Source organism: Coregonus clupeaformis, chromosome 13 (genome assembly GCF_020615455.1).
Source record: "Coregonus clupeaformis isolate EN_2021a chromosome 13, ASM2061545v1, whole genome shotgun sequence".
Taxonomy (NCBI): domain Eukaryota; kingdom Metazoa; phylum Chordata; class Actinopteri; order Salmoniformes; family Salmonidae; genus Coregonus; species Coregonus clupeaformis.
In genome coordinates this window covers 5,149,487-5,257,628 of record NC_059204.1, presented here as the reverse complement: position 1 = coordinate 5,257,628, position 108,142 = coordinate 5,149,487, and the positions used below count along the sequence as shown (strand labels likewise).

The 108,142-nt window shown below is 43.5% G+C and overlaps 5 protein-coding genes across 7 annotated transcripts in view; 3 read left to right on the top strand and 2 right to left on the bottom strand.

Annotated features, from left to right (window-relative positions):
* The first annotated feature begins 11,237 nt into the window (after positions 1–11,237).
* On the top strand, positions 11,238–14,989 carry LOC123492158 (homeobox protein otx5-like). Of its 2 annotated transcripts, none has more exons than XM_045224183.1 (3): positions 11,238–11,800; positions 12,757–12,908; positions 13,564–14,989. In XM_045224183.1, exons 1-3 carry the CDS (start codon positions 11,710–11,712, stop codon positions 14,218–14,220), a joined length of 900 nt encoding a protein of 299 aa, XP_045080118.1. In that variant the 5' UTR covers positions 11,238–11,709; the 3' UTR covers positions 14,221–14,989. The 2 variants fall into 2 exon arrangements, with proteins under 2 accessions (XP_045080118.1, XP_045080117.1); XM_045224182.1 differs by having other exon boundaries at positions 11,239–11,800; positions 12,733–12,908.
* Positions 14,990–21,660: 6,671 nt separating this feature from the next.
* On the bottom strand, positions 21,661–30,993 carry LOC123492165 (histone H3.3A). The gene is made up of 4 exons (XM_045224192.1): positions 30,887–30,993; positions 29,899–30,043; positions 29,304–29,457; positions 21,661–22,819 (listed from the first exon to the last, which is right to left on the bottom strand). The coding sequence occupies exons 2-4, from the start codon at positions 30,024–30,026 to the stop codon at positions 22,691–22,693; spliced, it is 411 nt and encodes a 136-aa protein (XP_045080127.1). The 5' UTR covers positions 30,027–30,043; positions 30,887–30,993; the 3' UTR covers positions 21,661–22,690.
* A 4,434-nt stretch (positions 30,994–35,427) lies between these two features.
* On the bottom strand, positions 35,428–38,785 carry LOC123492164 (pleckstrin homology domain-containing family B member 1-like). Its single transcript, XM_045224191.1, has 6 exons — positions 38,548–38,785; positions 36,956–37,108; positions 36,596–36,698; positions 36,347–36,386; positions 36,172–36,253; positions 35,428–35,808 (listed from the first exon to the last, which is right to left on the bottom strand). The coding sequence occupies exons 1-6, from the start codon at positions 38,606–38,608 to the stop codon at positions 35,675–35,677; spliced, it is 573 nt and encodes a 190-aa protein (XP_045080126.1). The 5' UTR covers positions 38,609–38,785; the 3' UTR covers positions 35,428–35,674.
* Positions 38,786–44,102: 5,317 nt separating this feature from the next.
* Positions 44,103–98,185, top strand: LOC123492162 (protein FAM168A-like). Of its 2 annotated transcripts, XM_045224188.1 has the most exons (8): positions 44,103–44,298; positions 75,676–75,767; positions 86,177–86,254; positions 90,360–90,485; positions 95,491–95,633; positions 95,878–96,055; positions 96,457–96,596; positions 96,920–98,185. In XM_045224188.1, the coding sequence occupies exons 2-7, from the start codon at positions 75,698–75,700 to the stop codon at positions 96,573–96,575; spliced, it is 714 nt and encodes a 237-aa protein (XP_045080123.1). In that variant the 5' UTR covers positions 44,103–44,298; positions 75,676–75,697; the 3' UTR covers positions 96,576–96,596; positions 96,920–98,185. The 2 variants fall into 2 exon arrangements, with proteins under 2 accessions (XP_045080123.1, XP_045080124.1); XM_045224189.1 differs by lacking the exon at positions 90,360–90,485.
* Positions 98,186–103,817: 5,632 nt separating this feature from the next.
* Positions 103,818–108,142, top strand: part of LOC123492154 (F-BAR and double SH3 domains protein 2-like) — a 58,221-nt gene continuing 53,896 nt past the window's right edge. The window contains exons 1-2 of the mRNA XM_045224176.1: positions 103,818–104,035; positions 105,550–105,647. Of these exons, the coding sequence (XP_045080111.1) occupies positions 104,015–104,035; positions 105,550–105,647 (119 nt within the window). The 5' untranslated portion in view covers positions 103,818–104,014. The remainder of the gene's footprint in view (positions 104,036–105,549; positions 105,648–108,142) is intronic.

The following is a 108,142-nucleotide window of genomic DNA, read 5'->3' as shown; positions in this document are numbered from 1 at the left end:
CTACGACAGAGACTGGATTCAAACCAGGATCTCTAGTGGCACAGCTAGCACTGCAATGCAGTGCCTTAGACCACTGTGCCACTCGGGAGACACAGTACCGCAGAATCAGTTTACACAACGTCTAAATCAGCAGGTCACATCTAATCTACACATTGTTTGGTTAGTCAGTACTATCTCATGCGTTCACCAGGGATGCAGTGGTAAAAAATCGAGGCACAAATTTGTAACAATATTTCATGATCAATAGTATTGAAAGCTCTTGTATCTACTACAAAATATATATTATATCTACTACAAAACCCTCTGTGTGTATATGTCTCTTTTGGAGAGAGAATGTCCATTGCATATGGACATTGGACAATTCCTGCCAAGACAATGTGTAGTGTTTGTGTCATTGGGTCTTGTATGTATATTGTATGTAGAGACAGTGAAATCACCTGTTGTACTATATTCTCCCAGTTCAGGAATAGCTTGTGCCAAACTCCCAGTTCCCGAGTGGCGCAGTGGTCTATGTCTCTTTTGTGTCATTGAGTCTTGTATGCATATTGTACGTACAGACAGTGATATCACCTGTTGTACTATGGGTCTCCCCTACCCTGGTTCGAATCCAGCCTCTGTCGTAGCCGGCCGCGACCGGGAGACCCATGGGGCGGCGCACAATTGGCCCAGGGTAGGGGAAGGGATGTAGCTCAGTTGGTAGAGCGTTTGCAACGCCAGGGTTGTGGGTTTGATTCCTATGGGGGGCCAGTATGAAAAATAATGTATGCACTCACTAACTGTAAATCGCTCTGGATAAGAGCGTTTGCTAAATGACTAAAATGTAATCTTCTGGCAGGATTACTGTCCATTATTATCAGTCAACCACATTGTCACCTCAGACAGCATCCTCTGACTCATTACACACACAATGTCACTTTTTATTTAAGGGTATTTTCATACAATTTTGTTTCACTGTTTAGAAATGAAAACACTTTATGTATCTATTCCTCCCATTTGAGGTATCATAAGTATTTGGACAAATTCACTTATAGTGTGTTCAATTTAGTCAAAACGTTTAGTATGTGGTCCCATTTTCCTAGCACGCAGTTGGTACACCAAGCCTGTGACTCTACAGACTTGTTGGATGCATTTGCAGTTTGTTTGGTTATGTTTCGGATTATGTTGTGCCCAATAGAAAACAACGGTCAGTAATTTATTGTGTCATTTTGGAGTAACTTTTATTGTAAATAAGAGTAGAATATGTTTCTGAACACGTCTACATTAATGTGGATGCTACCATGATTACATATCATGAATGAATCGTGAATAATTATGAGTGAGAAAGTTACAGAGGCATAAATATCATACCCCCCCAAAAATGCTAACCTCCCCTGTTATTGGCAATGGTAAGAGGTTAGCATGTTTTGGGGGCATGGTCTTTGTGCATCTGTAACTTTCTCACTCATCGTTATTCACGATTCATTCATGATTATCCCTAATCATGGTAGCATCCGCATGAACGTAGAAGTGTTCAGAAACATATTATATTCTCATTTACAATAAAAGTGACTCCAAAATGACACACGTGGGGTAACTGGTCATTAGTGAGTGCATACATAATTTTTTTATACTGGCCCCCCATGGGAATCGAACCCACAACCCTGGCGTGGCAAACGCCATGCTCTACCAACTGAGCTTCATCCCTGCAGGCCATTCCCTCCCCTACCCTGGACAAATTGTGCACCGCCCCATGGGTCTCCCGGTCGCGGCCGGCTACGAGACTGGATTCGAACCAGGATTTCTAGTGGCCTTAGACCACTGCGCCACTCGAGAGACACAAATTCCACAGTAACAGAGTGATGCTGAGACTCACGTTTTCACTTTAAAATGTTTATGCCAAGCAAATAACATTGATTTCAAACCACACACCTGCACTACATGACCAAAAGTATGAGGACACTTGCTCGACCATTCCAAAATCATCTCATTCCAAAATCATGGACATTAATATGGAGTTGGTCCACCCTTTGCTGCACAACAGCCTCCACTCTTCTAGATGTTGGAACATTGCTGCGGGGAATTGCTTCCATTCAACCACAAGAGCATTAGTGGGGTTGGGCACTGATGTTGGGCGATTAGGCCAGTCAAGTTCTTCCACACCGATCTTGACAAACCATTTCTGTATGGACCTCGCTTTGTGCACGGGGGCATTGTCATGCTGAAACACGAAAGGGCCTTCCCCAAACTGTTGCCACAAAGTTGGAAGCACCAAATTGTCTAGAATGTCATTGTATGCTGTAGTGTTAAGATTTCCCTTCACTGGAACTAAGGGGCCTAGCACAAACCATGATAAACAGCCCTAGACCATTATTCTTCCTTCACCAAACTTTACAGTTGGCACTATGCATTGGGGCAGGTAGCGTTCCATTGTTTCCACTGCTCCAGAGTCCAATGGAGGCGAGCTTTACACCACTCCAGCCGACGCTTGGCATTGCGCATGGTGATCTTAGGCTTGTGTGCGGCTGCTCGGCCATGGAAACCCATTTCATGAAGCTCCCGACAAACAGTTATTGTGCTGACGTTGCTTCCAGAGGCAGTTTGGAACTCGGTAGTGAGTGTTGCAACCGAGGACAGACGATTTTTATGCGCTACACGCTTCAGCACTCGGTCGTCCCGTTCTGTGAGCTTGTGTGGCCTACCACTTCGCTGCTCCTAGACATTTCCACTTCACAATAGTAGGGCAAGAATTTGAGAAACTGACTTGTTGTAAAGGTGGCATCCTATGACGGTGCCAGGTTGAAAGTCACTGAGCTCTTCAGTAAGGCCATTCTACTGACAATGTTTGTCTATGGAGATTGTATGGCTGTGTGCTCGATTTTATACACCTGTCAGCAATGGGTGTGGCTGAAATAGCCCAATCCACTAATTTGAAGGTGTGTACACGTACTTTTGTATATATTGTGTATATGCAGAAGTCTACTTTGAACAATTGCCACTGAAAAAAAACAAACACATTCACTTGAGGAACAGTGCAGATGCAAAGTTTGGTAACAGAAGGACAGTAAAATCTCCCTCAGTTTTGTATGTGACCACGTTTTCCAAAAACTGTTAAATATTAACTCAGAATTAAGATTCAAAGATGTCTGCAGAAATATGACACATTGAGTTGAAAAAAATGTATTTTGGTTATCGAACTACAGTAAGTGAAGTGGATCAACACCCGGAAAAGAATGACGGTAAAATAATGACATCATGGGTCCCTGATCTGTACTTTACAGAAATGCGTAATTATGCATGTCATTCTCTTCATGGTGATGCATCCTAAATAGGTACACAAAGGTAGAAACATTTAATATCGGCTATTATTCTACATACTGGCTATTATTCTAATGAGCCCCGCCCCCAAACAAGACCAAATTTGGTTGGTCCAGACTGGACCAAATCTGTACCAATCATAGATGTCTATGTTTCACAGGTTTTGGCATCACAGTACAGCACAGTAGAGCACAATAGAGTACAGTACAGCACAGCACAGCACAGCACAGTAGAGTAGAGTTTAGTACAGTAGAACACAATAGAGCACAGTAGAGCACAGTAAAGAAAAGTAGAGTAGAGTAGAGTATCGTTCAGTACAGTACAGTAGAGTACAGTAGAGTAGAGTATATTACATTATACTGTACTCTACTCATGTGTGCTCTACTGTACTCTACTCTAGTGAACTATATTCTACTCTACTTTTCTTTACTTTACTGTACTGTACTGTACTCTACTGTGCTCTACTTTACTGTACGGTGCTCTACTGTGCTGTACTGCAACTGTGGTTTGTGACTACCATGATTTCCCATTGTGGCCAATTCAATTGCAGTCATTTTATTAGAGATTTTTCAGTCGCTTTGTTAACATTTATAAAACTAAATTTAAATGTTGATATTAATTGACAGGGGCCTTTACTTCAATTTTTGGGGGGGTTTTGATGTATTTCTAATATCTTTTAAGACTTTTTCTAGTATATGTTTTTTAAGACCCCTTTTCCATCTGTGTAACCAGAAAAAAAAGCCTTTACCTATTCCTAATTAATGAAGGCATATCTATACCGTCATTTCCCAAAAATATAGACTCTTAGCTTTCATTTGATACCAAATTTGATATGCTCCTATAAACTTCACATGTTGGTGCTCATGGGTCTTTTTACATGGAAATGACCAGGGACAGAGGCTCTGACATGTTGCCATGTCCCAGTGTTTCTAGAATAGTCTGTAAGGCTCCTGGGTTGGTGCCAGCTGGTACAGTATATCTCCTAACTGGGTGCAAGGGTAATGGGGGGTTGTTGTGCTGAGCTGCTGGTGGCTGAGCACCAGGTCTTCACGTAGGAGATTTGTGTGAGTGTGTGTGTGTGTGTGTGTGTGTGTGTGTGTGTGTGTGTGTGTGTGTGTGTGTGTGTGTGTGTGTGTGTGTGTGTGTGTGTGTGTGTGTGTGTGAGTGATTGGGACTGACAACAGCCTCTGTATTACTGGTTTAGCCAACCCCTTTTAGACAGTCTAATCTGGATTAACCACTGCAGTGTGTCAGTGGGGACATGGCCCACGCCCTCCTCCACCCTCTATACCCCTTCACCTGCTTCCCCCTCACCATCCCTCCCTCTCTCCATCCCTCCCTCCTCACCCCATCTCTTTCCTACCCATCTTCCCTCTGTCACCTTGTTCTTCCTCCCTCCAACTCTCCCTCCTCTCTACCTTGTTCTTCCACTTCCCCTCCTCTCTCCTGTCCTCTTTCTCAATCGCCTTACCTGATTCTCTCTGATCACTTCTGTCTACCTGTCCCCCCTCCCTCTCTATCACCTAATTCACTCTGTCCTCGATCTGTTTTCATCTCCCTCTCTCTCTAACTGCACCATCTTTTGTATTGCATGCAATTCTTCAACAATTTCATCCCAAAGCTCTCCCGTAGTGTAGTTTGGCGTGCGGGCATGTTCGTGTGTGTGTGTGTGTGTGTGTGTCTCTGTGTGTGTGTCTCTGTGTGTGTGTGTGTGTGTGGGTGCATGGGGGGTGGGGCACGTGGCAGCATGTGGCCGAGGATTACGGGTGCTCAGTCCTCAATTCCCTAATTGCTCCTAAAGCTGCAGAACTATCTGTTCCACAATCTAACATGGCTGCCTGTCTATATCATCTGTATGTCTACGGTATAGACACTGAATATATGCTGAGTGTCAATAAAAAATAAACGTCAATAAAGTTTAAAACAGAAGTGGTTTATTATTGGATTTTGCCAAATCTTTATTTTGCAAAAACACATTTTTCCTCAACAAAATATCCTGCCTTAAAATTATTGTTTTGTCCAAATATTAATCAACCATGATCTCCAAAAAGACAGCTAACAAAACCTACAACCACGTAGTTAATATTCTCTTAGCTTGAACTGTTGACAAACCCATTGGCACTGACACACACACACGCAAACAAAATAGACATCAACATAAAACAGACATAACAAAATAGCAAACAAAATCTCTCCACCAACACTAATTTCTCCCGGTTCCATAAGTCAATGATGATAGTCCATAAAAACATGGTGGTTGTTCCGTCTTGCTCATTCCATGAGTTTGGTGATTGGTCTTGTCTGTCTCTGTAAAGTATTTTCTTGATGTAAATGTTCTTGTTTTGAGTTGCAGGTGTAGAAGGTATATCTTTCCTTCATTTCTGTCTGTCTGTCTGTCTGTCTGGCTGGCTGTCTGGCTGGCTGTACATCTTAACACCTGTCTGTCTGTTTGTCTTTAGACTTACGAACCATTCTGTCTCCTTGTCTCTCTGTCCAAGTTGTCTGTAGACTACTTCTCTTTTCTCTTTTAGGTGATAGATCATTCTCTCTATCCACTCTCTCTCCCTCTGCCACTGAATGGATTGCGCTCTCTTTCCTGCCTTTATCTGGAGATAAGATACTTTTCAGATAAAGCATATTATGATAGCTAAATCAAATGAGCTTTGTGGGTGTTTGTGAACCTGTGTGTGTGTGTGTGTGTGTGTGTGTGTGTGTGTGTGTGTAGGTGTTTGTTTTTACACTGGTTTATTACAGCTCACTGTAATCTTTTGATGATGGGTCAATTAATATGTGAATGGCTTGATTTTATGAATAGCGATTCATTGTTTGATGGACCTGTTCAATAACTGATTGAAAACCTTTAGATGCAATTTAGAATCAAAGTTGAAGCCACAATCCTGAGTTTCAGCCAGGCTATAAACCAAAAAATATACTTAGGATATTTGGGTTATGAGTTGTAATATGCACATAAAGCATAAGTTATATTCTTTGAGAATGGGTATATAATTGAAATGACCATTAAACAGAATAAAATATTGCAGATTGTGCCACAATCACCTTCCTTTTAAATCAGGGACTCATTCTTTTTTTTTATATCACTACACTTACATTGAACCTTGTGTCACATGAAGGTAAATGTTTTGTTGTGGCTTAATTTGTTTAATTTGGTCAAATTATTGTAAAAATGTTCATTGTCAACAATATTCAAAATAAAAATTCCGTTTAGGGAGGCCCACATAACTCTACAAAAAAAAAACCTGGCAAAAATACGTGTTTGTGACAGAACAAACGAAACGAATATGAAATATTTTAACAATTTTGGCCCAATAACAAAAAATCGAAAGTCAAAAGAACTGATCAATAAAATCTTCGTTCTGAGTATAGTTTATTACTTCAACGTTGTAATTGGAGGCCATAGTAATCGAAATATGTGTACCAACATGAACTCATTTCTCATTGATTTTCAAATTATAATTACAAATTGAAACGTAAAATTGTAGGGTGAATTTTTCCGTCTTCTGTAACCTCTTTCGACATCTATCCAACATATTAGCCCAGCACATACGTTTCTGAAATCCTCAAGATGCTTCCTAATCACACAAAAAAACGAATGTTAATATCATATTGACAGGAGTCATGACACACCCACACTGATTTAAAACCATATTTCCGTTCGCATTTGGTAGACTGGGACAGCAGTTTAGATAAACTGGGACACCATTATTATAGTCCTAATTGTACACCAATGAATGACAATTCAATTCCATTTTATGTGCTTAGGAAACATCTGAGGATTCCCGAAATGTATCATGTGTTGGGCTAACATGATGGATAGATGTCTGACGAGGTTACAGAAGACAGAAATGCTAAAAGTGTCCCACTTTTTCTGAATTCACTCTAATAACAGTACTAACAACAGTAGTCAGTGCTTGACTTGGGCTGAAATAGGATCCGGTACTCATTTTGGGTATGGGTACTTTTTATATTTAAGTGCAGAAGCTCCACAATACTTTTGACCTATTAAGAGGAACAGGAGCTCAAGCAGTAGAACATTTGAGGTGCCGGTACTCAGCGACGGTGAGTTCCTGCCCAAGTCAAGCACTGACAGTACTACAACTAAATATTTACAGGATATAGTACTATAAGAACCAGAGCCCTCCCTAACCTTAGTACAAAATTAAAACATAATATTGGCTACTTTTGTATGTATTTTGATGCACCAGTACATACAGTGAGGGAAAAAAGTATTTGATCCCTTGTTGATTTTGTACGTTTGCCCACTGACAAAGAAATGATCAATCTATAATTTTAATGGTAGGTTTATTTGAACAGTGAGAGACAGAATAACAACAAAAAAATCCAGAAAAACGCATTTGAAAAATGTTATAAATTGATTTGCATTTTAATGAGGGAAATAAGTATTTGACCCCCTCTCAATCAGAAAGATTAATGGCTCCCAGGTGTCTTTTATACAGGTAACGAGCTGAGATTAGGAGCACACTCTTAAAGGGAGTGCTCCTAATCTCAGTTTGTTACCTGTATAAAAGACACCTGTCCACAGAAGCAATCAATCAATCAGATTCCAAACTCTCCACCATGGCCAAGACCAAAGAGCTCTCCAAGGATGTCAGGGACAAGATTGTAGACCTACACAAGGCTGGAATGGGCTAGAAGACCATCCCTAAACAGTTGGTGCGATTATTCGCAAATGGAAGAAACACAAAAGAACTGTCAATCTCCCTCGGCCTGGGGCTCCATGCAAGATCTCACCTCGTGGAGTTGCAATGATCATGAGAACGGTGAGGAATCAGCCCAGAACTACACGGGAGGATCTTGTCAATGATCTCAAGGCAGCTGGGACCATAGTCACCAAGAAAACAATTGGTAACACACTACGCCGTGAAGGACTGAAATCCTGCAGTGCCCGCAAGGTCCCCCTGCTCAAGAAAGGACATATACAGGGCCGTCTGAAGTTTGCCAATGAACATCTGAATGATTCAGAGGAGAACTGGGTGAAAGTGTTGTGGTCAGATGAGACCAAAATCGAGCTCTTTGGTATCAACTCAACTCGCCGTGTTTGGAGGAGGAGGAATGCTGCCTATGACCCCAAGAACACCATCCCCAACGTCAAACATGGAGGTGGAAACATTATGCTTTGGGGGTGTTTTTCTGCTAAGGGGACAGGACAACTTCATCGCATCGAAGGGACGATGGACGGGGCCATGTACCGTCAAATCTTGGGTGAGAACCTCCTTCCCTCAGCCAGGGCATTGAAAATGGGTCGTGGATGGGTATTCCAGCATGACAATGACCCAAAACACACGGCCAAGGCAACAAAGGAGTGGCTCAAGAAGAAGCACATTAAGGTCCTGGAGTGGTCTAGCCAGTCTCCAGACCTTAATCCCATAGAAAATCTGTGGAGGGAGCTGAAGGTTTGAGTTGCCAAACGTCAGCCTCTAAACCTTAATGACTTGGAGAAGATCTGCAAAGAGGAGTGGGACAAAATCCCTCCTGAGATGTGTGCAAACCTGGTGGCCAACTATAAGAAATGTCTGACATCTGTGATTGCCAACAAGGGTTTTGCCACCAAGTACTAAGTCATGTTTTGCAGAGGGGTCAAATACTTATTTCCCTCATTGAAATGCGAATGAATTTATAACATTTTTGACATGCGTTTTTTCTGGATTTTTTTGTTGTCATTCTGTCTCTCACTGTTTAAATAAACCTACCATTAAAATTATAGACTGATCATTTCTTTGTCAGTGGGCAAACGTACAAAATCAGCAGGGGATCAAATACTTTTTCCCTCACTGTAGTATCCACATTTATGTCACAATTTGGCACAGTGCATTATTTATGACAGTTTTATAACCTTAACATCAAAACTGAAAAAAAGCTATGTCACTGATCTCACTGTATGCTTCAGGGGGCGAGCTTCCTGTTTTAAGCTTGCTCTGCCCCTCTCTATGATGTCACACCAATGAAGTGATGTGATTTTGATCATGTGGTTTCTCTGCAAGGGTTTAGTAATAATGGTTTGGATTTTCTCTTGTCAGTCCAAGAAATAAAACATGTCAGGATTAAGCTGTCCCAGTTTTTATGATGTCCACCTCTTTCTGAATCTTAGAATTTAATGGGAATATTATTTTTGATTCATGCAGTCTATTAACCATGGACTCAATTCAGTCATTTTCATTTCTGTATTATAGGCTTATGGGCCAAATACATTACATTACCAAAAGTATGTGGACACCTGCTCGTCAAACATCTCATTCCAAAATCATGGGCATTAATATGGAGTTGGTCCCCCCTTTGCTGCTATAACAGCCTCCACTCTTCTGGGAAAGCTTTCCACTAGATGTTGGAAAATTGCTGCGGGGACTTGCTTCCATTCAGCCACAAGAGCATTAGTGAGGTCGGGCACTGATGTTGGGCGATTAGGCCTGGCTCGCAGTCGGTGTTCCAATTCATCCCAAAAGTGTTCGATGGGGTTGAGGTCAGGGTTCTTCCACAGTCCAGTCAAGTTCTTCCACACCAATCTCGACAAACCATTTCTGTATGATCCTTGCTTTATGCACGGTGGCATTGTCATACTGAAACAGGAAAGGGCCTTCCCCAAACTGTTGCCACAAAGTTGGAAGCACAGAATTGTCTAGAACGTCATTGTATGCTGTAGTGTTAAGATTTCCCTTTACTGGAACTAAGGGGCCTAGCCCAAACCATGAAAAACAGCCCCAGACCATTATTCCTCCTCCACCACACTTTACAGTTGGCACTATGCATTGGGGCAGGTAGCGTTCTCCTGGCATCTGCCAAACCCAGATTTGTCAGTCGGACTGCCAGAGTGTAAGGTGTGATTTATCACTCCAGAGAACGAGCTCAATGGCGGCAAGCTTTACACCACTCCAGCCGACACTTGGCATTGCGCATGGTGATCTTAGGCATGGAAACCCATTTCATGAAGCTCCGGATGAACAGTTATTGTGCTGACGTTGCTTTCAGAGGCAGTTTGAACTCTGTAGTAAGTGTTGGAACCGAGGACCTACGATTTTTACATTCAGTTCTGTAAGCTTGTGTGGCATACCACTTTGCGGCTGAGCCGTTGTTGCTCCTAGACTTTTCCACTTCACAATAACAGCACTTACAGTTGACCGGGGCAGCTCTAGCAGGGCAGACATTTGATGAACTGACTTGTTGGAAAGGTGGCATCATATGACGGTGCCACGTTGAAAGTCACTGAGCTCTTCAGTAAGGCCATTCTACTGCCAATGTTTGTCTATGGAGACTGCATGGGTGTGTGCTGTGCTCAATTGTATACACCTGTCAGCAACGGGTGTGGCTGAAATAGCCGAATCCTCTCATTTTCAGTATGAAAATGTATGCACTCACTAACTGTAAGTCGCTCTGGATAAGAACGTCTGCTAAATGACTCAAATGTAAATTTTAAGGGGTGTCCACATACTTTTGTATATACAGTATAATGTGTCTGAGACTTTATCATTTATAATCTTATGCCTTGATTTCAAATGTTTAAAGAACGAATGTTTATCAATTTTTGATAAATCATCAGCATTTTAAAAAATATACTGCTAAATATTATTTATTGCTACAGCACTGAAAATGAATAGTTTGAAATAGATAGGCAATTAGGCATATGCAACAAAATATTTTACCCAACCCGTCAAAGATTACATAAACTGTAGCCTATACGGAAAATGCTTATTTTGTTTCATGAAAATGTGATAAATGCCTCTACATGGTCAATTGAAAAAGTAGACCTAACTGCAAAATTGTTTATAAATGTCTCTTGGAATAAAAGGAACATGTGGGACGAAGTGTAGTCGGATGGGCAGAGACGAGAGAGATAGAGGGAGGAGGGAAAGACGGAGCGAAAGAGAGAGAGAGAGAGAGAGAGAGAGAGACAGAGAGACAGAGAGAGAGAGAGAGACAGAGAGAGAGAGAAGGGAGGGGTTTCTATGCGTCCACGTCGTCCCTCTAATTAGCTAACCGTGTCTGTAAAATAAGTCAGTGTAGCGGCTTCACCCCGCTCAACGGCAGCACGCGCCTCTTTACCTGCTCCTGGCGCGCCAAAAAAGAAGGGTCCGCGCGCTCTAACATGATCTAAACTAAGGCGCGCAATTGTAACAAGGAGTGCACTTCAAATGTTTGGTTTTTTCGACAAGTCAGTAAAGTGAGAAAGAGTAAAGAAAGAAAGAAAGAAAGAAAGAAAAATAATTTACAAGATATCCTTGTCACTTTTACGCACTTGGCGAGGTTGACTTGGAGCGAGACCCAAACTAACCGACCAAGAGGGACTGGTGGGAAATAGCAAAGTCTCCCAAGAAAGTCCAGTCGTGTGTGTCAGTTCAGAGAGACAACCGAGTGAGCGAGAAGGCATAAAAGCCCGGCGCGAGGATGATGTCCTACATTAAGCAACCCCATTACGCCATGAACGGGTTAAACATGACTGGGATGGACCTGCTACACACCACGGCTGGATACCCATGTGAGTATAATAATACTACCACTTTTTTTATTGTAATTTACCACATTTTTTTATTTTTTTTATAGCCTACGGTGGCCAAAGATTAACGCGATTTATGTGTAAAACAGGGCAGTGCATGCGTAAAGTCCACGCACCATGGATTTTTCAACCCCGTTAATAATGTAGGCCCTATAACAACATAACATAGCCTACTAATAACAATAACTACAACAACAACAACAACAATAATAGTATCACAATATTAATCATAATAATAGATTATTCTGTGACTGGTTCGCATGACAATAAGCTATTCAACAAAGGGTAGGCTAGTATCAAATAACAGCGATTCCTAATCAAAAATAAAATATGAAATAATTGTGAGAATTGAAAACCATATTGATAGACAATGATGACAGTTTTGCCTAATCCTAGTCCAAATTGGCTAAATGTGAGCGTAGCCTGGTCCTTTACAGTCGGCTATGCATTTCTCTGTCAAAATTAATATTTTGGCATCTGCCATTACCATCATCACCAGTTGTAACACTTGTTCAATTTAGATACAGACAATCGCCATTTAGCCTAACAAACATCTTCCCATATATGGGCACAGTCTTTTGTCAGGAAACGAATAGTTTTCACATATACCTGCATTTGCCTATAGTTGCCTTAATTTTTTCTTTGGTCTTTTTTCTATTACTAGGCTAATACCTGCTATGACTCATTTAAATATCTGAAAATACCATAATGATCATAGAAACTATATGACTTGTCTTATAGAGAGGTGTCATGAGGGGTCATGAAATCAATACCACTGTTATCAACAGATATACAACCCTTTACCAATGAACTGTAGGCCTAATGAAATTCAATGTGAATGTCAATCACTTTGAGCACTGAGGAGTGCTACTGTCCATTAATGCCATTCCATCATTACCATTATTATCACACAGTCTCTGTGTCTCTGGATTTCTCAGCCACCCCGCGAAAGCAGCGTCGCGAGCGCACCACCTTCACACGCACTCAGCTGGATATCCTGGAGGCCTTGTTCTCCAAGACCCGCTACCCCGACATCTTCATGAGGGAGGAGGTGGCACTCAAGATCAACCTCCCCGAGTCACGCGTACAGGTACGGTGTAATGATGATATAGAGAAAATATAGAGAATAACTATAAAATACATAGTCAGACATGGCTCTATCTATAAGTGGTTCTCATCCTCTTGTCTCACCAACAGATGTCTATATGGCAATGTAATGGATTTAGAAGTACATTGAGAGTAGGCCTATACAGGTTATGCAGTTAGTGCAATTTACATCTATACATGTTATCAATCGGAGCTCCTTTCAAGTTATAACAACATAGACAGTGGAAGAAAAACCTACACAAGCGAAACATAGTGTTACAATATTGTTGTTGAGATTTAAAAAAATTACATCCACCTTCATAGGTAAGAGAGTGTGACACATGCTCTCAGATGGAAGAGTATAATTCACCAGTATTGTAGTAGGGACTGTAGAAGGACATGTACTGAATGCACTGTACAGACACATCCCACACCCGTGACAGTTTAGCTCACAGTTCTATCTGGTACGAAAACTGGTTTTGACACGTGCATTATATCACAGAGTATAGGTGCACATTGGCATAGTGACAGATATATCAACAATGATGTAGTAACATATTGTCATCTTCCCACCAAACAACTTACTATCACCATCACAGTATTTCCACATATTGTCTGTCTCTATGCTAAGGAGCTGTGTTGTGTCTCTGTCTCTGCAGGTGTGGTTCAAAAACCGCCGTGCCAAGTGCCGCCAACAGCAGCAGCAGAGCAGCGGCCAGTCCAAGCCCCGCCCGCCCAAGAAGAAGGCGTCGCCTGCCAAGGACCAGCCCAGCGCTGGCCCAGACCCCTCGGCCAACAACCCCTCTGGTTCCTACAGCCCCTCCCCCACCCCATCGGGCCCCTCCCTGCCGCCCAGCGGCAACAACCCTGGCAACGCAGCCGGCTCCATCTGGAGCCCGGCCATCTCACCACTCCCTGACCCTCTGGCCTCCTCGGCGCCCTGCATGCAGCGGCCCTCTGCCTACCCGATGAGCTACGGCCAGCCGCAGGCCTACGCCCAAGGCTACGCCCAGGGCTACGCCGGCACCTCCTCCTACTTCACGGGCCTGGACTGCGGCGCCTACCTGTCGCCCATGCACTCGCAGCTGTCGGCTAGCGGTGCCCTCAGCCCCATCACCGTGCCCTCAATGGGGGGCTCGCTGAGCCAGTCACCCGCATCGCTCTCCTCCCAGGGCTACGGCATGGCCGCCTCGCTGGGCTTCACCTCCGTCGACTGCCTGGACTACAAAGACCAGCAGGCCTGGAAGCTGGGCTTCAGCACCATGGACTGCCTGGACCACAAAGACCAGAATTCCTGGAAGTTCCAGGTGCTGTAGAGAGAGGAAGAAGAAAAAGAAGAAGACGAGGGAGTGGAGTGGGAGGAGTTGTGAATTAATAAGGCCCTCGCCAGATATACAGTATGATCAAATACGATCAAATGATTCTGACTGAGGACTTTTTTGTTGTTATTTTTTTCTCTCCGTTTCTCATTTGTAAGCTTGGTTTTTGCAACCCCTGTAGAATGTGTTTTCTATTCAGGGGAGAGAGGAGAAGAGAGACCCGGGGACATTATTGATCCCTCCTGACTGTGATTGCAGGATATCAGGTCCATTTACTTTCTCATACAGTAGAAGGGAAGGATGTCCCTGAGGATCATACTACTACATGGGAAAGACTCTCAGCTAGAAACTGATTTAAACACACGCCATGGTTCAGATGCATTGATTGGTCTGTGATGGAAAGACATCCTCAAGAGAATTCTACTGACACAACCACGCTAAACTCAATCGTTCCTCTGATGTTTTTTTCTGCTGTTGATGGCTTGAGTTTTTTTTTCAAGAAATACAACAATAGATCAAATTTACAGAGCTTTGATACTCTCTTAGTCTCTCTCTTTTTTTGTTCTGAAAGACCATCAGTGTTAATTTGAGTTTAGTCATTGTTATTCTATGTTACAATTTAGATTTTCATTTGGTTACTTTTAGGCTTTTGGAGCTAACGTGTTACTATGGTGTTAGGCTAGCATCATTGCTATTATATTTTAATGAGAAAAAAGAAACTTCTTTGTTTTGTTGTGTGAAATATTAAAGCTAACTTTGAAAATTATTGTGATTACAAGTTTGAGTGACATATCAGTTTCACAATTTATATGAAGGGTTCAGGTTTTTTGCATTCAAACGTACTGTACATCATGTATTGGTATTCGGAATCAAAATTAGTTCAGTTCAAGTACATGACTGACCCAGAACTAAACAAGTGACCAGTTGACTTCTGATGATAACAATCACCATGTTGTTAGTTAGTTAGCTATGGTTTCTACTGTGTTTCTTAACAGTTTCCACCTTGGCCCACATGGCTCTCCAGTGCGTCTTGCTGTCGGTTATTTTTGCTCATCTGATTCTGGAGTGGCTCAATCCTCTTACCCTCCCTTCAGCAATGTCCTAAGTGAATTAGTCAGGATTACCCCTCTGTCTCTCTTTCCTTCTCTCTATCTCCCCCTCCTTCTTTCTGTCACCATCTTTCTGTCTTTTCCCCATTTCTGTAACTCTTTATTCTCTCTCCCTCTTTATTCTCTCTCCCCATCTCTACCTCTCCCTTCTCTCTTTCCCTCAGTCAGTGAGTGACATATAACAAGAGGAAAACTGCTGATGCACAGCCAAGTTTCAAAATTGCACCTTGAGTATTCTAACTTTCAACAGTAAATTGAGACCCCGACTGAGTTCCTAAAATGTTTGTTTTTGTTTCTTTATTCAAAAAAAGTACAGAGGTCCTGACCTCGGTGTCCTCGTATGTAGCTATGGCCTTGGCCTTTCCCTGTTTGTCTGTCTCTCCGTCTACATGTCTCTCAATCTTCTGCACCAATGGTCTCAATCACTCCTTTTCTCTCTGAACAGGCAAAGTATACCATATACTCTATAAAATGAAGGAAGGTCGATGCCCTTGATGATAATGCTATATGGAAAAGACTTAACTAGAAACTGATTTGAAACACTCAGGCCATGGTTAAAACATATTACAGCTGACATCAAACTCTGCTATCATAGAGGACAATGAGTGACTCAGAAACTTCATTAGTTCCTCTTTATTTCTTTCCTTCCAGAAATGTCTCAATGTCCAAAAAACAATCAAGGCTATCATCTGTGACATAAAGTATTGTCTATTGTCCCTCGGGGTACAGTACTTTCTTCCTACGTGCAACCTCTCCCCTCCAACCCATCTCTTCTCCCCATCCCTGCCAGTCTCTTACCCCCCTTTGCCTCCCTCCACACCCCCACTACTCCACCTCACCCTCCTCTTCTGACAACTCAGTAATCCCTAGTTGACCTGGTTACATGCCATGTAATTTGACTACAAGTGGAAATTTGTGTGAGTGTGTATACTTGTTTGTGAGTGTTTGTGAGCACAACATGTGTACGTGATGTGTGTGCCATTTGTGTGTGTGTGTGTGTGTGTGTCATAACAGAGATGGACACTGAGTTCACTGAGTTACTCCTATCGTTGCACAAAAGACGTCTTCATTACGAATGTGTGTTGGAATCTAGACTCGGCAAAAGACAGATTCCATAACATATTTGACAGTGTCTGGAGATGACTAGATTTTTTATGTGGTGACAGGGTAACAATTTGGTACTTTAATTTTGGACAAATGGGGACTCTAAAAATGAATACATAACCATTCATTTATAGAATAGAATAACCTTATTTTTCAGAGAGCAGCAAACTTCAATGTATATAACAATATTGGGAATGAATAACATAGGAGTGCATTTGCCTTTTTCCTCAACTGATGAAGTATTAATTTGAACACAAACATAATACAGTATAGCATTTAGACGTAAAAGGGAAACTAGAGAGATTTCCATAGCGCACTTAATACGCACACGACATACGCACTCAACTCGCTGGGTTAATCCCACTCTGCACCACGTTAATCCCTCTGCCCTCCCTCTCTGTGGTCTGATTGGTTAATCCCTGCCATCTCTGTCTCTGTCTGCGTTCTGATTGGTTAATCTCTCTCAGAGGGTGCAGTGCGGTTGTAATCTGCCGGTCATCAGCACGGATAGTTTCAGACAGACATGTTGCCGGTAATCCCTGAAAGGAGCAGATGTGGTGGGGGAGGGATGGACAGCAGCACCCGGCAGACCTTGGGGAAGGTGAACATAGAGACACACAGCGTTCCTTATTATATCCCAATGTGGGTCGTTTTTATTAGCCACTAAAGTGAAGAAAACAGACACAAGGTGAAGACTAGCTTTCACATTTTGTGTCCTGATGAACATGAACCTGGCCACCCAAGACTGTCCCAATCTCTTCTCTCTGAAGTATACTTACAAACTCAAAACCCTGAACCACATAAGACCACAATCACCAATTCATGACCCCTTAAAGTAATGCATTTCTTTCTTTTTAGGGCATAGGGAACACAAACACTTAGCCACATCAGTTTCAACTTTTGAGTCCAATGACTACCCTAACTTCTCAATGATGGAGAAGTCAGCCAAATGGAATAACAGCAGATTTATTACATTTACATTTGAGTCATTTAGCAGACGCTATTATCCAGAGCGATTTACAGTTAGTGAGTGCATACATTTTCATACTACCTTTGTCATTTAGGTCAGACAAGATGTAGTGGTAAAACATGTGGGTACCCTAATGCAAAAAAACACTTATTCACAAAATAAACCCTATTCACAAAAATAAAAAGGTGGGTAAACTGATACATGTATACTACATTAACCCTTATAAAACGGTCAACAACAAAAAAAATAGTAACGCAATGGTCAGCGACCCTGGTGATTGTTGGAGAGCTACTGGACGTGGATGGTTTAGCTCCAGCCCAACACAAAACTACTTCATTCTGTTTATCGAGACCTTGAGTTGATTAGCTCTATCAGGTATTTTGGTGCTGTGTTGGCTGGAGCAAACCCCTGCATTCCACTGTAACTCTGCAGGGCCAGGGTGATATTCATTAGTATCAAAGTATCAAAAGGATTTGCAACGGGAAATGAAGCCCTAGTGAATACAACCCAAGTGGCAATGCCAACTTTAGTATAGGTCTACAATTGCTATACTTTGGTGTAGTCAGTGCTGCATCTATAAATTACCATATGAGTTTCCATTTTATAAAACGTTTTAAAACCATGTCTATCTTTATTTCCCAAACACAATTCATTACAATCACAATCATTTTAAGCATCTTTTGACACAGGCTTAACACCTATCATACACTCAGTACTTAAAAAAACAACCCTTTTAACCCTTTTAACATAAGCCTTATATCCCAGCGATAATGCCTTGCATTATGCCTGGGGGAAAAAACACTTATATTTGCTCAAACTGCCATTGGCTCAACATACCCCATGGCCATTGGCTCAACATACCCCATTGCCATTGGCTCAATTTACCCCAAGGCAAACATTTTGACTATATTAGCCCACACAGCTACAACTGTGCTGAATCTACTGCTGTTCAACTTCTCCTCCCTCTGGTCAGGCATTGTAACAGGAACTAGGAAAGAAAACAGGCCTGTCTACCTATGCACACAGATTTTACATTTGACATTTTAGTCATTTAGCAGACGCTCTTATCCAGAGCGACTAACAAATTATGTCTGATGATGTTACAAAAATTAAATACAGTGCCTTCAGAAGTATTCACACCCCTTGACTTTTTCCAAATGTTGTTGTGTTACCGCCTGAATTTAAAATGGATTAAATTGAGATGTTTGTGTCACTGGCCTACACACAATACCCCATAATGTCAAAGTGGAATTATGTTTTTAGAAAAATGAAAAGCTGAATTGTCTTGAGTCAATAAGTATTTAACCCCTTTGTTATGGCAAGCCTAAATAAGTTCATAAATTGCATGGACTCACTCTGTGTGCAATAATAGTTTAACATGATTTTTGAATGACTACCTCATCTCTGTACCCCACACATACAACTATATGTAAGGTCCCTCAGTCGAGCAGTGAATTTCAAACACAGATTCAACCACAAAGACCAGGGAGGTTTTCCAATTACTCACAAGGGCACCTATTGGTAGATGGGTACAAAAGCAAGCAGACATTGAATATACCTTTGAGCATGGTGAAGTTATTAATTACACTTTGGATGGTGTATCAATACACCCAGTCACTACAAAGATACAGTCGTCCTTCCTAACTCAGTTGCCGGAGAGGAAGGAAACCACCCAGGTTTAAAGAAGTGACTTTAAAACAGTTACAGAGTTGAATGGCTGCGATAGGAGAAAACTGAGGATGGATCAACAACACTGTAGTTACTCCACAATGCTAACCTAATTGACAGAGTGAAAAGAAGGAAGCTTGTACAGCATAAAAATATTCCAAACATGCATCATGTTTGTAACAAGGCACAAAAGTAATACTACAAAAAATGTGGCAAAGCAATTCATTTTTTGTCCTGAATACAAAGTGTTATGTTTGGGGCAAATCCAATACAACACATCATTGGGTACCACTTTCCATATTTCAAGCATAGTGGTGGCTGCATCATGTTATGGGTATGCCTGTAATCGTTAAGGACTGGGGAGATTTTCAGGATAAAAAATAAACGGAAAGGAGCTAAGCACAGGCACAATCTTAGAGGAAAACCTGGTTCAGTCTGCTTTCCACCAGACACTGGGAGATGAATTCACCTTTCAGCAGGACATTAACCTAAAACACAAGGCCAAATCTACACTGGAGTTGCTTACCAAAAAGACAGTGAATGTTCCTGAATGGCCAAGTTACAGTTTTGACTTAAATCTATTTGAAAATCTATGGCAAGGCCTGAAAATGGTTGTCTTGCAATGATCAACAACCAATTTCGCAGAGATTGAAGAATTTTGAAAAGAATAATGACCAAATGTTGCACAATACAGGTGTGGAGAGCTCTTAGATACTTACCCAGAAAGACTCACAGCTGTAATCACTGCCAAAGGGGCTTCTACAAAGTATTGACTCAGGGGTGTGAATACTTATGTAAATTAGATATTTCTATATTTCATTTTCAATAAATGTGCACAATTTTCTACAAACATGTTTATACTTTGTCATTATGGGGTATTGTGTGTAGATGGGTGAGATTTAAAAAAAAATCAATTTTGAATTCAGGCTGTAACGCAACAAAATGTGGAATAAGCCATGGGCACAGGCGGCCGGTGGAACCTTAATTGGGGAGGACGGGCTCATAGTAATGGCTGGAACCAATTGCTATTTCTAGTTAAATAAAGGTTAAATAAAATGGAATGGAATCAATGGATTGGTATCAAACACATGGTTTCCACGTTTGATACCATTCCATTCCAGACATTATTATGAGCCATCCTCCCCTCAGCAGCCTCCTGTGGTCATGGTGTATGAATAATTTCTGAAGGCACTGTACATTTACAAAGCTGACATAATGGTAAACATAATCTAACCTGGGAATCGCTGGTTTTCACTGTTATGTAGCACATTTTCCACAATTCCTCTTGAAGTGGGCCAAGGAGCAATGGATTCCAAGGCATCTTCACATGGAAATAGCTATTGGTTTCTATAGTATTGGTTTCTATTTTATTCAATTGGTTTCACATGCAAATATCAGTTGGTTTCTATAATGACATTCCATGAGAGCAACATTACTTTTTAAAAACATGAATTGAAGCTTTGCCATTTGTTTGCCTGCAAAAACATGAGTTTTAGGTCCTTAATTTTTTGGTTACGATAGGGTAATCTTTCAAATCAAGAGGTAGTCCACTGGAATGTTTCATCAATCAAAATCGTCCAACTCTTACAGACTATGCACAGAACAAGCAAAGAGTGAAACATATGTAAAAAAGGAATCTGACAAAGACACCTATTTTGTGTAACATCTATTTATTACCACCATAATATGAGGAATTTGGAAAATACAAAGATCAGCTTAAACATCTGAAAATCTTGAGGAATAAGAACAAATATATAAGAAAACAAAAATGAGGATATATTGCTTATCACAAATTGAGGAAACCGACAGATTCTATTGTCAGATCTATAATGAACAAAAATATAAACGCAACATGTAGTGTTGGTCCCATGTTTCATGAGCTGAAATAAAAGATCCCAGAAATGTTCCATACGCACAAAAAGCATATTTCTCTCAAATTGTGTGCACAAATTTGTTTACATCCCTGTTAGTGAGCATTTCTCTTTTGCCAAGATAATCCATCCACCTGACAGGCGTGGCTTATCAAGAAGCTGATTAAACGGCATGATCATTACACAGGTGCACCTTGTGCTGGGGGCAATAAAAGGCCACTCTAAAATGTGCAGTTTTGTCACACAACACAATACCACAGATGTCTCAAGTTGAGGGAGCTTGCAATTGGCATTCTGACTGCAGGAATGTCCACAAGAGCTGTTGTCAGAAAATTGAATGTTAATTTCTCTACTTTAAGCCGCCTCCAATGTCATTTTAGAGAATTTGGCAGTACGTCCAACCGGCCTCACAACCACAGACCTTGTGTAACCACACCAGCCCAGGACCTCCACATCCAGCTTCTTCACCTGCGAGATCGTCTGAGACCAGCACACGGACAGCTGATGAAACTGAGTATTTCTGTCTGTAATAAAGCCCTTTTGTGGGGAAAAACTCATTCTGATTGGCTGGGCCTGGCTCCCAAGTGGGTTGGCCTATTCCCTCCCAGGGCTGCTGCCCCCCCCCCCCCAGTCATTTGAAATCCATAGATTAGGGCCTAATGAATTGATTTCAATTGACTGATTTCCTTATATGAACTGTAACACCGTAAAATCGTTGAAATTGTTGCATGTTGTGTTTATATTTTGGTTCAATATACAAAGGAAGTGAGAGAAAGAAGTCAGAAAATAACCCAAACTTGAAGAGTAACTCTCGCTACTACAAAGTCAACTCATACTGGTATGACAACTCTAATGCCGAACACAACTAATCTTAAGAGAAGGAGATAGGGTAAAGAGATTGAGAGTAGTATCATGGATAATGATAGCTTGATAGTGAGAAGAAACTAAATAGGAGGGGGGCTGGTATATATCACCCCCATGTGGCTGCCATTAGAACAGTAGCTCTTATGACACCGAGAAGTTCTTTCTGATTGGTTTTAAAATAATTCTGTAAAAACAGAAGTTTGCCAAACGTCAATCACTTAGTTTCTTCTTATTATTTTGATGTCTCTGGCAGTAGTCTAAAGAAAAGATGTGTATATGTATGAATTATATATATTTTTAAAATAGACACCATATCCACAATGATAGTAATCATCAATTATTTTTAAGTAACCAAGAAGAGATACTTGTTTGCTGTTGAATACAATTTCTTTGGCTGATCAGAGCTCACACACATGCACACACACGCACACACACACACAGACCTGGGGTTAGTTTTAGTAGCACCCTGCTGTGGAAGTTGCCACTCCCTTTATGCAGACTAGCCCCCGGGCGACGCCCTTCTGGTCTGCCCACCTGTGTGTGAGTGACTTTTATTGTATGAGAGCTGAGGACGCATGGTTCACACATGCTTGTGTGTGTGTGTGTGTCTGATCAGCGACACCTACGACATGCATGAAAAAGGTACCCTAAAACATCTGCTGAAGACAAAAACTATGAGAGACAAGACTTTTCAACACGTTTCTCTCATCATAATCACGATTACTCTAAAGTCTACCAAGAAGAAAACAGGGAGAGGGGGCTGGGGGGATGAGATGGAAGGGCGGGGCGAATGAGGGAGTGAGGGTGAGGACAGTGAGAGGTAAAGAAAAAAAAGAGAATAGAATGTGAAATATTAAAGAGAAAAAATAAAGGAGGGTGGGCTAAGCGCGCTCCCCGCGGATACGACGTGCCAGCTGGATGTCTTTGGGCATGATGGTGACACGCTTGGCATGGATGGCACACAGGTTGGTGTCCTCAAACAGACCCACCAGGTATGCCTCGCTGGCCTCCTGCAGACAGACAGAGAGAAGAAATGTCACACACACAAACAAATGCATAGAGAAGAATAGGTCAACACAAAAAAATGAATTTGAGCGTTTGTGCATGTTGTTCTATATCGTAGAGCTCCGCCCCATAGGGGAGCTCTGCTCCTATTGGTTTACCCACTGCCCTAAGGCAGCATCAGCCTGAGACAAAATTATGCACACACCTGCAGCCAATAGGAGTACAGGTGTCCCTATAAGAGGGGATGCCTCCCCTCAATCAGCCTCCCTTTATCTTCAGCGACTGGACTAGACTGAAGAAGCCAAGACGAGACGAAGAGAAGAGAAGACTCAGGACGAGAATGCCGTCGATTTTCCAGTCATCGACGTCGTCCAGCAATGAGCACACCAGGAGATTTTCCACCCACAAAAGCTATTTTCAGAGCTCAATGCAGATGCTCCTCCATGGCGGCCGGCGACTCCCACGACTTATGTTTCGTGTGTTTAGGGTCCCCGCATTCTACAAAGGAGAGGAAGCAGCGCTGGGCGTTTTTTAGGGAGGATATCCCCCTAGGGGACGTGTTGTCGATACTAGCCTCTGCTTCAGAGGCGTCATCTGACGGCGCAAACTCAGGGGATGATGGGGACTATGAGGAGGAGGCTGACATTCCTATGGAACAGTCAGACCCCGTCCCTCATACATTCAAGCCCCCCTTTCCTTTGGTTAGCGAGAGGGCTTGTAGTTCCTATGGTGATGACGACACGGGCTCTGAGAAATCAGAAGCCCTGTCCTTCACCGCAGCGTCTCTGAGAACGGACTTTCCTGGTCTCATTGAGAGAGCTGCTAGACGGCTGGAAATACCGCTGCCCCCTATTCCCTCCGCACCGGAGGTTGACTTAATGGAGGGCGGCCCTTATTCCAGGCCAAGAAGAGCGGCAGAGCCACTAGCTCCTGCCATGCCTTCATTGGCAAAATACGTCGAGGACTCATGGGAGGCACCTTTAGCGGCGCGTTCGCCGGCTAAAACGTACATCCCATTCACTAGAGCGGAGGGAAGGTTCCAGGGCCAAGCTAAGGGAATCCCCAGGTTAGAGAGCGCCATGGCGGCGTATCTCGTACCGGGTTCGAGTCCCTGGCCCTCTTCCAGGAAGGCCACATTGCCATCTCAGAAGGACCGTCTCACAGCACAGCTGTTAGAGAAGTCCTTCAATTTGGGAGCCCAAGCTGTAGCAGCAGCTAACAACATTGCCCTCTTGGCAGCCGCTCTGTCCCGTTTAACCACGGGTAAGACAGCGCTGGAGCCAGAGGAGGTGGAGGAGGCGTCTAGGATTGCTGGCGCCATCCTACACCTAACACAGGCATCGGCCGTCTGCTCGGGGAGGTCCATGGCCACCTCGGTGGTCGCGGAGCGACACCTCTGGTTGTCCCTGACAACCATGAAGGAAGCAGACAGGACGTCCCTTTTGAACGCCCCCCTCTCTGACGACGGGCTCTTTGGAGTCGCCGTCAAAGAGGCGACTGAGAGGTTTTCCAAGTTGGACGAGGAAAATAAGCAGCTGGCCAGACACCTGCCACTGGCAGGGAGGTTAGGCCCTGCACCGTCACGTAGACCATCCACTTCCGCCCCCCAGAGTAGACAAGGATCTACAGCGAGGCGGCGTATCCGGCGCCAGTCGGCGGCCGCAGGAGGCAGGAGAGCGGGCCCAGCCCCCCCAGCAGCCACGGTGGCCCCATTGCAGCCGGCGAGGGAGGTGGTGAGAGCGCCGACCTGGGCCCCTAAGGGAGGCCACAAGAGGAGGCGCACATGACGGGACGCGGGGGAGCGAATGGAGGACACGTCATCCTTGAACGTGACCACTGTTCCCCCCCACCCTTCGGTTGAAGGGATGGGTGATGATGTAAATGCTTTTGTTGATGTGTTGAATAAAGAGTTGGCTCCACCTGACTTTGTCAAAAAAGAGCCCCTTTTCCATAATACGTCCGAGAGCGTTCAAATCTCACCCTCTCTCCCCTACCACTCTAAGCGCCGTTCAGCCCACCAAGGGTGCACTGCTGAACAGGCATTCAGAGTAGGTTCACATAACACTTCAGGTATAAGAAGTGTTTCACATAGCAGACGGCAGTTTCTGTCAGACTCTGACATGATGACGCAGTCGCTATTTGGGGATGGCGCACTATCACAGACTAAGGTCTCCGTTAGTGCGATTCAGACCCATGATGCGTTCACGGAGGGCCCGATTACCACGGTCACGAAGGTGCCCAGTGTATCGGCGCCCCCACTTCTTTCTGAACGCGCCAATGCTCACCACACTGAGTGTAGTTCAGCCCACCAGAGGTGCAGAGCTGAACGCACACAGGAGGTGAAAGGAGGAAAGATACCAAGACGCCGTCTTGGTTTATCTCAAAGAGACCTCACATTACAGACTCCAAGGAGTACTGTAGTGAGTGCCTCTCATAGCAGACTGCAGTCTCAGTCAGGAGACATGATGACGCAGCCACTATTTGGGGATGGCGCACTATCGCAGACTAAGGTCTCGGTTAGTGCGATTCAGACCCATGCTGCGTTCACGGAGGGCCGGATTACTAAGGTTACAGGAATAACCAACGTATCGGCGCCCCCACCTGTCACAGAACGCGCTAATACTCACCACACTGAGCGTGACTCAACCCACCAGAGGTGGACACACACAGAAGGTGAAGGTTAAGAAGGTATCAAGGCGCCGCCTTGTGTTACCTCATAGAGACCTCATATTACAGACTCCTAGGAGTATTGTAGTGAGGGACTCTAATAGCGAATTGCAGTCATCTACTTTGCTGGGGATGGTGCCCTGTCGCAGGCTGTGGCCTCGGTCAGTGCAATTCAGACCCGCGCTGCGTTCACGGAGGGCAGGAATACGACGGTTACGGGTTTAACTGACGTCTCTGCCCCTCCTTCTGGATCAGAACGCACTAATGCTTCCTCTCCCTTTCATGGGAGGCCCGCCTTGGGCTGTTCCACCACCTCAGTGTTGGGGAACAGCGGCGGCAAGGGCCATAGAGGAATACAGGTCCTTCCTACTGAATGTACCACAGCTTCGCGCTCGGCCGCTTTCTCTATATTGCTGGCAGTGGCAGCGAAGCTGCACCCTCTCACGCTGGCTAGAACAGACGTTGCAGAAGGGTTATGCTCTCCAATTCCATCGGACCCCACCCCCATTCAGGGGAGTGGTGGAGACGGTGATGAAAACGCCCGAAAAAGTGGCCGCTCTGGTTTCAGAGATTACAGAACTTTTGGCGAAGGAGGCGATCACAGTGGTTCCCCAGGAGCAAAGGAACAAGGGGCTATATTCTCCCTACTTCCTGGTGCCAAAAAAGACAGGGGGAATGAGGCCAATATTGGATTTACGCATTCTCAACGAGAGCGTAACCAAACGGCCCTTTCGAATGCTAACGACAAAACGTCTGCTGGAATGTGTCCAGAAAGGAGATTTTTGTACGAGCATAGACCTAAAGGACGCGTACTTTCATGTGCCGGTACAGCCGCGTCACAGGAAGTTTCTGCGATTCGCCTTTCAAGGGGTGGCGTACGAATACACGAGGATGCCATTCGGGTACACCCTGGCACCTCGCACGTTTTCCAAGTGTGTGGAGGCGGCATTGGAACCGTTGCGTCGTCAGGGAATACGGCTACTAGCCTACCTAGACGACCTACTGGTTCTCGCCCCGTCAGCAGAGCTGGCAATCACTCACCCAACACAGACAGTGATTCATCTCACACGTCTGGGGTTCGCTGTGAATTGGAAAAAGAGCACGCCCTGGCCCAGTCATCAGATTGTCTACCTGGGGATACAGCTAGACACTGTAATGATGAGGGCTCGAATTTCGGACCCCCGAAGGGTAGCCTTGTTGCTAGCCCTGAGGAAGTGTCATCCGAATCACACGGTGACAGCGCTGTCGATCATGTCACTCTTGGGTCTCATGTCGTCAGCCCACTCTGTGGTTCCGCTGGGACTCCTGCACATGCGCAGGATGCAGCGATGGTTCCCCCAACTAAGACTAGACCCATTACGTCAACGTCATCGGTTGGTGGTGGTTCCCCTCTCGCTCAGTGCAGATCTGAACTATTGGAGAAACCCGCGCGTTCTCACGCACGGAGTCCCGATAGGCAAAGTGTCCTCTTACGTCCCAGTGTTCACAGATGCGTCTCTGACGGGATGGGGAGGGACATGTCAGACCCAAGCGATAGGAGGTGTGTGGCCTCTTTCGAGTCGCCACATCAACCTCTTGGTTAGACGGTTAGACTGGTTTTGACCCACTTCGCGTCTACCCTTTGGGGTCGCGATGTGCTGGTCTGGTCAGACAACCGGACCACAGTAGCCCACATAAATCGCCAGGGAGGAGTCAGGTCTCCTGCTCTCCATCGGGCGGCAGAGGAATTGTGGCTGTCGGCTCACGAGCACCTTCGCTCATTGAGAGCAGCACACATTCCGGGCTACTTGAACGTAGGAGCAGACCTCATGTCAAGAGGGGGTCCTCGAGACGACGAGTGGTGTCTGCATCCGGACATTGTTCTCCAAATTTGGGACCAGTTCGGGAGAGCCGAGGTGGATCTATTCGCGTCACGTGTGAATGCGCAATGTCCCCTATGGTTCTCTCTAAGGGAACAGGAAGAACCGCCACTAGGAAGAGACGCCTTTGCGCACCAACCGTGGCCGAGAGTTCTTCTGTATGCATTCCCTCCGCTGTCCTGCATTCTCCCACTGTTAGCCAGGGTGAGGTCAGGAGGGCTGTCAGTGATACTGGTAGCCACCGATCGCCCAGGGGCTCCTTGGTTTGCGGAGATGAGTCAGATGTTGATTGCGCCACCTTGGCCAATTCCACATCGACGGGACGCGTTGTCTCAGGCGGGGGGCACGATAGGGCAGTTGCCCATAATCGGCCAACCACTGAAGGCCTGGCTGCTGAGAGGGACAGGCTAGAGCGCCGTGGGTTATCTGATGCGGTGATCAGGACCATACAGGGTTCACGTGCCAGTTCCACTTCTAAGATGTATGCCAGTAGATGGAACGTGTTTTCACAATGGTGTGTCACACAAGGTGTAGACCCCATGAGCTGTCAGGTTGAGAGTATTCTCTCTTTCCTACAGCTTATGTTTGACAAGCAGTGATCGCCCGCCACCATTAAGGTGTTTGCAGCGGCGATTTCAGCTTGTCACAAGGGGTTTGGCAGAGACAATGTCTTTAGCCACCCTCTAGTGAAACGTTTCCTATTAGGAACGCGGCAGCTTAGGCCAACACCTAGAGCCACGCTTCCTCAGTGGGATTTGGTACTCGAAGCGCTATGTAAGTCGCCGTTCGATCCATTGAATCAAATACCCCTTAAGATGCTGTCTTTGAAGACAGCACTGTTGCTCGCTTTGACTACGGCTAAGCGTGTTAGTGATTTGTGTGCTCTTTCGACGAGACCCGACTGCCTGGCCATTAATGGCGATCTGAGCAGAGCGGTGGTACGTCCTAACCCGGCATTTGTGCCGAAGGTTATTAGGAGTTCATATAGATCACAGACCGTGGAGCTGTGGGCTTTTTCTCCTCCTCCTCATAGAGAGAGGAGTGAGGAAAGGCTCCATCGCCTGTGCCCAGTATGCGCCTTGGCGTGTTACGTCGAGCGCACAGCAGCGATTAGGTCATCGCCTCAGCTGTTTGTGTGTCATGGTGCTGCTGCACTAGGTAGACCACTTTCGAAACAGCGTCTGTCTCATTGGCTCTGTGAGGGCATTGAGACAGCTTATGAGGCAGCGGGGCGACAATTGCCTCAGGGTATCAGAGCTCACTCCACTCGTGGAGTAGCAGCTTCTACTGCCCTTTTCAGAGGAACAGGGGTAGAGGATATATGTAGAGCGGCGTCATGGTCAACACCGTCTCCATTTATCCGTTTCTATCTCTTGGATATGTATTCTAACTCTTTGGCTCAGTCTGTACTCAGCGTGGCTGAAGGGAGACTTTGAGCTAGGAGGAGAGGAATGCAGGACTGTGGAGACATTTTGATGGGAAGTGTTGGGCTCGGCAGGGAGTACATTTTGGAGCGCTACGCTCCGCCTTAAACCAATAGGAGCAGAGCTCCCCTATGGGGCGGAGCTCCACGATATAGAACGATTAGTTACCGGAGTGTAACTCCAGTTCTATGAGTGGAGCGGAGCCCCATAGGACTTAAGGCCCTGCCGACCCTCTCTAGTCTCGCTGAAGATAAATATCTCGGGAGGCTGATTGAGGGGAGGCATCCCATCTTATAGGGACACCTGTACTCCTATTGGCTGCAGGTGTGTGCATCATTTTGTCTCAGGCTGATGCTGCCTTAGGGCAGTGGGTAAACCAATAGGAGCAGAGCTCCCCTATGGGGCTCCGCTCCACTCATAGAACTGGAGTTACACTCCGGTAACTAATCGTTTTGTTACCGTGTGTGTATGTAGTAGGCCAATTAGGACAGGATCTGGATTAGGGGGGGACAGAGCTTCACACACACACAGCCACTGACCTGCAGGGCTCCGATGGCAGCGCTCTGGAAGCGCAGGTCGGTCTTGAAGTCCTGAGCGATCTCCCTCACCAGGCGCTGGAAGGGCAGCTTGCGGATCAGCAGCTCAGTGGACTTCTGGTACCGACGGATCTCACGCAGGGCCACTGTGCCGGGTCTGGAACCAACACACAGTCAGTATGACTAGGGGAGGAAAAAGGCCTTCTATTCTACTATAGTACTTCACCGATCACTTCCCCATGCTGAATTCTACTAGTCGTGTCTGGCCGTGGTAAATACTGAGTGGTGACGTTTACCAGCAGTCACTGCTTAGTTATAAGGCTAGTTGAACTGCTCATTGAAAACAGTGTCTGCGTCTGAAATGGCACATTATTCCCTATGGGTTCAGGTCAAAAGTAGTGTACTATATGGGGAATAGCGTGCCATTTTGAACAATTGGAGTGTGAAGTCATTTCCACACCAATATGGTTTGGTACCCCCTCTGTGGTTTCACACAAGCTTTACATGTCATAATGGGGCTGTATCGCTAGCCGACCTTAACATCTACGATCTATGGTGAACACAAATGTTTATTTCTAGGGGTGAACCGATACTTTACCTGTAACGATGGGGCTTCTTGACCCCACCAGTAGACGGTGCACTCTTGCGGGCAGCCTTGGTGGCCAGCTGCTTACGTGGAGCCTTTCCTCCAGTGGATTTACGGGCGGTCTGCTTGGTACGAGCCATGACGAGTTAGTTATCACCTGAGAGACAGGTAAAAACAAAACGTTTTTTTCCCCCCTCAATGTATGTGTCGATAAAGCTCTGTTAGATACAATTCCAAAAATTCTGTGAGTTGCAAATATATTGCAATACCATTTTTCCAAGTGCTAAATGTATACTAGTGTGTTGCTATTATTGAGAAATGATGACTGAAATGCTGCCGTCTGGAGTACTACTCTGTTGTGATAACTTTCTATTTCGTTGAGCAGCTGCATTGCAATCCAGCAACAGTGGGCCACTATCCTAGAATACTGGGATACTGCCCAACCAATCAAACTAGTATGCAGATCACCTATCGAAAAACATCCAATCCAGTGGGCAATGTCGTCGCTGTCGACCAATCGAGATACACTGTTTAGAGCGTAGGGGTGGGTCCACAAACCCTAGTTCCGCCTCTAACCGCAAGATTATGGCCGCAGATGAAGAAGCAATCGAATGAGCCTACCAATATACAGGCAAAGAGCGGGACATAAACTTTCAAAAATCTTCGAAAAACTAAACAATGTTCAGAACTACGAACATTGAAACATAAAACTAGACAACTGTAGCTATCCAAAAAGTCGCTCTGAGTTGTAGGTGAACGTTTGTTTACACCATACAAGCGAAGTAAAAATGCACATGAAACTGGAGCGGAATTTACATCTGCCTCGGCCAGTGAAGTAGAAAGCCTTTTTCTCTAGCATCGCGGCAGTCGCTTTTCCATTTCTACACCGTCGGAAAAAAACGCTATTTTAAAATAAAATGAAGTTTAACCCATCTGAAACTTATATAAAACAGTGGTTAAGTGTTTTAGACAAAAATATATTTCAAAATGTGGCACTTACCTGACGTGAATATACACGTTTTTTCTCAAGGAAATAAATGTTATGGTTTTCTAGCAGTGTCAGTATTTACTATCTCTCACACAATGGGAACAGGGCGCCTAGTAGGAAAATGGCTGCCGTGTCAATCATTATTATCCCATAATGCAACTGCATTCATATTGTAAACACCGTTTCTGATGGTTGGAGCTTTCCCTGAAAGTAACATTTTGATTGCTTTCTAGTGATTTCTCTATCGATTTTAAGTAATCTAATAAGAAATAACCGAATGTGCTCAATCAATTAATCGTTAAAGAAATAATAAGGTAGTAACCACAGTTATATTTGTCTGCCTTTTCAAAAGCATTTGCTATGCCAAGGTGGCACAGTATCCTCTTTCACTGCAACAGCCTACATTTATTTGTACTAGGCTAAAATGTAGGCCTATTGCGGCGTTCAAAACAACTAGGAACTGGGAAATCTCCGACTTTTGACCTCAGTGCATTCAAAATAACTGGGAACTCGGAAAAAACGAGCTTCTACTAGGAAAAATGTATTTAAACGGTAATTCAACTCGGAATTCCAACTCAGGCCTCTTTTTAGAGCTCCGACCTGAAGATCACTTACGTCATGATTTGACCTTGTTGTTTTGAACGCGGCAATAGTCCACAACAGTGGAGGCGTCATAATACCCATTAAACCTAGCGGTCAAACACGGAAATGGTTCAAATCGTCTTTCCACCATTCATTTTTCATATAGTGAATTTTACAAACACTTCAAATGAAGGATGTGTTTGGTGTAGGCTTACCGTAGCATGTTTTGATAACTGTGTAGCCTAATTCTCTCTCGGACAAGGTGAACTTTATCAAAATATTTGCCTCAATTTACTCTAACAATTTTAAAATGCTAATTAGCAACAGAGAAGACCTCAGCAAGACTACAAATTCCTGCAGGAAGCTCCTGGACCTCATCTCTATCCGACACTGTCAGCTACTGTTCACCAGGGCAATCAGAGACCTGTGCCCAATCCATGATGAATCCATGTGCTGTATTGAAAATAATTGAATAAAGTGTTGAACTTCTTCCCAATCTTCTATCCTCTTTCTCTGTCTTAGCTAGGCACTGACTACGCTTTAGCTAGCTAGTTAGCAGAGCAGTAGATCAACAAATAATTGTGTATTGCTTAGCCTAGATAATTGTTTTTACAGTATGTTGACTTTGGCGTCTATTTCAGACCTTATGGCATTTTTCAAGGATGAGCATAAGAGCATTAAAATGGGAGAAGACCACTATAAGTCTGGCCATGTGGAGAAGTGCAACAATAGTGAGGGGCAATTTAGCGGTTTGGTCAGGGCCATCATGAGGGATAAAGTTGATCCTGTGTCGGTGAGTGTAGCTATTAAGTTAAGTTTGAGCATCTTAGCAATACAATATATTCTATACAGCTGTCAGCATTCTACAAGGAAAGAGTCACTTAATCAATTATATAATCATTAACCAGATTACCACGGATACCAGACTTAGATGAGCGATAACTCAGTTCTAGAATGTTGTCATTGATGAGAATGAATCAAAAAATCTATTGACATTCAGAATTTAGTTTGTTTAGACATCCAGCCTGTATTGTAGTTGCATGACCAGAGACAAATCTTCAAAGGCACAGTATTTATTTATTTGGAGTGGTACATGCATTCACTTAGTCTTGATTTATAGGATCCTTCCAACAATATGATTGATATGTCAAATGATAAAATCCCAAGTTATCAATTAAACGTTTATGGAAAAACTGCACTTGTCCACCTGAAAATTATAATTTATTAAATATTCTACAGCTGTAATGTTATCAATCAAATCAAACTTTATTTATATAGCACATTTCTTACAATGAATGCATTTCAAGGTGTTCAAAGTCATGCGTTGAAAGGCATGTGGCACTTAACATCCTTCCTCTTGGCAGGTCTCTATAGGTGACCAGGAGATTAACTCTACCACATGAGAATGCCTCCGTGGAGCTCGTAAGTGTAGCCATGCAGCCTATTTTGGCGGTTCACAATATTGGCCATACGGATGTGGAATGCGAGTGGAGGAAGCCAGCCGTGCGCAACCAGGTCATTGGAGGACCTGTACCCGGCCAAAGACTACAACCCTCTGTCCCGATAGTCCACAGAGGAGGATCTTCAGTGGCTAAAGAACCGTCTCCGGGGCAGGTTCACTGAAATGGCATGTCTCTTCGAACCTGAGCCAGAACAACCACTACCCTTCCTGTCATCCCTGTCTGTACCGGACATTGTTAAAAAACAAGGGCACATGGGGCATGCAGGCATCCTGGCTGGCATGGCGCTGTCGGTGGAGCAGCAGGAGGCTATATAAATTATATGGCAGGCAACAGTTGGACAGCGCATTTGTGTTACTCAACTCAGCGCGAATGCACATGTGCCAATTGAATCTCTGTTTAGGTTGCAGCCCAGCCAGCAGTACATCAAGGCAAATGAGGAAAAAGTCAGCGGTTGTATTCGATAAAGGTTTTTATTAAAAGTATGAATTTCACCACCCCGCGGAAGGACCGCAGTTGTACAGGACAAACATAGTTACAGGTAAAGCGTTTTCAGAATTGAAATTTAAGTATTGACTGATGTTGACTCAATGTTGTTGCTAGCAAATCACGCGACCAGTTAGCTATCAAAACTCAACTCCGCCTCGGTGTAAAATAACAAAGTTGGGCGTATCTCAGCTAGGCAGGCCTAGGCCGTGGTTTGTGTATAAAAATATGACCGTTTGGTGACAATTTCTTAAGAAAATACAAGATCTTCAAAACAACCACACTGCATCACACAATCCGGGAAAGTGGTACAAAAAATAGCAAAATGTGAAAATGTTTCTTATTGCATAACATTACAGCGAGGCTATAGGCTAATGGTTCCCTCTGAGTGTCATTGAGTCCAATTAAGTAATTTCAGGAACATTTTCTGTCGATTTGGGACCCTTTTGGCTCAAGAGCACGCCAGAGGCAAAAGTTCCATATAGCCTCTTTAATTCAGGGGTTGTTTTCATTCATTTAAACCTTAATAACATTGTAATCCATCTAGAAAAAAACACTTCAGTATATCATACCATGAAATCTTTGAAACCTTAATTAAATGCCAATTGATCATCAAAGGGAATATCAAGGATTATTTAAGTGCAAAATTAAGGGTTTTGTTTAGTCATGTATTGAGAGCTTCATAAAAAAAGAACAAAATATGTAATCTTATCATTTAGAGATGAAGTCATTTATTATAATTGATATAGCCCATCATTTGGCTAACTGTAGGCCTACTTTACAACAGCCTTCCCATTATGAGGGTGTGATTAATCATTTTGATGAATAACAGTGTTACTAAGGAGAATGTCATTTCAAACAACAAAAAACAACCCTTGATTTTGTAGTATGGTTTATTTTTTTATGGTGGGAACTGGGAAGGCATGGATGTGGAAGGGTCAGACTCAGATTCGTGGTTTATGAATCACTGCTAAAAACCACATGAACAAGCAGGTTTAAAAATATATATTTTTAATCCCTCTGTGTCAGCACTGTGAATTCATTTTAAATAAATGTTTAGATGTTAAAATGAGTTCAACTTTGGGAACTCAGTTCCCAGTCATTCCCCATCAATTTCACCCCTGAATGTAGTCTGTGAACTGTGAGTTGGTAGGAGATGGGTTAGTTTCATGAGCTCTGTCTCTGTCTAGTGGTGTGTTTTGCGATTGCTTCTCTGAAGTTCACCATCATGTGAATATTTATTTGGAGAAAAACGACATCAACTTAGATTGTGAGTGACTAGTGTGTAGGCTACTACTGATGTGTAATAAATTATACATATTTCTCTATCTCTTATATTATAGAAAGAAAGTGTGGCTGCCCCAAAGAGACATGTAGGAGAACAGTGGATAATGAGATTAAGGACTGTGGTCTGTCATGGAACATCATTTCCAGACAGGCAGAAGCCTTATGTTCCAAATAGGAATGAAGTCGATTTAAGCAAGTAAGTATTCTGACATTGAATATGAATTCTCATATCCATGGCTTTGAACACTTTTATTAAATTTGACAACAACAGCATTGTACTCATAGTGAATTAAATTCCATACATGAGCTTTAATACAGGATCTAAGGTTAATAAAAGTGATCCACTTTTGCACCTCAGGCAGCTGAATATGCGGAACGGGACGTTTTTGTTTCTCATACACCCTGTACGTTGCATACCGTATACGTTTCATGTGCATTCCTACTAAATATGCTGTGTGATCTTAACCTATGTTATAAAGGACATATTTACATATTTATGTTACCATCAACCTGTTCTGTAAACCAATTTGTCAACACACGCGTTCGCGAACACATGAACGCACGCTCACACAAACCCTGTATATAGTATGCTTACTTACTTTATCGTGTTCTTCTTATTTTTATATCTCGTGTGTTTTTGTTCTACCTTGTTATTTTTAGTATTACATTGTTATTGATTACTGCATTGTTGGGGTTAGAGCTTGCAAGAAAGGCATTTCACTGTACTTGTTCATGTGACATTAAAACTTGTAACACACACACACACACACACACACACACACACACTCGGGCACCCATTTTCTGCAACAGGAAAAACATTGTGTTTGAAATACAATAATAAGACTTGTAGGAGTGAGGCCTACAGCAGCAGTCCTACATATATGCAGCCTGGGCGTTTCCCAGCCGTGCCTCCCTGCTCATGGAGCTAGCGCACTGGGGAGGGCGCCCAAGCAAGCAGCCTGGTCCAGATCAGAGGCCTTCTCTATCAGCAGAAGAACAAGGGCATCCAGAGGAAGGAGCGCATGGCAGCGCCCGCCGCCATGCCCGCCAGTAGCCCCAGTGCCACCTGCTCTCCTATGCCATCATATGGGTCTCTCTGGATCAGTATGTGGTGGGTACCTGAGAGAGAGGGAGGGAGAGACAGGATGCTGAATATAGGGTGTACTAGAGTATTTATGGGAGCATAAGTGAATATACGAGTGTGTTTTATTCAACTTTTCTGATTTGATGTAACCAGGATGGTTATGTCAACAACTGATTTCAGGGAGTCTCGGAAAGGAGTGCTAGAGTCACACTGTTGACTTGCTGACATCAGAGTTGTACTCACTAGGCACCAAACAGAAGAAAACAGACTTAAACAGGGAGGGACTACCTGAACTTGTCCAATAAGAAACACTTGTTTTCATTTTACGTTGCAAAACATTTTGCTACGGTGTGCACTAATGAATATGACTCAGACCTCGGGTGTTGTGTTGTCTTTACCTGATCCAGGGGCGAGGTAGATGGTGTTGTGGCCGTCCATTGGGACGGACTGGTAGGTGTCGTCGTACGGGTCATACGGGAACTAAGTGGGAAAGACAAGACGATAAGACAAGAATGTCCTCTAAGCATCCGAGTTTGGGAAACCCTGGTTTAGAAATATTACCAGGTTACTTACTGGGTTTTGTCTTGCCTCTAGAATTGTCAACTTCCATGCTCTGCAAAAACAGAATGAGAAAGAGAGGAAGTAGATTGAGAGAGAGTGTCTGCACTGTAAAAGAGAGAGAGAGTGTGTGTGTGAGTGACGGAGAGGAAGAGAAAGAGTGTGTGTGTGAGGGAGAGAGAGAGTGTGTGTGAGTGAGAGAGAGTGTGAGAGAGGGAGAGAGTGTGAGAGAGGGAGAGGAAGAGAGAAAGGATATAGACTCACAGTGCCTCGTCCTCACTGTTGGCACAAAGGATCACTGTGGAGCCGTCTCTAAGCTGCACCACCACCATGTTCTCACTGGGGTGGTTCTCTGGGGGAGAGAGACCTGTACAACAACAGAGACAGCTAGGGTTACACACACATACGCACACGTCAGTCCACAGCAAAGGATAAAATCTTCTGGGGGTCAATACAGATATTTGGACTCCTCAGTCCACTTTATTTCTGTAATAAAACATACAGCATGTCTCATAGGTCTCTGGTCAAAAGTAGTGCACTATAGGCCTAGGGAATAGATTGCCATTTCGGATGCATCCATTGTCATGTTGAACACCCTCATCTTTCCATACAATCCCTCCTCACCTGCACACTCCAGGCCAGACTTGACGCTCACACAGCTGGTCTTGAGACCCACTCGGTGCTCAAATTCTCGCCTGCTGTCCGTCTTGTAGAAGACCAGGCTACCATCGATCCACAGGTCACACCAATTCAGCTTCCACCGTTTTAGGATGGAGGCTGACGGAGGGTGAAGTGGAGTAGAGTTTGGGTTAGGTTAAGATGTCCAGTTTCCTAACGGTCAGTTCGGACTTTGACCACTTTGTATACTTTTATTTTGTTTATCCACATTAACTGAAATACTCTACTTAATTTATCTACAAACTGAAATGCCCTAGCTATTTCATTTATCCACATTAAGTGAAATGCACTGTCAGCCAGATATGATTGTCTCAATTCAGCATATAATAATAGTAATAATAATAATAATAATAATAATGTTAATTTATATAGCAATTTTTATTACAAGAAGAATCTCAAAGATGCATTCTAGTCAATGGGTCTATAATGGGTAGACCTACAGCCATTTTGAGTGTTTTGTATTTATATGGTTGAAGCTGTAAATCTGTATATGTTGTTGTTTTCCTCTGGCGGGTGAATCCCCAGTAGTTGGCTTGAGGCCTGTCTGTGTGAGTCACTGATTTGCTAACACAGACAGGAAGCTAATTAGATTATGGCCAGGCTGGACAAGCAGAGTAAGGGTTGGACTTTTATAACAGTTGTAACATTCACCTTCTAGAACGATTCTGATCTTATTTATTCACAAGCAACCGCAACTCAATAAATAGGGCAAAGATGCCCTTTAGTGCATTGGTTTCATCAAGACAAGCTAAATGGTAGGTACTGTAGGTTAATCTGTTAGCGATCTTGATGACATCAACAGAGTCCTCCATTTTCTTTTCAGTGGTGTCAGTTTTAAGAACATGGGAGAACTGTTTTTGGAGAGAGTGGCACGGACTGCGGACTTGAGCAAAAATTGCTACAGACCTCACACACTCACTTAAGGCCAGGCATAATCATATCACAATCAACTTTTACCAGTTGAATTTAGACATAAATATAATACTTTTTTAAAATAAAAACAATTCTGAAATATTGTATTAAAATATGCAAAAGAGTTTGATACATTTTCTATTACATGGGCTTTTAAATTATGTGTAATTCAATATAGTGAGCTTTGAAATGATGGATGTATGTCCATTTTAAAGTGGTTAAAATTCATAAAATTTGGATGACTTTAGTATGATGACTTTAGTACTAAAGAAAATCTAAATGTTCATCAAGATTTTGGCACTTTTATGTTTAGTTTTTGAAGATATTAATATTAAATGGACCAAAATGCCAACAAATCTCAAAATTGATAGGTAGATGCAAAAATGTCATTTCAGCCTGTGGTGCCTGGCCTTAACTTGTCTTTCAAAGGGTTCTATACAGTGCTGATATCACTCTCGTACTAGTGCTCCACACAACTTCTTATGCTTTGTTTAGCCGTTGAGGTCTACACTTGGTAAAGATAGTACCTGCAATGGCTAAGGCTATATCTAAGACCAAAACATGTAGACACGAGGTTAGACTACAATATTACATTATTTGAGAAACATTGAAGCTACAGTACTCACTCTGTCTCCATAGCCAGCCTGACTTCAGCAGTGCTATGTGTATGGTCGGAGATCTGTCCATGTCACAATTCCTCACCCCAAATAATCCAGAGAGGAAACCCAGAGCGTGTTTGTGCCAGGAGTGTTTGTTTTATGTTTGTCAAGTGTTTGTTGTTGGTCGAGGAGTCGTCTGCAGAGAGACAGAGAGACAGAGAGACGTACAGTACCTTTATTTTGACTCTGGCCCACACGTCTAATCTGAGCGCGAGAGGTGGAGAATGGGGCTGAACTAGATCATTTGGGATTAGTGGGCCTGGATTGGCCACACCTTCTCTCCTGACTCATTTTTTCTGCTTCCCTCACTGGCTGGAATGTTCTCACTTCCTGTCTCCTCCACCTCCTCTTATTCCTCCACTATTTACTCAATTTTCTCTGCTTCATCTTTCTTTATATTTTGCACGTGTTGTCATCTGTCTTTAGGAACTGGGGTTCTTGGACTACTCATTGTGTTGTCATCTGTCTTTAGGAACTGGGGTTCTTGGACTACTGCATGTGTTGTCATCTGTCTTTAGGAACTGGGGTTCTTGGACTACTCATTGTGTTGTCATCTGTCTTTAGGAACTGGGGTTCTTGGACTACTCATTGTGTTGTCATCTGTCTTTAGGAACTGGGGTTCTTGGACTACTGCATGTGTTGTCATCTGTCTTTAGGAACTGGGGTTCTTGGACTACTCATTGTGTTGTCATCTGTCTTTAGGAACTGGGGTTCTTGGACTACTGCATGTGTTGTCATCTGTCTTTAGGAACTGGGGTTCTTGGACTACTGCATGTGTTGTCATCTGTCTTTAGGAACTGGGGTTCTTGGACTACTGCATGTGTTAATAGCGTGTAGTGAAAAAGGCATAACACACTCAAACACCTTAATCCCTGCATTAAAATAACACCATGAGAATTAGCTGACTGTTACAGTTTTCTTTGGGTAACTCGGGAGAACCTTCCTGTCAGGGACAAACTGATACCAGAAATCGGTTGAGGCATTTCTAACACACCAGCAAAAATGTTCCTTGAGACCCCCATTATTAGCCAAATAATGGTAATTCTGGGTCAAAATATTTTTTCTACAAATCCACTGGGCTAAAGATTGACCAGCCCATCTGCCATTTGCCCGAACTGCCCTGTTTTAGCTCAGATGCAACCGTGACCTGAGCATACTTGAGTCACTGTTGTAACATAATTATGAAAGCTGCCCAAACACTTTTATAAGCACAAATGTGGGTCTGCTGAGAAAGAAGTCATGATGCCAATTATATGAAGTGAACCCAGCAGAAATGTCAAGGTGTTTAGATTGATTCACTAAGGAATCACCCTGGCTCTATTTTAAACCTTACTAGAAGACTCGGTCTGTTCCCTCCAAGTGAGCCAATCCCATGGAGGTATAATGATGACCTCATTTCTGGTGCCTGTACCATGGTCACTGCCTCAGGTCAGTGTATTATATAGAGAGTTTGAGTTTGAGATGGTTAGAATGATCTGGATATAGCCAATGAGGATAGATTTGTTTACAAGGTCAGAGAAACAATATCAATAACTGTATTTATAGAAGTATATATAGATGCATTATTACTAATCACACTGTAATATTGTATAATGTGGTCCATCCCTGCCATGGCAGACCCGAGATTCGAACCCACGCCACAGCACAACACCACAATGTCCTCCAGAAGCACCAGTAATACCACTGACCCAGAAAAGCCAATGCAGTGCTGAGTCTGGGTCTAACAATAGCCCTACTTCAGGTTTCAGGAAGGCAGTAGTGATACTTACTTATCCACAGGGTTCTTATTATACATTGACTCTTGGGGAGCCTAAAGTGTCAAGTGGTGCCTGACGTCAATATCTTTGGCAATTGTGGGGTTGGGCCTCACATTGATATTTAAATTCTTATGTGGGAGGGAGGGGTGGGCTTCTGATCTGTTATGGGGGTGTCCAGGGGTGTCTGAATTGACTGGAATTTAAATGGAATTGACCCCAACCCTGCTTGGTGATGATCAGTTTCTATTTTCACCATGTGTGAGTCATGAAGGGTATCCTAGTGGGGAAAAACTGCTAGCCAGATGTTCTGATGACATATTGCTGCCTGGGACTGAATGTTGGCCATTGTATTGTGACTGTGTGGGAACGCTGGATTCCTCCTCTCAGGGTTTGACCTTCAACATAACATAAGGACTCTATTTATCCTCTCTGTACACTCCGTTGCCACTAGATGGCCCTATTCCTACCCCTATCAGTACCACACGCTGTGTATTTTATTGTAGATCATGGTCTGCAAAGTCAGCAGTGACCCACTGCCTTCCATGACATGACATGACATGGCATGACATCACATGACAGTCCCTCAACATTCACCATAGCCCAGCAAAGCTGAGGACCTCTGAAATCTGTACTTGTAGCCAGTGGTGTAAAGTACTTAAGTAGAAATACTGTAAAGTACTACTTAAGTAGTTTTTGGGGGTATCTGTACTTTACTTTACTATTTATATTTTTGACTACTTTTACTCCACTACATTCCTAAATAAAATAATGTTCTTTTTACTCCTTACATTTTCCCTGACACCCAAAAGTACTCGTTACATTATGAATGTTTAGCATGACATGAAAATTGTCTAATTCATGCACTCATCCCTACTGCCTCTGATCTGGCATACTCACTAAACACAAATGCTTTGTTTCTAAATTATGTCTAACTGTTGAAGTGTGCCCCTGGCTATCCGTAAATTTAAAAAACAAGAAAATCGTGCCGTCTGGGTTGCTTAATATAAGGAATTTGAAATGATTTATACTTTTACTTTTGATACTTAAGTATATTCAAAACCAAATACTTTTAGACTTTTACTCAAGTAGAATTCTACTGGGTGACTTTCACTTTTACTTGTGTCATTTTCTTTTATGGTATCTTTAATTTTACTCAAGTATGACAATTGGGTACTTTTTCCACCACTGCTTGTAGCCATTCTGAAATAAAGATATTTCTCTACTAGTGTGCTCTGTAGGATACTGGTACTAGTACTCAATCGGAGGTCAATGGTACTTGGTGGTGACTGACACAGTAGCGCTATGTTTAGAATGTAAGTGTTTTTAGACACACCCCACCTTTCCAGAAGAACAGGCCTTTAACCCTATCTACTGGCCTGCCCTGCATGAAATCACACTGACTTCTAGCTGTTTGAAAAGCTCGGTGGTAGCACTTATTTTGAGCCCTCTGTCATAAGGGGCTTCATAACGCATATCACACAATAACATTCATGACAGCTAGTGTCTCGACAGTTATCTCAACAATCATGATGACACAAACCAACGTGTGGTTCAGCTAATTTGCTTGGTAAAACACCAGCCAACTTGCAAAATAACTATATGTGACGTTATGCCACATCAGCTTTCACCTGTTAGGACATTATTATGACAGCAAGCAATTATTTTGGCTTCTAGGAAAGCGTGCTCAAGTAAAGTAATTCTGTGAACTGCACAGGCCTATCCCTTTACTTATGGTGATAAAAGTGGAATTAGACTGCGGGGTCTGCAAATGTCATTAGAGTTCAGAAGACTGTGCTCTCCACTTACCTGCTACTAGCTCACCTCACATCACTACCTTACACCAAACCAGCTGAGGTAACTTCGATTTATCCGGTTCAGTGCAAACATGCAAATCATCAGCCCCAATAACAGTACAACTCCATAATCTATAATATGTTGTAAAAGCCTAACAGAGAGTTATAACATGGTATAATATTGTATTAGTATTTCTGTATGAATATGTTTGTGCTTTGTTGGCACTCAGCATTTGGTTGGGCCTAAGAGATTCTTTGTCTGGAGTGTTTATCTTCAGTTCAATCGAGTACAGGCTTAACTGAATGAACAACAAAGACGGAATGCAATATGACATTTTATTAAATCGTTGGGGAATGGCCAGATGATGTGATGGCGGGGCTGCTGGCCTCTGGGGAAAGGAGTTCTAATGACGGGCCTTAAGGTTATTATAGCTGGTAGTGGTGGGGAGGTGGATGGTTGTTGAAAACTGTTGCTGAAAAACAGCAAGTGAGAGAACATGGGTGAGTTGACATACATCCCAAGATTTACACCCATTGGTTGAGAGAGAGGAAGGTGATAATTGCAAGAGTGAGCCCATAGGTTAAACAGCAAGCGTGAGGAATGTGCAATATTGTGCAGAGTTTATAGGCTATAAGGTAAATAGGTGAATGACATTCCGCACATGGCTTATAGGAAAGAGGCGAAGAGACAAGATGCTATGCTGATCATATTTTTGTATTCATCCCCACTAAGCCCGAAGAATAGGAAACAAAGTGAATGATAACGCTTACTGGATGAAGTTATATGAGTATTCAGATCAGCCTTCCTGATTGAACTTTTGTAAATTACATTTGCCACTGACTCTTGTCACTAAATTCTGTTGCATGTTTTTGGCCCTTTAAAACCTCTTGATAGCTTTCTGGGGCTGCGGTCAGGTTTTTGGAGCAATATGGTTAAGGCTATCATTGGAGTCTTTATTTAGTTGTGATAAGCAAGTACTGTAGCAGAATTTTGGAGGTGTCACAACTTCCTCCGAAGCTGCCTCCCCTCCTTATTCGAGCAGGCTTCGGCGTTCGTCGTCACCGGCCTTCTAGCCACTGCCGCTCCATAGCTCATCATTCCATTTGTCTTGTCTTGTCTTGGCAATTACACACACCTGGTTCATATTCCCCTCATTAGTGCGTGTTCCCTCTGCCCCCTTGTCCTTGTGGGTGATTGTTCATTGTGAGGATTAGTAGCTCGGTTGAGCTCAGTATTTTGTATTGCCGAGGTATTTTCCCTGTGTGCATGTTTGTTCCAGTGCGCTTGTTTTGCGCACTGGACTGGTTACGATGGATTACTGAATAAACTCTGTATACTGTGATTTACCCTCCTGCGCCTGACTCCTTCAAATCACGCATTACGGGAGGTGGTTGGTTGCATAAGAAAATGGGTTGACTTGCAATGTTTATCTGATTCTATACAACTTAGTCAAACTATCATACAACACATATCTTACTGCTATTATATACATAAATCATGATTGACATGGCAATAGTGAAAACACAAGCCAGGGATGCCTAGTATGCCACAAGCCAGGGATGCCTAGTATGTTTTGCAAAGCAAAAATATTCTATTCTATTCTGTCATCTGCCATAAATCTCCCATTTTATTTTAATTTTTTCTTATATGAAAACCTCCTTGCTATCATGCTCATTCTATAGGGGATTCAAGCAGTCCTCTTTGAAAATGTGTCTATCCCAGTGCACACACACATTAAACAGGAGCAAAATACAGAGATGTGAGAACACATAAATCAGAGAAAGTTTAATCAAGGATCATGTCATCATTTTTCTTAATAAATGTAGCTTATATTTCCAACTCCAGTGAACTTGATGTTAGATGGATAGATGTGAGAGGTAGTGAGACTTCTGAATTGGTCCCTGTTTGACAGTCACGTAGGAGAAAAAGGTCCTCCCCTAGTGTTTGCAAGGTTTTACTGCCCCCCTCTGTTACCTATCATTCTCGCTCAATATTCCCATCCCCCCACTTTGTGTGGATGTCGATGTTACCATCGCGTTTACGAGAAACCACCGAAGCAAACCTTGGGAGAAAACCGCCAGCATTGAACAAGGGAAACAGTGAACCCGGACTCGGCATAACATTAAAAACGAGGTGCTCCACGATAACAAATTCCCTTGGACATTTGGTGAGTTTGATATCATAACGTGTTCATAGTCTTGGAGACAGACGTGTCCTGCCTGATAATGTAAATATATATATATATATATATATATATATTGCGATGCATATATAAAAAATATAATGGACATGCATGGTGTAAAATATTACAGATGGGTAAGACTAGGCTACACGTTGCAAGCCATAGGTCGCTGTGGTCCATTGGCAAATAAAACCAGACATAAGTGTGTAACAATGCGTGTTGATGTGTCTGCAACAATGTAATCGGGGGTGCAACGGCCTTGGATCTCAAGGATGCATTATAAAACGTGACATAGACTGAGAGCGAGTGCAGAGGAAATGCAGCCGACCCCTTGTCCTGGCTATACATTTTTCCTACTCATGTAGTAGCAGATCGGCTTTTGGTAAAGAAATGTGCGGCTCAAAATGGTGTCGGGAGTTTGACTGTGTGACCATTTTAAAAAGCCAAGTGAATTTCTGAGCGCAGCAATTATTTCATGAGTCCACACGACAGAGAGGGCACATAAGGAAAACTACTAATTACATTTTTAAGTGTGAAATAGAACAAGACCTGACAGTTGATGTATTGTATGCGTGCAATAGCTGCTGGGAAATGTTTTTGTTATGACTCACTATTTGCTGTGGTTATGATGCGTTTAGAAAGTAGGCTATAGGAGGTGGGCTAATTGTGCAAGGTAACAAATATGGTCACATCTAAGCTGTTTAATAACATAAGCACGCATAATACAAATTATACTGTAAATACTACAATATAACAAGAATAATAAGAATAATGCTAAATTATGAAAATATTGTACCTGTTTTTCAATTTCATTTTGAAGGAACCGATCACTAGCCAATGGCCTATTGCATGTTTAAACAATATACATTTAGGAAAATGTAGTTGTCAATCGCTGCTGCTTTAGAGAGCATGAACATTCAAAAGGCAAAACGTTGTGGCAAACGTTGGGGACGTTGCAGATAGAAATGTCATGAATATATAAAGCTGACATGATTCCCTATTCTATCTGTCAGAGAGGCATGTTTGTTCTACAAAGCATATTTCTACCTTTACGTTCCACTACGCTGTGCCCTGGCCTGCTGAACATGTTCAAGGTAAACACTGTGGACTGTGGAGTCGGATGGTGTCGGGGCGCTGAATCTGCTGCTCCACAATCTGTGTGAGTGTGAGTGCTGCTGTGTGCTCTGCTGGGCTCCAGAGGGCAGTGAGACAAAACACACCCCAGAGATGTGGGGGCGCTCCATTATCTGTGGAGATGCACTTGTTCCAGTGTTAATGTTTTAATGTGTCTAAATGGCTCCTTTCTTTGTTATTGATACACTGTTTCTCATGGTTTAATGACACTGTTTATCATGGTTTAATGACTATGGCCTACTCTGTTCCACTAGCTAGGCCATGTTCAAACTCAGAATGTTGTTTCTGCAAGTCCTTTATCTGATACGTACCAGTGGCAGTCGGTGCTGTTTAAGATAAGGGAGGACGATTATTTACAGCATATTGGATGACTGTCATTCATATTCCATTCACCCAGTTTAACATCGATAGGTTTAGGCTACTACATGATACTAACATTTTCCGTATACCCATCATGAGGTTGCTACAACCTAGCCAATGAATTCAACATAGGTGCACTGCACACAGGTCGAGATAATGATTTGAGGTGACAGACAGTGACACATTCAATATCACCTTGCACACTCTTGCCTGCATCTAGCTGACCTAGGGTGTAATCATTAGTCCAACAGTTTATATTGGACAAATTCAGATATGTTTATCCCTGTTTCGTTCCATTTGCTTCCGTTTAAGAAAAGTTTTTCAACAGAATCGGCGGAATGAATACACCCCTGATCACACGCAAACAGTTAACTTTCATAGCCACAAACAAAAAGCTTGTTGTATTCCTTCTCGCATCTACACGCTCTCCTCCTCTCACCTTTTCCCTTCGTTTGTGGACTTCAATGCACAACACATCAGCTGTCTGTGACCAGGCGAGAAAACCTTTCCAAGCCAAACCTTCATATCATAACTGCAGCTATCTCACCATATAAGCTAAAGTAACATCATAGTCAACATAGCTAATAGAACTAACGCGTTAGTAAACCCGCTACAATCAAGCAGTACAGTGTAGTAAGGAGTTTAGCAGTTACACCGGCGGGCCCCAGTGGCAATAAATTAGTAAAACCAAAAGCTTACCTTGACTTGGAAGAGTTCCAGTGTTGGATAGTCATAGCCAGCTAGCTAATATAGCATCCCTCATTTTGAGCAGGGTGTTTGAGTAGGCTAAACTAGCTAGCTGCATTTGCTAACTAATCAAGTGAAAGTGAAAATAATTTACGAAATAGCTCTCTCTCTCGCCCTTCCTTCATTTTTGAAGAAATTAATTTGTTCAAAACTGTTCAATTATTGTCTTTCTCTCTCTTTGAGTCAACTACTCACCACATTTTATGCACTACAGTGCTAGCTAGCTGTAGCTTATGCTTTCAGTAATAGATTCAATCTCTGATCCTTTGATTGGGTGGACAACATGTCAGTTCATGCTGCAAGAGCGCTGATAGGTTGGAGGATGTCCTCCGGAAGTTGTCATAATTACTGTGTAAGTCTATGGAAGGGGGTGAGAACCATGAGCCTCCTAGGTCTTGTATTGAAGTCAATGTATCCAGAGGAGGAAGGAAGTTAGCTGTCCTCCGGCTACACAATGGTGCTACCCTACAGAGTGCTGTTGAGCCTACTGTAGACCTTAATTGCAAAACAGTGTGTTTTAATCAATTATTTAGTGACGTGAATGTATTTTGTATAGTTTTATCTAAAAAAGATAACTTTTTAAATGTTTCACTATTTTTATTGTTATGAAATTCACTGAGGAGGATGGTCCTCCCCTTCCTCCTCTGATATGTACAGTGGCTTGCGAAAGTATTCACCCCCTTGGCATTTTTCCTATTTTGTTGCCTTACAACCTGGAATTAAAATTGATTTCTTGGGGGTTTGTATCATCTGATTTACACAACATGCCTAACACTTTGAAGATGCAAAATACTTTTTTTGGTGAAACAAACAAGAAATAAGACAAAAAAACAGAAAACTTGAGCGTGCATAACTTTTCACCCTCCCCAAAGTCAATATTTTGTAGTGCCACCTTTTGCAGCAATTACAGCTGCAAGTCTCTTGGGGTATGTCTCTATAAGCTTGGCACATCTAGCCACTGGGATTTTTGCTCATTCTTCAAGGCAAAACTGCTCCAGCTCCTTCAAGTTGGATGGGTTCTGCTGGTGTACAGCAATCTTTAAGTCATACCACATATTCTCAATTGGATTGAGGTCTGGGCTTTGACTAGGCCATTCCAAGACATTTAAATGTTGCCTCTCTGATTAATGCCCTCCTTGCCTGGTCCGTGAGTTTTGGTGGGCGGCCCTCTCTTGGCAGGTTTGTTGTGGTGTCATATTCTTTCAATTTTTTAATAATCGATTTAATGGTGCTCCGTGGGATGTTCAAAGTTTCTGATATTTTTTTAGAACCCAACCCTGATCTGTACTTCTTCACAGCTTTGTCCCTTACCTGTTTGGAGAGCTCCTTGGTCTTCATGGTGCCGCTTGCTTGGTGGTGCCCCTTGCTTAGTGGTGTTGCAGACTCTGGGGCCTTTCAGAACAGGTGTGTATATATACTGAGATCATGTGACAGATCATGTGACACTTAGATTGCACACAGGTGGACTTTATTTAGCTAATTATGTGACTTCTGAAGGTAATTGGTTGCACCAGATCTTATTTAGGGGCTTCATAGCAAAGGGGGTGAATACACATTCCGTTATTTATTTTTTTGAATTTTTTGAAACAAGTAATTTTTTTCATTTCACTTCACCAATTTTGACACTTTTGTGTATGTCCATAACATGCAATCCAAATCCATTTAAATTACAGGTTGTAATGCAACAAAATAGGAAAAACGCCAAGGGGGATGAATACTTTTGCAAGGCACTGTACATAGTATAGTGTAATTAATGTGTTTTTGGCCAGTGGCCAGGATGTTTGTAGTAGGGATGTGACAAATTGACAATTTTGCTTAATGTTTAAACTGCCAATAGATTTTCGGTTTTCTGTTAAAACGATAAGAAAAAACCATAAAGTTCCACGTCAATTCACAATGCAGAATAATGGTCCTATTAAGTATGTATGACCGCTAGGGCCTGGCAATAAAATTATATATACCGCAGTCATATTCTCTTGAAAGCGCCTCGGCTACGGCATGTTTAATGCCGACACAAAACCTTGTCTGGAGATACTTTCGAAGCGCAACAGAACGGGCATTTTACTGTAAAGGAATGCCGCTTCTGAAGCTGGACTAACGTCCGTCACTGGGTGACCAGAACAGTCAATCAAATAATTTCGAGCTGCCTGTGCGCAGCCTGCCTGCTGCCTGCACGCAGATCACTCTCTCCTCAGATCACTCTCTCCTAAAAAAGTACTTTAAAGTTAAATACCGTGACTTACCAAGACATTTAGTAGAAAGAAAACACATCTTACGCTAAGAATCGACTTTTAAACGGATGAGACTGATTAGTGTCCGTACTTCCGAGAACACAAACACTTGCATCTTTCATAGCGAGCGAGGGATGGCGAGAAAGGGGAGGGGGCACAGTATAGGCAGGTCAGCCACCTGGCAGACTGAGTCAGAACCGTGCACTAGGCCTATCTATCGGCAAACAAAAGCTGTATCTCGCAATGTAATGCTGTATTTCACAATTTCTTGGGTTAAGTAAAGCAGGCCCTATCACACCGAAGACTGAACACACACTCGCATCATTAGCGAAGAGAAAGAGCAGGCGAGCCAACTGCACTGTGATTTTAATTTAGTTGGGGGGGAAAAACAAAAAAACTGTTTTTCCATTGGGGATTTTTCTTAACGTTAAGGGTCCCAATTTCGTTTAAACGTTTAAAACGTTCACACCCATAGTTTGTAGTGAAAGCCGCAGTGCTGTGAAGTTGTATCCACTAATGGTTAAGGTTAGTATAGGGAGAGGGGAAGCTGATCATAGATTTGTACCTAGGGGAAACGTCACCCTGGAGCGTGTGTGGAAGTGAAGGGGAGGGATCAGGTCAGTGGGAGAATCGGACCAGGAAGTAGGAAGCTGATTGGCTCTTGCTCGGTCCTTAGGGGCAGACATGTCTGAGGGAATCTGAACTGGCCCTGGACCACCCTCCTTGACTCTGCTAGAGGCAGAGGATGCTAAAACCAGTCTCTACACACACATACTGTCGAACACGCACATCCCAAACACACAGTAGCAAACACACTTGCAGTTGCAACTCATGCCCACATTCACAAAAGTGCACACACACTCTCACTCTCCCTCTTGACACACTCTCTCACACAAACACACAACAGGGTTTCCGTTACGAAAATGTGGCGCCGGACATTTGACCGGTAGCATTTTAAATTTACCGGACATTTGAGAAATTTACCGGATGCATATGCATTGGTTGTGTAACCTGATTAGGGCATCCACCCACGGTGCTCGGAATGACAGAAATCACATTTAGATTATGGTAATTCATCTTAACAGAACACACAACGGCGTGCGTCCTTCTAACCGAATTCCGATGCACACTTTTAAGATGTTAGAATAACTGTTCACATTTACTTTTCCTCAGCCAACAAGACGAAAAACGAACAGAAAAATCACTAGCCTATGTCAATCTACTATCCCCCATAGTAGACAAGTTTACCTATACTATTGGTCAGCTTGTCGTTCTGTGCGAGTATGAAATAGCCTATTCCAAACAGACTCTGGGACAGTTGTGGGACGATAGATCCCAAATTCATACAACCAGTACATCAAAATATCTTTTGCAACAGGCTGATGCAACAGATCTGAATGTTTAGCTTAAAATGTTGATAAACTATTATTTCTTAACATTATAAGCGCAGCAATGCGCACACGATAGTAGGCTACGCGTGAATGTTTGTTTTCCCGCTAATTGCAATATGGAACACAGTTGTCAAAAGCGCACTGCACATGCGGATGAAAATATCCGTTAGAAATGTTTAATGATCTAAACATGCAACAACTAGCATGGGTTGCTAATATAACTATGATTGTGCCTTTGGCTACTGGACAATGAAAGAAAGTTGATTTGAAAACCAATAGAACATGAGAGAAATAGGCTACTTGTTTCAATGGCATATAGAAGTCTTCATAAAATATTTGACTCCACGTTTATAGAAACAGATTTTGGCTCGGCTACTTTGAAGCAAGGTCAAATGTTACGGTTTCACACAATTAAGTATATGTTTTCAAAATGCATACTGCCTCCAATTCACATTGCAAAGTGGTGTGACACGCTGAAGCTTGCCTATCATTACCTAAGCACGTGAATGGTGAATGGGAAGCACGCTTCAATTACCAGTTGAGAAATAAAAATAGTAGCTCTTTTTAATTGTGACCATCAAAACTGTTTCTAACAAACGATTGCATTTAGAATTGTTGTGCAATGAGTGGGCTTATAAAATAGCATTTTTGACTCCAGCAGCAACAGGAGGGAAACATGCGCTCTTGCGCTGTCTGACAGATTTTCCGCTCAAACTAGGCTCTGTATCTGTAAGCAGAATTATGCAAATGAACCTATAGACCAATAAGCATGACTGGTCAAATGTATTTACATCGACTGGTATTTCCGTCAATGAATAAGCAGAAAAGCATTATTTTGCAATGGGATTTTTTTCTTCTCCCGGACAATTGGCTGGTGGCAATTGTATTTATCGGTGTAAAAAAACAACAACATTACGTCCAAAAGCTGGCTATTACCGGCTAACGGAAACCCGGACACACACACACACACACACACACACACACACACACACACACACACACACACACACACACACACACACACACACACACACACACACACACACACACACACACACACACACACAGTGAGGGGTGCAGGCTCACAGTGAACAGAGTGGTCATTTAATCTCTTGGCTGACTGCTGGCTGGCTGAGGAATCATTTTCTATCTCAGGGAGGAGAGGAGAGTGATCTTGAAATGGTTTCTATTCTCAAAATTGAGGAGAGAGAGAAAAAGTCCTTGGCGGGATCTATGCAGGCTCTAGTCAAAAGTATTGCACTATATAGGTAATAGGGTGCCATTTTGGATGCTCTCTCTCTCCACAGCCCTGCAGCTTCTGTAACTGCTCTGTCTCTACCTCCTCTGACGTCATGGGTTCACTCCTTTCCTCTCTTCCTCTAACCTCCATATGTTCACTTGAGCCCTTCATCTGTGTGATTTGATGAAGAGGTGAGTAGCTGACAGACAGGGTTTTTCTATGGGTTAGCTCAGGGCTGGAATGTGTGTACACAGTTATCTTCTGTCATTCCGTAGGCCTCCTCCATGGACTGTGAAATGATGGAATGTCGGAGTTGTTTTTTTGGGACGTTGTACCTCTGAACCCTCCCCAGGAGGCTGCCAAAGGGGGTGTATTCGAGTCTACAATGACTCCGTAACAACCCTAGGATGCCTATCGGCTCTTAACCTGTAGGGTCATAGCTTTGTCTCACTTTGTCTCGATAGGTACAGCCAGGTATGTAAAAAAAGACAACAAATTCTACTCAACAATTCCAATCATTTCTCATCGCTTATAGTTAAGGATGAGGATTCAGCACTGGACTTCAAAGAAAAAGGAGATCTATGGAGTAAGCTCAAAAGATGTTGTTTGCTTTGCATAAGTCACTCTCTCTCTCACTCAGCCATTTTGTTTACCTTGATCCTAGTGTCTGAGTCTGAGGAGACTAGAATAGCTGCCGTGTCATGCTGCCCGTGGGTGGGAAGAATGTAAAAACTTGTTTGCTGTCGGGGAGCGAAAGGCGAAAAATGTATAATCTCCTTCTTGGAGGCACTCGGTGCTCGATACACAGGGCCTTGAAACAGACAGCACTCCGCAATCAGAAGTGGAGTGGTCCTGGCTGCAATGCATTCCAATGACGCATGGCTAAGCCACAACGCTCCTGCAACATTCTGGAGCTTGGCGAGCCTTGTACGCTCCAGTCATCTCTCCTCTCCATCTATCAAAGTGTAGCCCGCAGCAATGTGTGCTACTAGATGGCTCTTTAACTCTGTATCAGCAGGTTTTTCGTTTGAAAAAAGAAAGGAGAAAATGAGGAAGGAGGAGAAAAGGAGAAAGAAGAAGATAAAAGGCAATAGATGATGCTGGGTGATAGGGTAAGGAATGAGTGATTCTGGGAGGTTCTTCTGAAGGTAGCCTATCAGAGGTCTGAAAGTCATCACATTGACCTTCTAACCTGGCTGTGCTACATATCAAGGTAATATCATGGATATGATCAGATCTACAGATGTCAGATCTTAACTTGATCACTCTTATTGCAGAGAATTTCCCTGATGCATCAGGAAAATGAGCCTTGTGATTGGCTAAAAATTAGCAGTTCTCTTTCTCTCCACTCAGGGGGCAGTCGAGTCATTGGAATCAGGGCTCAGTATCTTAAAATAATGTTCTCTCTATAGGCTTAGGTCCTATTACTGCAACATTGAAATGTACAAAAATGTATCTGAAATTCAGCCATACACATCAACAATCATTGTTTTATATAGCTTAATAACACAAGATAGTTATTGGTCCCCTTTAGGCTATGACATACAAGTGTCTAGTGTGGGGCCTCTCGAATGGCGCAGCGATCTAAGGCATCACTACAGACCCGGGTTCGATCCCAGGCTGTGTCACAGCCGGCCGTGACCGGGAGACCCATGTGGGCGGCGCACAATTGACCCAGCGTCGTCCGGGTTAGGAGAGGGTTTGGCCGGGATTTCTATTGACTCCTTGTGGCGGGCCAGGCGCCTGCAAGTTGACTTCGGTCACCAGCTGGACGGTGTTTCCTCCGACACATTGGTGCGGCTGGCTTCCGGGTTAAGCAAGCATTGTGTCAAGAAGCAGTGCGGCTTGGCAGGGTCGTGTTTCGGAGGACGTAGGGGAGTTGCAGCAATGGGACAAGACTGTAACTACCAATTGGGGAGAAAAAGGGGTAAAAGTACAAAAATATAAAAATTAAATTCTAGTGTATCCGAATGAACTGTCAAAATTGAGTTCAATCGTGGCCTGGGGTGGTGTAGCGGTTAGGGCCACTGCCTTCAGCGCACGTATAGGCCCACCATGTTGCCGTGGGTTCGATTCTGCCCCAAGCCCTTCTGATACAAATAATGCGATCTCCTGATTGACTTGATGTAGTTTGACATTTCAAATATGGACAGTCCAGGGTAATTTCTTATTTTTCTTGATAAGAAGTGACCATACCAGACACTTTTGGATAACATAAATAGTCAATAACAGTACACCAACATTAATTTCCATTCATAAAAAGTGTCGGGTAAATTGCCACAGTAGATTTGCCGTGGTAAATTAGGAAATACTTTATTTCTATTGTACAGAATGCTTGTAAAATAGATAAAGTCGCCCTTAGTCTGCTCAAAAAGGACTCAATTGTTCCGATGACAATACCGACCAGAGGGCGAACATATCTTTGGTAATTCTTGCACCTTATGGTAAACTGTGACAGCAAACCAAAAGGACAACAACTTAGTGCAATTGATTTGACATTCATTTAATTGTTAAAGCCTGCCAGCACCATCTTGCAAATGTCCCCCAGCACAGGTACTCTCCAATGAAGACTAACATCACACAAAGTCCGTAGGCTGTACAGTTTCAATTTCGGTCATTCAATGTTGACTGAATATCTATCAATGTGCACAATTTCATAAAAAGGTATATGGTACTCGAGACATTGGAATAATTTTACAATTTCAATAGCATTAATAAAAATGTATTTGAGTATGGTGAATGCATACAAAAAATATTTACGCCAAGTGTGATGTTTAATTTTTCACTCAGAATGAACAGGTAAGTGTTACAACAGTCAAACAATCAAATTTCACTATCAATCATGTTACTAGTATGCAAATGAGACACACTTCACCATGGAATTGAATTGACGTCAAAAGTATTTTTTGTTGCATTTTAGCTAACCCTAACCCTTTCCCTAACTTGAATATACTCATCCTGACCTGCTACGTTAATTCTCCTAACCTGCTATGTAAAGTACATTTTTGACAAACGCTGTATCCCTTCTAGACAAAACCGGATTTACACTACATCCTCCTCCTCTTCCGAACCTCTCTTTTCCACTTTGAAGGGTATTTTCTTTTTTTGTCTGGCCCATTCTCCTCCCCCTCGGTTGTGCTGCAACAAGCGATAAATAAAAAGACACACACAACAAAATATATTGATTTATATATGGGACAAAAAGTTTACTGAGATGATACACTGACTGTATTATAGGCCTTGTCATAAAAACAGAATTACATTTAGACACACACACATACAGAAAGAGTGAGAGAGAGCAATGCGTGGGAGGATGCTGCGGTGAACTGACCTGTAGATCTAGCTAACGTTAGCTAGCTACATGGTTGACACTGCAGCTAGCTTAGACAGTTTATCTAGTGGCAACCTAATGTGATAGCTAGTTAGCTATTGCCAGACACATCTGATTAATCTAGTAACTCTTTATGCCAATGACAAGGTGGCTAGTTAGGCAAACAAAGAGAGATCATATGGGGAGCAAAAAACAGGAGATTAAACTTTTTCTGTCAGATTCTGGGTTAGCCAAAGCTAGCTAGACTAATATATATATACATACATACACAACAGTATGTGGACAACCCTTCAAATTAGTGGATTCGGCTATCTCAGCCACACTCGTTGCTGACAGGTGTATAAAATCGAGCACACAGCCATGCAATCTCCATAGACAAACATTGGCAGTAGAATGGCCTTACTGAAGAGCTCATTGACTTTCAACGTGGCACCGTCATAGGATGCCACCTTTCCAACAAGTCAATTCGTCAAATTTCTGCCCCGCTACAGCTGCCCCGGTCAACTGTAAGTGCCTTTATTGTGAAGTGGAAACGTCTAGGAGCAACAACGGCTCAGGCGCGAAGTGGTAGGCCACACAAGCTCACAGAACGGGATCGCTGAGTGCTGAAGTGCATAGTGTGTAAAAATCATCTGTCCTCGGTTGCAACACTCACTACCAAGTTCCAAACTGCCTCTGGAAGCAACGTCAGCACAATAACTGTTAGTCGGGAGCTTCTTGAAATGGGTTTCCATGGCCGAGCAGCCACACACAAGCCTAAGATCACCAACTTTGTGGCAATAGTTTGGAGAAGGCCCTTTCCTGTTTCAGCATGACAATGCCCCCGTGTACAAAGCGAGGTCCATACAGAAATGGTTTGTCGAGATCGGTGTGGAAGAACTTGACTGGCCTGCACAGAGCCATGACCTCACCGACTGCGAGCTAGGCCTAATTGCCCAACATCAGTGCCCCACCTCACTAATGCTCGTGGCTGAATGGAAGCAAGTCCCCGCAGCAATGTTCCAACATGTAGTAGAAAGCCTTCCAAGAAGAGTGGAGACTGTTATAGCAGCAAAGGGGGACCAACTCCATATTAATGCCCATGATTTTGGAATGAGATGTTTGACAACCCTGGCGCCGACAAGATGGTGGCCTCGCGACTAGCTCTTAGGAAACTTTGCGGTATTTTGTTTTTTTATGTATAATTTTTTTTGCATTATTAGCTCTGAAAGTTTTTTGTATCATTACATACAGCCGGGAAAAACTATTGGATATCAGAGCGGTGGTAACTCACCAGCATTACGACCAGGAATACGACTTTCCCGAAGCAGATCCTTTGTTTGCTCTCCCCAGGGCAATTGAACTGATTCCAGTGGCTGACCCAAAACATCGCCGGTGGAGGAGAGGCACTCGGAGCGGCCTGCTGGTTCGACTTAGGAGGCGCGCACACCACCCACCGCTTCCAAGTATACTACTCGCTAATGTTCAGTCTCTGGTTAACAAGGTCGACGAGCTCCGGGCAAGGATTTCTTTCCAGAGAGACATCAAGGCCTGTAACATACATTGTTTCACGGAAACATGGCTCTCTGGGGATATTCTGTCGAAATCGGTCCAGCCAGATGGGTTCTCAGTTAATCGCGCAGACAGGAATAAATATCTCTCCGGGAAGTAGAAGGGCGGAGGTGTGTGTTTCATGATTAACGACTCATGGTGTAATTGTAGTAACATACAGGAACTCAAGTCCTTTTGTTCACCCGACATAGAATACCTCACAATCAAATGCCGACCGTATTATCTCCCAAGAGAATTTTCTTCGGTTATAGTCACGGCCATGTATATCCCCCCTCAAGCCGATACCACGACAGCCCTCAAAGAACTTCACTGGACTTTATGCAAACTGGAAACCACATATCCTGAGGCTGCATTTATTGTAGCCGGGGATTTTAACAAAGCAAATTTGAGGACTAGGCTGCCGAAGATCAACATATCGACTGTTGTACTCGCGCTGCTAAAATCCTTGACCATTGCTATTCGAACTTCCGGGATGGTTATAAGGCCCTCCCACGCCCTCCTTTTGGCAAATCTGACCACGACTCCATTTTGCTCTTCCCTTCTTATAGGCAGAAACTCAAACAGGAAGTACCCGTGCTAAGGACTATTCAACGCTGGTCTGACCAATCGGAATCCACGCATCAAGATTGTTTTGATCACGCGGACTGGGATATGTTCCGGGTAGCTTGCGAAAATAATTTAGACGAATACACTGAAACGGTGACTGAGTTTATCAGGAAGTGTATAGGTGATGTTGTGCCCACTGTGACTATTAAAACCTACCCTAACCAGAAACCGTGGATAGATGGCAGCATTCGCGCAAAACTGAAAGCGCGAACCACTGCATTTAATCATGGCAAGGTGACTGGGAATATGGCAGAATACATTTTTACATTTACATTTTAGTCATTTAGCAGACGCTCTTATCCAGAGCGACTTACAGGAGCAATTAGGGTTAAGTGCCTTGCTCAAGGGCACATTTACGTCATTTAGCAGACGCTCTTATCCAGAGCGACTCACCAATTGGTGCGTTCACCCTATAGCCAGTGGGATAACCACTTTACAATTTTGGGGGGGGGGATTACTTTTTATCCTATCCCAGGTATTCCTTAAAGAGGTGGGGTTTCAAATGCCTCCGGAAGGTGGTGAGTGACTCCGCTGTCCTGGCGTCGTGAGGGAGCTTGTTCCACCATTGGGGTGCCAGAGCAGCGAACAGTTTTGACTGGGAATACAAACAGTGTAGCTACTCACTCCGTAAGGCAATTAAACTGGCAAAACATCAGTATAGAGACAAAGTGGAGTCGCAATTCATTGTCTACAGACAATCACGGACTACAAAAGGAAAACCAGCCACGTCGCCGACACCGACGTCTCGCTTCCAGACAAGCTAAACACCTTCTTCGTCCGCAGTGCCACGGACGAGGCCCACTACCAAGGACTGTGGCCTCTCCTTCTCCGTGGCCAACGTGAGTAAGACATTTAAGCATGTTAACCCCAGCAAGGCTGCCGGCCCAGACGGCATCCCTAGCCGCGTCCTGAGAGCATGCGCAGACCAGCTGGCTGGTGTGTTTACGGACATATTCAATCTCTCCCTTTCCCATTCTGCTGTTCCCACATGCTTCAAGATAGCCACCATTGTTCCTGTACCCAAGAAAGCAAAGGTAACTGAACTAAATGACTATCGCCCCGTAGCACTCACCTCTGTCATCATGAAGTGCTTTGAGAGACTAGTCAAGGATCATATCACCTCTACCTTACTTGTCACCCTAGACCCACTTCAATTTGCTTACCGCCCCTATAGATCCACAGACGATGCAATCGCCATCACACTGCACACTGCCCTATCCCATCTGGACAAGAGGAATACCTGTCACGGTCGTTGAGAGACGGGTCAGACCAAGGTGCAGCGTGGTATGCGAACATGTTTATTAACTGAATACACACTGACAAAACAAGAAAAGTCAACGAAACGTGACGTCGGAAGGCTATACACAAACAAGCCGAACTCACCGAAACACAAACAAGATCCCACAACCCAGGCAGGAAAACTGGCTGCCTAAGTATGATCCCCAATCAGAGACAACGAGCGACAGCTGCCTCTGATTGGGAATCACACCCGGCCAAACATAGAAATACAAATATAGAATGTCCACATAGAAATACACATACATGATATTCACACCCTGACCAAACTACCTAGAGAATAACAGTCTCTCCAGGTCAGGGCGTGACAGTACCCCCCCAAAGGTGCGTACTCCGGAGCCTATTTCTTCCTATTCAAGAAATAAGAGGTAGGCCTACCTGTTTGACAGACACAATTATAGTCTACTATCCATAGAATTTGTCAGCCAATTCCTTCAGTCACCATGCATTTACATTTACGGGTGTAGTGAAATGCTTGCGCTTTTTTATACTGGCCCCCCGTGGGACTTGAACCCACAACCCTGGCGTTGCAAACGCCATGCTCTATCAACTGAGCTACATCCCTGCCGGCCATTCCCTCCCCTACCCTGGACGAATTGTGCGCCGCCCATGAGTCTCCCGGTCGCGGCCGGCTGCAACAGAGCCTGGATTCGAACCAGGATCTCTAGTGGCACAGTTAGCATTTCACTACAAGAAGCGCAAGCCTTTCACTACACCCGCAATAACATCTGCTAAACACATGTATGTGACAAATCAAATTTGATTTGATTTGACAAGCAGGTGTCCACATACTTTGTCATGAAGTCTACCTAGCCATTTGATTTGCACTTGTCGTCAAAACACAATTTCAATAGCAGAATTATATCTTAGAAATAATTACTCCAGAAATATATCATATTACAAAAGGCAGAAGGTAATTAAAATGCAACTTACCTCTTACCGCATCTGTCTAAGAACCCAAGAACAAAAATATAAAGACAAAAATGTGAAGACGTGCGCTTCACTTCAAGAGCCGTGGTGGAGATAAAACTGGTTTGAGGAACAACTTTGAGAGCCAATGGACTTAACCCTTTGACACTTATGAACATACTGGTGTGATCATTCTACAGTTGTCCCTGCAGCGTACACTCAAACCAGTGTGATTAGAACACTTATTTAGAACGTCCAGTTATGATTGACGCAACAGTCAGCATTTGAGCTGGCCACACTGTTTTTTCAGAGAAAAAATGTGGCAGGTAGTAAATTGTCCGCAACAGTTAAATGGGCTACTTCTATGTGAATTAATGAGGAGGTGGAACACACCTCAATTCAAGCTATTGTTAGAAAATATGGCATGGATTTCATGTGTCTTGGATCATTAAACCACATTGCTTTGTTTGGTTACCTTCCACCCACAGTGTTTTTGCATTTGCACCTCTGTCATGCTGCTGTATGTGTGCTCTGTGCTTCTGCTTTAGTTGTGACCTACCTTTGCTTCTACTGTTCAATTATCATGACCTCTCTCCTCCTCCTCCTCTCTCTCTCCTCCCCCTATCTCTTTCTCTCCTCTCTCTTTCCTCCTCTCTCTCTTTCTCTTTCCTCGGGTAACGCTTGAAAAAAAACTAGTGACCCTCCCCTATACCCAAAATAGCAGAGAACATGCCTACCGTGTACCCTCACTCCTAGGACAGACCAGAGCCTTTAGATATGCAGTTTTAGAAACTTCTTCATTTTGTAAGCATTAGCCTACATGGCAAAATAGCCAGAAGACAAGGGTAGGGGTGAAAATATCTCCATTATAATAAAAGCACTGCATGAATCTATCATCTTATTTGCAGTCTGAGAAAAAAATGCCTTCATAAACGCATTTCATGCAATTCTACATCATTTTACATGACTGGAGATAAGCAGAATCGTTTAATACCACAACAGAGCATGACAACAAATTAGTTCTTGCTGCAGCACCAAAGAGGTTTTGATTTCTATTCAGGCTGTTGTTAAAAAAGAGGATAGTCTAAGTTTGGAACAGTGCTAAAGTTGTCTATTAACTGTAAAAATTGAGCACAACAGAACCAGTTACAACTGAAGTATCTGATCATCAATGAATTTGAGAAAAAGCCATTTGTTTTTTAACACAACAGCCTCATATTATCAGGTAGGCCTATATGCACTTGTAACTTTTTTTCATTCGGGAAACTATCATTTTCAAATGTATTCAAATGTATTCCATGATATTGTTGTTACAAAATAGATTTCTGTTGACTGTGATTAGGGCATGGGAATATAAGAGCATCTGCTAGGCTAAATTAACAAATTAGGCATGCATAGCTCATCGCATGATCCTCAAGCCAAAGACTGGCCAAACTTGTGTTTCTAAAAGTTAATTCAAAGGCACTGTAGAATGATTGTATAGCCTAATAAGGCATTTTTCTTTCATTGTTATTTAATTCTAAGTAATAATTTTTCCAAATTTCATTTCAGAAATGCTTTGCAATTTATTTCTTACATTTCAGGCTATAGCCTTGAAATAATAATAATATAGCCTAAATAATTCATTTTCATTCCTTCCGAGGTTACCTGGCTTGGTCCTGACTGATTTAGAGATAGTATGTTGTTTAATAGTCCTTTTTCTTTCTCCTTGGCTATAGAAGGTTTAACAAAAGCGTCAATACTCTTACATACCCTCAATTTGAGCCCTGGTTTTAGCTTAACACACCAAGCCCTTCACTTACTGACACTGAGATATTTAAGGAGTGCATGGTCTCCTGAGTGGCGCAGTGGTCTAAGGCACTGCATCGCAGTGCTAACTGTGCCACTAGAGATCCTGGTTCAAATCCAGGCTCTGTCGCAGCCGGCCGCGACCGGGAGACTCATGGGCGGCGCATAATTGGCCCAGCGTTGTCCAGGGTAGGGGAGGGAATGGCCGGCAGGGATGTAGCTCAGTTGATAGAGCATGGTGTTTGCAACGCCAGGGTTGTGGGTTCAATTCCCACGGGGGGCCAGTATAAAAACAAAAATGTATTCACTAACTGTAAGTCGCTCTGGATAAGAGCGTCTGCTAAATGACTTAAATGTAAATGCATGGTGACTGAAGGAATTGGCTGACAAATTCTATGGATAGTAGACTATAATTTTGTCTGTCAAACAGGTAGGCCTACCTCTTATTTCTTGAATAGGAAGAAATAGGCTCCAACTCAAACACAGCAATATGACATTCAGGGCTCTATTTTTGGCTGGTGTTAAGGCGGCCCTAGTGTCAAACACCTGTTTGTTTCCAATTTCGACCTGTTAAAGCCAGTGCTCTGCTATTTTCAAACTGTTGAGCAAGGATGGGTAATTTACCTGTCTTGTATTAGCTTGCTTGCGCTCAGATGGGAGGGGTGGAAATATTTGATATGTGTCCTTAAAAACATGATCCAAAGTGCTAATTTCAGGCAGCGCTGGTAGGGATACTTAAGACCAACAAAAAGCTGGTTTTAATGGTAACACGGTTTGTTATGACATGAATTTTGACAGCGAATACGCAGCCTATCCAGCCCTATCCAGCACACTGCCCATATGCGCATGGAACAAGAGTAATTTTGCTTTTGGTGCTTGTATACAGTGGGGGAAAAAAGTATTTAGTCAGCCACCAATTGTGCAAGTTCTCCCGCTTAAAAAGATGAGAGAGGCCTGTAATTTTCATCATAGGTACACGTCAACTATGACAGACAAATTGAGAATTTTCTTTCCAGAAAATCACATTGTAGGATTTTTAATGAATTTATTAGCAAATTATGGTGGAAAATAAGTATTTGGTCACCTACAAACAAGCAAGATTTCTGGCTCTCACAGACCTGTAACTTCTTCTTTAAGAGGCTCCTCTGTCCTCCACTCGTTACCTGGATTAATGGCACCTGTTTGAGCTTGTTATCAGTATAAAAGACACCTGTCCACAACCTCAAACAGTCACACTCCAAACTCCACTATGGCCAAGACCAAAGAGCTGTCAAAGGACACCAGAAACAAAATTGTAGACCTGCACAAGGCTGGGAATACTGAATCTGCAATAGGTAAGCAGCTTGGTTTGAAGAAATCAACTGTGGGAGCAATTATTAGGAAATGGAAGACATACAAGACCACTGATAATCTCCCTCGATCTGGGGCTCCACGCAAGATCTCACCCTGTGGGGTCAAAATGATCACAAGAACGGTGAGCAAAAATCCCAGAACCACACGGGGGACCTTGTGAATGACCTGCAGAGAGCTGGGACCAAAGTAACAAAGCCTACCATCAGTAACACACTACGCCGCCAGGGACTCAAATCCTGCAGTGCCAGACGTGTCCCCCTGCTTAAGCCAGTACATGTCCAGGCCCGTCTGAAGTTTGCTAGAGTGCATTTGGATGATCCAGAAGAGGATTGGGAGAATGTCATATGGTCAGATGAAACCAAAATAGAACTTTTTGGTAAAAACTCAACTCGTCGTGTTTGGAGGACAAAGAATGCTGAGTTGCATCCAAAGAACACCATACCTACTGTGAAGCATGGGGATGGAAACATCATGCTTTGGGGGCTGTTTTTCTGCAAAGGGACCAGGACGACTGATCCGTGTAAAGGAAAGAATGAATGGGGCCATGTATCGTGAGATTTTGAGTGAAAACCTCCTTCCATCAGCAAGGGCATTGAAGATGAAACGTGGCTGGGTCTTTCAGCATGACAATGATCCCAAACACACCGCCCGGGCAACGAAGGAGTGGCTTTGTAAGAAGCATTTCAAGGTCCTGTAGTGGCCTAGCCAGTCTCCAGATCTCAACCCCATAGAAAATCTTTGGAGGGAGTTGAAAGTCCGTGTTGCCCAGCGACAGCCCTAAAACATCACTGCTCTAGAGGAGATCAGCATGGAGGAATGGGCCAAAATACCAGCAACAGTGTGTGAAAACCTTGTGAAGACTTACAGAAAACGTTTGACCTGTGTCATTGCCAACAAAGGGTATATAACAAAGTATTGAGAAACTTTTGTTATTGACCAAATACTTATTTTCCACCATAATTTGCAAATAAATTCATTAAAAATCCTACAATGTGATTTTCAGGAAAATAAATTCTCATTTTGTCTGTCATAGTTGACGTGTACCTATGATAAAAATTACAGGCCTCTCTCATCTTTTTAAGTGGGAGAACTTACACAATTGGTGGCTGACTAAATACTTTTTTCCCCCACTGTACTTTGTATTTAGAAACGGATGTTTTTTCCCAATTCGTTTTATTTGATTAAAAACCAAGCATAGCCTCCCCTCCTCTCATATTTAGCCATGGAGCACGTTCCAATTGGCCAGTGAGCAGCCATGCCTCAACACACCCACAACTGGTTTATTCATGAAAACCCAGCCCTTTTGTGCCACCGCCAGCACTGTGATGATAATTTTGGGTTGTGAAAATAGTACAAATATTTCTGACACAACCCAGAACCTATAGCGCTACCGCCACCACTTAGATTTACCATTGTGTTAGGTTTGTTAATCAATTACAAATTACAAAACCCTCCCCCTGACTGACATTGAAAAAGCATGACCCTTCCCAATTTTCCTCCCGGTAACAATTGTGTACATTTTGACCACTCCCTAACAGAACGTTGAGATAGAAATAGATTGTGTAGAATAGGGAATCGTGTCGGCAGTATCCATTACATTTATATCTGCAACTTTCTGCAACTTTTCACCTCACTGAATAGGCTACAGGTGTGAGGTTGAGGTTCATGTCTTGCCGACTTCTAAACATGTCACCAAATGAATGTTCGAATGTGATGAATGCAAAATGATGCAAAGTGGATGACCACACCTTAAGTCCTTACCAGTATTTATATATTACAGTGTACTATGATATTATTTATTTCCTAACCTTTATGCACAGTTTATTGCTTTATGTATATTTCTGTTGTCTCCACTCTATACTATACTATTCTATACTATACTATACTATACTATATTATACTATACTATACTGTTACTATATTACAGTGAATGCTTGCATCATAAACATTTGTATGTTTGAATGAGAGGTTTGTGTTGGTGCCTCTGAGACTGGCCGTGTCAACACCTATACAGAAGGATCCATGATAAGCCAGACAGTGACAGGAGTGCTTGAATCTTTCTACTGGAGCACAGAAAGGGGGAGAAGGATTTGCTTACTCACTGACCTCCTACTCCACTCTCTCCTCTCTGCATTTTCTGTGTCTACCAATCCGTGGTTTACAATCCCCTCCCGTATTTCTTTATCTGCTACTCAGTGACAGTCATATCAGAGTATAGGCCTTGTGTTAAAGGCAAAATTATAATCCCATACATGTACATATCATACATGTGTTTTGGGTGAAAACATATGAGTGATTTCAAGTGTACACTCTCCTCTATATCTCTCTAACTGCTACTCAATGACAGAGTATAGGCATTGTGCTATACAGTGAATTATAATACTATATATGTACAAAGCATACAGGGTTGGGGAGTAACTGATTACATTTAATATGATTACAAAAAAACGAACTGTAATCAGTTACGTTACCAGCTAAAATATTGTAATCAGATTACAGATACTTTTGAAAAAATAGATGATTATGTTTGGATTACTTTTAAATTCAGAAAGGATGTTTGTGAAAAAATACATTATGACACATTCTCAATGACTTTCAATTCAGCATTAAAAAAAGTTTAAGTTTGTTCCACCTGAGCGAGTCTGACCACAAGTCAGAGACCACTATTACGTTACTGATTACAATTATGGACAGGTAACTAGTAACTGTGACTGTCACGGTTTCGGCCGAGGCTGCTCCTCCTCCTTGTTCGGGCAGGCTTCGGCGGTCGTCGTCCCCGGAGTACTAGCTGCTACCGTTCGATGTTTCATGTTTGTTTGGTTTTGTCTGTTTGTACACCTGTCACTTGTTAGTGTTTGATTTTGTTTCCTATTTAGTTTTCGTGTGTTGGGTCAGGTGTTATGTGTGATTGTTTTTTGTCAAGCTGTTGCTCTCTGTATTTACTCTCGTGTTTTGTTGTTTTTCGAGAGTCCGCACTGTGTGCGCTATCGTCGTTTTACGCACTGTGTTTATTGTGCGTAATTTGTATTTTGCCTCCCGGTTGGGTTGGCTGTTCGCCTGTTTGGTGCTGCTTTCGTTTACTAAAGTCTGTTCACGAACGCCCGTGTTTCCTGCGCTTGATTTCCACACCGCATCTACACTCAGCTACTGACAGAATCACACATCAACCCATGGAATCAGCAGGAGCACCGCGCCAACGGACATCATGGAGGACCGTCTTCGTGGGCAGGAGGACAGGATCAACCAGATCGGTCACGCCCTGGATCGGGTGATGAACACTCTCCACCGATGGGAAAGCAGCGGGGTACCCACACCCCCACCTACCGGACCATCCCCATCGGTCAGTCCTCCTATCCCCCTTCCGGAACCCAGCGGGATTCGGCTCTCGCTCCCGAGGGCGTACGACGGCTCCGCTGCCGGGTGTCAAGGGTTCCTGCTGCAAGTGGAGCTCTACCTCGCCACCGTACACCCGGCGCCCTCGGGACACGAGAGCGTCTCCGCCCTCATCTCCTGTCTCACCGGCAAGGCGTTGGAGTGGGCCAACGCCGAATGGAGGAGAATAGACGCTGCTACTATTACCTATGCGGAGTTCTCCCGCCGCTTCCGTGCCGTGTTTGACCATCCACCAGAAGAGAAGGCGGCGGGGGAGCGTCTGTTCTACCTCCGACAGGGGATGAGGAGCGCACAGGATTTTGCTTTGGAGTTCCGGACTCTAGCGGCAGATGCAGGGTGGAATGAGCGGGCCCTCATAGACCACTTCCGCTGCAGCCTCCGGGAGGATGTCCAGAGAGAGTTGGCGTGCAGGGATACCACGTTGTCGTTTGACCAACTGGTCGACATGGCCATTCGGCTGGACACCCTGCTCGCCACCCGTGGACGTCCCGGGTGGGGGTTGCCCATTCCACCTTCCGGCACCTCCGAGCCGAGCCCTATGGAGCTCGGAGGTGCTGGCGCTAGAGAACGGAGGAGTAGGAACCCGAGGGGGGCCGTTCCCTGCACCAACTGTGGCCGTGGAGGGCACACCGCGGCTAGGTGTTGGGGAAGGTCCCCGGTGGAGGTGAAGGCAGGCCACGCATTGGGGAGTCCTCCCAGGTGAGTAGGCGTCCTACTTACCCAGAGCTTTCTGTCGTTCACATAACCTTGCCTGTTTGTTTCCCACAGGTTGCACCTCGTTCCCAGCATAAGGCGCTAGTAGATTCAGGCGCAGCTGGGAATTTTGTAGATCGCCAGTTCTGTGTAGAGTTAGGGATTCCTCTCCTTCCCGTTGATAAGCCTTTCCCTGTACATGCCTTAGATAGCCGTCCGTTAGGATCAGGGTTAATTAGGGAGGTCACAGCGCCCCTTAGGATGAAGACGCAGGGGGGTCATGAGGAGACGATTCAGCTCTATCTGATTGACTCTCCTGCGTATCCGGTGGTGCTGGGACTTCCCTGGTTGATTACCCATGATCCTACTATTTCGTGGCGAGAGAAAGCTCTTAAAGGGTGGTCTGTTCAGTGTGAGGGGCTATGTCTGGGTGTTTCCATAGGGGCGACCTCGGTGGAGAGTCCAAATCAAATGCCCGCACTGCATATTCCCCCGAGTATGAGGATTTGACACTGGTGTTTAGTAAGACAAGGGCGGCGCAGCTGCCGCCTCATAGACAGGGGGATTGTGCGATAGATCTCCAGTTAGGAGCAGCACTCCCGCGGAGCCATGTGTATCCCTTGTCTCAAGAGGAGAGGAAGGCGATGGAAACTTACATCGCCGAGTCTCTGAGACAGGGATACATACGGGCCTCCACTTCACCCGCTTCCTCGAGCTTCTTTTTTTGTGAAGAAAAAGATGGAGGTTTGCGCCCGTGTATTGATTACCGCGGTCTCAATCAGATTACGGTGAAGTACAGTTATCCACTTCCTCTGATTGCGACTATGACGGAGTCATTACACGGTGCTCAGTTCTTCACAAAATTGGATCTCAGGAGCGCATATAACTTGGTGCGCATTAGAGAGGGCGATGAATGGAAGACAGCATTTAGCACGACCTCCGGTCATTACGAGTATCTCGTCATGCCATATGGGTTAATGAATGCTCCCTCAGTCTTCCAATCCTTTGTAGATGAGATTTTCCGGGACATGCAGGGGCAGGGAGTAGTCGTGGTACATAGACGATATTCTGGTGTACAGTTCTACCCGAGCTGAGCATGTAGCCCTGGTGCGCCGAGTGTTGAGGAGACTGTTGGAGCATGACCTATATGTCAAGGCAGAGAAATGTCTGTTCTTTCAGAAGTCGGTCTCCTTTTTGGGTTATCAGTTGTCTGCGTCAGGGGTGAAGATGGAGGTTGACCGGGTGTCAGCTGTGCGTAATTGGCAAACCCCAACCACTGTGAAAGAGGTGCAACAGTTCTTGGGTTTTGCGAATTATTACCGGAGGTTTATCCGGGGTTTTGGACAGGTGGCAGCTCCCATAACGTCTCTCTGTTGAAGGGGGGTCCGGTGCGCTTGCGGTGGTCAGCTGAGGCGGACAGGGCTTTTGGGAGACTGAAGGACCTGTTTACCTCGGCGCCGGTGTTGGCGCATCCGGATCCCGCTTTACCATTCCAGGTAGAGGTAGACGCGTCCGAGGCCGGTATTGGGGCCGTCCTCTCACAACGGTCTGGCACACCACCTAAGCTCCGCCCCTGTGCCTTTTATTCTAAGAAGCTCAGTCCGGCGGAGCGGAATTATGACGTAGGGGACAGGGGAGCTGTTAGCCGTGGTACAGGCCCTAAAGGTGTGGAGGCATTGGCTTGAGGGGGCTCAACACCCTTTCCTCATTTTGACGGACCACCGTAACCTGGAGTACATCCGGGCAGCTAGGAGACTGAATCCTCGCCAGGCCCGCTGGACTATGTTTCTAGCCCGGTTTGTGTTTAAAATCACTTACATCCCTGGGTCCCAGAACGGGAAGGCAGATGCCCTGTCTCGGCGGTATGACACGGAGGAGAAGTCCGTTGAGCCCACTCCCATACTACCAAAGTCTTGTCTGGTGGCACCGGTGGTATGGGAGGTCGATGCAGAGATCGAGCGGGCGTTACGCACCGACCCAAGTCCTCCACAGTGTCCAGTGGGTCGGACGTACGTTCCGCTCGAGGTACGCGATCGCCTCATTTATTGGGCTCATACGTCCCCCCTCCTCTGGACATCCAGGTATCGGCCGGACAGTTCACTGCCTTAGCACTAAGTACTGGTGGCCAACGTTAGCCAGGGATGTGAGGGTTTATGTCTCCTCCTGTTCGGTGTGTGCACAGTGTAAGGCGCCCAGACATTTGCCCAGGGGTAAGCTACAACCCCTGCCCGTTCCACAACGACCCTGTTCCCACCTCTCGGTGGACTTTGTTACAGACCTTCCCCCCTCACAGGGGAATACTACCATCCTGGTCGTTGTGGATCGGTTCTCGAAGGCCTGTCGTCTCCTTCCCATGCCGGGTCTCCCTACTGCCCTACAGACCGCTGAGGCTCTGTTTACCCATGTCTTCCGGCATTACGGGTACCCGAGGATATAGTGTCTGATCGAGGCCCCCAGTTCACCTCCAGAGTGTGGAGAGCCTTTATGGAACGGTTGGGGGGTTTCGGTGAGCCTTACCTCGGGTTACCACCCGGAGAGTAATGGGCAGGTTGAACGTGTCAACCAGGATGTGGGTAGGTTTCTGAGGTCTTATTGCCAGGGCCGGCCGGAGGAGTGGGCGAGATACGTTCCGTGGGCCGAGATGGCGCAGAACTCTCTCCGCCACTCCTCCACCCAACTAACCCCTTTCCAGTGTGTGTTAGGGTACCAGCCGGTTCTGGCACCTTGGCACGAGAGCCAGATCGAGGCCCCTGCAGTGGATGAGTGGGTGCGGCGCTCGGAGGAGACATGGAACGCTGCCCACGTCCATCTGCAGCGGGCCATCCATCGGCATAAGACGAGCGCCGATCTCCACCGCAGTGAGGGGCCTGTATACGCACCTGGAGATCGAGTCTGGCTCTCGACCAGAAACCTGCCCCTCCGCCTGCCCTGCCGGAAGCTGGGTCGGCGGTTTGTGGGGCCATTCAAAGTCCTGAGGAGGTTGAACGAGGTGTGTTACAGGTTAGAACTGCCTATTGATTACAGGAATATTAACCCCTCGTTCCATGTGTCTCTCCTCAGGCCGGTGGTAGCTGGTCCACTCCAGGACTATGAGATAGAGGAGATTCCTCCGCCCCGTTGGACATCGAGGGGGCTCCGGCGTACACTGTGAGGTCCATCCTTGATTCGAGACGCCGGATGGGGGGTCTCCAATATCTCGTGGAGTGGGAGGGGTACGGCCCGGAGGAGCGGTGCTGGGTGCCGAGGGAGGGACATATTAGACCTGTCCCTGCTGACCGAGTTCCATCGGGGTCATCCTACGCGCCCTGCTCCGCGTCGTCCTGGTCGTCCCCGAGGCCGGGATCGGCGCACGGCTGGAGCCGCGCGTCAAGGGGGGGGGTACTGTCACGGTTTCGGCCGAGGCTGCTCCTCCTCCTTGTTCGGGCAGGCTTCGGCGGTCGTCGACCCCGGAGTACTAGCTGCTACCGTTCGATGTTTCATGTTTGTTTGGTTTTGTCTGTTTGTACACCTGTCCCTTGTTAGTGTTTGATTTTGTTTCCTATTTAGTTTTCGTGTGTTGGGTCAGGTGTTATGTGTGATTGTTTTTTGTCAAGCTGTTGCTCTCTGTATTTACTCTCGCGTTTTGTTGTTTTTCGAGAGTCCGCACTGTGTGCGCTATCGTCGTTTTACGCACTGTGTTTATTGTGCGTAATTTGTATTTTGCCTCCCGGTTGGGTTGGCTGTTCGCCTGTTTGGTGCTGCTTTTGTTTACTAAAGTCTGTTCACGAACGCCCGTGTTTCCTGCGCTTGATTTCCACACCGCATCTACACTCAGCTACTGACAGTGACGGATTATATTATACTGTTATATTATATTATATTATATTATTACATTTTGAATGTAACCAACCCAACCCTGAAAGCGTACATGTGTTTTGCATGAAAACATACAAGTGATTTCAAGCGTCTCAGTGCTATTTTGTGTGTGTATATTTAGACAGCCCTTCGCTGGCATTCTGCTGTCATATGATTCCTCTGAGCCCACAGAGTCTTGATGCTTTGTTTGTAGCAGAGCAGCTTGTTTTTCTCTCCAACAACCCACCAGTTTATTTTGGGAAGGCTGAGGTAGGTAGGTGCCGGTCTTACCGCAGTGAGTGGGTAGCAGCTCAGAAACCCTGCAGTGCTGTACCTACCTGGGTAGCGCTGTATGCTATATGTACAGTATATGGACAATTTATGTGTAGTACACTGTATATGGCCCATATATATTTGCAACATATAGCCAATATATTTGTAGAATATGGCCAATATATTTGTTGTATATGGCCAATATACAGTACCAGTCGAAAGTTTGGACACACCTACTCATTCCAGGGTTTGTCTTTATTTTTACTATTATCTACATTGTAGAATAATAGTGAAGACTTCAAAACAATGAAATAACACATATGGAATCATGTAGTAAGCAAAAAAACAGATGGGATGGCGTATCACTGCAGAATGCTGTGGTAGCCATACTGGTTAAGTGTGCCTTGAATTCTAAATAAATCACGGACAGTGTCACCAGCAAAGCACCCCCACACCATAACACCTCCTCCTCCATGCTTTACCGTGGGAAATACACATGCGGAGATCATGCGTTCACCCACACCGCGTCTCACAAATACACGGCGGTTGGAACCAAAAATCTCCAATTTGGACTCCAGACCAAAGGACGAATTTCCACCTGTCTAATGTCCATTGCTCGTGTTTGTTGGCCCAAGCAAGTCTCTTCTTCTTATTGGTGTCCTTTAGTAGTGGTTTCTTTGCAGCAATTCGACCATGAAGGCCTGATTCACACAGTCTTCTCTGAACAGTTGATGTTGAGATGTGTCTGTTACTTGAACTCTGTGAAGCATTTATTTGGGCTGCAATTTCTGAGGCTGGTAACTCTAATGAACTTATCCTCTGCAGCAGAGGTAACTCTGGGTCTCCCATTCTTGTGGCGGTCCTCATTTTTGTGACTGCACTTGAAGAAACTTTTAAAGTACTTGAGATTTTCCGTATTGACTGACCTTCATGTCTTAAAGTAATGATGGACTGTTGTTTCTCTTTGCTTATTTGAGCTGTTCTTGCCATAATATGGACTTGATCTTTTACCAAATAGGGCTATCTTCTGTATACCCCCCCTACCTTGTCACAACACAACTGATTGGCTCAAACGCATTAAGAAGGAAAGAAATTCCACAAATTGACTTTTAAGAAGGCACACCTGTTAATTGAAATGCATTTCAGGTGACTATCTCATGAAGCTGGTTGAGAGTTGCCAAGAGTGTGCAAAGCTGTCATCAAGGCAAAGGGTGGCTATTTGAAGAATCTCAAATATCAAATATATTTTGATTTGTTTAACACTTTTTTGGTTACTACATGATTCCATGTGTGTTATTTCATAGTTTTGATGTCTTCACTATTATTATACAATGTAAAAAATAGTAAAAATAAAGAAAAACCCTTCAATGAGTAGGTGTGTCCAAACTTTTGACTGGTAGTGTATGTGTTGTATATGGCCCATATATTTGTAATTGGTCAATATATATGTGCAGTATATGGCCAATGTAGTAAATACACTGAGTGTACAAATCATTAAGAACACCTGCTCTTTCCATGACAGACTGACCAGGTGAAGGCTATGATCCCTTATTGATGTCACTTGTTAAATCCACTTCAATCAGTGTAGATGAAGGGGAGGAGAAAGGTTAAATAATCATGTTTAAGCCTTGAGACAATGGAGACATGAACTGTGTATGTGTACCACAAAATATTTAAGTGCCTTTGAACGGGGTATGGTAGTAGGTGCTAGGAGCACTGGTTTGTGTCAAGAACTGCAATGCTGCTGGGTTTTTCATGCTCAACAGTTTCCTGTGTGTGTCAAAAATGGTCCACCACCCAAAGGACATCTAGCCAACTTGACACAACTGTGGGAAGCATTTTAGTCAACATGGGTCAGCATCCCTGTGGAACGCTTTCGACACCTTGTAGAGTCTATGCCCCGACGAATTGAGGCTATTTTGAGGGCAAACGGTGGGGTGGTTGGAGGGATATGACTCAATATTAGGAAGGTGTTCTTAATGTTTTGTACACTCAGTGTAGATATATGTCTGCTTTCCTGGACTTTCCTTAACCAGTCGTAAATACTCACTCTTTATTATACCACTCCATCAGTTCCTCATCCCTTCTTCTCACCACCTCCATGCATCCATCCATCATCCCATCTAATCTGTCCAGTTCAATATTCCATTGTCACCTCTCATGTGATGTCACCTCTCATGTGATGTCTTTTTATTCTGTCGTTTGTCAGTCATCTTCTTGTATCTGACTCTCTCTTCGTTTATTTTTTGTTTATACTCCCCACACACACACACACACACACACACACACAATCCATCCATCTGTGTACTCCTCTCTTATCAGTCCATTCCTTTTGCTCTTCTTTTCTTTAAGCGCTCTCTATCTCTCTATCTCTCTATCTGCAGCTGTTTCTTGGCTATTACCGTTTTTCCTCAATCAAATTTCTGGGGTCAAATGTATCTACAGAAGAACAACAATGATCAAATGCCTTAATACACTTGCCAAACTTCTGATCACTTTCTTGCCTCATTAGTGAATACAAAATTCACTGTCAAGTGTTTTGTTTCTAGAATATAAAAAAAATGTTTTCATCAGAAGAGAAATGTGTGCAAATGTGTCTGCTGTCTCCAGCAATCAGTAAATACTAGTGCACAAAGTTCGAAATCATTCCATCAGTGCAAATTCATGTACAATATAGGGAAAGATCTAGGCAATGGGGACTGTCTAATTTGTATGATTTCTGACAACATTGCATGCACAGATGCAGAAAAGGAAGTTGGGTTACTTCTAAGTAGTCATCTCCAACATTGTGACCTTCCATTTTAGAGGTTTGCTTTGGTGTGAATTTAGGCCAATCCATTCATATCAGTTGTGTTCCTCCATTGTATTCACCTTTCCGTATTTCTATTGGGCATAGTTTTTCTGTTTGGTGATGGAAAATCGACAAACCTGTCAGCAAACCAGCCTATGTAATGTATACTGAACAAAAATATAAACGCAACATGCAACAGTTTCAACGATTTTACTGAGTTATCGTTCATATAAGGAAATCAGTCAATTGAAATAAATTCATTAGGCCCTAATCTATGGATTTCACATGACTGGGCAGAGGTGCAGCCATGGGTGTGTATAGGCCCACCCACTTGGGAGCCAGGCCCACCCACTGAAATAGTCCTCAGTTTCATCAGCTGTCCGGGTGGCTGGTATAAGACGGTATAAGAAGGTGAAGAAGCCGGATGTGAAGGTCCTGGGCTAGCGTGGTTACACGATGTCTGCGGTTGTGAGGCCGGTTGGATGTACTGCCAAATTCTCTAAAATGACGTTGGAGGCGGCTTATGGTAGAGAAATCAACATGTCATTCTCTGGCAACAGCTCTGGTGGACATTCCTGCAGCCAAAATGTGAGACATATGTGGCATTGTGTTGTGTGACAAAACTGCACATTTTAGAGTGGCCTTTTATTGTCCCCAGCACAAGGTGCACTTGTGTAATGATCATGCTGTTTAATCAGCTTCTTGATATGCCAAACCTGTCAGGTGGATAGATTATCTTGGCAAAGGAGAAACGCTAACTAACAGGTATGTAAAAAAAATAATTGTGCACAATTTGAGAGAAATCAGCTTTTTTGTGCGTATGGAAAATTTCTGGGATCTTTTATTTCAGTTCATGAAAAATGGGACCAACACTTTACATGTTGCGTTTATATTTTTGTTCAGTATACAGTGCATTCGGAAAGTATTCAGACCCCTTCCCTTTTTCCACATTTTGTTACGTTACAGCCTTATTCTAAAATTGATTAAATAAAACATTTTCCTCATCAATCTACACACAATACCCCATAATGACAAAGCAAAAACAGGTTTTTAGAACTGTTTGTTTGCAAATGTATAATTTTTTGTTGTTGAAATATCACATTTACATAAGTATTCAGACCCTTTACTCAGTACTTTTGGCACCTTTGGTAGTGATTACAGCCTCAAGTCTTCTTGGGTATGACGCTACAAGCTTGGCACACCTTTATTTGGGGAGTTTCTCCCATTCTTCTCTGCAGATCCTCTCAAGCTCTGTCAGGTTGGATGGGGAGCGTCTCTGCACAGCTATTTTCAGGTCTCTCCAGAGATGTTAGATCGGGTTCAAGTCCGGGCTCTGGCTGGGCCACTCTAGGACATTCACAGACTTGTCCCGAAGCCTCTCCTGCGTTGTCTTGGCTGTGTGCTCAGGGTTGTCGTCCTGTTGGAAGGTGAAACTTCGCCCCAGTCTGAGGTCCTGAGTGCTCTGGAGCAGGTTTTCATCAAGGATCTCTCGGTACTTTGCTCCGTTAATCTTTCCCTCGATCCTGACTAGTCTCCCAGTCCCTGCCGCTGAAAAACATCCCCACAGCATGAAGCTGCCACCACCATGCTTCACCGTAGGGATGGTGCCATAAAGGCCTGATTGGTGGAGTGCTGCATAGATGGTTGTCCTTCTGTGGAACTCTAGAGCTCTGTCAGAGTGACCATCAGGTTCTTGGTCACCTCCCTGACCCCTTCTCCTCCGATTGCTCAGTTTGGCTGGGTGGCCAGCTCGAGGAAGAGTTTTGGTGGTTCCAAACTTCTTACATTTAAGAATGATGGAGGCCACTGTGTTCTTGGGGACATTCAATGCTGCAGACATTTTTTGGTACCCTTCCCCAGATCTGTGCCTTGTATTGTGTGCTTGACATTTTCTCCTGGATTACTTTCAACCAGCAAAAATAATTTGTTTGTGGAGTACAGTTTAGTTTTGCAGACGTCAAATGTCTTCAAGCTGACTATGGAACACTTCCAAGATGGGGACCTCTGAGCTTATGCATATCCTCAATTAATAACTATTGAAAGCCATGTCTTTCGTCTCACCAAATGTTCATGTCTCTCTCTCTGTTTTGCTCTCTCTCTCTCTCTCTTCTCTCTCTCTACTCTATTCTCTACTCTCTTCTCTCTCTCTCTACTCTCTTCTCTTCTCTCTTCTCTACTCTCTTCTCTACTCTCTTCTCTCTCTACTCTCTTCTCTACTCTCTTCTCTCTCTACTCTCTCTTCTCTACTCTCTACTCTCTTCTCTACTCTCTTCTCTCTCTCTACTCTCTCTTCTCTACTCTCTTCTCTCTCTCTACTCTCTCTTCTCTCCTCTCTTCTCTCTCTCTCTCTCTCTCTCTCTCTCTCTCTCTCTCTCTCTCTCTCTCTCTCTCTCTCTCTCTCTCTCTCTCTCTCTCTGTCTGTCTGTCTGTTCTCCCTGCAGTAAGGGTAGACTGTCTTCCGACATGAATCCTGTGTACAGTCCTGTCCAGCCCGGGACACCGTACGGGAACCCCAAGAACATGGCATACGCAGGTGAGTGCCAAAACAACAACAACAAAAACAACTAGCAATACCATACCAATACAGTGGCAGGTACTCTCTTAAAATCTCTTGGCCCATTCGGCAAGGCCTATGTAGAGCATAAGATGCGTTCGATCATGTTCTTATACTGTTTAGTTACGTCATAGAGATATATAATTTACTAGAGTGGATGATGCTCTATTTAATTATATGTGTTACATCACCTATGTATTTCCTCCACATCCTTTCCCTGCTCTCGTTGTCTCACGTCTGCAATAACTGAAATTACTTGGCAATAACTGAAATGACTTGTATTCTCTTTTGTGCTTTAATTCATTTCAGTTGCTTTGAATCTTCTCTCCTGTCATCATCATGACTGGGTTTACAATGGAGATACAGTTTTGTTTTGTTTTACAAGAGCAGTACAGCATTTGAGGTGTCCCCGCTGACACAAACTTATTTTTTCACAAAAGTAGTGCACTGGGCCTTAACTAGTATTAGCGGACGATATAGAAGCTGGTCATCTAGGTTTGTACCTGTAGACTTCCATCACCATGAAGAAAACAATGCACAATACAGTAATTGAGTACATTGAGACGTCAAGTGGTTTGTACTGATGTGATGATGTGGCTCTGTTGGTAGCGCATGGCGCTTGTAATGCTAGGGTTGTGGGTTCGATTCCTACGGGGGACAAGTATGAAAATGTCAACACTCACTACGGTAAGTTGCTCTGGATAAAATGGGAAAGGAATGAATAGACGATTTCAGCTTTCACATAGAAATAAGTTGCATTTGCAAAGTATTTAAAGAAACTGGAAAACATACTGTATACCAAGCAAGTATTTTTATATTCCACAAGTATTATCAGATAAACTGTTTTGTACAGATAATTATCAGACTAAAGTTACAAATGCTGGTAAACACTCAAATACATTTACATTCTTTCACAAAAGTAATGCACTGGGCCTGTACTAGTCCTGTATTAGGGGACCAATATAGATGATACACCCCTACCCCCACCCCCAAACTACTTCCCACGGCTATGAGTGCATTCACCACTAGATGAGTCTATGCATTGAATGATCTGTCTGTGTGAAAATTGAGTATTCACATGGCGTGTACAAAGACAGGCGGAAAAAGAGAAGGCAGGAAGACAAGAAAAGGGAAGAGGAGAAGAGGACATAGAGTGTGGAAATAGAAATGTGATTACACTGGTGGTGCTTTCCTCCGCTGGCTCGAGGTGGCAGAGCCCGTTACTGCCACTCGGCTAGTGATTCATTGGCCAAGCTGTTACCACAGCGCCGGCTTTGATAAGAGGGAGTTTATTTTTAAGGTGCCCTTAGCTCTCAGTGGTCCTCTGTAGCTCAATTGGTAGAGCATGGCGCTTGTAATGCCAGGGTAGTGGGTTCGATCCCCGTGAGCACCCATACGTAAAAATGTATGCACACATGACTGTAAGTCGCTTTGGATAAAAGCGTCTGCTAAATGGCATGTTATATTATTATTATTTCTCTCTTGTCGCTTCTTCATACCCACAATGCATTGCTGCTCATCCTTAGGCTGCAGCTGATCAGAGAGTTAAGAGAAAGGACAGACGCCTGCAGTGGTTGCAGTAGCCTTGTGTGATGGAGTCTGTGTGGCGGGAGGCCGGGGGATACACACGCAGGAGCATACACACACAAACACACACACATCCTGGGGACAGCAGACCAAAGGAGTGCGGTTGGGGCCCCCTCCATGTCATCTCAGATACTGCTAATTAAATGAGGACTGTCGCGCTGTCCCAAAATGTTGGTTGTTGCGTAAAACCCATATATTCAGATAAGCAAAAAAGTGTGATGGGTCCGCACTCCAAAAGATGTTGCATAAAGCTTACTTAATTATTATTATCTTTCACTGCATCAGGGATAGGTAACACAGACGTTGCAGCTTTCTTCAGTGTGTTGGTACAAATCTTATTAATTCAAAACAACATTTATAGGGAACACAGGTGAGCTACCGGCGAGCAGCAGGTGCATCTCAGATACTGCTGATAGTAGGGATCCCTCCCTCCCTCCCTCTCTCTGTTCTTCCCTCCCTCCCTACCTCCCTCCGGTCCTCCCTCCCTTCCTCCCTCCATCTCTCCCTCCATTCCTCCGTTCCTACCTCCCTCCATCCTCCCTCCACTCTGTTCCTCCCCTCCCTCCGTTCCTCCCTCCCTCTTTTATTCCCTCCGTTCCTCCCTCCCTCCCCCCATTCCTCCCTCCATTGCTCCCTCCCTCCGTTCCTCCCCTCCCTCCGTTCCTCCCTCTGTTATTCCCTCCGTTCCTCCCTCCCTCCGTTCCTCCCTTCCTCTGTTCCTCCATCCCTCCCTCCGTTCCTCCGTCCCTCCTTCCGTTTCCTCCCTCCCTCCATTCCTCCGTTCCTCTGTTCTTCCCTCCCTCTTCTCTCTCCCTAATTGTCTCAGGCAGCTTCTCTTTTGCTCACAATTAGTCCACAGTCACACTGTTCCATAAATACGGAGGCTAATTAGTGAGGCGTGGGGTCTGGCTCAGTGTGTGTGTGTGTGTGTGTGTATGTGTGGGCGGTCGGTCGGTCAGATCTGGCTGCGTGGGTGGTGTGTAGCCTCAGAATTGAGATACACACACACACACACACACACACACACACACACACACACACACACACACACACAGGCTGCTCCTGCATGCTTTGTTATTTCCAATAATAGGCTACTTTGTTTTAGTGTGATTGCTATGTTATCAGTACAATTCATAGTCATACCAATTATATAATTACTATTTTTTCCCCCATTTATATATAATATATACAGTAGGCCTGCCTAACCTTCAGTAAATATTTTCTCCTTTCTCCCATATCCCATATCTTCCCAACCTCTTATTTTCCATATAGGCTGCCTAACATCAAGTAAATATTTATCTTCTACAGTTGAAGTCGGAAGTTTACATACACTTAGGTTGGAGTCATTAAAACTCATTTTTCAACCCCTCCACAAATTTCTTGTTAACAAACTATAGTTTTGGCAATTTGGTTAGGACATTTACTTTGTGCATGACACAATTAATCACAATTCCAGTGGGTCAGAAGTTTACTAAGTTGACTGTGCCTTTAAACAGCATGGAAAATTCCAGAAAATGATGTCATGGCTTTAGAAGCTTCTGATAGGCTAATTGACATCATTTGAGTCAATTGGAGGTGTACCTGTGGATGTATTTCAAGGCCTACCTTCAAACTCAGTGCCTCTTTGCTTGACATCATGGGAAAATCAAAAGAAATCTGCCAAGACCTCAGAAAAAGAATTGTAGACCTCCACAAGTCTGGTTCATCCTTGGGAGCAATTTCCAAACGCCTGAAGGTACCACGTTCATCTGTACAAACAATAGTACGCAAGTATAAACACCATGGGACCATGCAGCCGTCATACCGCTCAGGTAGTAGACGCGTTCTGTCTCCTAGAGCTGAACGTACTTTGGTGCGAAAAGTGCAAATCAATCCCAGAACAACAGCAAAGGACCTTGTGAAGATGCTGGAGGAAACAGGTACAAAAGTATCTATATCCACAGTAAAACAAGTCCTATATCGACATAACCTGAAAGGCCGCTCAGCAAGGAAGAGGCCACTGCTCCAAAACCGCCATAACAAAAGCCAGACTATGGTTTGCAACTGCACATGGGGACAATGATCGTACTTTTGGAGAAATGTCCTCTGGTCTGATTAAACAAAAATAAAACTGTTTGGCCATAATGACCATCGTTATGTTTGGAGGAATAAGGGGGTGGCAGCGTCATCCTGTGGGGGTGCTTTGCTGCAGGAGGGACTGGTGCACTTCACAAAATGGATGGCATCATGAGGAAGGAAAATTATGTGGATATATTCAAGCAACATCTCAAGACATCAGTCAGGAAGTTAAAGCTTGTTCGCAAATGGGTCTTCCAAATGGACAACGACCCCAAGCATACTTCCAAAGTTGTGGCAAAATGGCTTAAGGACAACAAAGTCAAGGTATTGGAGTGGCCATCACAAAGCCCTGACCTCAATCCTATAGAAAATGTGTGGGCAGAACTGAAAAAGTGTGTGCGAGCAAGGAGGCCTACAAACCTGACTCAGTTAAACCAGCTCTGTCAGGAGGAATGGGCCAAAATTCACTCAACTTATTGTGGGAAGCTTGTGGAAGGCTACCCAAAACATTTGACCCAAGTTAAACAATTTAAAGGCAATGCTACCAAATACTAATTGAGTGTATGTAAACTTCTGACCCACTGGGAATGTGATGAAAGAAATAAAAGCTGAAATAAATGATTCTCTCTACTATTATTCTGACATTTCACATTCTTAAAATAAAGTGGTGATCCTAACTGATGGAAGACAGGGACATTTTACTAGGATTAAATGTCAGGAATTGTGAAAAACTGAGTTTAAATGTATTTGTCTAAGGTGTATGTAAACTTCCGACTTCAACTGTATATTATTTAAAGGTGCAATATGCAGAAATTGCTTAGCCATTTCCTGGTTGCTAAAATTCAAATAGTTTACCTAATTTCAGTTTGTGACAAAATAAGCATTGTGTAGAAAATCATTGTACCATCTAAACCCCTGTGAAATATATTTTCCATAACCAAAATATTGTATTTTCAGCTGTTTGAAGCTGCTGTAAAAAACTGAAAGTAAAAGATGCAAAAACTAAACTTAACGGGAAGCATAGAAATAGCGCACATAAAACAGATCTACTGCTTCTTAGACTAGCTTTAAGTATTGTCCTCTATTCTCTGTATCTTCCCCAACCCCATCTTTTCAATTTCCAGGAAATGCTGTGTGCCTTTAAGTTTCCATCTGATTTCCACCCTATGGGCCCTGGTCAAAATACGTTCACTACTGTATATAGGGATAGGGTACCATTTGGGACTCAGCCTTTCTCTAGGGTGACAAGTGGTCATGAGTACTGAGGAGGACAGGGCCTTGTTCTATGCCCAGTAATAATTATTGAGAACATTCCCTCTAGGTGGATCTGCTCCCTCTGTGTGACCTAACTGAGACATTCAGTGCCTTCAGAAAGGATTCATCTGTTCATTGACTTATTCCACATTTTGTTGTGTTACAGCTTAAATTCTAAATGGATTAAATAGATTTATTTTCACCCATCACCCATCTACACAAAATACCCCGTAATGAAGTGAAAACGTGTTTTTAGAAATGTTTGTTAATGTATTGAAAATGAAATACAGAAATATCTAATTTGCATAAGTATTCACAATCCTGAGTCAATACTTTGTAGAAGCATCTTTGGCAGCGGTTACAACTGTGAGTCTTTCTGGGTAAGTCTCGAAGAGCTTTCCACATCTGGATTATGCAACATTTGCCCATTATTCTTTTCAAAATTCTTCAAGCTCTGTCAAATTGGTTGTTGATCATTGCTAGACAATCATTTTCAGGTCTTGCCATTGATTTTCAAGTGGATTTAAGTGAAAACTGTAACTCGACCACTCAGAAACATTCACTGTCTTCTTGGTAAGCAACTACCGTGTAGATTTGGCCTCATGTTTTAAGTTATTTTCCTGCTGAAAGGTGAATTAATCTCTGTCTGGGGGAAAGCAGACTGAACCATGTTTTTCTCTAGGATTTTGACTGTCCTTAGCTCCATTCAGTTTCTTTTTTATCCTGAAAAACTCCTCAGTCCTTAATGATTACAAGCATACCCATAATACGATGCAGCCACCACTATCCATGTAAATATGGAGTGGTACTCAGTAATGTCTTGTATTGGATTTGCCCCAAAGCAACTGAGTTAGGAAGGACACCTGTATCTTTGTAGTGACTGGGTGTATTGATACACCATCCAAAGTGTAATGAATAACTTCACCATGTTCAAAGGGATATTCAGCATCTGCTACAATAGGTGCCCTTCTTTGTGAGACATTGGAAAACCTCTGTTGTCTTTGTGGTTGAATCTGTGTTTGAAATTCCCTGCTCGACTGAAGGACCTTACAGATGTATATGTGGTAGTCATTCAAAAATCATGTTAAACACTATTATTGCACACAGAGTGAGTCCATGCAACTTATTATGACTTGTTAAGTGTATATTTTACTCCTGAACCTATTTAGGCTTGTTATAACAAAGGGGTTGAATACTTATTGACTCAAGACATTTCAGCTTTTCATTTTTTATTAATTTGTTAAACATATATAGATATACTTTAACATTATGGGGTATTGTGTGTAGGCCAGTGACAAAAAAAATCTAAATTTAATCAATTTTAAATTCAGGCTGTAACACAACAAAATGTGGAAAAAGTCAAGGGGTGTGAATACTTTCTGAAGGCGCTGTGTGGTTCTATTCTCGCTCTCTCTATCTCTCTCCCTCTCTTTCTCTCTCCCTCTCTTTCTCTCTCCCTCTTCCTCTCTTTCTCTCTTCCTCTCTTTCTCTCTTCCTCTCTTTCTCTCTCCCTCTCTTTTTCCCTTTCTCTCTTCCTCTCTCCCCCTCTCTTTCTCTCTCCCTCTCTTTCTCTCTCCCTCTCTTTCTCTCTTTCTCTCTCCCTCTCTTTCTCTCTCCCTCTCTTTCTCTCTTTCTCTCCCTCTCTTTCTCTCTTCCTCTCTTTCTCTCTTTCTCTCTTTCTCTCCCTCTCTCTCCCTCTCTTTCTCTCTCCCTCTCTTTCTCTCTTTCTCTCTCCCTCTCTTTCTCTCTTTCTCTCTCCCTCTCTTTCTCTCTTTCTCTCTTTCTCTCTTCCTTTCTCCCTCTCTTCCTCTCTCTTCCTCTCTCCCTCTCTTCCTCTCTCTCCCTCTCTCTCCCCCTCTCTTTATTTCTCTCTCCCTCTCTTTCTCTCTCCCTCTCTTCCTCTCTCTCCCTCTCTCTCTCCCTCTCTTTCTCTCTCCCTCTCTTTCTCTCTCCCTCTCTTTCTCTCTCCCTCTCTGTCTTTTTCTTTTTTCCCTCCCTTCAATCCTGTCTCTCTTCAGTCCCCTTTTTCCTTCTCATATCAGTGCTGTGATTAGTGACAGCCAGGTAGTGTAGTGTGCAGTGCAGAGGAGAAGGAGCCTCTTCACGCTGTAGAAGATAACTCTTGTCAATGAGGTTTAGACTCCATGGTGCCACTTCATGGTCCAGTACTGTAGAAGATAACTCTTGTCAATGAGGTTTAGACTCCATGGTGCCACCTCATGTTCCATTACAGTTCAAATGAATGATAAGTACTTTGATGTTCCACCTCCTCCCTGTCCTCCAATGAACTCTCTTCCTCACCACACACAATCATATGTTTATACACCACATGCACGCATACACAGGCATACATGCACACAGACACACACACACACACAGGCATGCATACCAGTGTATGCACACAAACACGCTGTATACAAATGGACGTTTACACACACACACACACACTTGAATGGGTGTCTGCTGAACTATTCTCTATTTCTCATGGTGATCAATACGGTATGATCATCCCTCCTTCGCCTCCTCTCAACCACCCCCTCGCTTTTTTGTCACTGGCCTACACACAATACCCCATAATGTTAAAGTTTATCTATATATGTTTAACAAATTAATAAAAAATGAAAAGCTGAAATGTCTTGAGTCAATAAGTATTCAACCCCTTTGTTATGACAAGCCTAAATAGGTTCAGGAGTAAAAAAATACGCTTAACAAGTCATAATAAGTTGCATGGACTCACTCTGTGTGCAATAATAGTGTTTAACATGATTTTTGAATGACTACCACATATACATCTGTAAGGTCCTTCAGTCGAGCAGGGAATTTCAAACACAGATTCAACCACAAAGACAACAGAGGTTTTCCAATGTCTCACAAAGAAGGGCACCTATTGTAGCAGACGCTGAATATCCCTTTGACCATGTTGAAGTTATTCATTACACTTTGGATGGTGTATCAATACACCCAGTCACTACAAAGATACAGGTGTCCTTCCTAACTCAGTTGCTTTGGGGCAAATCCAATACAAGACATTACTGAGTACCACTCCATATTTACATGGATAGTGGTGGCTGCATCGTATTATGGGTATGCTTGTAATCGTTAAGGACTGGGGAGTTTTTCAGGATAAAAAAGAAACTGAATGGAGCTAAAGTCACATTTCACCTTCTAAAGCACTTCCTTCCTATATCCTTTGAAATAAGATAATCTATGAGTCACCAAGTACCTCAATACATCCCATTCAAACTGAACCAGTGTCGTATTCATTAAGACACAACAAAATGTTTTGCAACGTAAAATGAAAACAAGCATTTCTTATATTGGACAAGTTCAGGTAGTCGCTCCGTTTCAGTCTGTTTTCTTCCAGTCGGTACCCTAATGAATACGACCCAGGAGACTTCAACCTTATCTTATCTGAACTGTCAGCAACTTCACACAATCGCTGACATCCAACCTATAGTGGGGAGAACAAGTATTTGATACACTGCCGATTTTGCAGGTTTTCCTACTTACAAAGCATATAGAGGTCTGTAATTTGTATCATAGGTACACTTCAACTGTGAGAGACGGAATCTAAAACAAAAATCCAGAAAATCACATTGTATGATTTTTAAGTAATTAATTTGCATTTTATTGCATGACATAAGTATTTGATCACCTACCAACCATTAAGAATTCCGGCTCTCACAGACCTGTTAGTTTTTCTTTAAGAAGCCCTCCTGTTCTCCACTCATTACCTGTATTAACTGCACCTGTTTGAACTCGTTACCTGTATAAAAGACACCTTTCCACACACTCAATCAAACAGACTCCAACCTCTCCACAATGGCCAAGACCAGAGAGCTGTGTAAGGACATCAGGGATAAAATTGTAGACCTGCACAAGGCTGGGATGGGCTACAGGACAATAGGCAAGCAGCTTGGTGAGAAGGCAACAACTGTTGGCGCAATTATTAGAAAATGGAAGAAGTTCAAGATGACGGTCAATCATCCTCGGTCTGGGGCTCCATGCAAGATCTCACCTCGTGGGGCATCAATGATCATGAGGAAGGTGAGGGATCAGCCCAGAACTACACGGCAGGACCTGGTCAATGACCTGAAGAGAGCTGGGACCACAGTCTCAAAGAAAACCATTAGTAACACACTACGCTGTCATGGATTAAAATCCTGCAGTGCACGCAAGGTCCCCCTGCTCAAGCCAGCGCATGTCCAGGCCCGTCTGAAGTTTGACAATGAACATCTGGATGATCCAGAGGAGGAATGGGAGAAGGTCATGTGGTCTGATGAGACAAAAATAGAGCTTTTTGGTCTAAACTCCACTCGCCGTGTTTGGAGGAAGAAGAAGGATGAGTACAACCCCAAGAACACCATCCCAACCGTGAAGCATGGAGGTGGAAACATCATTCTTTGGGGATGCTTTTCTGCAAAGGGGACAGGACGACTGCACCGTATTGAGGGGAGGATGGATGGGGCCATGTATCGCAAGATCTTGGCCAACAACCTCCTTCCCTCAGTAAGAGCATTGAAGATGTGTCGTGGCTGGGTCTTCCAGCATGACAACGACCCGAAACACACAGCCAGGGCAACTAAGGAGTGGCTCCGTAAGAAGCATCTCAAGGTCCTGGAGTGGCCTAGCCAGTCTCCAAACCTGAACCCAATAGAAAATCTTTGGAGGGAGCTGAAAGTCCGTATTGCCCAGCGACAGCCCCGAAACCTGAAGGATCTGGAGGTCTGTATGGAGGAGTGGGCCAAAATCCCTGCTGCAGTGTGTGCAAACCTGGTCAAGACCTACAGGAAACGTATGATCTCTGTAATTGCAAACAAAGGTTTCTGTACCAAATATTAAGTTCTGCATTTCTGATGTATCAAATACTTATGTCATGCAATAAAATGCAAATTAATTACTTAAAAATCATACAATGTGATTTTCTGGATTTTTGATTCCGTCTCTCACAGTTGAAGTGTACCTATGATAAAAATGACAGACCTCTACATGCTTTGTAAGTAGGAAAACCTGGAAAATCGGCAGTGTATCAAATACTTGTTCTCCCCACTGTATGTGGATGGGTTGCATCCACTGCAGTGTCCTATCCATATATTTTATGAATCAGGTGCAGGAGGGTGGGGCTGCACTGTAAATCACTGTGATGGGGATGTGGGGAGATGGAGGCTCCATAGAGTAATAACATGTGATTATCCCCTCCACACAGGCACTCTGGAACACTGTCTCTGTGCTGTCCTACCTTTGACCTTCCGTCTCACAACACACACACATCCACATCCACTCATATATTAACTTGCATGCACTCACACGTCCATGCTGCACAAACATACACACACACAAACAAACAAACAAACAAACAAACAAACACACACACACACACACACACACACACACACACAAACAAACAAATATACACACACACACACAAACAAACTCACACACACCCTCAGGCGATGATGTTCTAAAAGGCCTCTGTTCTCTGTCCTCAGGCTATCCTGCAGGTTATCCTCAGGCTCCTACCTACACACCCAACCTCTACCAGACTGGCAGCCCAGGCTATCCCCCAGGTAAGAACACACACACACACAAATGCATGCACGCACAAACATGCACACACACACACACATGCACACAAGCACACACACAGTTTGATCAAACCAGCAGTCCACTCTATCCTCCAAGGTAAGAATATGCACACATGTAATACAACACACACTATATGAATCAGATTGGCGGTGCAGTCTACTCAAAGGTAAAAACACCCGCATGCACACACACACAACCACGTATACACACACACACACACACACACACACACACACTCAAACATCCTCTCTGTTTACATGTGTCTATTCCACACGTATTCTTGAGTGCATATCTTACAGCACTACACAGCACTCAAGAATGTCTCGATCCACATAATCACAGTATTCATGGAAATGGGTTCTTGACATTGTCATGAGAAGTTTCCCCTAGACGCTGATCTTGGGTCAGTTTAACATTTTCACCACTAATGGTTAAGGTTAAGATTGGGTGAGGGGGAGCTGATCCTAGATCTGTACCTACATGAAACTTCACCCCAGAGCCTTCACAATGCCTTGAGGACTCTTATGTAGAGCTGCTAGAGAGGCTTTGTTCATGTTGTATCCACACAGTGATCTAGAACGTTCTGTCCAGAAATGTGTGTGTGCGTGTGTGTGTTTTGTGTGCGTGTAATGTTGTGTTTTGGTGTGAACTTGAGAATGCCTTGAGAATGACTGTTAATAAGATGATTCCGAATTTATTTTCTGTTTTATTGTGATAAACGATTCTGACATGTAGGCCTTACTATGGTTGTGGTTACATTGCCCTTTGATGTTAGAGGATGGCTTGAGATGTTTGTCAGTTAGTGAAAGTGATATAACCTGGGGTTGTTTGGCATTTTATTACCGTAAATACTGTAATACTGTTTGTCGTTAAGATGTCTAGAAGCAGTGTTGGGCTCTCTAGCATCTCCTTGTGCTAGCTAGAATAAATGAATGTAGTTTCAATGGAATGCATCTCTTCACATCAAAGGTTGGGTAGGTATTAGGGTTGGGGTCAATTACTTTTCAATTCAGCAAGTATTCAATTCAAATTTTCCTCAATGCTTCTCTATGAGAAAAAATGGAGCTGGAATTTCACTTTACTTCCTGAATTGACTGAACTGAAATGGAATTGACCCTAGCTTTGGTAGCTAGTAGTTTGTGTTGTGGTTGGTGGTGATCCATATTTGTTATGTGCAGAATCTGGTTTTACTGCATTTCTCCTGGAGCTCCAGAGGGTTTGATGGGCATCAGAGAGTGGAGTGAAGTAGGTCAGTGAGAGCTGTGCCATGTTGTCGCACTACAGTGCACTGCAGCACTGCCGTTACTGGGCTGGGTCATGTTCCCTAGGCATGAAACACGAGAAAATGCGTCCGAAACTAAGCCCAAGTTCGACAATGGAATGGATGAATGATGTGTGTACGTGTGTGTGTATGTGTGTATGCTTGTATGTCAGTGTGTTTAATGTGTGAAATGTTATGTATTCTATATGTGTATGTTAGTGTGTGTACTCTTTGTCTGTGTGTGTATTCTCTATGTGTGTGTTAGCGTGTGTACTCTGTGCACTCTGTTTGTGTGTATGTACTCTATTTCTGTGCTCTGTGTGTGTGTGTGTGTGTACTCTGTTTGTGTGTGTGTATACATTGTCTAATGAAAGCCTACACACCCCTTGCACAGCCTTCACATTTTGCTGCCTTTAAATTAAATACAAAACATGTATAAAATGTTATGTACACAACCTACACCACATTTTCAAAGTAAAATAACAATTATGGATCATTTTCCAAATGAATAAAAAAAAAAAGAAAATGAAAATGTCTTGATTGCGTATGTCTTAACGCCCCAGAGTTAATACTTGGTGGAAGCACCCTTTGGCAGCCATTACAGCTGTGAATCATTTGGAATAAGATTCTACCAACTTTGTACAACTCGTAGGGCAACATAAACTCAGCAAAAAAAGAAACCTCTCACTGTCAACTGCGTTTATTTTCAGCAAACTTAACATGTGTAAATATTTGTATGAACATAACAAGATTCAACAACTGAGATATAAACTGAACAAGTTCCACAGACATGTGACTAACAGAAATTGAATAATGTGTCCCTGAACAAAGGGGGGGTCAAAATCAAAAGTAACAGTCAGTATCTGGTGTGGCCACCAGCTGCATTAAGTACTGCAGTGCATCTCCTCCTCATGGACTGCACCATATTTGCCAGTTATTTCTGTGAGATGTTACCCTACTCTTCCACCAAGGCACCTGCAAGTTCCCTGACATTTCTGGGGGGAATGGCCCTAGCCCTCACCCTCCGATCCAACAGATCCTAGACGTGCTCAATGGGATTGAGATCCGGCCTCTTCGCTGGCCATGGCAGATCACTGACATTCCTGTCTTGCAGGAAATCACGCACAGAACGAGCAGTATGGCTGGTGGCATTGTCATGCTGGAGGGTCATGTCAGCATGAGCCTGCAGGAAGGGTACCACATGAGGGAGGAGGATGTCTTCCCTGTAACGCACAGTGTTGCGATTGCCTGCAATGACAACAAACTCAGTCCGCTGATGCTGTGACACACCGCCCCAGACCATGACGGACCCTCCACCTCCAAATCGATCCCACTCCAGAGTACAGGCCTCAGTGTAACGCTCATTCCTTAAACGCGAATCCGACCATCACCCCTGGTGAGACAAAACCGCAACTCGTCAGTGAAGAGCACTTTTTGCCAGTCCTGTCTGGTCCAGCGACGGTGGGTTTGTGCCCATAGGCGACGTTGTTGCCGGTGATGTCTGGTGAGGACCTGCCTCTCTCAGCCTATTGCAGACAGTCTGAGCACTGATGGAGGGATTGTGCGTTCCTGGTGTAACTCGGGCAGTGTTGTTGCCATCCTGTACCTGTCCCGCAGGTGTGATGTTCGGATGTACCGATCCTGTCCAGGTGTTGTTACACGTGGTCTGCCACTGCGAGGACGATCAGCTGTCCGTCCTGTCTCCCTGTAGCGCTGTCTTAGGCATCTCACAGTACAGACATTGCAATTTATTGCCCTGGCCACATCTGCAGTCGTCATGCCTCCTTGCAGCATGCCTAAGGCACCTTCACGCAGATGAGCAGGGACCCTGGGCATCTTTCTTTTGGTGTTTTTCAGAGTCAGTAGAAAGGCCTCTTTAGTGTCCTAAGTTTTCATAACTGTGACCTTAATTGCCTACCGTCTGTAAGCTGTTAGTGTCTTAACGACCGTTCCACAGGTGCATGTTCATTAATTGTTTATGGTTCATTGAACAAGCATGGGAAACAGTGTTTAAACCCTTTACAATGAAGATCTGTGAAGTTATTTGGATTTTTACGAATTATCTTTGAAAGATAGGGTCCTCAAAAAGGGACGTTTCTTTTTTTGCTGATTTTTATATCCATTGTCTTTGTCAAAATTGCTCAAACTAAGTAAATCTGGTTGGGAGTCATTGATGGACAGCAATATTCATGCCTTGTCTCTGATTTTCAAGCAGATTTAAGACAGGACTGAGACTAGACCACTCAGGAACACTCAACACCAATTGGAAAGCCATTCTGGTGTGTCTTTGGCATAAAATGTTTTTGTCCTGCTGAAAAATAAAACTCTATCCCAGGGTTAGGTTTTCAGAAGACTGAGGCAGGGTTTCCTCAATTTTTATCTGGTCTTTGCTCCTTTCATATTTATTTTGATCGTGACAAACTCCCCAGTCTCTGCTGGTGACAAGCATACCCATAACATGATGCTGCCACCACAATAAGAGAACATTTTATATAGTTTTATTTCACTTTGAACATGTGGAGTAGGTTGTGTAGATCGGTAGAAAAAAACTCTTAATTTATTCCCTTTTTAGATTTAATTTTAAGGAAACAAAATGTGAAGAATGTGCAAGGGGTGTGTAGACTTTCACTAGTGACCAGGTGTGTACTGTATACTCTGTGTGTACTCTGTTTGTGTGTATTCTCTATGTGCGTGCTTTTGTGAGTGCATTTGCATGCTGTGTGTGTTTTATTACTATCTATCCATGTCTGTCTTCTATATCTGTCTCTGTGTTCTACGTGTGTGAGGGTGTGTGTGTAATCTCTCTGTGTCTGTGTCTGGGACAGTGCTGCTGGTGAAGCAGGGCTGGCCCCAGGCCTCCGGTGCTGCAGGGGCCCCAGAGGGCTCCTATGACCTGGCCATGGACGCAGGCTCAGAGGGCCGCCAGTACCAGGCCTCAGCCGCAGCTTTCAGTAAATATGACCCTATGTACTCTACACACACAGATATGTATGCACACAGACATACTCACACACACGTTTGCATGCACTCTCACACGTACATACACAGGATGCACACAGCAGGGTTTCTGTTAGCCGGTAAATGGTGGCTTTTGGCCAAAATATAATAATATGAAAAGCTGATAAATAACATTGTTGCCGACCAAGTTGTCCAGGAAAGATAAAATCCATTGAAAAATTATGCTTTTTATTAATTGAAGGAAATACCAGTCGATGTGCTCCAACTTCAAAGGCAAATATACTTCATATGCTAATAAAACCATTAAGCTGCTTGTAAATTAGTGTCGGGTATTTTTACTCACGCAAAAGATGCGAGGTCCTCATAAGAGACTTCAGCTAAGTGTACCCCGACTGGGCAAAATTGGCGAAGATTGTCTTGATTATTCCCATTTCCAGTGTCCCCGTATACTTTCTCCAAAACAGAGTAAAGACTGCCTCAAGACCGCGCCAGGACAAAGTAACGAGGCTGATACACATCAAGCTGCTCCAAGGAGTTGGACAGTTTTGACTTCCCAACAGCAGCAGCTCACTTTAGGCGAAAGTCCGCCTCAAACACAAGTAAATTAGAGGCAAATTATTGTGTTCGTCAGGCCCGGTCCTAGCAGTTCTGCTGCCGCCCTAGGCAAGATCAACATATGCTGCCCCTGTGTCATGTATAGTATAAATATTTGGAATGGATTGATAGACTAGAGTAGAGTAATGATGTATCATGCGCAATTGGTGCATTTCTGTTGAGCTTATTCAGTAGCACTTGGAAACAAAACATTATTGCTAACTATTCACATCGGAGAGTTACAATGTTGCAATCACTAGGCAGCCAACTGCCTATAGTAGGAAACAGAGTTGTTATCAATAAGCCATGTATATCACACATGACACATGACACGAGTCCACGATAGTTCAAATTACAATAGGCATAACATTTATTAACAGCATCTAGTAGAACTGTGAAAAGAGAGATATATCATTTGAACTTTGGAAATAAGTGCTTTCATGAATGCATGGTGCAGGCCTCGTTTCAGAGGAGCATTGTAAAATAAGCTTTCTCTCAATTAACCAGCCTTATTTTTGTTTATTTACATATCGAATTTGATTGTCCAACATCAGTTCTATAATTTCTTCATTTTGTGGCCGCCTAGAGTGTCCTCTTTCCACTGCTGTGGTGCTGAATGGCAGCGGGAATGGGGAGTGGGGCGATCCAGCTTTTGTCCTTTTTTTGTTGCATTTGAGCTATCCCTAACCCTTTTCCTAACCTTAACCTAATTCTTCTAACCTGCCACATTAATTATGCTAACCTGTTGCATAAGTTATCCTAACCTGCTACAAATAGTCAAGTCTGATGTTAATTGGGCAAAAGCTAGATCCCTTCTAGCGATGACAGGCTGGCCCTGGTGTTAGTAGACAGCCATGTTTAGTTATTTATTAGGCCTAATTAAAATGTTCATGCCGGGGCTAAATTAAATTAGAGAGGCCTAGATTGTATTTGAAAACAGCTGTGTTTTGTTATTTATTAATTAAAATGTCATACAAATAGCCTACAGGTCAAGTCATTCGCAAATTAAATTATACAAATATGATATTATGAAATTGTGTTTTATTCCTGTGTAGGCGACTTGTTCTTGTAGGCTAAATGTTTTTAAATTTTAAATTTGTGATTTATAGCAGGGATGAAGATGCAACGGGCAATGTTTTGCTTTTCAATAAAACCTGTCATGTTGGTATAAGAACATCGTTCTACTTTATTTTATCAAGACTTTACAGGCTAATTTCTATTCTGTTAAAATGAATTACAATAATGTAAATGTGATTTTGATTGCCGGTCATGTTGTCCGGTGCCACATTTTCCTAATGGAAACCCTGGCACACAGTCTCACACACACACACACACACACACACACACACACACACACACACACACACACACACACACACACACACACACACACATTTGTATTTACACACACAAACACACACACATACATGTTGGCATGGCTGGGGGTACATTCAGAGCTGGGCTGGGTTTCGAACTCTTGGGAAAAAGGTGTTAGGAAAAGGTTTGGAGTAAGACAGGCCGATGGGAGGATGTGAGGTAGTGAGTGACATCACAGGGGAAATGACATCGTAGGGGGAGGGGCTGTGGGATGGCATCATGCTTGGCTTAAACACCAGGGCCAGCCTGTCATCGCTAGAAGGGATCTGGCTTTTGCCCAATTAACATCAGACTTGACTATTTGTAGCAGGTTAGGAAGCACAGCCGCGAGCTGCCCAGTGACACAAGCCTACCAGACGAGCTAAACCACTTCTATGCTCGCTTCGAGGCAAGCAACACTGAAGCATGCATGAGAGCACCAGCTGTTCCGGATGACTATGTGATCACGCGCTCCGTAGCCGATGTGAGTAAGACTTTTAAGCAGGTCAACATTCACAAGGCCGCGGGGCCAGACGGATTACCAGGACGTGTACTCCGAGCATGTGCTGACCAACTGGCAAGTGTCTTCACTGACATTTTCAACATGTCCCTGACTGAGTCTGTAATACCAACATGTTTCAAGCAGACCACCATAGTCCCTGTGCCCAAGGACACTAAGATAACCTGCCTAAATGACTACCGACCCGTAGCACTGACGTCTGTAGCCATGAAGTGCTTTGAAAGGCTGGTCATGGCTCACATCAACACCATTATCCCAGAAACCCTAGACCCACTGCAATTTGCATACCGCCCCAACAGATCCACAGATGATGCAATCTCTATTGCACTCCACACTGCCCTTTCCCACCTGGACAAGAGGAACACCTACGTGAGAATGCTATTAATTGACTACAGCTCAGCATTCAACACCATAGTGCCCTCAAAGCTAATCACTAAGCTAAGGATCCTGGGACTAAACACCTCCCTCTGCAATTGGATCCTGGACTTCCTGACGGGCCGCCCCCAGGTGGTAAGGGTAGGTAACAACACATCTGCCACGCTGATCCTCAACACGGGGGCCCCTCAGGGGTGCGTGCTCAGTCCCCTCCTGTACTCCCTGTTCACCCATGACTGCATGGCCAGGCACGACTCCAACACCATCCTTAAGTTTGCCGACGACACAACAGTGGTAGGCCTGATCACCGACAACGATGAGACAGCCTATAGGGAGGAGATAATTGTGGACTACAGAAAAAAAAAGAGGACTGAGCACGCCCCCATTCTCATCGACGGGGCTGTAGTGGAACAGGTTGAGAGCTTCAAGTTCCTTGGTGTCCACATCACCAACGAACTATCATGGTCCAAACACACCAAGACAGTCGTGAAGAGGGCACGACAAAGCCTATTCCCCCTCAGGAGACTGAAAAGATTTGGCATGGGTCCTCAGATCCTGAAAAAGTTCTACAACTGCACCATTGAGAGCATCCTGACTGGTTGCATCACCGCCTAGTATGGCAACTGCTCGGCCTCCGACCGCAAGGCACTACAGAGGGTAGTGCGTACGGCCCAGTACATCACTGGGGCCAAGCTTCCTGCCATCCAGGACCTCTATACCAGGCAGTGTCAGAGGAAGGCCCTCAAAATTGTCAAAGACTCCAGCCACCCTAGTCATAGACTGTTCTCTCTACTACCGCACGGCAAGCAGTACCGGAGCGCCTAGTCTAGGTCCAAAAGGCTTCTCAACAGCTTCTACCCCCAAGCCATAAGACTCCTGAACAGCTAATCATGGCTACCCGGACTATTTGCACTGCCCCCCCCACCACCACCCCATCTTTTTACGCTGCTGCTACTCTGTTAATTATTTATGCATAGTCACTTTAACTCTACCCACATGTACATATTACCTCAACTACCTCAACTACCTCAATTAGCCGGTGCCCCCGCACATTGACTCTGCACCGGTACCCCCCTGTATATAGCCTCCCTACTGTTATTTTATTTTACTTCTGCTCTTTTTTTCTAACACTTTTTTGTTGTTGTTGTTTTATTTTACTTTTTTATTTTAAAAAAAATTCATTGTTGGTTAAGGGCTGTAAGTAAGCATTTCACGGTAATGTCTACACCTGTTGTATTCGGCGCATGTGGCAAATACAATTTGATTTGATTTGATTTGCTGTGCGGTATCATATAACACATTTGCTGGCTGCTGCAGCATACATTCTTCTCAAATAGTGTAACTACGTTTCAGTTGGATAGATAATGTGTGTTCGAGTCATGGAAGTGATTTGGTGGTTTCCTAACATTAATGTAATGATCAATGTCCTCTAAAACCCACCAGAACAGACACTTCTCTGTGTGTGTGTGTGTGTGTGTGTGTGTGTGTGTGTGTGTGTCTGTGTGTGTGTGTGTGTGTGTGTGTGTGTGTGTGTGTCTGTGTGTGCCTGGCTGTGTGTGCTTGAGTGTTTGAGTATAAAAAAAGAATGTTCACATTCTCTGTGTAGTTGTCACAGGGCTTGTTCACGATTGCAGCCGACTGTCGACTGACTGATCTACAAATTACCTTGCATCAAATATAACTACTTATTATTATTTGTAGATCAGTCAGTCACAATTTACCCAAAATGCATCACGTCGGCTGCAATGTCGAACAAGCCCATGGCCTCTCTTTGGGCATTCATAATACAGCTGGTTCTGCTTCATATCTGTCCAAAGCTCTGTGGAAACTATATATATATCTTGGAGGCTACATGTATTTTGTAAAGGAGCACTGTTATTCAGTCAATCCTCAGTGTTCTCCTCCTCCAATGACACACTCTGAATCTCAAGACAATTAAAACTGATCTGGAAACTGAAACTAGGTCTCGCTCACCGCATGTTCTCTTTCTTTCTGCCTCCCTCTCTTTTGCTTTCTCTTTCTCCATCTTTCCCTCTCCCGTCTTGATCTCTCTCTTACTCTCTCTCTCTCTCTTGCTTTTTTCTCCCTGACTTTCACTTTCTTTCTTTCTCTCTTTCCATCCTTCCCTCTCTCTATCTCTCTCTCTCATCTAGGATACACTGCTGGGACACCCTACAAGGTCCCCCCTGGTCAGTCCAATGGGGCGCCCCCTCCCTACTCCCCGTCCCCTAACCCCTACCAGACGGCCATGTACCCCATCAGAAGTGCCTATCCCCAACAGAACCTCTACACTCAGGTAAGGACCTGGCCTGGCTTTTACTCACTGGGGTTGGCTGTCTGTTTGACAATATCACCTACCTACTTATAAGATGTGATTGATGACCTCTCTCTACTTGTTTTTTGATTGTTAGAAGACAGTTAGCTTGCTGAGTAAAATTAGCTGTGCTAGAAAAGTAAGAAAAGCCAATTCTAAATTTTTCAATATTGAATATTGCCAAAGCATTCCAAAAATCACTTATCTTTTCTTCTATTCCTCTCAGGGTGCGTACTATACACAGCCGATGTATGCAGCTCAGCCCCACGTCATACACCACACCACAGTGGTGCAGCCCAACAGCATCCCATCCGCCCTCTACCCTGCCCCTGTCCAACAGCCCCGCTCCAACGGCCATATGGCCATGGGCATGGTGGCTGGCACAACCATGGCCATGTCTGCTGGTAAGAAGTCAAAACTAAACTACTAGGGTTGCAAAATTCCCAGGTTTTCCAGAAATCCCGGTTGGAAGATTTGTGGAATCAGGATAGAATATCCAGGAAATCTGGGAATCCTACAACCAAGATTTTTGGAAAACCTGAGCATTTTGGTAAAGTTACTGGAATTTTGTGACCCTATCAACAGCTCAAACAAATTGTTCACACAACTATTACCGGTACTTACAGTGATGTTTCTGTTTGGAGTAAAGGCTGTGTTTATAACACATTTCTAACAGTATTCGGTCGATTAGTTCTCAAGGAGTAGATGTGTTTGGCCACCGACATGTTTCCATGGTGATGACAACTGTCTGGCCGTGTTACCATGCTGATGACCTCTGTCTGTCTGATTGACCCTCTTTGCCCAGGTACTCTGCTGACCACGCCTCAGCACGCCACTCAGCACATTGGTGGACATCCGGTCACCGTGCCAACCTATCGGCCCCAGGGGACGCCTGGGTACAGCTATGTGCCTCCTCACTGGTAGACCCCACTGGGCCCCACTCATGTAAGTTACTGGTCCTAGATCAGTTTTAACCTATCACAATGTTATCCCAGTCTATGGTTAGGAGAGTTAAGGGCCGATCTATTGACAGTGCTTTGATACGTAAGTGCGTTGATTTTTTATTATTATAAAAATATATATATGAGCAACTGTAATTTTGAGTTATTGTCACTTGGTTTTGGAAAAAGAATTTATAGGACAAATGTGATATTTTCTTTGTAAATTACATATATAATACATAATACCATTTGTCTTCTCCCTCCCCTCTCCATCCTTCTACTGCTCTCCCCCTCTCCATCTCTCTCTCTCTCACTCTTTCCCCTCAGATCGGGAGTCAAACATTGCTCACAACTCAAGTCTTACATTGGTGCAGGAGGTCTGGCATACGAGCATCAAGTCTGTCAGCAAGAACAAAAAACTAAAGTGCAAGGGTCACTATGCATTCTTTTGTGATTTGGAAAAGCTGCTTTTTCATGTTTTTATTATTTTTTACCAGCCTCAGATTTTTTGGATTTGTTTTTTTATTTTGACTCTCTTATAATCCAGACACACACTGACCAGCAGTATAGTACATGTATAGTACATTTGTGCTTCTTCTTTTGTGTGTGAGTGTGTGTGTATTTTTCTGTTCTGAACACTGGTTCCGACGCAAAGCCAGTCCCTTCAGCCGTGAGAATGTACACGTCTTTGTATGCTGCCAAATTTTCAAATGTTTCAAAAAACATTTGGGGGAAAGCGCAGTATGAGTGTCGCGCCTAGATTACTTTCTACCTTATTGATTTGCATTCCCATTTCGGTTTATGTTCAAACACAACCATCTTCCAGCACAAGATAACAAGGGTCGTCTTCCAGCTTGTAGCAACAGTGCATTAACTTGGCTTCTTAAGATTATACCCACTGTATATCAGTCATGTGGTAGAAGAAAGACTAATACCGTAAGTACCGTAATAGTTACACACCATGTAGAGTACATTTTCAGTAAGTTCAGTGGACATAATTAGCTTTTACGTCTACTAAAGTATAGTAAGCAATTTAAATATCTATACATGAATATATTATATATAGGAATACTGACGTGTGAGCGAGCGCCTGCGCGTGTTTGTGGTTATTTTGTACACGTAAAAGCTCGCCAAACTTGAAAACACACTCACATTTAGGTATTTCAGTTGGCATGAGTAGTGGCACATGTACGCATATACATATACAGATTTATAGGACATCACACACACACACGCAAAAGTGTAGATGGCATAGGATGCAATGGATAAATTGCTGGATAGGGTCTCCCTCATAACTTGCAGGCTATGTTGTGAACTGATTCCAATTCTAATCTAGTGTCAACTGAGGTGCATGGAGTTTGAGGGGTGAGGCAAATTGTCAGTTGGACCAGGGATTGCTAAATCGAAGGATTCAGAGGGATTTAAGGTCAGTAGAAGAGAGGGGGATAAAGGAATACAAGGGGAGTAGTGAGTGAAAAAAGCATCTAAATTGTATAGTGGTCAAGCATCTATGCCCATAGCCTTGAGCTGCATGCCTCCCATTGATCTCACAGACTGGAGATGAGTGTTATTCGCAATAAAGATCCCATGTGATGTCATGTTTACATGTTTAATAGAGATCTAGGTCCTAAACTGCACCATTTACCTGGGTCGTGTTCAGCAAGGCACGCCAGAGCAAAACGTTTTGCAATGGAAAACGAAAATTGGTGTTCTTATTGGACAGATTCAGGTAGTACCTCCCTGTTTTACTCCTTTTCAAAACGTCTTCTCCTGAACTGAACATGGCCCTGATCAGTGTCACTAGTTCTTCAAGTGACCGGTAGAGGGCAGTAGTGAGGGGTGCGGGGCAGGCAGCAGAGTTAAGGCTTCTTCCGCATGCTTCAGTTCGGGTGGCGCCTAATCGAACCGAACGAGTGTGCTCGCATACCTTCCGACCTTACCTTCGCTTGAAAAACTAGAAGAAATAGGCAATAGTACTGTTTGTCCATTTTGGGACTCCATAGCCAAAATAGTCCAAATTAATCTAAGAAATATGTCATTAATTTTGACGTTTTTGCAAACTGTTGACCAATCACTGATGAAAGGGCGTAAACTTCGGCTGCCGAACTTCGGCTTGCCTCGAGAGAAAAAATTTGTGTGCACGAACAGTTGAAAAAAATAACCTGCCGAAGGCCAAAACGAACAAAAACTCCACCAAATGTCGTCATAATATATGCATGAACTGTTCCAAACTGTTTCGGATGGGAAGCATGCGGATGCCTTTGGTGCACTGCTTGGTTGGCTCAGGGTTTTAGAAGGGCCCCTATTCCCTTCCTATATAGGGCTCTGGTCAAAAGTAGCGCACTATATAGGGAATTGAGTGCCATTTGGGACGCAAACAAGGTTTTAGAAGACAGACTGACCTCAACAGAGATGTGTTCCAATCCAGAGAATTGTGTCATCATCTGGTCTCGATGTGTATGTTACTAAGTAGTCCATGCAATTGACACTAGTTCACCTTTCTTGTGAACGCTTCTAAACAATGGCAGGTGTAGAAATGCTCTAAAACACTTTAGAACAGGCTCAGGACATCATTGTTTCCAGGGCATCCAATAGCAGACACAATGGAAGGGAGTTAGGATCGTGAAGGGAATCATGGGTATGAGAAGAAGAATTTGTGTTCAAACAGGAAATTGGGAACATTTTTAGAAAGGTTTCAATCATGTGCCTTTAGTCGGGGTCCAAAAACCCTTTGACAGGGGCACTGAGTTGGGAGAAAATTGACTCCAAATCAACCCATAACCCCTACTCCCTATCCTCTACTCCCTCCCTAGCCCCTACACCTGTAGACCTGAGAGGATTGGGATAGGTGAAAGCAATATGGCCAACATTTCCACCTAGCCAATCAGAAGGCAAGATTTTACCGTAATGCTTACAGTGTATTGACCCAGTCCGCCTACAATCACAGGAGTGGCTAGGGAGGCGGGGCTAGAGTTCTTTTGGAATTCAGAATTGGAGTTGGCAAGGAAGCAGGGTTCCGCTTGGGTGGAGTTTAAAGGTTGTGAGGAGGAGTTCCATACTAGGTTATTATGGTTCAGCACTAGGTTACCGTGTCGTGACCACATATCAGAGTTATCATGTGAGTGTGTCAAAAATGTATTGCACAAACATCTAAAAGTAATAATCTATACTAAATAACAGGTACTTAGCTCATCTTTTAAGAGACATCTTAAGAGTTCATTTAGTTCAGTGCATTTGATAGGGTACTCTTTGGTCTCAATAAACAACAACTGTACATTTAAGAGAATATCTGTTGTGAATAATTGCTACTGCTTATTTCAATCTGTTACAATCAGTTAACTACTATGTAAAATTCTAAATGCAATTTTATTTGTCACAGTGTTACGTCGCCAATGGAAATAAAACATTGATTTAAAGGAGAGGCATTCTGCACCCAACATATGACAATTGATAGAGTAGCATTCACTAGTGAACGAGGTATAGATGTGTATATGAGTGAGTGTGTGTTGACTGTATGAGGGAAGGTATCAGTGGGCAGTGTGCTATCAGCCCCTCGTCTACCATGTGTGTGTGTGTGTGTGTGTGTGTGCATGTGTGTTTGTGTGTGTGCGTGCGTGCGCATGTGTGTGTGCACGCGCATGTGTGAAGCATGTATACAGTCCTGTGTAAGAGTTTCCTCCCAACATGGCACTGGTCAGACTGTGTAGAGCTAACGTCACCTAACCTCTACTCTCCCCTGTCAGTAGCATATCACAGAGCCAAACAGAAGAAAAACATTGAAAACAAGTCTCAAAAGTAAATGTATTGTCCCACATTTTTTGGGACGATTAGAGGGAAGACCATCGAAAAATTATTCATTAGAACATGTAATGTGATTCAAGAACTGAACAATGCATATGACTAGTTGCACACTATGCTGAGTGCTAAATCTTTGGAGGTTAAAAACCTCAAAAATAATTTAACCATGCGTACTATGAGTATAACCGCAGTGTTTAAAAAGAAAAAAAAAGAGGGGAAAAAAAAGAAAAGAATGATACACTTTTCATTTCTGATATGTAATTTAAGCGCTTTTTACCATAAGTGTTATTTAAGGTTTTGTTGATTGATTGATGTTTATTATTCTTAAGATAGAAGATCTTTATTGTCAAGCTCAAGTGGGTTGCCTCTTGGGGTTTCAGAAGGCATTTCAGAACACAAGTCTGTCGGATGAGTGGAGCAGATGTGCGGATGGACACAATCTGGCAATCCGGTCAGAAGCGACTGGCATACAGGTCCCCCCCACACGCTGGCCTTTTCCCCTCAAAGACCCAGGGCATTGAAACACGAGAGGAATGTTCCCAGAACCAAACTGACACCATAAACCGAAGTTCCCAGAACATCCAGGGAACCTAATGTGCTAACTGGGCATAGACTGAAAGTTAGCCCAGAGTCAAGTCCTTACACTACAATGTATGTTTATTGAAACATGCTAAAGTATATGGGTCCACAGTTTGCGGACTGAAGCATGAGAGCTGTAGCCTGGGATCGAAACTGCTTTCACTACGTTTCACCGTTGTTTCACTTCATTTTATGTGACAACCATACAACGTAACAAACTCAGTTTGGATTCTAGGCTATGGGAGCGACCCTGAATGTCTCAGTGCCCGGGGGTCGAGAAGCAAGCAGCTCCACCAAGGTTGAACACACTATCTCCATGCTTTGTCTGTTTTCTTTGGTCACGATGAACTTCGGGCTTGTCAACCTTTGATTTGAACACTAATTTCGAGAGAGTGAAGTATACTCTTGGGTCTTCCCAAAAAAATAATCAAAAAATTGTTTAAAAGAGTCAGCACCTTGAGATTAAAATCACTTCCCAACTAATGGTCCCAACAGCTCTTGCAACGTTCTGTCACATGGTTGCAGCAACGCTGGCGGAATGTTTTTGTAACATAAGCTGGGACGTTTGTGAAGCAGAGACCCACATCAGACTTGTGTATATGAAGTGTAAATCTGTTTTTGTTTTTATGTCGTTCTAATGAGGATCAGTTAGTGATCCTGGTGACAGAAGTAAGGCAAGTTTGTAATTGTATAATACTTACTGTACGATGTAGAACATTCAATAACTATTAAAATCTTTCCCAAAAAGCCCAGCTTTTACTTGTGTTACATTTGTGTCCTCCGCCAATTCATCTTAAAGGAACATTGTGGCCTCTCTGTAGATTGCAATAAAGCACTCGGTCAAAGGATAAGACGTAGACTACACTTCAGATTTCCAACGTCAGCTATGCGTCAGTGGAGAAATGTTGTGATTGAAAGGGGTTGACCCTTTCCAAAGACAACCAGGGGAACCACTGGTTTATAGCTGCCAATATGTTTTAAATTGCCTGAATCAGCTGTTTTAAGTAATTTCTCAACCATTAAGTTAAGTCATAACACCTTTTGTGTAAGGGGGACAGCCAGCTCCTACACAGGGATTTTATCATTTAACGGCAGAGACAGCCATCAGACCTGGGTTCAAATATGTGTATTTGTCTATTTGTTATTAAAATAATTATTTTCTGTGTATCTGAGTATTTTCAAATGATGTGGCCCGAATCAACTACTCATACTGGATGTACAGTGTATGTGAAAGTATTTTCAAATACTTATTTCTATTTCAAATACATTATTTTAAATACCAAACAAACCTGGTTCAAATGCATGGGAGTATTTAAGTATTTGTATAATTACTGTGTATTTGAGTATTTTCAAATACATGCCAATACTTTCCAAGGGTATATCCAAATACATTCCAATAATTAACTACTTGTGTTTTCAAATAAAAAATATTAATTCCAAATGACTTTGAAAGAAATTAAAATACCCTAAATAGTATTTGAAGGGCCCATATCCACAAATGTCTCAGAGTAGGAATGCAGATCTAGGATCAATTTAGTCTTGTAGATCATAATGATTACAATTATATGGACAGATAGGGACCTATCCTAGTTCAGCACTCCTACACTGAGATGCTTCATGGATACGGACCCAGGTCTACTGGCCAAAGGACAATTTTGGCAAATGGGCTGGTCCATCTTTAGCCCAGTGAGCCTGTCTAAATTAGGGTTTAAGCGCCAAAATATCATTATTTTGCTAAGAATGGGCTGGTGTGGGGTCCTTGAGGAAAAAATGGTCTGGTGTGTTAGAAATGCCTGGGCCGATTTCTGGTCCCAGTCTAGTTTCAGTTTCAAGTTTTAAGTTTCAAGTTTTAATGTCACATGAACAAGTACAGTGAAATGCCTTTCTTGCAAACTCAAAACCCAACAATGCAATAATCAATAACAATGTAATACTAGAATAAATAAACATGAGAAATAAGAAGAAATATGAAGATCACAATAAGTAAGTAAATATACTATATACAGGGTCAGTTCCAATACCATATTTACAATGTGCAAGGACACTGGAGTGATTGAGGTAGATATGTATAGGGGTAAGGTGACTAGGCAACAGGATATGAGATAAACAGAGTAGGAGCAGCTTGTATGTGAGTGGGTGTGCGTGTGTGTAGTGTGTGTGCATATTATGTGTGAGTGAGAAGATGATGGAGTGAGTGTGTGTGAGTGTGTAGGGCCCTGTGAGTGTGCATAGAGAGTGCAACAATTAAAATAAAAGGTCAATAAAGATACAAGGTTAACTCAGATAGTCCGGGTAGATATTTTGCTTGGGGATAGAAGCTGTTGAAGAGCCTGTCCCTGTTAAATGCCCCGTTCACAAATGCAATCGTATTCTCCCATGAATCTCTTATATTATAAACACATCAGACTCAGTGCACTGCTAACGACCAATAGCCTACTTTAATCACAAAAGTAGTTACAAAAGTAGTAGGCTACTAGAAATATGTATACTTTTGCCTTTACGTGTCATTTATCTGTGGTAGGAATACATCTCTATATTAATCTGAGACAATTGAGGGAGAAATAATCATAAAATAGGTGTATTTATGAGGGCCACGGCATAGGCCTAAACGCACAGATGTGCAGGGGTCAGACAGATGTAATGTATCACCTAATCCCCAACTAATCCCAATGTTTATGAAGAGGACATTTGCCACTAGAGGGATATAGCCCACGGCGAGTCTCCATCCCAACCCAGAGCAATTCAATTCCCATGAAAAATCCCGTGCACTTCCTCAGCGTGTCGCCATTCTACTCTCCTCCACCGGAAACCCCACTGAATCGCAAACTTCGCTTTTATGTTCCCGGAGGCAGTCCATTTTTAACAGGACTTCGTCGGTGTGTTGAGTTGGGTCGTTATGGCCGCCTGTACCAGACTAGCTAAATTCACACAGTGCATGGTTATCTTTCTGTGATTTAGATACAATCGAAAGTTTTGCACGGGATTTCCGGATTAACGCAAATATTTGTTAGGATTTTTTTTGTGTGGGGGGGTCAAAATTCAAACATGCAGCCTCCGCCGAGAAAGGTGAGTTGTCCAGTTTTTACTTTTCTCTGCAAATGTTTCGACGAATGTTGCATATTTAATTGTTGGAAGGTGCACGCTTTGTTGCAGTCCAACTTTAAGATATGTGCCCACTACGTTGGCACAAAGTTGTATAGTTTTTATCAAACGCAAACGCTACCTTTTTGGATAGTAGGCTACTTCTTGAAACTGTTTTTTTGTTGTTGCGATGTTCCAAAGTAGCCTAAGAAATGTCCTGTGTGTTCTAGTATTCAATTAAAGGAGGAAAAAAAATCGCACGGTTCCAAATATGTTGTAGCCTTTGCGTGGCTCACAAACTATGAAAAATATCATTTGTAACAGTCTTGCTTTTGGTGGAGATAATTTGTAGCAAGCTGTAGTGGTGATGGGATGACTGAATTTTGACCTGTGTAAAGAAAAGAGCAACACAAATGTAGCTAGAACAGCAAAACAATTATTGTAGTGGGAGTCCTGTTACGGTATCATGTTGCAGAAACATTACACAACATCGGAGAAGTCGACGAGGTCTGTTTAGATAAGAAATTGTACTGTGTTTTGTTACAATTCCATCAGTTGAAGTTGAACCTTGACTGGATATCAAATTCTATAAAATCCAGATTTAATTTATTTTTTAACAATGATGATCCTAATGGGGAAAAAAACATTTCAAAAGCCATTGTAATGTCAATTAGATCAACCACTTGACTTGTTTGTAGTTGCCTGAATATAGCCTTCTAATTTTAGCCTTAGTATATTTTCCCCTAATGATCAGCTGTGTTATGAGTTATACGTTATGATAATAGTATAATAATACAGTACAGTAGGCTATGGTTCACCAGTTCACTTCAGAAATAGGAGTCAAATCACCACCACAAAATATATAGTATTATGACCTACAGTACTACACACACCAACTAATGCACGGTCCAGATCAACTTGAGATCGAATGACAAGTCAAGATAAACAACATGCATGACGACAGAATTATCTTCTCAAGGTATCCTATAAGGTCAGTGAGTGTAGTTTGAACCCTAATGTTTTCCCAGTTGACCACACACCCAATTACTAGTCCTGAGACTGGGTTACCTAACCCAGGGGCCAATTGGAAGTCGACAGAGGCCACTCTGCTTTCCTCCACCGAGGCCCCAGAGAGAAGCATTTTACCTTGCTTCATCTGCCTGTGGATTTGTACACAGTTAACTCCTTGGCCTTGTTCACTAGAAAATAAAATGGTCCGAAACAGGGAGGGGAATTGTGAAATTATCCAATAAGATATGCGCAATTTTGTTTTGCTGTGTCCTAATGAACATGACCCAGATCAATTTAATGGCTTGGTACTGTTGTAAATGTGTCAACCGGAAACACGCAGATATCCAGAGACTGTAAAAAATGTGTTTGCACTTAAATTACATGCAGTGCACTTATCAGGAGTTGACTGTATTCTGCTCCATGTTTACGAGAGCTGGATTTGGATGTCTTGCCCACTTCTTCTGATAAAATTGTTTTGCCTCTCTCAGGTCAAGGTTACCCAGGAGCTGAAACACACTCACGCTGAGCAGATGAGCGGACTACACATCAAACACCAGACAGAGTGTGACCTACTGGAGGACCTGAGGTAAGGGGAGGATAGAAGGTGGAAGAGGGGGGTGCAGGGCTAGAAGATGATGGTGGAAGTTGGTGGTGGAGGGAGCCGGTGGATGGCAATTGAGGCTGCTTCTATATCCCCAGTTCCAAATCAACCCCTATCCCCTACTACCTAGGCACTTGTATAGTTGTGAAAGGCTTGGATATAAATAATCAATGGCTACAATTCCACCTAGCCTGTCAGAGGGCCTTGCCGCTATTACCATATTGGTAATACCTTCCAACCTTTGTATATGTCTATGAAATGAAGTGCCCTTGTGGGGTAGGGGTTTATTTGGAATGGGACAGTAGTCTTGGGTCTCGCTTCCTGTCCTTTGGCTTGGGTGAGGGAGAACCATCCACACTAAACAGTTGGTAGTGAAAAGCAAGTTTCTCCCAGATGGTCTGGCTGCCATAAGTGATTTGCTGGGGGGGCAGGTAGCTTAGTGGTTAAGAGCGTTGTGCCAGTAACCTAAAGGTCGCTGGTTCTAATCCCCGAGCCGACTAGGTGAAAAATCTGTCGATGTGCCCTTGAGCAAGGCACTTAACCCTAATTGCTCATGTAAGTCGTTCTGGATAAGAGCGTCTGCTAAATGACTAAAATGTAAGAGAGGAGGATGACAAAGAGAAGAAAAATAACTAAAGATCAAACGAGTCAGAGATGTTCAGCCAGTCACTCTTGGAGGAAAATGATAACTTTCAGTGTTAAAATCAGGGTTGCGTAATTCCTAAAATTACCAGGTTTTCCAGAAGTCCTGGTTGGAAGATTCCTGGAATTAGGATGGAATAATAAGGAAATCTTGGAATCCTCCAAATGGGAATTTTGGGAAAGTTACCAGAATAAAACAATATTGATAATTGGAGAGGGAGAGTGATAGGGACAGGCAGTGATATAATATAGGGAAGCAGAGGGAGAGCAGGGCCACATTCAATTGGCAAACATTGTTGAACGTTGCAGATAGAAATACCATGAATAGAGCCAACGTGATTCCTAAGGGAGCGGACACACCGCACCGAATGTCAGTCTCGCTGGTGGGTGTCTGACTGCCGACATTTTCGCGAGATTATAGAATCGGTTTGAAAATTACAGCTGGCACTCTGTTCAGAGGTGCTAAGTCAGGGTTTCCCAAAATTGGTCCTCGGGACCCCAAGGGGTGCACGTTTTGGTTTTTACCCTAGCACTGCACAGCTGATTCAAATAATCAACTAATCATCAAGCTTTGATCAGCTGGGTAGCGTTAGGGCAAAAACCAAAACGTGCACCCCTTGGGGTCCCGAGGACCGAGTTTGGGAAACACTGGACTACTTGGACTCCAATAAGAAACACTCAGTTTGCAATGGAAAAACTAAAATATGTGCTCTAATAAACATGACCCATGCAGAGGGAAAGGAAGAACAGGCCTAGAGGACATGCAAATCACCTGAGAGGAAGCCAGATCTGTTGTCAGTTTGGCCTTGCTGAATACTGGAGCACTCAGACCAGTAGTCTTGTTTTAGCCTGAAGTGACCCAGGTGGACTGGGCTATTCATTTATAAGTACAAAAATGGATGTAGCAACTAAGGATTCTAGCTTTAATTTCCAATGAAATGCCCAGTGTACATGACCAGTCTAGTCAAAGCCAATTGGCCTACTTCACCAACCAATCAAAAGGAACTGACTGTGGCCCTGGGGTGTCTGACTGTATGTCTGGCTCGTCCTCTCGTCAAGGAGGCTGGGTTGTGTTCAATTGCCACTGAAACGTCTTGCAACGTCTTTTGAAACGTCTTGCAACGGAAAATGAAAATACATTTCTTATTGGACAGGTCCAGGTAGTCCCTCCCTGTTTCAGTCCATTTTTCTCAGTTTGGTTCCTAATAAACGCAGAGGGAGAAACCGGGTAAATCAGTGTTGGGAAAAAAATAGGATAATTTTTTGTTGTGAGAGGGGAGGAAAAAGACATTGATCACAGAAGGACTAGGCCAGTTGACGCTGTGGTTCTCTTACTGTTTACACGTGAGAGAGAACAAGATGTGCCATACTCTGCTCACTCCTGGAACTGTAAAGACTCCAAACAACACAACCTGGGTCATATTCATTAGACATCAAACGGAATAAAACGGACTGAAACAGGGAGGGACTATTTGGACATGTCAACCTCTCCCTCAACGTCAGCAAGACCAAGGAGCTGATCGTGGACTATAGGAGAAAGAGGGGAGAGCACGCCCCCATCCACATCGACAGGGCTGTTGTGGAGCGGGTCAAGAGCTTGAAGTTCCTTGGCGTCCACACACCCACACAGTCGTGAAAAGGGCGCTACATTGGGTGGTGCGGCCAGCCCAGTATATCACTGGGGCCGAGCTCCCTGCCATCCAGGACCTCTACAGTGCATTCGGAAAGTATTCAGACCCCTTGACTTTTTCCACATTCTGTTACGTTACAGCCTTATTCTAAAATTGATTAAATTGTTTTTTCCCTCATCAATCTACACACAATACCCCATAATGACA

Bases quoted from the DNA above. Each gene is read 5' to 3' on its own strand.
- LOC123492164 (XM_045224191.1), bottom strand. From the start codon at position 38,608: ATGGACAGATCTCCGACCATACACATAGCACTGCTGAAGTCAGGCTGG. The intron at 36,699-36,955 runs GTGAGGAGGGAT...GTTGTTGTACAG, and splicing joins GTCTGGCCTGGAGTGTGCAG to GTCTCTCTCCCCCAGAGAAC. The intron at 36,387-36,595 runs GTGAGTCTATAT...CTGTTTTTGCAG, and splicing joins AACAGTGAGGACGAGGCACT to AGCATGGAAGTTGACAATTC.
- LOC123492165 (XM_045224192.1), bottom strand. From the start codon at position 30,026: ATGGCTCGTACCAAGCAGACCGCCCGTAAATCCACTGGAGGAAAGGCT. The intron at 29,458-29,898 runs GTAAAGTATCGG...TGTTGGTTCCAG, and splicing joins AAGAAGCCCCATCGTTACAG to ACCCGGCACAGTGGCCCTGC. The intron at 22,820-29,303 runs GTCAGTGGCTGT...GTCTGTCTGCAG, and splicing joins CTGCCATCGGAGCCCTGCAG to GAGGCCAGCGAGGCATACCT.
- LOC123492158 (XM_045224182.1), top strand. From the start codon at position 11,710: ATGATGTCCTACATTAAGCAACCCCATTACGCCATGAACGGGTTAAAC. The intron at 11,801-12,732 runs GTGAGTATAATA...ATTATCACACAG, and splicing joins CACCACGGCTGGATACCCAT to TCTCTGTGTCTCTGGATTTC. The intron at 12,909-13,563 runs GTACGGTGTAAT...CTGTCTCTGCAG, and splicing joins TCCCCGAGTCACGCGTACAG to GTGTGGTTCAAAAACCGCCG.
- LOC123492162 (XM_045224188.1), top strand. From the start codon at position 75,698: ATGAATCCTGTGTACAGTCCTGTCCAGCCCGGGACACCGTACGGGAAC. The intron at 75,768-86,176 runs GTGAGTGCCAAA...CTCTGTCCTCAG, and splicing joins CAAGAACATGGCATACGCAG to GCTATCCTGCAGGTTATCCT. The intron at 95,634-95,877 runs GTAAGGACCTGG...TATTCCTCTCAG, and splicing joins AACAGAACCTCTACACTCAG to GGTGCGTACTATACACAGCC.